General features: G+C 40.3%; 1 protein-coding gene across 1 annotated transcript; it reads left to right on the top strand.

The window, feature by feature from the left end:
- The first annotated feature begins 40,020 nt into the window (after positions 1–40,020).
- Positions 40,021–138,637, top strand: LOC126203377 (CD2 antigen cytoplasmic tail-binding protein 2 homolog). The gene is made up of 7 exons (XM_049937674.1): positions 40,021–40,235; positions 82,564–82,775; positions 83,259–83,425; positions 104,864–105,011; positions 117,656–117,831; positions 120,547–120,796; positions 136,019–138,637. The coding sequence occupies exons 2-7, from the start codon at positions 82,625–82,627 to the stop codon at positions 136,204–136,206; spliced, it is 1,080 nt and encodes a 359-aa protein (XP_049793631.1). The 5' UTR covers positions 40,021–40,235; positions 82,564–82,624; the 3' UTR covers positions 136,207–138,637.
- The last annotated feature ends 5,542 nt before the right edge of the window (positions 138,638–144,179 follow it).

The raw sequence follows: 144,179 nt of genomic DNA, 5'->3' as shown, positions 1-144,179 counted from the left end.
TCGCTCCCTGTATTTTACCCCTGCCACCTTCAAAATTTGAAAGAGAGTATTCCAGTCAACATTGTCAAAAGCTTTCTCTAAGTCTACAAATGCTAGAAACGTAAGTTTGCCTTTCCGTAATCTAGCTTCTAAGATAAGTCGTAGGGTCAGTATTGCCTCACATGTTCCAATATTTCTATGGAATCCAAACTGATCTTCCCCGTGGTCAGCATCTACCAGTTTTTCCATTCGTCTGTAAAGAATTCGCGTTAGTATTTTGCATCCGTGACTTATTAAACTGATAGTTCGGTAATTTTCACATCTGTCAGCACCTGCTTTCTTTGGGATTGGAATTATTATATTCTTCTTGAAGTCTGAGGGTATTTCGCCTGTCTCATACATCTTACTGACCAGATGGCAGATTTTTGTCAGTACTAGCTCTCCCAAGGACGTCGGTAGTTCTCATGGAATGTTGTCTACTCCCGGAACCTTGTTTCGACTCAGGTCTTTCAGTGCTCTGTCAAGCTCTTCACACAGTATCGTATCTCCCATTTCATTTTCATCTACATCCTCTTTCATTTACATAATATTGTCATCAAGTACATCGCCCTTGTATAGACCCCCTATATACTCCTTCCACCTTTCTGCTTTCCCTTCTTTGCTTAGAACTGGGTTTCCATCTGAGCTCTTTATATTCATACAAGTGTTTCTCTTTTCTCGAAAGGTCTCTTTAATTTTCCTGTAGGCAGTATCTATCTTACCCCCTAGTGAGATAAGCCTCTACATCCTTACATTTACAATTTCAGTTCTGATTTGATAAACATATAGTTCATCATTAATTAGCTTCATGACATGCAAGGGTAAGCCAATTCTGCCTTGCATTGTCTCCATCTTCCCATCTTGAATGTTATTACATCTTGTTGATTACTTTTATACACATCACCCATGAAAGTGCCTCTATTGTAAAAGGTCCGCAGCTCGTGGTCTCGCAGTCGCATTCTCGCTTCCCGAGCAAGGGGTCCTGGTTTTGATTCCCGGTGGGGTCAGGGCTTTTCACCTGTCTTGAGATGATTGGGTGTTTGTGTTGTCCTCATCATTTCATCATCATTCATGAAAGTGGTGAGATTGGACTGAGCAAAGGTTGGGAATTTGTATGGGTGCTGATAACCGTGAGCACCCCAAAATCCAATCCATCATCATCATCATCATCATCTATTGTAAAAGACACTTATAATATTGTGGGATCAGTTTCTGTATGCTCTTATATTTACAAAAAAATCCATCTCCTTCCTCACTTCCACTTCCACTTTCTGTATGTTACACAAGTGTAACCACCTCAGATGTCACATTATGGCTTATCTCTGCATTTCCAATGAAAGAATTTCTGTGCTAGTTATTCAGCACCTCTAACACATCGCCCAGAGCCTTACTTCCTTTATCAAATACACCAACCACTTGTTCTATTCCCCCCGTCAACAGTTCCTAATTGATTGCCATCAGCTCCCTGCATGTGATGATGATTCCACCTCCATATACACCAACGTTACTCCAGCCTATGACCCTGCCACCACAAAACACTGTGTTTTCCTAGATACCAAAACAAACCTACATCACCAGGCTTCCTTTTTTATGCACTGGACTTGTGTGTCTATGTCTAATGGTCATTGAATATATCACACTGTAAGTGAATTGTCAAAATGAAAACAACAAAAGTGTTTAAAACAGTAACAATAATAATTATAATAATAAAATTCATCATAAAAATTTACTTCACTTTACAAAGCTTAATAATGGGTAAGCATTGGCGATCTGTCACCTTTGGCCTACTACTACAAGTGACAATCACCCTGACAATTGCCTGGAATTATTTGGAAAACCCATGTTAGGACAGAAGAAATAAACAAGGTTCTGTACAGTTTACATTGACAATCTCATAACGAAGTAGATGTTTTGTAACTAATTATTAGCTTGTGAAATGGAGAGCTACATGTAGTTCTTGATGTAATACTACATAGTGCTTTGATGTTCATTTTTGGGCTAAAAATATTTTTTTGCCTTCCATAGTTTCTTCAGCATATTGCCCTCAATGTCAAGAAATGACCTGTAGATAATATTCCAACTGGAAGGTTAGTGACATTCAGTAGCCATTAAAATGTGCCTCTCATGAGATCTTCCTCCATTTACCACTTTCATTACTAGAAACCTGAGGCTTCTGCTTCACTAACTGCACAACTGTTGTAGGGGAGCTTCATGCCAGCATGGAGAAACTGGATGTACAGTGTTTTACGGCAATCAGAAATTGTCCTATTAATTGTGAAACAAGCTGCTTCACTCCAGAAAATGATTTGATGTATCATTCAGTTCGTGGCTTGAATCTATAATACACATGAAAAGCTGTATCCTCATCCACAACTATTTCTTCCTTGAGGGTATGATAAATAAATATACTGAACTGTACTAAAGTGGTATCAATCCTAGAGTAAATAAATCCTTTTTGCAGTTTTGCAATTTACTTTAGGGCAACAGTTACCTAGCAAATACCAAAATTACTTAACATACTGTGTTTTTCAAATTCTTATTATTCAGGCAGTAATGTACATTTTGCTGAGAACTTTTACTGTTACACGAGAATGTGATACTTAGTTTTTTAGTGCCACTTATTTTAAAAAAGTCAACACTGTCGATAATTTTTTGCTCGAGTATTAACCCATACTGATAAAGTACCAAGGCTCCTGGTTGTAAAAATGTGTTTGGTTTTATTTAATAAGGAACGATTATGAAATTATATTAATGTCAGCATACCATTGTTCTTATAAAAACATAACAATGAGTACTCCCTGATTCCATTCCAGAAAAGTAGGGCATGGTTGATTCTTATGTAAAAAGACATATGAGTTCTTGATAAATACAAGAAAATCAATATTAATCATGTTATATTATTGACTATAATTACATGACTGCAAACTGTAGGAAATAAGTGTGTGGGTTGCAGACACACTTAGATGACATATTATAGCACACAGGTTGTTTTGCACAATTATATACAGAGAAATGATAAAAACTCCCATCCAGCTAGGCATAGAGTGGTGTTCCTGCCACAAGTAACCTTCTGTACCACCTGAAACATCCTGGTGTGTCACTCACTATTTTGGTCATTTGGAGAAAATAACTGTTTACACACCACAATTGGACCAAAACTATTTATTCTGTAGAAAGTTGTTCACCCAAATGAATACGAGCACCACTTTGCTTAGCTCAGGGATTTCCGTCTCATCTTCTAACGATATCATTTTTGAGTTCAACTGCTACTCTCAACAACTACTCTCCAACTGCTGAACATAAAATTATTTATACACACTTATGCCTTCTCCTCATCTGGTGATATTCTTATCTACTCGGCACACAGCCTGTTTTTATGCTTTCTATAAATATGTCATTTCCTTTGGCATGCCGGATTAACAACCTCTCACCATGCTGATCTCCACTCAACTACTACACAACTGAATGACCACTGTAAAGCAAAGATACTGTACATCCCCCTTCCACTAAATCTTCTTTCAACATTAGCAAGATAATTTGGAAATCAGCAGGGGAAAAAAAGAATTACAGATACAGGGTGTTCGAGGAATAATTGTGAGTATTCAGGGATGTAACAGAAACAGTAATTCAAAGCAAAATAGTCTAGTAAACATGGACTGTAAAATGGCTATCTTATTTTGCAAAGAGCTTGCAGTAAAAGAGATTCGTTTCACAGTATCGGAGATGGGTGCTCATAGCTCTTACGCATCTTAGAGCCTGTGTGTACAAAACTTTTTTGGCTTGAATAATCATTCTTGTCATATCCCTGAATATTAACCATACGCCACTATCGGAACTTCATGAAACTATGGGAGCTGAAGCAGAAATATTCCACGATGCCCCAGGAGCAAATTCTGCATTTTGCTAACTGAAACTGACCAAGGAAAAAATGTATTACATTGCTCATTGAATGCCCCTCATAGTTTGCTTAAGTTTTACAGGAATAGTGGCAGATTATATTGTCTTGACAAAAACAGAAAGCAGTGATTTCTCGCCGACTCAAACTCTGGAGTAAGCACCATCCCAAAGACAGCAGCTCAGTTCATATCTTGAATTCTCTCCTACAGCTCCAGACAGCAAGTGATACCCACTGTATGGTACTACCAATTGCAACAGTCAACTTGGGTCCACACATCCCGTTTACTGGGATATTCACTGTGGCTGACATCCATAAGGCACTGTTGGGCACAGACTTTTTACGGCACTTACACATGTGCCCAGATTAGACAAACAGCAAACTTCACCAGAGCAATAATGGAGATGCAGTGCTTGGCATTGTCGGCAGCCCACTTTTTCCTGCATCTTCCAACTAGAGAGATTCCTGCAGCTCATCAACCAAAGAGTTGTGGGATGCTTACCATTCTGTAAATACACAACTGATCACTAAGCAACAGACATATGCAAGAATGAAGGTGGAACCTTCAAATTTAGTGGACGAAAACCTGGTTCCGCACAAAACTTCATTGGACAAGAGCAGTAGAAATTTAGAAAAGGTTAGGCATAAGTTGTTATGGCTGTAGATTAGCATGACATCTAGCACCGAATTACCTTTGTTTTCAAACTCCCAACTTGAAACACTTTTGCAATATATGGACAAACTACAGAGTATGACAAGCAATTTTAATAGCTTTTCCAGGAAGATAAGAGGTTTATTTATGTGGAAGAGTGACTAAGATCTTGTTTACGTTGGATGGTGTGGACACAGTGGGCAGAGAGGATGTAAAACAGATACACAGGGATGCAGTTCGAAACATTCACAAATGGAAGACAGTGTTACATGCCTAGACTGGCATATGAGGATTACATTCCTTGTAGACCCATTCTTCCTGGCATAGGAAACCAATTAATAATTGGCGAGCATTAGGCGATGAATGTAGTGGACTATGGCAATAGGACATAGACAGTGTGGAATATGGAGGTTCCAGTTGGTCCAGCGAGTGCGCACAGACATCCAGAGTAGTTCAGCTGACTGCTTGCGATAAGCGGGAAATCTGGATTCAAGTCATGGTCTATGGTCTGGCACAAATTTTCACATGTCACTAATAGGTAGTAAACCCATAACTATTACAGCTAATGTCAAAGAATTCACAGCCAGTGAATAAATTTCAAATTATTTTGTACCACTGTAGATTGTCAACATTGTCTGCTCTTTAAAATCTGCAAGTCAATTCACATATGTGCTGATCGGTTGGGATCATCAATGACCATCACGAAGGAAAGGGGTCTTGCAGTCTCCCTTCTGCTCGCAACCACGGATTCCGAGAGGTAACTTTAGAGCAAATACAGGTCAGCGATTGAGATGATATTGAATTACCACCTCCTCTCCCCCAGAGATACTAGTGCTCTGTCATGTGCTTCCAATCTTCCTACAACACAAGGCTTTAGGGACAACACAGTCCACAGAATCAATACCCAGCAAGGACAACATCTTTCATAAAGCTCAACATCTAGTGCCAGCCAAGTTACACATACCTAAAGCAGGTATCAAAGATTTGTTTAATTCTGGTATTGTGTGACCATTGGTGGACTTCTCACATCCTCCTGGTACCTGAACAGCATGGCACATACAAAACGTATGGGTATTACAGTTCAATGAACCCTCAAATGGTACCTGGCATGACCAATTCCCAATATTCAAGATTTCACTCACTCATTACCTAGCACGTCAATATTCAGTGTTAATAGATTCCAATGGTCCCAGACAGCATTTCCAAAACTGCCATTATCACTTCTTTCAAACTATATGAATTCCTGTACATGCCATTTGTGTTAAAACATTGCCACCCAAACTTGACAGTGCTTCACTGATAGAGCCCTCAGTAAACTCCATTTCTGCTCTCCTGATTGTCTCACCTTTGCTTGAACAGCACAAAGAGCACCTGTGCCTGTTCTTCAATGGGCTTGAATCAGCTGGAATACCTGTAAACAATGACAAATGTCAGCTACATAGACAGGAGGTTACTATTTTAGCCTACTTGGTGATGCCGAATTTGCCTCATCGAGGAACATAAAGACTTTGGCAAACAGATACCACGACCGACAACGTTTCATGAACTGTGGAGATGGATAGGAATGATAAACTTTTATCGGTGTCATATTCTATAGGCAGTGAAGATCTCAGCACCACTGATTAGTTCATTAGATAGTAAGAGGGTCACGATAAACAATCCCTGCAGTGGACCTTGGAGGTGCATTTGGTGCAATCAAAGATTGTCTCCACAGCGCTGTTACCTTCGTCACTCATTACATTCAGTGCATTAGTCCATAATAGTGGATGTCCGTGAAATTGCAATTGGTGCAATCATACAACAGGGGATGGAAAGCCAACAACAATCAGTTTGATTCTTTTCTCAGAAACTCAGAGTCACAACAGAAGCAGTCAGTCTACAATAAAGAGTTGCTGGCTCTATGTGAAGCCAGGAAACATTTCTGTGAGGACACTGACAGACACAATCTAACAAAGTTTACTGAACAATGGCCACTGGTGCGCGCAATAAGCAACCCCTGTAATAGCTGCACTCCTTGCCTTTTCTGACACCTAGACTACATTGGGCAGTTCACAACAGACATTTGCCGTGTTAATGATGCCAACAATGTAGTTGCTGATTTTGTTTCTTGCATTCACACGTTGAGTGTCACGATAGATCTTTAGCAGAATGGTGGAGCCACAGATGACAACACTCTTAAAGGACAGTTACACTAGGTTGACTAAGGAGCAAGTACCCATTCCTGGCATGGACATGCTTGTATGTTGTCATACTTTTTAACACAGGGTACCATCCTCTGTCCCTCAAAATGTGCACAGAAATTTTTTTGCTGACTTACATTACTTGTCGCACCCTGCCATCAGACTGACCACAAAGGTAGTCACAGATGGGTTTGTGTGGCCCATACGTGAAATCCAATTGCAAGAATTGGATATATATGTGCATCAGCTGCCACGGGAGTAAGGTCAGCCATCACACATTCTGCAGCATGGCAAAAATGCAATATCTAAAGGAAGATCACAGCATGTACACCTAAATCTAGTAGGACCACTGACTGAATCAATTAATTTTTGTTACATATTATAGGTACATGGTATCAGCCACAGATAGTGGCTTCTGCTGGGCAGAAGCATTGATTTATCAGTACACACATAACAAACAATGGAGCACCACTGCCAAACAAACGATCATCCAGTAAGACAAAAGTTATTAGAACATTTAGCTGGACAACATGATGTTTTCAGTAGATTGCTATGTGTGATGGACAGTAAGAAGCACACAATTTGTGACGTGAAAAATGGGAGATTATGTTCCCCCTCCCACACGGTGGGCAACCACATGGAACATCTGCACCAATTTAGTGTGGCGTAAATCTTTGATCATACTGAGTTCAGTTACGAAACCAATTAAGCTACCTGAATGCAAAACTGTATTTATGTTCCTGGTAAGGATTTTTGTGCAAAATTTGACCACCAAGACAACGTGCCATATCCATTTCATTGTACTTCCGTGCCAGAACCTATACAGATGAATCTGTTTCTTCCACCAAATGAAGCCCACAAACTGGTTTACACAAGAAGACTCCATGTTTTTTTCCTGCACCATACACAACCAACAGGGTCTCAATTGGTAACACCCTAAAATCTCTCAACACAATTTTCGTGATGTTTCTGCAACACAGCCTTTATTTCAGACTGATTATCCACAGACTTGGTTTGCTATCACATAGACTATTCTGACTACTTGTGACATCGTCGATTGGGTGTAAAAGGTTTCTGCCTTGCTATGCAATACTAGTGACCATACGTCTCTTATCAGTGGTGTGATCCATACTTCTCTAATCACACTCAAATCTGAAACAGCAAAGGTGAACCTACTGCACTGGTTGTCCAAATTGCTGTATCAACAAGTACAGCAGGTGATTTATTTTGAGAAAATAGACAGCAGAGCACCTCTCCAGTTCTGGAGGCACATGCAAGAAATGTGGGCACGTTCTTATGCCCGACAATGCATTGTGGGCTACATCGTCACTTAAATTGCCTTCCCAAACACAAGATTCCTTGATGTCAAGTGAGAGCGAAATGCAAGAGACCAAACTGTGAATTGCTGACCAAAATTTTGCACTCCTGCATCAACATCATTACTACAAAGGGACCAACAGCAATTTACAATGATAGTAGCCATTACGCACCCCATTACAAGGAGTGGCAACCAAAGTGAGATGAATATGTCCAGAGGGACAAGGTGTTGCTGCTGAATGTCTACAACAGCAGTCTCATAGGAATCCAAGTGATCAGCTGTGCACGGCATACTGGCCCCCTGCCAACGTGACTGACGGTTACAATTAAAACTGACAGAAGACATACTGGTTGTGGTTCCATTCACATTTCAGAGCAAACACTCACTAATGTTTTACACTTTGCATGTACCCAAACACTAGTCACGACCACCAGTAGGCGTCTCAGATCATGGCAGGATTCAAGAATAACAACATTTTAAGCATGTGAGCCAAACCAGTTTGCCCCAATTTCACAAGGGCTATGGCAGATTATGTGTTTCTTGACAAAAATACAAATCAGTAATTTCTCGTTGACTGGGACTCTGAAGTGAGCATCATCCCAAGGGCAGCAGCTCAGTCACATATTTCAGTTTCCCTTCTACAGCTCCAGGCATCAAATGAGAACTGAATTAGAATGTATGACACCATAAACTGCACAGTCAATTTGGGTCTGCTCACTCCATTTACTTTAACGTTCACCTTGGCCAACATCAATGAGCCGCTGTTCGGTGCAGACTTATTATGACACATCCATCTGTGCCTGGATTAGATAAACAGCAAACTTCACCAAAGCAATAGTGGAGATGCAGTGCTTGGCACTGTTGGCAAATTACCTTTGCCTGTCTCTCCCAACAAGGGAGATTCCCACACCTCATCATCCAAAGAGCTGTGGGACATTTACAATTCCTAAGGACACAGCTGGTCGCAACAGAACAGGTGTGTGCAAGAAAGAATGTGGAACGTTCAGTTTTAGTTTTACACAAGACTTCATTGGACAAGAGCGTCAAGTTAGAAAAGGTCAGCACTGGCTGTCATGGCTGAAGATTAGCATGACATTCAGCACCAAATTAGCTTTGCTTTCAGACCTCCCAACTTGAAGCACTTGTGCAATATGTGAATAAACTACAGAGTAAGATGCACAATTTTAGTGGCTCTTCCAGGGAGGATAAAGAATTTATTTACCTGGACAAAATGTTACAATCTTGTTGTGGCTGGATGGTGTGGACATGGGGCAGAGAGTACATAAAACAGATATCAGGGACGTGGCTAAAAACACATAGTCAGTGACCATGAGGGAGAAAAGGGATCCTCGACACCTTCCTTCTCATTCCAACCGGGGACTTCGAGAGGTAACATCAGAGCAAATACAGGTCAATGAGAGTAATGTTATTGAATCACCACTTTCCCCCAGAGTTACCAGTTGCTCTGTCCTGTGCTTACAACATGTGACTTTAGGTACAACACTCTCCGCAGAATCAGTACCTACCCAGGACCCCACCTTTCATAAAGCTCAACATTTAGTGTCAGCCAAGTTACACATTCATAAACAACTATCGAAGATTTGTTAAATTCCTGTATTGTGTGACAATTGGTGGGCTTCCCCCATCCTCCTGGTATCTAAAAAAGCATGGCACATACAGAATGTGTGGGTATTATTGTGCAATGAGCTCTCGAACAGTACCTGACCTATCCAGGTCCCAATATTCAAGACTTCACCCATTCATTACCTGGCACATAAATATTCAGTGTTACTGCTGTAAAGATCCCATTGGTCCTGGATGATATTTCCAAACCTGCCATTATCAATCCTTTCAAACTTTACAAATTCCTGCACATGCCATTTGTGTCCAAAAACGCCACCCACTCTTGGCAGTGCTTCACTGATAGGGCCCTCAGTAAACTCCGTTTCTGCTTTCCTGGTTTTCTTTTCTTTGCTTGAACAGCATGTCAAGGCAAGATGGCGTCGAGTGAACGTTTTTCGTGTAGTCATGTCTCAGTTTCTTTAAAAAATGATAGTGAGGGGTCAAAAGAAGTATCCTGTGCGTCGACTGCAAGTACTGGAACCACGATAAATGTGTAAAAGTCAATTTGAAATATATAAAAGACGAACATGCCGACAATGCTTCGTAAGTGCCGCGGAAAACGAAATAATGAACACGCTAAAGCCAAAAGAAAAAATAATAAGCGTTTTAACAGATGATTTAGAGTCAATCAATACAAAATATCAAGAACTTATGGGGAAATATGAAGAGCTGGAGACGAAATATAAAGCAGTGGATCGGAATTATCGCCTAACTCAAGACAACGCCGTTGTTAATGGTCATTCCGCGCTAAAAATGCGGCGTGTGCCATTAAAACAAACAAGCAAGAGCTACATGTAAGTACAGCCCCAGTGACTGATATCATCATCAAACAAATTCTCAGCACTAGTAGCGGATTGTGGTAACATAACAGACATAAACGAACCAGAAAGTAGTCACAAAACTCCCGCTTAAGAACCAAAAAAGAACTTGCCAACCTTAAGATGCGCCAGAGGGCTCCTTCTGTATGCCAACAATAGTGGAAAAGATCTTTCCAAACGTTTTCGCGAATGTATGCGCTCGCGAAAATCAAGCCTGGTGCAATGTTAAATGCAGTGGTGGAGAATATTACAACAGAAACAAGTCAATTAAACAAAGACGCTCACGTTGTGATTATTGGCGGCGGCAACGGCGTATACAAAAACGAAAGCAAGACAGCCCTGCGATGTTTCCGTAACACATTACCAAAACTATTTCAAACGAACATTGTCATAACAATCGTGCCAGTGCGACATGATTTACCACTGTGGTCGTGTGCAAACAAAGAGATTTGACACTACAGATCCGACCTAAAGAAACACTGTGATAAATTTAGCCATGTACATTGATAGACTTAAGTAAGATAAGTCATGATGAACACACAAAACACGGATTCCACTTAAACAGGAAAGGAAAGGCCAAGCTAGTTTCCCACATAAGCAAACCGTTCGAGAAAGACAGTGTTGAGAAAGCTCCAATTGCTCTGGGCTACAACCACGAAACTTTTTTAGAATGAAGAACCATAATAACAGTTTTCAGGGATGTATTTCGGATATGACTGAGTCCCGTTCAAGCAAAGAAAAGCCAGGCTGTGAAATAAGTAGTCAGTCATTGCAGGACAGTTCTAAAAAACCAGCGTATGCAAAATGTGGTAAAAAGTGTAACTCAAACAATTTTGATTCGTGCAAGATGGTAAATAAACAAGAAGGGATAACACCCTTAAAGTTAATGCACTTAGATGTGCAATATATCAGAAACAAACTAGACATAGTACAAATATTCATAGAGGAACACTTGCCAAATCCACTAGTAATAACGGAACATGGGCTAAAATGCAGTGAAATAATATAGATTAGAAGGTTACAAACCGGTACTAGCAAATAGTTATTGTAGGCGAAACTGTAAAGGTGGTGGTGTGGCAGTTTATGTTAATAAGGATATAGAAGCTAAAAAAATTTCCTTTCTTGAGCACCACACTGAAGAAGGATCAATTGACCACAGTAATGATCTTAAGTTACCAAAGCATAAAGTGATTGGAGTATATAGGCCACCAAATGCTGATGTAATGCTGTTTATGGATAAACTTAGTAGTGTTGTTGGTCAGGCCGGTTCTAATGACCTTACTATATTATGGGTCTTAAATATAGATGCAAACTCAAATAGTATAGTAAACTTGAAACTCAGTGATGTACTGACCTCATATAATCTTGTAAATATAGTGAATTCTGACACCAGAAAAAAATGGTTGGTTCAAATGGCTCTGAGCACTATGGAACTTAACATCTATGGTCATCAGTCCCCTAGAACTTAGAACTACTTAAACCTAACTAACCTAAGGACATCACACAACACCCAGTCATCACGAGGCAGAGAATCTGTGACATCAGAGTAACGGACACATGTTCCATTAGAATAGATAAGGTAAATTACAGTAACTTAGATTTTCTTTATTCTGACCACTTCTGTCAGGTGATGGAATACATAAATTCAGTTGTGTCCAAAATAACAAAAATTGTACTACAGAAACGAATGCAGAATATCTCAAATATTAATGCTCTTAAAGACAAACTAGTGAATGAGAAATGGGATTCTGTGTACCAGATAAAAGGGTCCCATGAGAAATGGAATGAATTCTACTCACCCCTACTGCATCATTATGAATATAGTTGTCCAGTGTGAGAAATCGAAATCCAGTAGGTAGTTAAACACTGTCAAATTGGAGGTAACGCTAGACTAAATCTCCCACCAAATCTGATTAGGCTCAGGCAGCAAGTACATGATCTAAACCAGCTTTATAAAGCTACTGCTATGCAGGTTTTCAAGGAAAAATACAATAGGGCCAAGCAAACTTTTAAAACTGAAATGGTTAACCTAAGAAAGCAGATTAACAGCAAAACAATAGAACAGTCTGACAAGATAAGCAAAGCATCTTGGAAGCTGATTGACAAATACCGAAAAGGTCCCAACAAGATGAACATGGAACCACTCAGCATACGACATGATGGTGACATTATAAAAAACCCAGATACTATATGTAATATTTTTAATAACTACTACATTTCTGGGGAACAATCAACCCATATTATAGATTACACACATAGAGACCCGATGCCATCTCACCCAGTGTACCGAATTTGAATTTGTGGAAATGAATGAGCAGGAGGTTCGCAAAGCAGTATACATGCTAAAGAAAAAAATTTCATCTGGATGGGATGGCGTATCCAGTGCTATTACTAAAGTGTGCTTAAAACCTCTTACTCACCTTATTAATTGCAGCATTAGAGAAAACATGTATCCAATGGTTCTAAAAATGAGGGTAGTGAAACCATTGTATAAAAAGGGAAGTAAGGAAGATGTCTCCAACTATAGACCAATATCATTAATTCCCAATTTTAGTAAGATATTCGAAAGCATTATCCTTTCTGAGCTAAGTGCCATTTCACAAAACATAAACTGCTTGTAGATTCGCAGCATGGCTTCAGAAAAGAGCTAAGTACAGCCACAGCAGTTACACAGTTCATCCATGAAGTTTACTGTCTGTTGGACTGGAAGTTGCAGACTGCAGGTATATTTTTGAACCTGACAAGAGCATTTGATACAGTAAACCATAGGGTACTTCTTAATCCTAGGATGCATATACAGGGCCTCCGAGGCCCTTATATGTCTTCATTTTTTAAAAAATTGTGTAATATTTTGTTTGATTTCAAAATGCTTTCCAGTACTCTTTCACTAACACTGTGACATTCTGCCTATCAAGTCTGAACGAGATACCTTTTTAAGTTTTTTGTATAATTCAATACATGTACACATACACCGTGAATGCATAAGCAGGGCTTCAGAAGCCCTCACACATTTATAAATGTTCTTTAGCCTATATTGTCTTCAACATTTGTTTGGGAGCAGTTATTAATTCAACTATAACTGTAGTGGTATTTCCAGCAACAGGAGTGCCAACAGCAGCTGTAGCTATAGTAGTAATAGTATAACTAAAAAGTAATACACACTATTTTCACGTATTGGCGATGTCGGTGTATTATTGATCTTTTTGCTATCAAATGTTTATTATTGCATAGTATTGTTATCCTGTGCTGCTCTTGTCAGCCTCATTGTTACTGTAGTTTGTTTGTTGCTGAAAGGCCCACATTGTTACGAGTATGACTCGTTTAGTGCTGCACAAGCTGCTGTTCGAGAGACACGCCTTTTGCTATGGCTTCGACACACAAAGCAAGAGAGTCAGTATGTGCAAATGCAGCTAATTTTGAAAGTATTGTGGCTCAGTGGTTTGAAGAAGATGATTCTTGCGAGGAAGGAAATATTTTTGAAGATGCAAGTAGTGAAGAATTAGCCAATGAACTTGCAGATGTGAATATTGAGGCAGATGACAGTCCTTCCAATAATATTTCTTCATAAGAGTCTGAAAATGAAGAACCACCACAAAAAGGTATAGAAGACCACACATACATTAGTCTGAATGGAACGATTCGGAAATTAGATCCTCCTGCAACTTTTCGTGCGCCTGTGCATAAAATCGTAAAGAAGGCACCTGGTCCAGCCTGTGGTTTGAAAACCTGTAAACCTAAGGATCCCTGGGACTATTTCATCTCCATGGAAATACTAGAGGAAATCATAAACTGCACAAATATTGAAGGCAAAAGAGTAGCTGCTTTACGTGGTAAAACGTGGAAAAACGTTTTGCTTGCTGAAATGGAAGGTTTTCTTGGTCTTTTACTGCTTTCTGGTGTTGAGAAGAGTTGGGATGTCCCTATTAGAGAATTATTCTTGGATGAAAAGGCAAATCCTACATATAAGGCCACCATGTCAGTAAACGGATTCGAGGATAGAAGGAGAACGATTAGATGTGATGACAGGCATACCCGTGAAGCTCAATCTGCAGGTGACAAACTTGCAGCTGTTCGCTATGTATGGGAACTATTTCTTGACAAGTGTAGAAATAGAATGATTCCCAATTATTTGCTCACAGTTGACGAACAGTTAGTCCCATTCTGTGGAAGATGCAGCTCCACCCAGTACAAGCCCTCTAAACCAGCCAAGTATGGCATAAAAATATTTTGGTTATGTGATGCTACATCTTGAATATGCTTTAGACGGAATTGTTTATATGGGAAGGAAGCCCCATGAACCTATTCAGATAAATCTTGGACTGAATGTGGTGAAAGATCTTGCTAAAAGCATTGAAGGATCATCAAAAAATATTACTGTTGACACCTTCTTTACTAGTGTGCCGCTGGCAGAAGAGATGCTTCAGAAGCAAATTACAATGGTGGGAACAATCAAACAAAATAAACCAGAAATTCCTAATGAGATGAAACCATCTGCCTCAAGAGCGATTCATTTCTCTTTGTTTGCATTTAGAGGTGACATTACAATGGTGAGTTATATTCCCAAAAAGAAAAAGTCTGTAGTTCTCATTAGTACAATGCATCACGACATAAAACATTGATGAAACTCGTGCAAAAAAGAAACCAGGTATAATAAAGATCTCTAACTCTACGAATGGTGGAGTAGATCAAATGGACCATCAAATTCGTTATTACACTTGCAAGAGACAAACAAGAAGGTGGTCATTTGTATTATGGATGAATATGATGGACGTCACAGCAATGAACAGTGAAATTTTATTTTCCGCCCAACATCTGACATACCATAGTGGAAGAAGTGTTAAAAGGCGTTTGTTTCTACGAGATTTAGCAGTGGAAATGGTAAGACCACTAATGGAACTTCGTATTCAGATCCCTAATCTTCCAAAGAAAATCGTTGATGCCATACAAAGATGTGGTGCTCAAATATGTCATATTGCCGAACAAACTACCTGTTTCAGGAAAAAGAAGAAGATGCAATTATTGTCCATATAATAATCACAGGAAAAGTGCTATGACATGCATTAAGTGTGAAACCAACATTTGTAAGGAACATAGTGGCGTTCTTTGTGCTTCTTGTTTGTCACATGTTGAAAACTAAGAAAAATGCAATTTTATGAGCACAGTGAATAATACCTTTTTGTCAAAATATTGCCTATATACATAATATTGTGAATAATGACTATGTTTTAACTGAAGAAATTGGTTGTAATAAATGTTATAAAATGTAAACTGCAACTTATAAGTGAATTAATAAAATTATTTGTATGTGTTGTATGTAAATGGATGTAACTAATAAAAATTCACTCTTAGAGTTATTTTTAAAAAAAATAATAAAATGTTAATCAGACCCAACAGATCCTGTTACTGTATCTTAGGAATCTTTCAATATGACAATAAATTTGACAGAAATAAATTTAACTCCAAAGAATGATTATGAGAAAATAGGAAAATTTTAAATTAGGGCAGGGCCTAGGAGGCCCTGCATATGCATTCATGTGTGTTTTCGGCACCATGCATCCTAGGGTTAAAAAGCTAAATCTTATACTATTGGGGATCAAGCCATGAATCTTCTAACCACATACCTGGTGAATCGTAAGCAAAAACAAAGATGATGTGACTTACCAAACGAAAGCGCTGGCACGTCGATAGACACACACACAAACACAAACATACACACAAAATTCTAGCTTTCGCAACCAACGGTTGCTTCGTCAGGAAAGAGGGAAGGAGAGGGAACAAAATTCAAGCTTTCGCAACAAATGATTGCTTCATCAGGAAAGAGGGAAGGGGAGGGAAAGATGAAATGATGTGGGTTTTAAGGGAGAGGGTAAGGAGTCATTCCAATCCCGGGAGTGGAAAGACTTACCTTAGGGGGAAAAAAGGACAGGTATACACTCGCACACACACACACACACATATCCATCCGCACATACACAGACACAAGCAGACATTTGTAAAGCTTTACAAATGTCTGCTTGTGTCTGTGATTGCATAGCAATGTCAGCCACCACGCTTCCCCACAGTTTGGCAAATATGCAATACCTATAGAAAGATTGCAGCACTTACACCTAGATGTAGTAGGACTACTGCCTGTATGAAACCGTTTCTGTTCATACTATACATATGATCAGCCATAAATAGAATTATCTGCTGGGTATAAACGTACAACCCTCCTCAGACTCACAGTGTGCATCGTGTGTTTGTGCCCTAGGAGTCACAGAATTGTGGGCATATCATGCTTCATGACAACAGTATCCATGCAGCCCCAACAACTGCCTTACTCTGTACCTTATAGAAGTCTGCAGCAAAATATTGCTGTAGCTACAGCAAAATATTGCTGAATGCCAAGCCCTCCACAATTTCCATTCACTGGTTGAAACCGGCATGGGTGCTTCAAGACTGAGAGACAGTTGAAGGACTCGCCATTTCACCAGAGGATTCTCAACACAAAAGGTGATCAAGGAATAAACTTCAAGGAAGAACGAAGAATTACAAATAAAATTCTTGACCATTAAGGTCAGAAATCATACCCACACCCACATATACTTCGAGACATTTATTTAGTATGGTTACAATCAGAGATAACAGCTCTTTAAAATATAAAATAAACATCTAACTCTCAAAATCAGTCACTCTTCCAAGGAATAAACAATGCACTTCACTGGCTGGTTTCTTGTTCCCACAGTGTACACAAAATGGACAACCGATAGGGACTGAAATCCTGTAAATCAATGGAGATATTATAAAACCTGGCAGCAGACATTATAAAAACCAGGATTTAAATTTTGAAGACATATTCAGACTCCCAATGATAAGGCTTACACACCAGATTATGGCACACATTGGAAAAGTAAAGAATATACCTTGGATCAAACAAAGGAACTTGAGAAAGCCCAGACAGTAATCTTTTCAGTCAAAAGATAAACCTTTGGTTAGAATGAGGTTCCAAAAAAATTGGGAACTAAGGTAGCTGAAAAAAAGAAAAATAGGCTACGTAGAGAAAATGAGAGACATATAGAAGAGTCGGAAAATGAATCTACATGCACAATGTGGTCCACATGCAAGTAATAATAAAATAGACTTCTTAAATAACAGAACCCAATATGTTGTCCTCGATGGCATGTGTTCATGAGAGAGAAGGCTATTATTGTCAGGAGTATCCAAGAGAAGTGTGACACGACCACTGTCATTTTCTATATACATAAATATTATCTGGCTGACAGAATGAGCAGCAATCTGCAGATGTTTGCTGATGATGCTGTGGTGTATGGGAAAGTGTCAGCACTGAGTAACTGTAGGAACATGCAATGACGTAAACAAAATTTATAGTTGGTGTTATGAATGGCAACTAACTGTGAATCTAGAAAAATGTAAGTTAATGCAGATAAGTAGGGAAAACAAACCTATAATGTTTGAATACAGCAGTAGTAGTGTGTTGCTTGACACAAAATTCAAATGGCTCTGAGCACTATGGGACTTAACATCTATGGTCATCAGTCCTCTAGAACTTAGAACTACTTAAACCCAACTAACATAAGGACATCACACAACACCCAGTCATCACGAGGCAGAGAAAATCCTTGATCCCGCCGGGAATCGAACCCGGGAACACAGGCGCGGATAGCGAGAACGCTACCGCACGACCACGAGCTGTGGACCACTTGACACAGTCTTGATGACTAAATACCTAGGCGTTACATTGCAAAGCTATGTGAAATGGAATGAGCACATAAGGATTGTAGTAGGGAAGGCAAAAAGTTGACTTTGATTTATTGGGAGGATTTTAAGAAAGTGTGGTTCATCTGTAAAGGAGACCACATATGGGACACTAGTTCGACTCATTGCTGAGTACTGTATGAGTGTATGGGATCTGCACCACATCCTACTAAAGGAAGACACTGAAGCAGTTCAGAGGTAAGTTGCTAGATTTGATACTAGTAGGTTCGAACAAAATGCAGATATTATGGAGATGTTTTGGGAACTAAAACAGTGGTTGAGGGTCCAGCATAGCCAGCAGTTGCGGGCTCCCAACAGCACATTAACTGGAGGTGCTCCCATGGTGCCTTGCCCATGGAGTGGAGCAGTGGGGCCGGATTGAGTGGCCGAGCGGTTCTAGGCGCTACATTCTGGAACCGCGCGACCGCTACGGTCGCAGGTTCGAATCCAGCCTCGGGCATGGATGTGTGTGGTTCCTTAGGTTAGTTAGGTTTAAGTAGTTCTAAGTTCTAGGGGACTGATGACCTCAGCAGTTATGTCCCATAGTGCTCAGAGCCATTTGAACCATTTTTTTGGAGCAGTGGTTGCAGGTGAGCTCTCTAGCAGTGTCTGCTATGGTTGCAACCACAGCTGTTCAGCGCCATACTAACTGCACAGTTGGTTCTGATGGCAAGAGGTGACGCACCCCTGAGCATTCGTGGTGAATGTTCACCAACTATGTATCTCTCACAGTGTCACTAGTGCCTATCTAGTTCACCAGCCAATTAAAAAGATCATCTGTGAGTACAAACAGTGCACTGAGCAGCAGGCGGTACACGAACTTTCGCTCCACGGCCCACACTAAGTCAGCAGTGGGACTGCATCCACGTTGACTTTGCAGGCTCCTTCCATAATTCCATGTGCTTGATGTTGGTCAACACACTGTCAAATTAACCTTGTACCATGTGCACATGTGTCACCATGATAGAAGCTACTGTGTGAGCTCTCACCCAGGTCTTCGTGACGATTGTCTCCAATAAAGGTCAACAGTTCACTTCAGCCTTGTTTCATAAATTTTGCACCCCCAATGATATTACCCACCTCACATCCTCACCATTTCACCCACAGTCAAAGGTGGGGCAGAGCCGTTGTGTACACCTTTGAATGCAATTTAAAAAATGCTTGGCAATGTACACAGACTCGGCATTACCTTTGTTTCTCAGCACCTGCAGGTCCACCCCACTGAATGGCAGAATCCTAGGGGAGATCCTCCATCGTCAACAGCCCTGGATACTGCTGCACCTTCTCTGCCCTGTGCTGCACCCCAAGATACATTCGCATTCTTCATGTTTCATCTCCGGTAGCTGCATTGCCAAATCAGTACCAGGTCATGTTGTAGGAAAGCAAGGATGCAAGACCACAGGACCAGAGAGATGACAATGTGGGGGGTCATTCAAATCAATGCTAAGGAGGAGAGTGCCGTCAGCTACTGCCAACCAGTGACAGGGGACAGAACAGCTATGGGGCAGACCAGACTCCTTGGTGTGGAGTCACTCAGGCCAAGCTCTGCATACAGACAGAACCACCTGTTGGAGCATGGGATCTTGCAGGATGGCCTGCGCTATGAAATGGGCCATAACCTGAAGTCTATCCATGGAACTTCTGAACTGCATACATGATGGCTAAAGTTCCCTTTTGTATCTAAGAACAGTTGCATCGAGTGGTTGCCAACATCTTGGATCCATACACGATACACTGCTCAGAGATATCAGCATTTCTGTGAGCCAGAACATCCAAAATCCTGTCTTGGGAAGCATCCTGGTCCAAAGGTACTAAGCAAATGTTCTGTCACAGTCTGTAGACAAAAGGAAATGAAAATTTTTTTATGTAATTTGTTCAACAGACGAATGATACCCGCAGCGCTAGGGAAAAATTTCGAATAATAACTGACATCGTCCGAAAACAGTTGATATTCCTCCAAGTTTTGCAGTTTACGTAGGTTGTCAATAGCTGCTACGTGGTGCACCATATGTCTGACCCCATCTTCCAAAAGAAATTTGCACACATATTTGATTTCTGTCTGAAAATATTTTGATTTCTGCAGAATGAACTTAAGGCCAATCTCATACAGTTTGGTGAACTGAACCCAAAGGTTTGTGGGATATTCCTATGAGCAGAAACATGTGACAGTAATCTCATCAAGGTAATTTGCACATCATGGAATATCTTGCAATAACGGCCCTAAAAGTTTCTTGAAAATGGTGGGAGTGCTCGCAATGCCGAATGGCAGGCATGCATAATGGTGCAACCCAAGGTGTTGATAACCATAATCTGTTGAGAAGCAGAGTCCAGCCGAATCTTCAGATATGCCTCCGCCAAATCCGTTTTCAAAGAACATTCACTGCCTGCCAGCTTCATAAGTACTTCTACAAGGCAGGCAGTAGTGTAGAAATCGGCTATCAATTGGATATTAATGGTGGACTTAAAATCTTCACACAAATGAAGTGCACCCAAAGGCTTTCAGATAACAATTAGAGGCATAGCCCACTTGCTGGAGGGAACAGTTCAATGATAATCAGGCTGTGCAACTTGCAAGTTCCTGTTTGACAGACAATCGTAGAGCAAAGGGAATAGACCGAGCATGACAGACTTTAGTAACAGCCATTGGTTTAAGTGTGTCACAATCCTCGTAATATTTTGCCGCACTCAATCCGGGTGAAAACAGAGACCTGAACTTGTAGCAGAGGTCATCAGATGCCTGGAAGGAGACTGAATCGGATACTATATAGACAACAACCTGAGTTTGAAACCTAAAAACTGCAAATGCATCAAGACCAAATATGGTTTCAGACATTACACTGAAACTACCACAACAAAGCTGCCGTAACGACATGCTGATACTCAACGTCGATTATGAGCTGCCCCCATCAGGAATCAACTGATTGCCATGACCAAACAATGGTTAGTGGGGGAAAGGAAAGGGCGAATCAAGCGATGAAGCATTCAAGATTCAAAAGTGACACAGAGGCTCCAGTATCAACCAGGAAATGGAATAGCTGTTGTCAAATTTGCAGCATAATATATATTGTGCTGGGAATGCTGAGGTCCTGGTTGTGCACTGGTGTAACCATATGAACCTCCATAAAATCTAAGTCCACACCTATGAACTGGCTACATGGGCAGCTATGACAGAAATATGCCACATGGCTGTGTTTAAGTCCACCAGCGTGGGAAGCGACTGTGGGTGTGCACATGGAAGCAATCAGGACACAAGGGAAAACTGCATCAGGAAGGGCCATGGTCTGACAGCGAACAGTGTGAATAAAATTATCGTGAAGAATATGTCACTGAATGATGCCATTGCTGTGGAATCAAACGCACTACCAGTATGCCCATTAAGTCCTCCAAGTATTCAGTCCAAACCTGTGAGACTTTGAATGCCTGAGTGATCGATCACCAGGACATCCTCGACTGTGGCATCTTCTCAGTGGTGGCGTGTCCAGTTAGGGCCATGTAGAGGCACAGCGTGTGTGTTTGTGTTTGTTTGTTTGTGTGTGTGTGTGTGTGTGTGTGTGTGTGTGTGTGTGTGTGTGTGTATGTGTGTGGGTATGTGTTTTCTGTGTGTATTTGTAATCTAGCTCGAAAAAGGATTACTCTGAAATCTAGCAAGCTCTTTTCTTTTCTTTGTGTGTCTGTCGATGACTCAGCACTTCTGCTTTTTAGTGAGTCGGCTCCTTTAATCCAAAAATATTTACATTCTATCAGAACTGCCCTGCCAAATTTGTGGCAAGAATCTTATTCTAGCCTTCAGAAGTTCCTTATAATTACTTCTTTGTATTAAAGTAAGAAAGTGACATTGTAGTAACACAACATACTCCAAAAGTATTGTAACTGTTAGTATGGACTTGCTGTGATCTGCATAACTGAACAGTCAATATTGTAAAGGTACTGTGATTTCAATATAATAAGTATTTGCATTAATCACTGAGTGTAAGTATTACAATGAAGTGGAACAGAAAATTTATTTGTGCTTTCAGAGATTTAAAGCTACTGTTGAACTAACTGAAATCCCTTGAAAATACGATAATGGTCTTAATGCCAGTTCACTCTAGATGTTAATGAAATCAATGGAATGGTGGGCTACATCACCGCGAAATAGTGTAGCTAAAAATGATTTTTTTGTCTGGCACAATCACACTTATTTCATATGTAATGACCTATTTGCCGTAATCAGACATCCTCAGATCATAAAACATCCTCAGTTCATTCATTCCTACCACAATGGAAACCACACTGTCAGTCGTAATGGTGGGATTGAACATGGTATGTATTTTATAATCTGAAGATGACTGATGATGGCCAAAATTGGTCGTATCGTCGAAAACGTAGAAAAGAATGAATCTTTATGTATTCATTGCAAAAAAAAGTATCGTGACTCCACTTGGACAATGTTACTGCTGCGAAAATAAACAAAAAACACCCAAACGAAATCATTACAGGATCAAAATCGATTGTAAAAACTGAAGCAAACGTAAGTTCAGTGACATCCATATTTATACACTGCGACGACTTTCGTCTAGTTTTTATAACAAAAAAAGTGAAATCGATGAACTGTAGCCTTATTGGGGAAACAGCTGCAAAATCTTGGTTGTAAATAAAACTTAACAAACAGAGCATTGACTCCAACTCAAAGAAACATCGGCTGCCGGTGAATCACTGTGGATACCAACACAAAACTTGGAAATATAAAAGTAAATGCATCAAATAGCTATAATGAAAAAAGTGATTCTACAAACAATGTCACTCAGAACATTTGAGTCCATAAAATAGTTGCAACAGCAGCCGTGCACTGTAAATTTTTCGCGCGTGTTGCCCAAATAAGCAACGAAATGTGATTAAAAAATCAGTCGACTGGCCTCAAGTGTGCAAATAAGAATGAAAAGTCTTAATTTTTGTCGATAATCATAGACGTCAGACAGCATAAAAGGTGGCAGAGACACAAAATAGTGTAAGTGTAAAGGCCTTTGTCAAGCTAGGAGAAGGCGTTGAAAAAAGTGACGAAAACAGTGGTGGAATCGTGTGGAAACCTTGGCCCAAAAGACTTTGCCTTGTGGTGAAAGAAATTGATTGATAAACTCATCTCACCGCTCCTTGACTGATGGTACCAATTATGTACGTTTATAGGATCTAACAGTACCTTTGTTTCGGCCTGTCTATCCTTAGGTCAGTCTCCTTTTCGACGATGATAGTTTCGCAACAGTACCGAACATACATAACTTCTGTACGTTTGAGAAGAACTTCCACGAGAAGACAAATTCGGCAAGCACTTGCAGCAAGCTGTAAGGAACGAATTTTCACCCAAGGGAGCCTGTGTTGCTTTCAAACTTTCTTACAAATTAAAACTGTGTGCCAGGCCGAGATTCGAACCTGCGAACCCTATCCGGCACACAGTTTTAATTTCTCAGAAAGTTTCATGCCAGAACCTGTTTCCGCTAACTTGCACACTAATTCCCTAAAAATGTCTTTCGATTTTTTTTTTATAAGACATTGCATTTTTTTCATGACCCATTTGCCAGTGTACTTTGAACTGCTTCTATACTATGCCTCATGTAACTCAAGTTTACTAAAGGACAGATTTCTTCAACCAAAAATTGTTGCCAACTGTGATTTCAATGAAGGCCATGGCTGGTATCCATACCTCTGTCTAATGTGCTTACATTTATTAAGTTCACATACAGAAATGTTTTGTGTACTTCATGTGTCTCTTTGTTTGCTCTTTCTATTAATTTATTTACACATGACCAAGAAGGTTGGTCGTAATTTGTTCAGGTGCAAATGATGTTTTACAAAAATAAGGGTAGCGAACTCATCACAGTTCTCGAAAGTGTGCTACTGTTTGCCTGCGATAAGTTGACGAGTGGCGCTGTGGCTGTCGGGAACGGCCGTGCCCCGCATTAAGGATGCCTACGGCAGAGGGACGGTGAAGAGAGAAGGCAGCGTCGGTTGCTTGCAACAGTACCACAACCCGTGTTTTGCGCGTAACAGGAAATCACAGGCGGTACTCGTGGAGGTATTGCCGTTCAAGTGGCGCTTATGTCGGATCGGAAATCACCTAATTTGTTGACATATTCATGCTCGAGAGTTTAACTTATTAGTTATGTATTATTTAGCTGTCGAAAACAATGAAAAATGTATGTACAACTTAGACACTATGAATCGAAAGTAAAAAACTGATTTTTGTAATGTGCTTGAACATTGCGTTTACTAAACGCAGACAGCGGCAATGTTTACAAAGTGTTATTAACTACGCCTAGAAGAACTGTCAAAATGATGTTCACTAGAGATCATTGTCATTCGTCTTTGTTTCATGATCATCACCACCATTATTGCTTGAGGGAATTGTACTGATGATCACTTAATCGATGGCCATTTCCATTACTGCATCTATGTCCAGTACTTTTGCTCCAGCAGATGTACATTCCTGCATTAAACTTGCCAGTTCTCTGCAGTAACTGAAAGAAACGCACCATTGTGAAGATTCCGCAGTGTTTCGTTTGACATGTCACCAGCGATATTGCTCTCTGAAATTGTGTTTTAGTTTGCTCTAAGCCAGTTCTGTCGGATTTAGATCGCAGTTGTAAGGTGGTAAACGCTCTACTTTGTGCCCTTTGCTCTCAGCAATTTTATCCATGATGTACACTTTCACGAGTGGTTTATTTTCCTTCATTTTAGATAACAGTTCAACCTTTCTCACTGGATCCAGTTTATTCGCCTGACTCGCAATCACCCTAAAATCGTAATCCTGAAATCATATTTATTAGGTATTATGTCGAACTTTCTGCTGTGGTATGGCACATTATCTGTGCCATCACAAAACTGGGTGGAATATTACGAACGACCATATCTGCAGTCCCCCCAGCCCCCCATCTATGCCCACTAGTTTCTTCAAATTCAAGTAGTGTGCAAGTTAGCGGAAACAGCTTCTGGCATGAAACTTTCTGAGAAATTAAACTGTGTGCCGGATCAGGTTCGCAGGTTCGAATCTCGGCCTGGCACACAGTTTTAATTTGTAAGAAAGTTTGAAAGCAACACAAGCTCCGTTGTGGGGTGAAAATTCGTTCTAGTTTCTTACGGCTTGCTGCAAGTGCTTGCCGAATTTGTCTTCTCGTGCAAGTTCTCCTCAAACATACAGAAGTTATATAGAAGTTATGTATGTTCATATGATTGATTGATTTTGATTGATTTATTGATCCATCTTTAAGCATTTTTCATGCAATTGATGTTGTCATTTTACATACATTATATAATTACAAAATAAGTCATACATTTTTAACATTCTGAATGAGTAAATATGTTTTATACTGCACATGTTTAGTAGTCATTAAACATAAATGTGTCATGCAGAATGAGAAAAGGAGATACTGTATGTGTAACACAATACACATGCCAAGAAAAAAACATATTAACAAGTATAAATGAGACAAGCTTAATACATGTTAACCATTGGGGAAAATGCATTGTGTAAATAAAGCACAACAGCATGGTACAATAACATTTTCAGAAGAGCTCATGTAATATGGTGGGCATGTCATACAGCAGTTTTAATAGATTAGATCATTTTTATTACATACTTTAAATTCTTCTGTTGTATAGAATGCTTTTTGTCCAAGCCACCTATTTTTGTAACATTTTTGAAGACATTCAGTGATACACTGTGTGCTGTAGGTGGTAGCATGTTAAATAATTGTATCCCTGTGTATGTGTAACTGTTTTGGGTTTTTTAAGCCTAGTAACTGGGATGTCCATCATCTCCTTTGGCGTGTGTGATGACTATGTCACCATTAAGCTATTCATTTAATTTTTATTTTATATTTCTGCATATTTTATAATTTCGCAATTATAGCCAATGCATAGACTATTTGACTGCTGCATCACAGCTACAAGTTATTATTTGCAGTGACTTAGCTGCAGAGTATGAAAGCAGACTTGTGTGGTTCAATCCTATGACTACATTGAGCTATTCTTTTAAACAGCGCTGTGCATAGCCCAGTATTTAAAGAATGAGTACCCATTGACGAGTTTTTAGATTTTCTTGAGAATATAGAACAGGCTTTGAAATTCAAGTCTTATAGTGGGAATAATAGACAGGGAAACGGGTAGCAGAATGGAGAAAATAGCAATATCCATAATAATTCTAATGATCATAATAGAAATAATTATCACCATAATAATAATTTTCAAAGGCAAAATGAAAACAGTAGCTTTCATAATGGAACTTAAAACTGGGAAGTAAGATTTTAGGGGCAGGAGCCACATGAAATACAACACCGCGGTATAAAATCTGGAAACTAGAGATCGCCGCACCCCAGGTCCTGAGGTGCCGAAATAAACTGGCGTTGAGAAGGACACATTATTTTAAAAATTCAGTGGGTGTCGAAAATTCGGCAAATAAGCCACAAATATTGGAGATGGAGGTTTCGAGAAATAAAAATAGAATGGGGAATAATTTTAAACAGCGCAGTCATAAAGAGGGCCCAAGATATACTGTAAAATGTGTTGAGAGATATGGTAATGATGAAATGGGATTGGAGAATTTATTTGGTGAAAGGGAAGTGAATGATTGAATGATTGTTTGTTGAAAGGTTCTGTGATCAAAAGAGAGGCAGAAGTGGATCTGAATTTGGTGGAGGTGTAGTGTATGACGAATTTAAAGGTGAAAGTAATGAAGGCAACTTTATGTAAAAGGAAATAGGAGAAGGTATATGTGAAGGTAGCGAAGCAGTATTCTCGTCAGCTGGTGATGAATTTTGTTATGTATCTGCGGAAGTGCGTGATTTATTATTACAGGGGAGCAAAGGTGATGTTTTAGAGACTGAAGTTCCTAAAGTTGAGGCTACTAATTTAGATATCTCGGAGGAAGGAGTTTGTGCATTTATTTCTGTTGATGGAAGTGAATCAATGGCTCTTGATGAAACTATGAATTATGATTAGATGTGGAAGGAAGAATGTGAAAGTAATGTTTTAGGTAGTGGATCAGAGTGCAAAGTGTTGGAAAAATCTGAGATGGGAGTAAATGTGGAGGCAGTTCCGAATTTGAATGAATTCGGGTGTACTGTGAAATCTGATATAGTGTGATGCAGTAACGGCAATTTGAATGGTGTATCGTAGGAGGTTGACGAAGTTATTGGTGGTGATTACTACAATGCATTGATGGATGTAATGGATGTTTTATGTACTGAATCTTATGAGTTATCAGCGTTAGTGGATTTAATTATGATAAAGTTTGTAGTGATTTGGTGGAATTAAATGGGGATTTGTGTAAGGGAGATGAAGTTTTTTGTTGTGTGGCTAATTGAAAGAATGTAGCAGCTACTGATACTGTTAGTTCAGAGAAAGAAGACTGTATATTTGATGCTTATGAAGATTATGAAACAATGGATTTTGAGGATGATTAAAATCCTACAGATGAGCTGACGGTAGATCAGGAGACTCTAGGAATGGGTAACGAGACTGAGGGTTGTTCTGAAATTATAATCTGTACCATAAATATGGAGGAAAAAAGCAGGGATGCTGTAAATGATATTTTGAGGGAACATTGTTTAGATAGGGATGAAATTAAAAATGTGCAGTCTGTAAGTGAAATAAACGATGTTAATGAATAAAAGAAATGTGCGTTTCTCGAGTATAGAAATGGTGTGCTAGCAGCAGTCACAAATTATATCAGTAAAAGTAGGAGTCTGTTGGTGCACAAAGAAAAGGCCTCAAATTTGAAAAATTCAAAAAATGTAGAAAAGTGAAATTCGAAGGATACAGTAGCGAGAAGTGTGGGATAAGAGGCAATCGTGGCAAAGTTATGCCTTGTGGATGACGAGTTGGGTGTGTATAAATATATGTGTATAAGTATAATTTCAAGTGTAATATGTAAGAATTTTGGGAGGTTATCTCTAGTCTGTGTAAGGGGTAATTTGGTATATTTCACATGTAAATAATAAAGTACGGAGGCTCAACATAGTGAAAGGAGAGTGTCGACATTGGCCGCATGACTCTTGGCACGCGGACGTCAACAGAATGTAATTATTTCATTATTTGTGAAAGAGAGGAATGAACTGTACCATACACAATAGTTGCAGTGAAATTTCAAGTAGTTAATTAAATATGGTATTTCAAATGTTTTGGGTAACTTTACCGCATCTAATAAGGATATTTTCTATCTGTATTTTATCTGAATATTGTAGAACCGTTTCCCATTTATTTGAGATGCTCTTTCTTGAATAAACATTATTCAGTATAAATCTCCTTTGTCTACATCAACTGCAGATGTTAGAAAAGAGCACTTGCTGTTAAATTATTCATTTGTCATTTATTTTATATTTCTGTGTATTTTTATTAATTCGCAATTCTAGCCAATGCATAGACTATTTGACTGCAGGATCACGGCTACAGGTTATTATTTGCAGCGAATTAGCTGTGGGACATGAAAGCAAACTTGTGCGACTCGACCCTATGACTACATAGAGCTGTTCTTTACAGAGCCGTGTATAGCCCCAGTACCTAAAGTATGAGTAACCTGAAGTAAAGAGACAACTAGTTTGCTCATATGGACTGCTGTTTAGAAGAGCAACCACTCAACAGTAACCGCTAGGCGCCATTGCATTCTGCAGTTAGGTTGTAGGCTTTGAATGGATAAAAGAAACAGGACTAATTCATGGAAGCAAAGATTGTTAAATCCAGTAAAATTAATTACAAGAGCTTGATCATATTGACATGTGTATTCATTATGCTCTTAGAATCGAGTTCTCTCTGGTAAAAGGGATTATTGACCATAGACAAGAGGATGTCACCACATGGTGTCCAGTACCACACAAGGGATGGACATGATGCTACAAAAGAGTGTGCTCTGAGAAATAAAACTGACAGCCTGTGTTTGAATAGTAATAGTAAAGGCAGTGGGAAGAAGAAATAATAAACAGAACTCGAGATTACAAAGAAACATATGTGGGGCCATCATTCACGAAAGACACCAAGTCCGCTCCATTACCAGAACTGGGCTATTCTTAAGAATTTCGCCCAATCAATATCCTGCTAAGCTAACAGCATTAGCTATTTAAGGCAATATGGAGAATGTGAAACTTATCAGCTGATAGCACATATGATGACATGGATAGATACTATGGAAAAAAAATTATGAGGACAAGATCTTAAGTTGCACATGAATCTTTTGATATCCACATGCTGATATTATTGAAAAAGCGTAAGTGAACAGTAATTGAACATGAAAGTACTGATACTTTCAAATTCATCAATACCGTCACACACAATGCTACCCGACTTATAGTAGCAGTGGAGCGTCACCAACTTGGCCTCATATTTTCAGAAGAAAACAGTTCACTTGCAAGTTATCAGCCCCAGCAATTGTAATGTGCAAAAATTTGGGCTGTAATTCTGATAGGATGCAGTTATGACTTTCTGAATGTGCAGCTTTTAAACTTTTGTGTGTAACGATTTTTTGTCACTTTATTTGCCCCACTGCAGCTGGCCATTGCCCAAGTGCCAAATTCTGCACAGCAGAGTGAGTAAGAGGCTTGTGAAATATTATTTTGACATTGTGTCAAAGTGCACAGTTCCTAATCAGTAGGTGGTGTCCGTGAACGTTTTTGTGTTGCGATTCACAAACACAGTGTAAATAAATGAAATGAATTAGTGTGTCTTTATTAATGTCGCTATTGTATGATATTTTCTTTGGATTAGAAGACTGGCACTGTTAAAGTGAATTACACTTGTAGGAGATGCATTATTTTTCAATGTAACTGTCATGAGTAAATTACTGTAAATCGAAGATCATAAACTCCATTTCATAATAATAATTATTTATTTACTGATGTTAATTAATTTTTATTTTGAAAGGTATATGTATAGCTGCAGAATATCGATATGAGGATATTGTTAAAATTAGTGCTTCATATGTGATGGTACACACTGGTACACTGTACCAGTACCTCTGACAAAAAAATATTAGAACATTCGATCTTGAGATGTGGTAGAGTAGAATGTTTGCCTGTAGTTGAAGCAATGTAAAACAAATGTTGTATCCACACTTTAAAAATACTCTGAAAAGTGTTAAAATAACGTTTTAAGAAATTTAAGAAAATTTCACAATCACCTTGTGGAAAGTCAAAGTACCAAAACCACTTCTTTTTACAAAACAATTGCTGGTTAAAATATTATTGAATGTATGTGTACGTGAGGTTGACATATTATGTATCCATATTACCTACTATTTTTCGTGTAGAATAACATGACTGTTCTCAAATGAGATTTCATAAGACACTGAGGAGAAGTGTCCAGCCAACCCTCTTCTTTTCTCGCCTTCAATACCCCATGAATAGAAGACCTTCACTATACAGTACTTTATTCTTGGGGATTAGGCAGCTGCTGTGGGGCAGAGTGAGTGAAAGCAATCAGTGTGCACAAAGTTTGAAAGCTGTACGTTAAGGAGCTCATAACTGCTTCCTATCACAATTGCGGTCCAAATTTCCACATGGAATCGATTTCTGAGGCTGATATCTTCTAAGTGTGCTTTTTATCTCCTTAAAATATGAGGCCGATTTTGGAATGATTCCTTGTAAGACCATGTTCCATGGGAACAACCCAGATGTCAGATTCTGCAGGAAGGATGTCCCTGGAAACCACCTTACACTCGTCGTTGATGGTGGCACCTCGCTATTTTTACAGTGGGTGGAGACGGAATTGTTCAACTAGCCAGTCAAATGACATAGGAAAACTGGGAAGCTCACAATTTGTGGCACAGTGTTTTAATGGACAAACAGAAACACTGGGAATACTCAGGAATCACTACATATTATTTTAATGGACATCTCCGGAACTCAAACTGAGAGGAAAAGTGCGTAAATTGGAAGTTGGGTAAGATTACGCAATTGAAGTTTAATTAGCGATATACTAAAGGATACTTCGCAAAATACAATTATATTTTAACTGACATTTCATATGACTTTTGCCTTTTACGAGGGGCGTGTAATAAGTAAGATAATGTCGGTTGAAAAATGCGGAATTTTACTGTGGGACTTATAGTAAAATTGTCACTTCAGTTCCTATAGTTTCATGAAATTCCGTTTGGTGGCGGCGCCATACATAGCCATCAAAATAACGTCTGTAACAGAGGTGCATTTCAATTGGAGAGTTGCCATTGAGTTTCTTTTGCAGGTTAAACTCCTGTCCGACATTGCTTTCATAATTTCGTAAAATTTTGACATACCTCCTGGCACTTCCATGTTGTAAATTACAGTAATTAACTTATTCTCAAAATATAGTTAATATTTCTCTATTTCCCAATACTTTGGACAATAACTTTCTGTTGCCACTTCTGTTCCTGTATTACAAATATATATGGGGTGGTCAGAAACATTCTGAAAAGATTGTAAGGGTGTTGCAGAGGAGGTTTTACTGAGAAATAATTGTTAAGGAAAAAAAGATACATTGCGCCGTTTCCGAGTTGTTTGGCATTAAAGTTAGCCAATCAGGTCACTGCATTTGCAAATTCAAACACTTGAACATTAAAAAATGTGATAATGCACAGAGGTCTCTTGATCCATGAGTTATCACCTGTTGAAATTATCGTTACCAGTTAAAATATGCCTTTTTTGGAAATGTAAATTAAGCTAGATGAGGAAAAGCTACATTTGTTCGGCTTGAAGAAACCAAATGAAGTACAAGTTTAGTGACGCTGCCTCTGGCAGGCTCTTTGAATTTGCACACATGACAAACTGATTGGCTAATGTCAATGATTAATATCTCGGAAATAGCACAACTTATCTAATTTTTTAACAATTTTTCGAAGTACAATGTTCCCTGCAACACCCTTAGAAGTTGTGCAGACTCTTTCTGACCTCCTCATCTGTATAGGGTGATACTTATTAACGTTTAACGCCCCTCCCTCCAAAGCAACGTAGATGATGCTGAGACAAATAATTTAATATAAGGCACATGGGGCCACAAATGTCTGGAAATATCCCAAGACTGGACGAGAAATGTCGAACATGTGACGTCATTAGATGACGTACCTTCCCACAAGTGCAGTGGTTGGGCTTGAGTGGAAACTGATGACTGAGCGATAATATACAAATGTAATGTTTTGTAAATGTAGAAGTTACAAAATAATTGTCTTCTATGTAACCAAGTGAAAACTATTCTTATTTTGTGTTTATTTCCTTTTGTCCGCTCATTTGTTTGTCTGCAGAGGTTATTTAGTAAAGAAAACGTAGGTCATTTAGTGGTAACGATGTAATTCCTTGTGACACAATATGGTAGGTTTTTGGTGTACTAGACTTTGCAATAAACTAGCGGAAACAGCAGTGGTAAATAATAAATCTTGAATGAGATTTTCACTCTTCAGCGGAGTGTGCTCGGATATGAAACTTCTTGGCAGATTAAAACAGTGCGTCGGACCGAGACTCGAACACGAGACCTCTGCCTTTCGTGGGCAAGTGCTCTACTGACTGAGCTACCCAAGCAGGACACATGGCCTGTGTTAGTTCTGCAACGTTTGCAGAAGAGCTTCTTTGAAGTTTGGGAGATAGGAGACAAGGTACTGGCGGAATAAAAGCTGTGAGTAGGTGTTGCGAGTCGTGCTTGGGTAGCTCAGTCGGTAGAGCCATTGCCTGCGAAAGGCAAACGTCCCGAGTTCGAGTCTCTGTCCGACACATAGTTTTAATCTTCCAGGAAGATTTTAATAACAAATCTTACTCATTGAAGACACAAAATCATTCAATGCAATAAAACAAATATTGCCTGTGAGATGCAAAAAGATCCTCACGCTACAGCCATGGATATGGACCCAGAGCCACAACAATGTGAATACTTGACTTGAGTTGGAATGATCAGGTTTGACAGACCAGTGGGCTCAACCGCTGCACGTGCAGCAAGGTACCACATTTGATGGCGTCACACGTTCAACATTTGTCATCCACTCTGGCGGTATTTCCTGACATTTGTCTCAGCAGTATCTATCTCGTTCCAGAGGTTTTTAAAAATTAGTAAGAATTCTCTGTATATGTTACAATAGGTACATCACTTTTACTGAAATTAAACAAATGGTTCACCTATCAGTCTGACTCACCATGCTCATTAACATCAATTGAGTTCATGGTAACACCTAGTGAGTTGATTTACTAGAGACCTCCTGTCACAGCAGCCAGCCTCATCGACCAGTCGCACTCCAAGAAAGCGGCGTGTTGACGATTGATCATCTTGTGTAATCATTTTCTCTGGCCAATTATTGTAAGACCTGAATCATTCTTCGCCTTCAGATATCTGGTCTCTATTGTGGAAGATTTTTGAACCGCAAAAATACCAAATTTGTTGTGGAACCTTTGCAGTGTGTCACAAAAAAGCAAAATAATGAAATAAAAAGTGAAAGTACAGACAATTATGGAATCAGCTAATATAAAAAGAGCGAGTGTGGCGAAAATATATTAAATAATAATAATATTAGTGATAATAATAATAATAGTAATTTCATTGTCATTCGGCCATTACAGCAATAGACAATGTCAGTCATATAATACAATATAACTGTTAATTCAAAGAAAACAAGAGGCATGTCATTAATACTACGAAATTATATTACATTTGAAATAATCATTTATGTCATAGAATGGGTGAGCAACTAGCCACTTGTATAGTTTTTGTTTGAATGCTTGTTCAGTTAGTTCTTGTACATATTGTGGAAGCTTACTAAATAATTTGTGCCCTATCAGTTCATAGCTGTTAACTGACTTTGACAGTCTGTGGTAAGGAGTATAAATGCATCTGCTTCTCCTCGTGTTGTAGAAATGTATATTTTCTCTATATTTTGCTTCTGGTAACTTCTTTTTTGTATGGAGTAAAACATAGTAAATATATAGGTTTATTACACTCATGATTTTTTGTTCACAGAACAATGGTTTGCAGTGTGCTTTATATGAGAACCAGTAATTATCGTAATGGTTTTCTTTTGTAGTATTGGATGTCACACACTGAACTCGAGTTCCCCCGTAAAATAATATCATATGTTAGGATGCTTTGGAAAAATAGAAAATACGATGTCTAACAAAATTTTGAGGTACACAGTCCATAAGTCGCCATAGTAAATACATCGGTCTAAACAATTTACAACTAATATATTGTACATGCTGACCCCAGGATAATTTTTCATCACTCCTAAAAACTTAACACAAGTAAGATCATTTGATGGAGGCTTGTCTTTTAGACTAAAAACCATCTGCTGCATTTTGTTATCATTCAGCAGAAAGCCAGCTGCTTTAAGCCAATAGGATTTTTGAGCCATTGTCTCTGCAACACAACCTTTGAGGCTACTGAAATCATTACTACAATGAAGGAAAGTTGTATCATCTGCATATAGTACTGTCATGGACTCGATGAATGATGGCAGATCATTAATCATTATTAGTAACATAAAAGGCCCCATTTCAGATCCCTGTGGTACACATATTTTAACCAATTCAGTACTGGACTTTTCTTTACCTACACAAACAACTCACTTGCGATCCTGTAGGAAAAATTTTAACAGTTTAAGGCTATTACCTCGAATGCTGTAGTACTCCATTTTTTCTAGGAGTATATATGCTCTACACAGTCAAAAGCCTTACTTAGATCACAAAAGGTGACTTGAGCAATTCCTTTATCTTCAAACACTTGATGTATGTGTTCGACTATTGAGTCTAAATCATACTGTGATTGACAAACTGCCTATTGGCTTCTGTCTCGGGTTCTTCGGCCGACGTTTATCTAATGATTTTTCTGACGTTTCGCCAGCACGAGTGGCTGGCATTGTCAAAGCTTCACCCTCCATTGCCGGTGGTGAACTGGAGCCGAGCTCGCGGGCGCAGGCTATATGTACTAGAGGTGGCAAAAAATAACGTAACTGATAGAAATAACCGGTTACTGAGAAGTAACGGTTACTGCGATAACCGTTCCTCTGATTCTGGCAGTTATTTCAATAACTGTTTAGTGTCAACAGTGCCTCGCGCCATCTGTTGACCGAAGATCGTACTGCGCATTTGGAAGGCGTTCTATAGACTATGGGAATAACTGTGAGACTGCGCGCCATCTGTTGATAAGAACTGTGTACTATTTCGTGGGCCTTCGTTACTTTTAGCATAAACAATTAAATAAAGTTAATGTCCGAGCCGTGGCTGATAGGAGCTGCAGTACAGGCATTAACAAGTACGGTCGTTCCCTTAAGCCACCGCCTTACGTGTTAATTTAGCTTGGACGGGTAGTACAAGGAAAGTTACTAAGGAATTCGAGCGACTATGGAAATAACTGTCAGAGACCGGTATTCTCCTCTGGCAGTTATCGTTATTGGCTCGTAGTTCTAGTTCTCTGGTAGTTATCGGGCTACCACCACAGATAACCTGGAAGCTGGTAACAGTATAACTGTGTGTCTAGACGTTCCTGACTCGGTGACTCCAGTTAAAGGTCGTAGTTCCAGGTGATATTTCCAGAGAGGATAGTAACTGGAGCGAACAAATATTTTCGTACTGCTACGGAAATAGCCGCTGGCCATCGCGAATGACAAATAACATGTCAGAAAGTATAACATAATACAGTGGAATATAATAATTATTATCCTCATCATTTGTCAGGAGATTGTCAAAATATGTGAATGTATCACAGTAACTGCTAATATTTACAGAATTGGTACACTGACAGAATAAAATACAGTTACGTACTTTTAATAAATTTATCGTACACAGAATACCCGATCTTGACTGTTGCAACCAAGTGCTGTCAAAACTGAAATATAGCAGAATTTTTACCTAAGCTGGTCTATCAGTCTCTGTTACGATATTCATCTACAGAGTAGAAGGAGGGGTCAATGGAAGCGTCTGATTCCACCCGTCTGCTTCGACGTAAAGGTGTTGTGGTGTGTGAATGTCATTACGGCATGGTGTTTATGAGTTGGTTTTTGTGTGTGTGTGTGGGGGGGGGGGGCTGTCGATCTAGGTTGCAGTGCCGGAATTTGCTGGTGGTAATTAATTTTTTTTCTAGCTGTGATGTTTTGTGTATTTATGAAGTATTGAATGTGATTTAATTTATGTAGGGATGATTGATTTGTGGACTTTTGGGATTGTGGTTTTATTTTTTCGCAGTTGTAGGTGTTGGTTTTTTGGCATCAGTAGCTGTGGTGGACCTATATAGGTCACCGGAAATGACCGATTCCCATTTTCATAGTTGTGTGTGTTGATGTTTTAGTATCGTCATCTGAGGTTGACCTATGTAGGTCAAGGGAAATGTCTGATTCCAATTTTCGTACTTTTAGTTGTGGGTATTGGCGTTTTGGTATGGTCACCTATAGTTGACCTATATTGTTCAAGTGAAGTGTCCGATTCCTGCATATTTTTGTTGGTGTAGCAGAGTGCTGTATTTTTTTTCTTTTTGTTCTTCATTTTGTGTTTTGGGATCATGGTGTGTTTTTTTTACTAGCTTGTCCTCACCCTAAAACCCCCAACTTCCCGCAGTTGTCCCATTGGTTTGATTGTATTTTTGGTGGGAAATGTTATTGTTTTATTTATATGTATCTTCGTGTTTGTTGCCATGTGTATGTAGTGACGTCATAGACACACTTAAATTAGCCATTTCCGGCATATTGATGACGGGTGGAATCAGACACTTCTGTATCAAATAGTCTTTCAAACACACTGTAAACCGTGCCTTATCTGAAACCAAGTTTTTAATGGTTGCTGACTTGCTGGCAGTTTATTGAAAATGCATGTTCCTGAATATTGGACCCCTTTTGGACCAAGGTAAGCAATTTTAGGTCTTTATGTAGATTGCTGTTCCCATTTCTAGTACTGATATTATGTATTAAGCTATTGGATGGAAATACTTGTAACAAATTTCATTAAGGAATAAATATACTAGGAAGCAGTGGTTAGTATACAAAGTTCCTTGAACAGGCTCCTACATGATGTTCTTGAATTGATACCACAAACGATTTTTATTACACACTTTTACATGCGAAAAACTTTTGCTACGTTTGATAAGTTACCACAGAATATGCTCCCTTATAAAATAATAGAATGAAAAAATGTGGTATGCCCTTCCCAACTGAATTTATTATCGAGTTGTAGTCCCAGAAATGAAACACTGTCAACCTTTTCGATCTGCCTGTCTTCATATGTTATAAACATGCTGTCGCTGGAGAAATCGTGCAGTTTGCAAATCTGACATAAAACTTGGATTGGCGTACTCACACTTTCCCCAATAGGACTAGCTTTTACAGCACAGGAGTAAACGAATCTGTCACATTACGTATATTTTTTGTTGTATTACAAGGCTGTACACTTTATTCTATTAGGTGAGCAGCACAAGAAATTAAGCTTCGAATTTAACCTACAGTACTCAGTTTACATATTACTTCATACTTAAAAACGCACGTTGTTAACATTTTACTTAAACAGTGCTTTGGCGAAGTTCCGCGTACTTTCTGTCGCAGCTGCGAAGATAATATTTCTAATAGCGACCGATAACCTACAAACATATAATATGAAACACTAATAATCGTTCTAACATCAACTAAAATGTACCCGGAGTTAATAAGCTAAGGTTATGACACGATTCATACGACATTCCTGCTATTTCACAATACTCGCAGTTATACTGATAACTAAACTGATGGATTCCAACTATGTCGTTATTTAACTGTCGGAGTATTCGGTATTCGCTAGTGAAAAATAACTTGGCAGTTATTAATAACGGTTAACGATAACGGTTATCAAAGAATAACTGGAACTGTGATAACGGTTACTCCAGAATAACCGTTTGGCCCACCTCTAATATGTACCTGGCGCGCCAACGTCCGAGGGCTTCTCCGCGGTCATTTCCGGTGCGGTTCTCCTCTTGCTACCTGCGACGGTCGTTCGCTGCAGTACGGGAAGCCAGGATCCGTTTACCTTAAGGCCTTTCTCTTTCTTGTTCAAACTGTTCGCGTGTTTTTGTATTTCAGAGAAGCTGTAGAAATACAAAAACACGCGAACAGTTTGAACAAGAAAGAGGAAAGCCTTAAGGTAAACGGATCCTGGCTTCCCATACTGCAGCGAACGACCGTCGCAGGTAGCAAGAGGAGAACCGCACCGGAAATGACCACGGAGAAGCCCTCGGACGTTGGCGCGCCAGGTACATATAGTCTGCGCCCGCGAGCTCGGCTCCAGTTCACCACCGGCAATGGAGGGTGAAGCTTTGACAATGCCAGCCACTCGTGCTGGCGAAACGTCAGAAAAATCATTAGATGAACGTCGGCCGAAGAACCCGAGACAGAAGCCAGTAGGCAGTTTGTCAACAAGTGGCCGCGAAAGCCTTAACAATTTCATACTGTGATTCTCTAATTGTTCCTGCATTTTCAAAGTACGCAGATAACTGTTGGTATATTGCACATTAAAACACTTTAGATGTTAGCAGACGACGACACCGTCTGCTCCGCCAACGTCAAAACTTTCTTCCTAAGAAATTTTGATGGTGATGCCCTGTATGATTCGGTAACATTGACGGCCTGTGTGAATGCCATTGTTTGAAATTCATTGTGAAATGTTTTAATATTCCATTCTGTCAAGTATTAATTGACCATAACTCTTGTTGTAAATTTATAATACGGGTTTCACACAAGCAACTAAGGTGGCGTCACAGCTTGTGCCATCGTGAGCTGCCGTTTAAACAGGACACAACAAATCCTATGTAGTTACACGGCTTTCAGTATGGCGTCAGTGGAAATCATATGGGTGTTATGAATGTTATAGCACAAGTTATGGCATTAAAACTTTGACAAGAGTTAAACGCAAGGAAGATGATGCCCAAATGTTGGATCCGAAAAAGGATTTCGCGCAGGAATAAATCAGGGCCCACAAACACATTTATAAAAGAAATAACACTCGAGACGCAAATGCTGTCAGCTACGCCAAAGTAACCAACAGCTGTCAGGTGTATCTGCAGACACGCCACTCTTCCAAGATTTTGGAATTCGTTGGTATGAGCATTTCGAACAACTAATTTTTAGTTTAACAGCTGCCACATCACTCTCAGGAGCTATTTCCTATTTGTAATCCACAATTTATATAGGTCTTGGTCTCACTGATCACGAAGCGTATGCGATTCGCTTTTTAGGTTGCACATATAAAGTTTATTTATTTATTCATAAAAAATTTAGGATACGTCATTGGTTTGCAAATATCGTGCACACACACAAACACTGATGCAGACACTCATAGTTTTTTTTATAGTTCTACAAATTTCGAAAGTGTACCTGCCGACTATCGATTTCAGTTCTTTTACTAATAAAAAGAAAACACAGTAAAATCGAATAAAGTACAGCAACAATTACTCCACGTTATCTGGGAGAGAATGCTCGTGCTTCGAAATACTGCCACAGTGGGGAAATCAATGGTGGAAGGAAAGTGGCGTAACAAAGTACAACCAAGCTGAACTTTTTGTGACATGACGAAAGTTGCGTCTCTAAACTTGCGCAGTAGATACTGGGAGTTCACACATGCAAATACGTTACAACTGCAGTATGCCACTAGCTGTGCCAACACTTTGGTTGCGTGTGTGAACCCGGCTTTACACGATATGACTGTACTTGTGCTAGGTCATAAGTAAATGAGAAAAATAAAATAGAAGTATGCACAAGAAATACAATGCACGAATCACTAGAATTCGGTATTGCTTTCCTTAGCGGGTGGAAGGTTCTCGAAACGTCAATGTTGGTTGCACTGTAAAACATAACACAACACAGTCACTGTTTCAAATGTAAAGATTTATCTGGAGGTGTTGATAATTTAGTGAAGTGTTCTGTATGTGTAGTGGTTGGATGTGGAATAAATGTTTACTTATTGGTATTGTTAAAACATTGTGATTACTCTTAGATAAAGGCAGCAGAAATCACGGGAACTATGAAAAATGCAATGCTTCACATGTAATCAGCTAGGTGGGTTCGAAATTTGCCATCAAAGGAAAAATGGCACATCAGTGATTATGAGTTGTAATTATGTCGTGTGTTGCATGCTTTTAAATGTTTTCCAGACGCAACTGTTTTTCAAAGGGACATGTTGGAATGATTCTTTTCATGTCAGTGTCGGCGACCTCTATTTGCCTGAAACGTACCAACTAGGTCTAATTTTTCAGTCAGCAAATGTAATGATTGTGATAATAGGAGCATGTAGGTTAACTGTAATTCAATATATTTAGTATTACACACAGTTCAATATTTTTAAGGGTACAGTTTTTTCTTACCTGCGCAATATACGTTGTAAAAATTAACACCTCACACCCATTGTCATTCATATCGTGTTAAAGAACATAGCCCACACATCCTCAGAGAAAAAAACCACTGTAACGATCGCCGCAGAGACATTCGTTATTTATTACTTGATACTGCCCTTGTGTTTACACAGGATAGAGTACCATGAAGAGCTGCATCAAACCACTCTCTTCACTGAAAAAAAAAAACAACAACAGCAACCATCCTCGTAAATTGATTACATACAAAATTAGTGTTGTCAGTGTTAGTGGGATGTTGGGCTCAGGAAAGCGAAAGCAGTTGGTTCTGGATGTCACAAAAATCTGGGTCTGTGATATTGTGACATAATGGTCACAGAGTTTTTAAATCCTTTTTAAAAACTCGTATTTAGTGGCGTGTGTGTAATGTATGATAACTTTTTCTCTCGTATTGGCTGATGGACAGGAAAGGAAATATGACAGGTGGTTTTGATTACACTGTGAGATGCTAACTCACTTTAAGAGAGGTGCTGATGCCTCTCATTTGGCTCTTTCAAAGTAATTTTTTTTTTACATTTTAGGGCTACATAATCTTGCTACGTTTGAAATACTCTCTGTGCACTGTGATCCTATTCTCTTTATAGAACATAGCTAGTGAGTGCAATACTTTAAATTGCGCTGGCTGACTTTCATGTGAGGTGAGCCCCTTGAGAACAGTGTTCGACTCTTCCATGTTGAGGGCTCGCTTTATTTCACTCCCTGCTGCCATATACTCTTTGTCAGATTTATCTTGTTTCGTCTGTGTTTTTCCTTCTAAATAATACCTAATTGTGATGTAATCACCGAGTATGTAACAGTTTGGAGCATAGCAGTCTGTATCTTTCTTGGTGAACAGTGAGCCAACTATACTGCCATTTAATAGTAGGCCGTAGAATTATATGAAGTTAATTTACATATCCCATGGATCATAATTGGAATCGCTCACTTTGATGTGGAACAAGCCAGTTTTACAATTATAATTTATAGTGATAATCTCAGTGGGAAATACAGCAAAATACTGAAAAAATGTGGGATGAAGTTGTTTATACTTGATTTACTTTGTTTAAGTCACATCATATTCTTATCATCATCTGGTCTCTAGTACATTAGCAGGTCCTTTGCATATCTACCGGGTGATAAAAAAATCAGTATAAATTTGAAAACTTAATAAACCATGGAATAATGTAGATAGAGAGGTAAAAATTAACACACATGCTTGGAATGACATGGGGTTTTATTAAAACCACCCCATATTGCTATACACGTGAAAGATCTCTTGCCCGTATTGTTTGGTGATGATCGTGTGCTCAGCCGCCACTTTCGTCATGCTTGGCCTCCCAGGTCCCGAGACCTCAGTCCGTGCGATTATTGGCTTTGGGGATTACCTGAAGTCGCAAGTGTATCATGATGACCGACATCTCTAGGGATGCTGAAATACAATATCTGATGCCAGTGCCTCACCATAACTCCGGACATGCTTTACAGTGCTGTTCACATCATCATTCCTCGACTACAGCTATTATTAAGGAATTATGGTGGACGTATTGAGCATTTCCATTAAAGAACATCATATTCGCTTTGTCCTACTTTGTTATGCTAATTATTGCTATTCTGATCAGATGAAGCATCATCTGTCGGACATTTTTTGAATGTTTGTATTTTTTTGGTTTTAATAAAACCCCATGTCATCCCAAGCATGTGTGTCAATTTGTACCTCTCTATCTACATTATTCCGTGATTTATTCAGTTTTCAAATTTATACTTACTTTTTGATCACCCGGTATTTCATGTGATCTATTGCTTCCTTCTGAATGCCGTTAGGTGTGCTGCCATCTACCACATCATCCAGGACCTGAATTTTCTCTCTCCCTCACCTCCTCTGCCCTTCCACATACCCTTCTAAGACTGTTTTTATAAGACCCTCCTCCTTTTGTAATATAAGTCCAATCCAGTTTTGTTGCCTTCTTTTTTTACATTCAGTACATGTCTTTGATCTCCAACTCTTCTCAGTACCTCTTCATTTTTCTATCTGTCCATCCAGCTTACGCTTTCCACCTACTGCCATGCCCACATTCCAGAAGTCTCCAGCCTTGCTGTATCTTCTTTTCACATTTCAGCACCATATAGGAGGACACTCCATGCCAAATATTTAATTAGTGGATACCACTGAAGCTAAAGGAAAGATTCATTGAGTGAAAATAAATACAAAGGAAACAACAACAACGGCACTGGGAGGAAATAAAATGGTAAAGATAATTTTGAATGTAGAAGTATTAGAACACGGAGAGGCTTTAAATACTTTGGAAGCAATATAGAAACAGACTGGAAGAGCAGCACAGAAATAAAAGCCAGAATAACAATGGCAAAATAGGAATTTTATAAGGAAAGAAGAATATTTGGCAGTAAAGATTATACCTTTTTTCATCTGGAAAATTGTTTATGGATCATCATCATCATCAGGATTTCCTTCCAACGAGCCCGGTAGGAACTTTGTTAACTAAATGCCTCCATTGGTTTCTGTCCTGATATAGCTTTTCCCTCTCCACTGCATCCCATGTGACTCCTCTTGAGATCTTCATTAACCTGGTCTGTCCATATCTTTCTAGGCCACCCAATTGGCCTTCTTCCTGGTACCTCCATCTCCAAATACTGGCATGGAGTTCGGGTCAGGTGCATTCACTTCACATGACCAAACCACTTCAATCAGAAAGCACTCATCCTCTCCTCTGTAGTCAATGTCACCTGCAAGTATCTCCTTACATAATCATTCTTGACTCTTGTTTCCCCTAGTTTTTTGTAGAGATGACCTAAGGAACTTCATTTCACATGCTTGTATTTGACACTCTTCTTTCTTATTTGTGACACAGGCCTGTAGACTATACATCATGATTGGCAGGAGGTAAGTTTTATACATGGTCTGTTCGGCTCCTTGAGGGACTTCCTTGTCCCAGGTTAGAGTTCGTACTTGGTGGAAGAAGCTAGATCATTTTTTTATTCTGTTTTAAGAATTCTAGTTTGGAAATTCAATGCGTGATATGATGATACCCAGATAATTGAAGCTTTTCACAAATTCAACCTTTTCCCCCTCCAGTATGGTGTGACAAGGTGTGGGTGTCCTGCTCATCTTTATTGCCACTGTCTTGTTCCTACTTTATGGATCCGTCCATGTAAAATCAGTCAGTGATCCCAGATTTTGATCATTTGTGCACACTTATAGTAACAGTTGTTTGCATGAAAAATCCCAGTTTAAATTTTTTTGGTCCTTTCACTATTGAGCTAATAATTTTTAAAACTTCCAAAATTATGCATTTTTTGTTACAATTCAAAAACTTAAAATTACCATATCTCAAAAACTGTGTGAGTTAAAGACATAAATGTTGTACCATTTTATTTAGTTTCTTATAAGCTTTAAAATTTTGTGCTAATTCACGATATTCATAACAATGCTGAATTTTCCCTATTCGTATATTTTTTGTTAGTGTGTGTGTGTGTGTGTGTGTGTGTGTGTGTGTGTGTGTGTGTGTGTGTGTGTGTGTGTGCGCCAAATTTCATGATGGTGTTCCAGTGAAAGCATATTAAAATAAATTTTATTTTCCTAGTAAGTGCAACACCTTGTGCAGAAGCTGTAGCACTTTGGGCTTGTTACTAAGATAAAATATATCTCTAAAACCAAATAATGCTGTCAAGTCATTATCTTTTATTTAGTACCAATCAGTTTATTACATTATTAGAATCATAGACTTAAACTTAAATTCACATGTGGCTTTGCCATGTTAACTGTGAAGATAACATACACAATAGCAGCTCATGCTTGAAACAGACTATGAATAATTTATGTAATTATACCTTCATTTTACAAATACATTAATATTAATCAATATCATTAGTTATACAAAGGTATATCTGTTATTGTTTAACAATGTGTTATCATAGCACCGTGCAAAGAGAAATTTTTTACTCCTTTTCCAGTATAAAGAAAGAAAAAGCTGGCCGACGATGGTGTGTAAATAAAGATTTACTTACCCTTTTTCTTGAAATGAATGGACAGTGTCTTGAAAGGAGAATATAAGATAAACATCAACAAAAGCAAAATGAGGATAATGGAATGTAGTGGAATGAAGTCGGGTGATGCTGAGGGAATTAGATTAGGAAATGATACACTTAAAGTAGTAAAGGAGTTTTGCTATTTGGGGAGCAAAATAACTGATGATGGTCGAAATAGAGAGGCTATAAAATGTAGACTGGCAATGGCAAGGAAAGCGTTTCTGAAGAAGAGAAATTTGTTAACATCGAGTATAGATTTAAGTGTCAGGAAGTCGTTTCGTAAAGTATTTGTATGGAGTGTAGCCATGTATGGAAGTGAAACATGGACGATAAATAGTTTGGACAAGAAGAGAATAGAAGCTTTCGAAATGTGGTGCTACAGAAGAATGCTGAAGATTAGATGGGTAGACCACATAACTAATGAGGAGGTATTGAACAGAATTGGGGAGAAGAGGAGCTTGTAGCACAGCTTGACTAGAAGAAGGGACCAGTTGGTAGGACATGTTCTGAGGCATCAAGGGATCACAAATTTAGCATTGTAGGGCAGCGTGGAGGGTAAAAATCGTAGAGGGAGACCAAGAGATGAATACTCTTAAGCAGATTCAGAAGGATGTAGGTTGCAGTAAGTACTGGGAGATGAAGCAGCTTGCACAGGATAGAGTAGCATGGAGAGCTGCATCAAACCAGTCTCAGGACTGAAGACCACAACAACAACAACAACATATCCTTTTTCATCTTTAGATAGCACACAAGCCAGCCACCATTTGTTGTCATAGGTGCAAGCAACAAGTCCTGTAATCTGTTCAAAGCATGCAGCATCTGGATGTACTTGCATTTTATGAACATCAGAATCCTTACAATCAGAAACAATTTGTGATTTGCCTTTGACTTTACTCATTAGAATAAATACAGGATACTTATGTGTCCCTGTGACTGTTGTTGCTTTATGAAAATATTTTGCCAATCTCCTTTTTTTATGCTGCATGCTCGTCGTTTGTCACACAAAATGACCGATGGCATATATGCTTGATCGCACTCAAACAACTGGAATGAAGTATCCATGTTGTGCCTCAATAACTGACTAACATGAGTGTTAAGAAAACCACTTTGACTATTATTTTACTTGCATGTATTAGGCCACTGGCTTCATTCTATATGAATATCCTCAGGTGACAGAGTGGCACAAATGTGCCAGTGTCATGATTTAAAATTCTTGATTTCCCAGTAAAACATTGAACCACTCATGTCAGAATATGACAGGTACAATATTCCATTTCATTGGCTACGCTTAGTACTAACATCGTATTCCAGCACGTGCCTTTCCAGATTTTATTGGGTGATTAAGCATTTTAAGTCATGACACCAGCATTTTTCTGTTGCTTTGTCCCCTGAGTGCATATGCTTGATGGGTAATACATGCACAGAGGTGACTAATTCACACCAGTACTTTGCTAATTTTATCACCTCATTTCTGCTGAACACACACACACATAGTTCTATAAATAAGAGCTACCACAATTGTAAATTAAAAGTTATATTAAATGGAAAATGTGCACTATCCCTTACATTATTTATGTTAATTGTTATATGGCATAGTTTAGTACAATTTTTAAATGATAAATGATACAGAAAAGTGTGTTAATTAGTGCTCAATAATTTCATTTTAACAATAGTTCAATGGAGCCAGATTACAAAACAAGTGCAGTTGAGATGCAGTTGACAATACAAATAGCAGTAAAATAAAATTGTTTTCTGTATGTTCCCACTGGAATAATATCATGAAATTCGGCATACACATTAACAGATTGTGGATGACTAACACAAATCTTTTTCAAAAGAAGACAACTCTTATTTTGAATTTTTCAAAATTTAAAAATGTTTTGGTTTGATAAAATTTAGCATTTCAGTAAATTTGGTCAAGCAGCGCATATCTTTAAAACATTTGATAAACTGAATAAAATTGTATAAATTTCAGGACTGTATATCAAATACTTTTTGAGGTTTCAGACCTTGGTAAAAATCCCACTATTTCAGGAACTTGTTGTTGTTGTTGTGGTCTTCAGTCCTGAGACTAGTTTGATGCAGCTCTCCATGCTACCCTATCCTGTGCAAGCTTCTTCATCTCCCAGTACTTACTGCAACCCACATCCTTCTGAATCTGCTTAGTGTATTCATCTCTTGGTCTCCCTCTACGATTTTTACCCTCCACGCAGCCCTCCAATGCCAAATTTGTGATCCCTTGATGCCTCAGAACATGTCCTACTAACCGGTCCCTTCTTTTTGTCGAGTTGTGCCACATTCTCCTCTTCTCCCCAATTCTATTCAATACTTCATCATTGGTTATGTGGTCTACCCATCTAATCTTCAGCATTCTTTTGTAGCATCACATTTCGAAAGCTTCTATTCTCTTTGTGTCCAAACTATTTATCGTCCACGTTTCACTTCCATACATGGCTACACTCCATACAAGTACTTTCAGAAACGACTTCCTGACACTTAAATCTATACTCGATGTTAACAAATTTCTCTTCTTCAGAAATGCTTTCCTTGCCATTGCCAGTCTACATTTTATATCCTCTCTACTTTGACCATAATTAGTTATTTTGCTCCCCAAATAGCAAAACTCCTTTACTATTTTAAGTGTATCATTTCCTAATCTAATTTCCTCAGCATCACCCGACTTAATTCCACTACATTCCATTATCCTCGTTTTGCTTTAGTTGATGTTCATCTTATATCCTCCTTTCAAGACACTGTCCGTTCCGTTCAACTGCTCTTCCAAATCCTTTGTTGTCTGTGATAGAATTACAATGTCATCGGCGAACCTCAAAGTTTTTATTTCTTCTCCATGGATTTTAATACCTACTCTGAAATTTTCTTTTGTTTCCTTTACTGCTCGCTCAATATACAGATTGAATAACATCGGGGAGAGGCTACAACCCTGTCTCACTCCCTTCCCAACCACTGCTTCCCTTTCATGCCCCTCGACTCTTATAATTGCCATCTGGTTCCTGTACAAATTGTAAATAGCCTTTCGCTTCCTGTATTTTACCCCTGCCACCTTCAGAATTTGAAACAGAGTATTCCAGTCAACATTGCTAAAAGCTTTCTGTAAGTCTACAAATGCTAGAAACGTAGGTTTGCCTTTCCTTAATCTTTCTTCTAAGATAAGTCGTAAGGTCAGTATTGCCTCACGTGTTCAAATATTTCTACGGAATCCAAACTGATCTTCCCCGAGGTCGGCTTCTTCTAGTTTTTCCATTCGTCTGTAAAGAATTCGCATTAGTATTTTGCAGCTGTGACTTATTAAACTGATCTACATCTACATCTATACTCCGCGAGCCACCTTACGGTGTGTGTGCGGAGGGTACTTATTGTACCACTATCTGATCCCCCCTTCCCTGTTCCATTCACGAATTGTGCGTGGGAAGAACGACTGCTTGTAAGTCTCCGTATTTGCTGTAATTTCTCGGATCTTTTCGTTGTGATCATTACGCGAGATATATGTGGGCGGTAGTAATATGTTGCCCATCTCTTCCCGGAATGTGCTCGCCCGTAATTTCGATAATAAGTAATTTTCACATCTGTCAACACCTGCTTTCTTTGGGATTTGAATTATTATATTCTTCTGATACATCTTGCTCACCAGATGGTAGAGTTTTGTCATGACTGGCTCTCCCAAGGCCATCAGTAGTTCTAATGGAATCTTGTCTACTCCCGGGGCCTTGTTTCGACTCAGGTCTTTCAGTGCTCTGTCAAACTCTTCACGCAGTATCGTATCTCCCATTTCATCTTCATCTACATCCTCTTCCATTTCCATAATATTGTCCTCAAGTACATCGCCCTTGTATAGACCCTCCATATACTCCTTCCACCTTTCTGCTTTCCCTTCTTTGCTTAGAACTGGGTTTCCATTTGAGCTCTTGATATTCATACAAGTGATTCTCTTTTCTCCAAAGGTCTCTTTAATTTTCCTGTAGCCAGTATCTATCTTACTCCTAGTGAGATAAGCCTCTACCTCCTTACATTTGTCCTCTAGCCATCCCTGCTTAGCCATTTTGCACTTCCTGTCGATCTCATTTTTGAGACGTTTTTGCCTGCTTCATTTGCTGCATTTTTATATTTTCTCCTTTTGTCAATTAAGTTCAATATTTCTTCTGTTACCCAAGGAGTTCTACTAGCCCTCGTCTTTTTACCTACTTGATCCTCTACTGCCTTCACTACTTCATCCCTCAGTGCTACCCATTCTTCTTTTACTGTACTACTTTCCCCCATTCCTGTCAATTTTTCCCTTATGCTGTCCCTGAAACTCTGTACAACCTCTGGTTCTTTCAGTTTGTCCAGGTCACATCTCCTTAAATTCCCACCTTTTTGCAGTCTCTTCAATTTTAATCTACAGTACTTAACCAATAAATTGTGGCCAGAGTCCACATCTGCCCCTGGAAATGTCTTACAATTTAAAACCTGTTTCCTAAATCTCTGTCTTACCATTATATAATATATCTTATACCTTCTAGTATTTCCAGGATTCTTCCATGTAAAAATTAGTAGCACAGAAATGAAGTGCCCAAAATGTTTTTAATTTTGCTTTTTATGTTAGTTTGATAGTTAGAATAAAATGACAAAAAAATTGGAAAGTTCTAAACCATCAAGGCTCAAATTTATTTTTTATTGGTGAATTTCACATGGAATGACCTTTATTCTTTGTGTGTTACCTACTGGTACATATCGAAAGAATGGAATATATAAAACTGAAGCCATAGTTTACATTTTATGCAATAGTACAAAGACAAAGCTCTTATAAATTGTGCCCCTTGTGACGTGGATATCAACTGACACTTAAACTTGTACTCAAAGCAGCTGTGAGGTGGGTATGCTGGCTAAAGATGATAGTTTCCCTTCTTCCCCTGAAATATTGATTGTGGTAACAGATGATCTTTAGCATACATGGTTAGGGTCGAAGATGGCAATTTGGGTGTGTGTTGGTGAAACCAACAAAGTTTTATGTGAAATGGAAGGTTGTGCTAAGAATTTGGTCAGTAGAATAGTCTGATGTCCACATTTGTGTCTTTTAGCATCTGCTTCATTTCAAAAATGAAAACTGCAAGGTAGGCTCCTAAAGGTTGTATTACTCAATAAAAAAAAGCCATTGAGAATTTTGCTGCACATTATGCATGTGAAATGTATGTATGAAAATGGCAAGGGAGGGGGGGACTGTGTAACTCTTACCAAATATGGGCACAATGTACCCTTATCTTAGCAAGTGTCGACTAAGATTCTGGAATATTTACATCTATACTCTGCATACCACTGTGAAGTAATGGCAGAGGCTCTTTCTCGTTGTACCAGTCTTTTAAGGCTTCTTCCCATTCCGGTCGTGTATGAAGTGCGGGAAGAATGATTGCTTAAACACTTCTGTGCGCACTGTATGTATTCTGATCTTGTCTTTTGCAATCCCTATGGGAATAATATATAGTATGTTGTAGTATATTCCTCGAGTCATAACTTAATACTGGTTCTTAAAGCTTACTAAATAGACTGCTTTCATGGGCTAGCTTACAGCTGTCTTCAAGAATTTGCCAGTTCAGTTCATTCAACATCTCTCTGTCACTCTCTTGTGGGTGAAACAAATGTGTAACCTTTCATGCTGAGATTTGTTTTTCATTCAGTATTTACTGTTAATCTTATTTTTTGCTGGTCTCACATACTTAGACAATGTTGTAGAATGAGTTGCATGAGTGTTTTGTAAGGAATTTTTTTGTAGACTGATTGTATTTCCCTAGTATTCTGCTAATGAACAGAAGTATGTCACCTGCTTTACTTATATTTGAGTCTATATTATCATTCATTTCATATCCCAACAGCTGTTAACCCAGGTATTTGTATGAATGGGTTGATTCCAATTGTGAACTATTGATATTTTAGGCATAGGCTGTTCTGTTTTTGTGTTTAGTGAAATGCATGATTTTACATTCCTTTGCCTGAATGTTTAAAACAATTTCCCGATCTTGGCACAACTTTGAAATCTTATCAAGACTTGGTTTGATATTTGTGTAATTTTTTTTCCAGGCAGCAGTTCATTATAGATCATCAGCAAAAAGTCTGAGACCCCAATACTGATGCTTATAAGATGATTAATATTCAACATGAAGAGCAGTAGTCCTGAACACTCCCCTAGGACACATCTGAAATTAGTTTTTTGTATGCAGACAATTCTCCAGAGTTAAATGTTTAGAGTTCGTTATTCCAATAAAACACAAATGCCACTTTATCTAGTTTACTGACCACTTAAATCTTTCTACTTGTTTAGTTTCCATTTCTACCTTGGTTGTCATTGTTGCTATTACCCCCATTGTCACTGATGTCAGATTAGACATGGATATCTTCAAAGAGGTGAGTTGTATTTGTTGCCATTAGATGGGATTTATTTCCACCAGGAGTGGGCTTCTGGAACCATCTATTGCAAGCAGAAGAGAAGACACTATTCTTTCTCAGGATGTCTTGTCGCTCCCATCATTTACAAAGCTGTAATTATTGCAATTGGTTGTTGGAAGATTAAAGTCTGCTCCATTGATAACAGTGTGATTGGAGAACATTGTATTGATTGATTGATTGATTTCTTTATTAATCCATGTAACAATTTACATTGTGTGGATTTCATCAGCAAAATCATATACAATACAATATACCTACAATTATACACATAAAATTAGTATTTACACACATTTTTGAGGTATCTTAAATTAGTTTTATATCCTTATGTAATTTGTAATTTTCTTATAGTACTGTACAATTTTTGATTTCATATTATAATTATTTCCTCATGTATTACAATGCAGGCTACTTTAATTACACTACATGTTTTAATTCAGATAGTCCGTTACTGCGTAATACCTTTTATTTAATAAAAATTTTTTTAAGTTTTGTTTTGAACTGTCCGATTGTGTCAATATCTTTTATTTTTTGGGGTAATTTATTATATAATTTAACAGCATTGTACAACAAGCTCTGTTGAGTTTTAACTTTATTTTTTCTCTCTAGATGCAGATTGTATTGGTTTCTAGTTTCATAGCTGTGTACTAAAGAATTTTTCATAAAGCAGTCAATATTTTTTTTTTTTTTACATACATAACACTCTGAAAAATGTATTCACAGGGGACAGTTAGGATTTCCAGCTTTTGGAAATGTTCAAGGCAGTGAGCCTTACTGCCACTGTTGGTTATTATACGAATTGCTCTTTTCTGTAATTTGAAAACTATTTGAATATTTTTACTGTTGACTCCCCAAAATATTATTCCATAGGTAATAACAGAGTGGATATAAGAAAAATATACAGATCTGACACATGTAGTATCACACACTGCAGTCAGAATTCTCAGAGCATAGCATGCTGTAACGATTCTGTTACTAAGTATTTTAATATGTTCTTCCCACTTTAACTGACTGTCAACATGCATACCAAGAAATTTTGTGTAGTCTACACATTCTATAGTTTCATTGTTTAACTTAAAGTTGTTATAGTGTGGTTTTTTGCAGACATAGAAGTTAACAGCACTTGTTTTTTTTTTTTAAGATTTAGTGTTAGTTTGTCATTGGATGCCCACTCACGTACACTGTTTAGTGTTTGTTTGGCTTTTTCTTTTAGTGCATCTGGTGATTGTCACTGATTAGAACATTTGAGTCATCTGCAAACAATATTGTTTGCCCATTCTTGATGCTCTGTGGGAAGTCATTTATGTAAATGAGGAATAGTACTGGGCCAAGGACACTACCCTGTGGGACACCTATATTTACATAATTTGGGTCTGAAGTATACTTTACAATATAGTTTGAGCAACTTGAAATATGTGAGATTTCGGTTATCTGTCTTCTATTTTTTAGATATGACTGGAACCACTTTTTCACAAGTCCCCTTATTCCCAGTTCATCTAACTTATTTAACAATATGTTGTGGTCTACTGTATCAAACGCTTTAGTTAGATCAAGAAATATACCTGTTGTGTAGTTCCCTTTATCTAATGCTTCTAGAATGTGTTTTGTGAGGTGTGCTGTTGCTGATTCTGTGCTTTTCCCTGATCGAAATCCAAACTGGTCAACAGACAGTAAGTTGTATTTATTTAAATAATTCATTAGCCTATCTTTCATAATAGTTTCTAATATTTTTGCAAAGCATGATAGTAGAGAAATTGGCCTATAATTTTCAATTTTTCCTGCATCACTTTTTTTGAAGAGAGGTAGTAATTTCGCATATTTTAAATAGTCTGGAAAGTAGCCCTGCTTGAAAGATTGATTTATAATATCAACTAAAGGTGGAAGCAGGCTCTTGATACAGTCCTTAATTATAAAAATGGGGACTTCATCCAGACCAGCTGAGTTTTTGTTTTTCAGTTTGCTGACTGCTTTATAGACTTCTTCCTGTGTTGTAGGGAATAACACCATTGAGTGTGATACACCATTATTTGGCTTTTTGACCTGAGGGGCTGTTAGAAAATTTTCCTGTAATTTTATTCCTATGCTACTAAAATAATCATTTATATAGTTTGCCAAATATATTGGGTCTTTTATTAAAGTCCCTTCCTCTTTGATTTTCAACTTTGACAGATTCATTTTCCTGGTACCAGTTTCCTGCTTCACAATCTTCCATACTGCCTTATTTTTGTTTTCAGCAGAGTTTACCAGTTTGGAGTTACGAGCTCTCTTTGCTGCAAGCAATATTTTCCTATATGTTTTCCTATCTCTTTTATAAAAGAGTGAGAAAGCAGGATTAGTTTGGCTGTGTTTAATGGAGCTCAGGTACTTTAGTGTTTCAGAAGATTTTTTGATTCCTTTTGTGACCCAGTTGCTTTTTCCTGCTGTTGATAATGGACACAATACTTTAGGAAATGTTTCTTCAAAATTTAATTTAAACAATGTCATGAAATTTTTGAATTTTTCATTTTGCATCTACCTCTGAGTATACTGAGTCCCATGTTTGTCCTGCTATCTGTTTGGCAAACTCATGTCTATTTTGTTTAGAAAAAATTCGTCTGCAAATATGCATTTTCTTTGTTTCTGCTGGAGCCACTTTTATATTAATGATTTGACCTGAGTGATCAGATAATCCTAGCTCTGCTACCACCACCTCACAGTTTTCTTTGCCTAAATCTGTTAATACCTGATCAACAGCTGTCTTTGAGTATTTTGTTATTCTGGTTGCACTGTTAACCATTTGAACTAAGTTGAAACTTTGAGCAAGATTTTGTAATGAGTCCCATGTAGAACCAGGATTCAGTTTATCCACATTTAGGTCTCCACATATGAGAATGTGGTTCTTTGGCGTGGATATCTTGCCAAGAACATGATTAAGGTTGGAGAAAAAGTTATTGAAGTCTCCACTAGGAGATCTGTATATGCATAAGATAATCAAATTGCTACACCTGTACTGGTCCCTGATTTCAACTGCTGCCAGTTCAAAATGTTGCTCTTCACTGATTACACATAAATCGCTTCTGGTCTTACACTGATAATTTTGTTTTACATAAATACAACACCCTCGACACTTCATAGAAGTCCTACAGTATGCACACGCTAAATTATAAGACTGCAAGACTAATTGATTAATTTCAGCCTCATTGCACCAATGCTCAGTGAGACAAACAACGGAGCACTCTGTAGACTCCAGCTCCACTTCTAGCTGTTGGGTCTTATTTGCTAGGGAACATATATTTTGGTGAACAACTGTTAAGTAATTTTTTCCAACACTATTTGCATTCCCACTTTTTTTGTTTTACTGTCGTTCTGTTTTGGTTCGACTGCTTCCTTATTACGATTACACTCACGTTTTTTTGTTTGCATATGGTATTCTTGGATAGTCACCCCCTGCAGACCGTATTAGTTTCCCTTATTTTTTATAATGTTACATAAATCCAGGAGCATTTTACTGAAAGTCATTGCACCTAGTCTGTTTAGGTGCAGGCCATCCCTACCCAGACATTTGTCGTCGAGAAATTTATTTGGGTCAACAAATACAACACCAAGTTCGTCGCACTGTTCCCTGATATTCAGTGTGTATTTTGTTTGTATATGCGTTACTCACCGATCTTCTTTGTAGAATTCCGTTGATAACAATTCTGGAGATTGTAAACAAACCTTTGGCTGACCAAATTACATTACAAATATCATTTACGATTTCTTTTTGTCTGCTGCTTCTAATAGAGTTTGTCCGTCCGTGAATTATCATGCCTTTAAAATTTGTGTTGGAATCATTGTTGTTTTGGTTGGATTTTTCCGTGTTCCTTATGTTGTTGAAATGTATAGAGACCTGAGGTTTTTACTGAAGTTTCAAGTTAAAACTAGGTGTGAATCTAGTGGTTAATAGGAAGAGCCATACTAAGTTTGTGTCCACCCTTGATATTGCCCAATTAATTTTGCAACTAGCTTCAGTTTTGACAGCTTCGAGGTTCTTGCCCACTTTGACAAATACAACACCTCAATTTCCCATTGGCCTATTTTTCGACACACAGTTAAATTTGATCCAAAATCGCAGTGCTCTCATCTCCACACTTTAGCCAGCTTTCTGCACCTAGCACCTTGTGAGCTTCATAGCTTTTTAGCAGCATTTCAAACAACGGCATTTGTTGCAAATGCCCTGGAAGTTGATCACTAGATAGTACAGGGAACAAAACTGATAGTTAACAAAATCAGAAACACAGAACTGCTTTTTATTTTAAAATTTTTCTTAACAAATGAAAATCCAGGAGTGAGTGCATTTCTTTGGATCTCACACAAATACTTTAGAGTCTCATACAACTATAATTTTCTGGACTGCATGGAGAACAAGTCTAATAATAATAATAATAAACCCCGTGGAGGCCCGGGAAAAGAATAGGCCGCCGGTATGTTCTGTCAGTCGTAAAAGGCGACGAAAAGAACAAACCACTAATAGGGCTAACCCCCCTTTTAGTGTGATTAGTTGGTTCAGGACAGAACTAAAGAAGCCTCGGACAAGTGCCATCATGGTTGGAGACGACGCTTGAACCCTATGCCCGCCCACAATGGTAACGACACTGCTAGCCAACTGGAAAATGATTTAAATCCAAATAGAGGTGTTTTGCAGGATATTTTTCCTGCAACCACCCTAGAAGGAAAACAAAGACAGAGGATGAGATAGTCAGATGAAGTTAACCGACACCTCATGTTCTGTTATTACCAAGCAACAAACCTAGGAATCAACACAACTGGATACAGACCACAAGTATACACAACATTTATTACCAGATACCCAGAATTAAAATTTTTAACAGAACGACGACTAGCTTATCAGATCCGTGTAATAATCAAAAATAACAGGATACCGCAGTCACAATTAGAACACATCAAACAAGTACAACAAATACTGGAACAAAATAATGTGCAATCAGAAGAAGAAGAAAATACAGTAATGGACTCAAACATCCCAGAGCAAACAAACCAAGAACAACACGCACCAATTAAACAATCAGAGGAAAATGAAATCTTAAGACCGCCACCAGAACAAGCACAAATAGAACACAAAGTGACACACTTGTTAGATATAAAAGAAAAATTTCAGCTGACATATATAGAATACAAAGACACAAATACAGACATTAGACCATTCTTGCACAGACCGCCAAATAACCCACAAGTCGAAACAACAATAACAACTATCAAGACAATCATACACAACAAAATAAATGAAAACACAACTATGGAAGAGTTACAACTCCTGGTTTATATAGGAGCACTCACTACACTAAATATACACACTAGGCAGAGATCAGAACCGACCAACACACAGAAGAAACCCACAAAACCAGCATGGCAACACAGGCTACAGATCAGAATAGAAAAACTGAGAAAAGACATCGGACAGCTAACACAATTTATAAGAAATGAAATATCAGACAAAAAACGAAAAAGGTTAGGTAAAATCTCACAACAAGAAGCAATAGAGCAATTAGATGAAAAGAAGCAGAAATTACAGGCATTGGCCAAACGACTTAGGAGATACAAAAAAAGTGAAAATAGAAGGAAACAAAACCAAACATTCAACACAAACCAAAAGAAATTTTACCAGACAATAGATAACACACACATTAAAATAGACAATCCACCAAACATAACAGAGATGGAACACTTCTGGAGCAACATATGGTCAAACCCAGTACAACATAACAGGCATGCACGGTGGATACAAGCAGAAACAGACACATACAAGATGATACCACAAATGCCTGAAGTGATAATTTTGCAACATGAAGTCACCCAAGCAATTAATTCAACACACAATTGGAAAGCCCCTGGAAAAGATAAAATAGCAAATTTCTGGCTAAAGAAGTTCACCTCAACACATTCACATCTAACTAAATTATTTAACAGTTACATTGCAGACCCATACACATTCCCTGATACGCTTACACATGGAATAACTTATCTGAAACCTAAAAATCAAGCGGACACAGCAAACCCAGCTAAGTATCGCCCCATAACATGCCTACTAACAATATACAAAATATTAACTTCAGTAATTACACAGAAATTAATGACACAACACAGAACAAAATTATAAATGAAGAACAAAAGGGGCTGCTGCATAGGAGCACGAGGATGTAAAGAGCCACTGATAATAGATGCAGAGGTGACATATCAAGCTAAAACTAAACAAAGGTCGCTACACTACGCATACATTGATAACCGAAAAGCTTTTGATAGTGTACCCCACTCATGGTTACTGCAAATATTGGAAATATACAAAGTAGATCCTAAATTGATACAGTTCCTAAACACAGTAATGAAAAACTGGAAAACCACACTTAATATCCAAACAAATTCAAATAATAACACATCACAGCCAATACAGATTAAGCGTGGAATATACCAAGGAGACTCATTAAGTCCTTTCTGGTTCTGCCTTGCTCTGAACCCACTATCCAACATGCTAAACAATACAAATTATGGATACAATATTACTGGAACATACCAACACAAAATCACACATTTGCTATACATGGATGACCTAAAACTACTGGCAGCAACAAATCAACAACTCAACCAATTACTAAAGATAACAGAAGTATTCAGCAGTGATATAAATATGGCTCTTGGAATAGACAAATGTAATAAAAATAGCATAGTCAAGGGAAAACACACTAAACAAGAAGATTACATATTGGATAACCACAGCGACTGCATAGAAGCGATGGAAAAAACAGATGCCTATAAATATCTAGGATACAGACAAAAAATAGGAATAGACAATACAAACATTAAAGAAGAACTAAAACAAAAATAGAGACAAAGACTAACAAAAATACTGAAAACAGAATTGACAGCAAGAAACAAGACAAAAGCTATAAATACCTATGCTATACCAATATTGACCTACTCATTTGGAGTAGTGAAATGGAGTAACACAGACCTAGAAGCACTCAATACACTTACATGATCACAATGCCACAAATACAGAATACATCACATACATTCAGCAACAGAAAGATTCACATTAAGCAGAAAGGAAGGGGATTTATCGACATGAAAAACCTAAATTATGGACAGGTAGACAATTTAAGAAAATTCTTTATAGAACGAGCAGAAACTAGCAAAATACACAAAGCAATCACTCATATAAATACATCGGGTACACCATTGCAATTTCATAACCAATTCTACAACCCTTTAGATCACATAACATCAACAGATACGAAGAAAGTAAATTGGAAAAAGAAAACACTACATGGCAAGCACCCATATCATCTAACACAGCCACACATCGATCAAGACGCATCCAACACATGGCTAAGAAAAGGCAATATATACAGTGAGACAGAAGGATTCATGATTGGATCAAACAATAAACACCAGATATTACAGCAAGCATATTATTAAAGATCCCAATACCACAGCAGATAAATGCAGACTTTGCAAACAACAAATAGAAACAGTAAATCACATCACAAGCGGATGTACAATACTAGCAAATACAGAATACCCCAGAAGACATGACAATGTAGCAAAAATAATACATCAACAACTTGCTATACAACATAAACTAATAAAACAACATGTTCCCACATACAAGTATGCACCACAAAATGTACTGGAGAATGATGAATACAGATTATACTGGAACAGAACCATTATAACAGATAAAACAACACCACATAACAAACCTGACATCATACTCACCAATAAAAAGAAGAAATTAACACAACTAATTGAAATATCCATACCCAATACAACAAATATACAGAAGAAAATAGGAGAAAAAATTGAAAAATACATCCAACTGGCTGAGGAAGTCAAAGACATGTGGCATCAGGATAAAGTTGACATTACACCAATTATACTATCAACTACAGGAGTCATACCACACAATATCCACCAGCATATCAACGCAATACAGCTACATCCAAACGCATATATACAACTACAGAAATCTGTAATTATTGCTACATGTTCAATTACCCGAAAGTTCCTAAATGCAATATAACATATACCGAATAGTTAAAAGGAAGTCACGCTTGATCAAGGTCCGCGTCACTTTCCATTTTTGACCAGACCTAACGCGTGAGAAGAGAAAGAAGTAAGTCCCTGATACATTTACACAAGGAATAACTTATCTGAAACCTAAAGATCAAGCAGACACAGAAAACCCAGCAAAATATCGCCCCATAACATGCCTACCAACAATATGCAAAATATTAACTTCAGTCATTACACAGAAATTAATGACACATACAACACAGAACAAAATTATAAATGAAGAACAAAAGGGGCTGCTGCAAAGGAGCACGAGGATGTAAAGAGCAACTGATAATAGATGTAGAGGTGACATATCAAGCCAAAACTAAACAAAGGTCGCTACACTACGCATACATTGATTACCAAAAAGCTTTTGATAGTGTACCCCACTCATGGTTACTACAAATTGGAAATATACAAAGTAGATCCTAAATTGATACAGTTCCTAAACATAGTAATGAAAAATTGGAAAACCACACTTAATATCCAAACAAATTCAAGTAGTATCACATCACAGCCAATACAGATTAAGCCTGGAATATACCAAGGAGACTCATTAAGTCCTTTCTGGTTCTGCCTTGCTCTGAACCCACTATCCAACATGCTAAATAATACAAATTATGGATGTAATATTACTGGAACATACCAACACAAAATCACACATTTGCTATATATGGATGATCTAAAACTACTGGCAGCAACAAATCAACCAATTACTAAAGATAACAGAAGTATTCAGCAATGATATAAATATGGCTCATTTGGAACAGACAAATGTAAGAAAAATAGCTAACACAGCCACACATCGATCAAGACGCATCCAACACATGGCTAAGAAAAGGCAATGTATACAGTGAGACAGAAGGATTCATGATTGCAATACAGGATCAAACAATAAACACCAGATATTACAGCAAGCATATTATTTAAAATCCCAATACCACAACAGATAAATGCAGACTTTGCAAACATTCGGGAGGACGACGGTTCAATCCCGTCTCCGGCCATCCTGATTTAGGTTTTCCGTGATTTCCCTAAATCGCTTCAGGCAAATGCCGGGATGGTTCCTTTGAAAGGGCACGGCCGATTTCCTTCCCCATCCTTCCCTCACCCGAGCTTGCGCTCCGTCTCTAATGACCTCGTTGTCGACGGGACGTTAAACACTAATCTCCTCCTCCTCCTCCTCCCAGACTTTGCAAACAACAAATAGAAACAGTAGATCACATCACAAGCGGATGTTCAGTACTAGTAAATACAGAATACACCAGAAGACATGACAATATAGCAAAAATAATACATCAACTTGCTATACAACATAAACTAATAAAACAACATGTTCCCACATACAAGTATGCACCACAAAATGTACTGGAGAATGATGAATACAGATTATACTGGAACAGAACCATTATAACAGATAAAACACCACCACATAACAAACCTGACATCATACTCACCAATAAAAAGAAGAAATTAGCACAACTAATCGAAATATCCATACCCAATACAACAAATATACAGAAGAAAACAGGAGAAAAAATTGAAAAATACATCCAACTGGCTGAGGAAGTCAAAGACATGTGGCATCAGGATAAAGTTGACATTACACCAATTATACTATCAACTACAGGAGTCATACCACACAGTATCCACCAGTACATCAACGCAATACAGCTACATCCAAACGTATATATACAACTACAGAAATATGTAATTATTGATACATGTTCAATTACCCAAAAGTTCCTAAATGCAATGTAACATATACTGTACAGTTAAAAGGAAGTCACGCTTGATGCAGGTCCGCGTCACTTTCCATTTTTAACCAGACATAATGTCTGAGAAAGGAAAGGAATAATAATAATAATAATTTGTGTGAACTCCACGCACATAGAAAGTTACCTGAGTAGCAACCTGTGATGTGTAGTGCACACCTGATCCAGTTAGGGAGACCCTAGAGTTCTCAGTCCTTTGGTGGAAGCCTAGACTGTTACAGCTTTGTTTGTCATTGAATCTTTTCTTGTTTGGTCCTTCTATATGGCTCCAAAGCTGGGGTCACAGTTTTGAGGATAATCCTGCAGATTGTGAACTTCATTAAGGTTATGCAGCAAGGCTTGCCAGTCTGACCTCCACTGTCAGATGCTGGAAATATCAAAGTATGACCTCAAAGCCCACATGACAGGCATAATTCTCTCCAACATGTCAGCCCCATCAAGCTTCACAACTCTTTGTATGTGCATGGGCCCGCTGTTCAATGCAGTACTTCTTCCTGCAGGTCCAGGGGTTAGAATAGGCCCGAGGTATTCCTGACTGTCGTAAGAGATGACTAAAAGGAGTCTCGCACATTTCGGCCTTTATGTGATAGTCCCCTGTAGGGTATGCCCTCCATTTTTCAAACTTTTCCTGAGGAACGAACCAGTTTGGGGAGGGGCGCCTTACATGGTGCATAGTCTCCATCATGCGCTGAGACCCCTTGCATCCTTCGTCGACATGGATCTGCACTTCTGCTAGTTCTCCAGCTGTTGAGCGAGGTCACCCTCCTGGGTTCATTTTCCTCCATCCTCTGTGCGGTATCGCATTCTGCGCTGTCAACAATAATGGACATCTTAGCACGTTTGCGCCTGATATCAAGCACGATAGCCAGTTTGTTGTGGTGGGGCCGCCATGTGCCCTGTTGGTTGTAGTCCCTTGACAAACTCCCCACATATGCGAAGGAGTAGATGCCCGTCACCCTGGGGATTGGTACTCCCGGCAATGGCCATCCTGCCAGTGCCAGGTGGCCTTCGCTGTGGCTGGGTGGCACCGTGGGGAGGGCCACTGGTTGGAGTGGGTGGCATCACGGCGGATGACACGGCATGGAGCGTAGTACATCATCTCTTGCTGGTGGTCAAGCACCAGCAGTTTCTAAGCGGTCAAGGTCTAACTTCAGTGCTAAGGAATACGACCCAAAATCGCCCTCCCCCCTCTCCCCCCGCCTGGACATTCCATGGGAGGAACACCAGGCTAAGTATGGCAGCGAAGCTTATTCGCCCTGGTACCTCATATGTACAAGAGTTGATGTGGAATCTTTCTTATCAATGAAACCTTAGTTTTTTGTGAAGCATTTAGAGAACAAGTTTGGGGAGGTAGAGGGCTTGTCCAAAATGCGGTCAGGGCCTGTCTTGATCAAAACAGCATCCTCTGCCCAATCACGGGTACTACTTGCCTGTGGTAAACTGGGGGATGTTTCTGTTTCCATCAGAGCTTAAATATGGTCCAGGGTATCATAATTTCACAAGGACCTTCTTTTGCAGTCTGACGATGAGCTGTGCGCCAATTTAGAGTGGCGAGGTGTCCATTTTGTCCGGCGCGTCCACCGGGGTCCGAGGGATAACCAGGTCGCCACTGGTGCCTTCATCTTGGCCTTCGAGGGTGACATTACCCGAGAAGGTCAAGGTGATGATCTACCGTTGTGACGTAAAGCCATATATCCCTTCCCCGATCCGCTCGTTAAGTGCTGGAAGTTTGGCCATATGTCTTCCTGTTGTACTTCTAGTGTCACCTGTCGGGATTGTGGATGTCCTTCACATCCCGATACTCCCTGTGCCCCACCTCCCATCTGTGTCAACTGCAGAGAGTGCCATTCGCCTTGCTCACCAGACTGCAGGATTTATCAGAAAGAAAAAAAAATTGAATACAAGACCCTGGACCGACTGACCTACACTGAGGCTAAGAGAAAATATGAGAGGCTACATCATGTGGATATGACATGAACCTTCACCGCCGCTATGACAACGGTTCTACCATCTTCCATTCTGCCGCGTACAGTTGGCCCTCAGAGTTGTCAGACTCCACCTGCCACCTTGATGGTGAGGGCCACTTCCCTCCCTGTTGCTTCTGCCCAACTTACTTCAGGAGCAACCCCCCCCCCCCTCCCCCAACCATCGGGGTCGTCGATCCCCACTTCTCAGCCGGAGTAGTATAAATCTTCTTCAGATCCTCTCGCCAGGAAGGGATTCCTTGAGTCACTCCCTTCCCCGGTTCCTACCAGTGGCAGAGCTGACACCCACCAATGGCAGAAGCAACCACAGGTAGCTAGTCGTAGGGCTTCATGCTCCTCAGTCCATGAGACTGACTCAGTGAAGCCCTCCCAGCCGAACAAACCTAAGGAGCAGTGAGAGAAACCTAAAAAGAAAGACCCCAAAAACCAAGGCGCTACAGTGGCACCCACAGCACCACTACCTACAAGCTCTGTGTCTGAGGATGGGGTGGAGATTCTGGTGTCCACTGAGGACCTAGATCTCGCTGGGCCCTCAGGCACAATGGATGTCGATCGCACAGGTACTAATCTGGTGGCAGCAGGTGACCCTGAGGCATAGACTGCCTCATTGAGTGTGTCATATCTTCCCAGTCTCACAATCACATAACCTTCCAGTGGAATTGCAGCAGTTTTTTTCCACCACCTGGCTGAACTACGACAACTGTTAAGATTTTCATCTATTTTCAGCATTGCCCTCCAGGAAACTCGGTTCCCGGCAATGTGGACCCCTGTCCTTCACGGCTATAAAGGGATATTACAGGAACTGTAGCGACTAAAATAATGGCAGTTGCATCTATGTATGTAGTGAATCTATGCCCCTTCAAACCCCTTTTGAATCTGTGGCTGTCAGGATAAGGACAGCGCAGGAAATAACTTTCTGCAATGTATATCTTCCTCCAGATGGTGCAGTATCCCTGAACGTATTGGCTGCACTGATTGATCAACTCCCTAAATCTTTCCTACTTTTGGGAGATTTTAATGCGCATAACCCCTTGTGGGGTGGCACCGTGCTTACTGGCCAAAGTAGGGAGGTCAAAAATTTACTGTCACAACTTGATCTCTGCCTCTGAAATACAGCCCCCCCCCCCCCCCCCCCCACATTTCACTGTGGCACATATTTGGCCATTGATCTCTCGGTTTGCAGCCCTGGCCTTCTCCCATCTATCCACTGGAGAGCACATGACGACCTGTGTGGTAGTGACCACTTCCCAATCTTCCTGTCACTCCCCTGGCATCATGCCCACGGACGACTACCCAGGTGGGCTTTAAAAATACAGACTGGGAAGCCTGATCCTCTGCTGTCACCGCTGAATCTCCCCCACATGGTGCCATCTATGTTGTCGAGCAGATCACTACAATGATCGTTTCTGCGACGGAATTCTTTAGGGTGCCCCGGTGAAAGACAGTTCCTTGTGGTCGCCGGAAGTCGCTGAGGCAATTAAAGAGCGTTGGTGAGCTCTACAATGACAGCCTTCCCTAGAGCACCTAATAGCCTTTAAGCGGCTCTGTGCCCGCGTACACCAGCTTATAAAACGATGGAAACAGGAGTATTGGGAGAGGTATGTGTTGATCATTGCATGCCATATGTCACCTACCCAAGTCTGGACGAAGATCAGACGTCTTTTTGGCTACCACACCCCAACAGGTGTCCCTGGCGTTAACATCAATGGCATGTTATCTACCAATGCAAACGCGCTTGCCGAACTTTTTGCTGAGCACTGTGCTCGAGTCTCTGCATCGGAGGACTACCCCCCAGCCTTTTGCATCCTCAAACGGTGGATGGAAATGAAAGTCCTCTCGTTCACTACATGCTACAGTGAACCCTATAACACCCCATTTACAGAGTGGGAGCTTCTGAGCGCCCTTGCACATTGCCCCAACACAGCTCCTGGGTCAGATCGGATCCACAGTCAGATGATTAAACATCTCTTGTCTGACTACAAGTGACATCTCCTCTTCATCTTCAACCGGAACTGGTCTGCGGTTTCTGGTGCTCAAACCCAGTCAAAACCCACTTGATGTGGATAGCTACCGGCCCATCAACCTCACCAACTTTCTTTGTAAGCAGCTGGAATGTATGATGTGTCGGCGGTCGGGTTGGGTTCTGGAGTCATGTGGCCTACTTGCTCCATGGTCGCTCTACCACTGATAATCTTATGTCCCTAGAGTCTACCATCCAAACAGCCTTTTTCAGACACCAACATTTGGTTGCCATCTTTTTTTACTTGCATAAAGAACACAATACGACCCGTCGACATCGTATACTTGCCATATTGTATGTGTGGGGTCTCCGGGGCCCACTCCCGATTTTTATCAAAAACTTCCTGTCGCTCCGTACTTTCTGTGTCCAAGTTGGTGCCTCTCATAGTTCCCCCCATATTCAGGAGAATGGCATTCCGCAGGGCTCTGTATTGAGTCTCTCTCTATTTTTTGTGACTATTAACAGTCTAGCAGGAGCTGTGGGGCTGTTGGTCTCACCTTCTCTGTATGCTGATGACTTCCGCATTTCGTAATTCTCCTCCAGTACGAGTGTTGCTGAGCGGCGCCTACAGGGAGCGATTCACAAGGTGCAGTCATGGACTCTAGCTCACAGCTTCCAGTTTTCAGCTGTGAAGTTGTGTGTCATGCATTTTTGTCGGTGTCAAACCATTCATCCAGAACCAGAACTTTACCTTAATGACGATCCTCTCACTGTGGTGGAGACATATCAATTCTTAGGACTGGTTTTCGACACTGGATTGACTTGGCTGCCTCACCTTTGTCAGCTTAAGCAGAAGTGCTGGCAGCACCTCAATGGACCTCAGTTGCCTGAGCAACACCAATTGGGGTGCAGACCGCTGAATGCTGCTGCAGCTCTAGAGATGACTATGGGAGTGTAGTTTATGGTTCGGCAGCACCTTCTCATTGCATTTACTTGACCCTGTGCACCACTGTGGGGCTCGATTAGTGACAGGAGCTTTTAGGACGAGTCCGGTGACCAGCGTACTGGTGGAGGCTGTTGTCCCTTCACTGCAGATCAGACGTGCGCAACTGCTCGCCAGTTACGCAGCACACACTCATAGTTACCCTGAGCATCCAAATTACAGTCTCCTTTTCCCGCCTGCAGCAGTCCATCTCCCGCATCGGCAGCCCAGATAGGGGCTAACGATTGCGGTTCGCATGTGGTCCCTTGTCTCCGAACTGGAGTCCTTCCCTTTACCACCTCTACTTGCAGTCTGTTCATGTATGCCTCCATGGTGTATGCCTCGGCCACAGCTTTGTCTGGACCTTTTGCATGGCCCTAAGGACTCTGTCCCCCCATGAACCATGGACCTTGCCGTCGGTGTGGAGGCTTGCGTGCCTCAGCGATACAGATGGCCGTACCATAGGTGCAACCACAACGGAGGGGTATCTGTTGAGAGGCCAGACAAACATGTGGTTCCTGAAGAGGGGCAGCAGCCTTTTCAGTAGTTGCAGGGGCAACAGTCTGGATGATTAACTGATCTGGCCTTGTAACATTAACCAAAACGGCCTTGCTGTGCTGGTACTGCGAACGGCTGAAAGCAAGGGGAAACTACAGCCATAATTTTTCCTGAGGACATGCAGCTTTATTGTATGATTAAATGATGATGGTGTCCTCTTGGGTAAAGTATTCCGGAGGTAAAATAGTCCCCCATTCGGATCTCTGGGTGGGGACTACTCAAGGGGACGTCATTATCAGGAGAAAGAAAACTGGCGTTCTATGGATCAGAGCGTGAAATGTCAGATCCCTTAATCGGGCAGGTAGGTTAGAAAATTTAAAAAGGGAAATGGATAGGTTAAAGTTAGATATAGTGGGAATTAGTGAAGTTCGGTGGTAGGAGGAACAAGACTTTTGGTCAGGTGAATACAGGGTTATAAATACAAAATCAAATAGGGGTAATGCAGGAGTAGGTTTAATAATGAATAAAAAAATAGGAGTACCGGTAAGCTGCAACAAACAGCACAGTGAACGCATTATTGTGGCCAAGATAGACAAGAAGCCCATGCCTACTACAGTAGTACAAGTTTATATGCCAACTAGCTCTGCAGATGATGAAGAAATTGAAGAAATGTATGACGAGATAAAAGAAATTATTCAGGTAGTGAAGGGAGACGAAAATTTAATAGTCATGGGTGACTGGAATTCGTCAGTAGGAAAAGGGAGAGAAGGAAACATAGTAGGTGAATATGGATTGTGGGGAAGAAATGGAAGAGTAAGCCGCCTTGTAGAATTTTGCACAGAGCATAACTTAATCATAGCTAACACTTGGTTCAAGAATCATAAAAGAAGGTTGTATACCTGGAAGAATCCTGGAGATACTAAAAGGTATCAGATAGATTATATAATGGTAAGACAGAGATTTAGGAACCAGGTTTTAAATTGTAAGACATTTCCAGGGGCAGATGTGGATTCTGACCACAATCTATTGCTTATGAACTGCAGATTGAAACTGAAGAAACTGCAAAAAGGTGGGAATTTAAGGATAAACTGAAAGAACCAGGGGTTGTAGAGAGTTTCAGGGAGAGCATAAGGGAACAATTGACAGGAATGGGGGAAAGAAACACAGTAGAAGAAGAATGGGTAGCTCTGAGGGTTGAAGTAGTGAAGGTAGCAGACGATCAAGTAGGTAAAAAGGCGAGGGCTAATAGAAATCCTTGGGTAACAGAAGAAATATTGAATTTAATTGATGAAAGGAGAAAATATAAAAATGCAGTGAATGAAGCAGGCAAAAAGGAATACAAACGTCTCAAAAATGAGATCGACAGGAAGTGCAAAATGGCTAAGCAGGGATGGCTAGAGGACAAATGTAAGGATATAGAGGCTTGTCTCACTAGGGGTAAGATAGATACTGCCTACAGGAAAATTAGAGAGACCTTTGGAGAGAAGAGAACCACTTGTATGAATATCAAGAGCTCAGATGGCAACCCATTTCTAAGCAAAGAAGGGAAGGCAGAAAGGTGGAAGGAGTATATAGAGGGTTTATACAAGGGCGATGTACTTGAGGACAATATTATGGAAATGGAAGAGGATGTAGACGAAGACGAAATGGGAGATAAGATACTGCGTGAAGAGTTTGACAGAGCACTGAAAGACCTGAGTCGAAACAAGGCCCCGGGAGTAGACAACATTCCATTAGAACTACTGATGGCCGTGGGAGAGCCAGTCATGACAAAACTCTACCATCCGGTGAGCAAGATGTATGAGACAGGCGAAATACCCTCGGACTTCAAGAAGAATATAATAATTCCAACCCCAAAGAAAGCAGGTGTTGACAGATGTGAAAATTACCGAACTATCAGTTTAATAAGTCACAGCTGCAAAATACTAACGCGAATTGTTTACAGACGAGTGGAAAAACTGGTAGAAGCGGACCTTGGGGAAGATCAGTTTGGATTCCGCAGAAATGTTGGAACACGTGAGGCAATACTAACCTTACGACTTATCTCAGAAGAAAGGTTAAGGAAAGGCAAACCTACGTTTCTAGCATTTGTAGACTTAGAGAAAGCTTTTGACAATGTTAACTGGAATACTCTCTTTCAAATTCTGAAGGTGGTAGAGGTAAAATACAGGGAGCGAAAGGCTATTTACAATTTGTACAGAAACCAGATGGCAGTTATAAGAGTCGAGGGGCATGAAAGGGAAGCAGTGGTTGGGGAAGGAGTGAGACAGGGTTGTAGCCTCTCCCCGATGTTATTCAATCTGTATATTGAGCAAGCAGTAAAGGAAACAAAAGAAAAATTCGGAGTAGGTATTAAAATTCATGGAGAAGAAGTAAAAACTTTGAGGTTTGCCGATGACATTGTAATTCTCTCAGAGACAGCAAAGGACTTGGAAGAGCAGTTGAACGGAATGGACAGTGTCTTGAAAGGAGGATATAAGATGAACATCAACAAAAGCAAAACGAGGATAATGGAATGTAGTCAAATTAAATCGGGTGATGCTGAGGGAATTAGATTAGGAAATGAGACAGTTAAAGTAGTAAAGGAGTTTTGCTATTTAGGGAGTAAAATAACTGATGATGGTCGAAGTAGAGAGGATATAAAATGTAGACTGGCAATGGCAAGGAAATCGTTTCTGAAGAAGAGAAATTTGTTAACATCGGGTATAGATTTAAGTGTCGGGAAGTCGTTTCTGAAAGTATTTGTATGGAGTGTAGCCATGTATGGAAGTGAAAGATGGACGATAACTAGTTTGGACAAGAAGAGAATAGAAGCTTTCGAAATGTGGTGCCACAGAAGAATGCTGAAGATAAGGTGGGTAGATCACGTAACTAATGAGGAGGTATTGGATAGGATTGGGGAGAAGAGAAGTTTGTGGCACAACTTGGCTAGAAGAAGGGATCGGTTGGTAGGACATGTTTTGAGGCATCAAGGGATCACAAATTTAGCATTGGAGGGCTGTGTGGAGGGTAAAAATCGTAGAGGGAGACCAAGAGATGAATACACTAAGCAGATTCAGAAGGATGTAGGCTGCAGTAGGTACTGGGAGATGAAGAAGATTGCACAGGATAGAGTAGCATGGAGAGCTGCATCAAACCAGTCTCAGGACTGAAGACCACAACAACAACAAGGACTCTGTTAACCCCGCTGCTCTCCGCTGTCACTTTGTCTCGATTCTTGACGTGTTCCGGGGCTCTGTAGTGGTTTACACCAACAGCTCAATGGCTGATGGTCACGTAGGCTTCTCATATGTTCATGGAGGACATATTGAGCAGCACTCCTTGCCAGTTGGCTGCAGTGTTTTCACTGCAGAGATGGCGGCCATATCTTGTGCTCTTGAGTACATCTGTTTATGCCCTGGCGAGTCATTTCCCCTGTGTACTGACTCCTTGTGCAGCCTACAAGCTATCGACCAGTGCTACCCTCGCCACCCTCTGGTAGCGTCCATTCAGGAGTCCATCTATGCCCTGGAACAGTCCCGCCATTCCGTGGTGTTTGTGTGAACCCCAGGACACGTCGGAATCCTCGGCAACAAACTTGCCGACAGGCTGGCCAAACAGGCGACGCGGAAACAGCTTTTGGAGATAGGCATCTCCGAAACTGACCTGCGTTCTGTCTTACACCGCAGGGTTTTCCGGCTTTGGGAGACGGAATGGCATAATAGCACGCACAACAAACTGTGTGTCATTAAGGAGACTATGAATGTGTGGAAGTCTTCCATGCAGTCCTCTCACAGGGAATCAGTTGTCCTCTGCCGGCTCCACATTGGCCATACGTGGCTAACACATTGTGTCCTGCCCCCTAGTGCTTTTAAGGTGGAGGTTTTAGTGTGTTGCAGAGTGGCTGGCTTCTCCTTTTTATTCAGCCAGCCATGGTAATCTGCTCTCTTGTTTTGATCTTTTCTACATGTTTCTTTCTTCCCTCTCTGGTTTTCTTGTCTGATTTTGTCCATTTTAGTGTTTGTTGCCCTTCTGCCATTCTTGTGGTTTTCTCTTTTCTTCCAGCTGTGTTTTGTGTGTCTCGATTATTTTACTACACCCTTGTGGAATTATTTTAATCGGAATGAGGGACCGATGACCTAGCAGTTTGGTCCCTCCCCCCCTCTTTTAAACCAACCAACCTTTCTTACACTTGATCTCTATTGATTTTGTTTGTGTATTTTACACCACTTACTTCAGTTTTAGCTAATGTGTGGGTCCCACACTCAGGTTTGATCTTCTTTTCAATAAATGGGCCATGTGGTGAAGGTCACCCAATAACCACAATGGTAGCCAGCCCATGTGGTGTGTTGTCAGGTACCCATTACAAAAGTAGTAGTCCCGGTAACTATACAGGGAACTCATGATTGATATCTGACTTTTTACTTCCCTGCACATGCTGTCCATTTAGGATCACTCCGGGCAGTAACCATAAAACCAGGTGGCCATGGCTCTGTCTTAGTGACACCCTTAGGGAGAATAATTTTTCTGTATGTGGCATCAGAAATCTACAGACCAGTAACTGTACATCGGCCAGTGGGTGAAGGAGTCATGCACTGCAAGCCGCACCTCTTTAGCTCCTACCCCTGCAGCAGATAAACCCTTGCAAGGTTCCTTACTGTCCAAGTAGTTAAAGAGCTAAAGAGAAAAATCAGAAATATCAGGACATGATAAAATCTCACAAATTTAAAGGCTGTCAATTTGACTAAGTTCCTAGAAAGTACAATTATGACCAACTTAATTTGTAATGGTCACATAGATAATGTTGTGGCGAAGGCAAGCCAAAGATTGTGTTTTATTAGCAGAGCACTTAGAAAACACAATGGGTCTGCTAAAGAGATGTTATACAACACTTGTTCTTCTTCCACAAGAGTATTATTTTGCAGTTTGGGATCTTTACCAGATAGAATTGGCAGAGGACATTTGAAAAGTTCAAAGGAGGACAGCCCATTTTGTATTATTGTGATCTAGGGGGGAGAGTGTCACGGATATGGCAAGCTAGTTGGGATGCCAATCATTAAAACAGTTTTTTTCATTGTGATGAGATCTTTTCACGAAATTTCAGTCACCAGCTTTCTTCTCTGTATTTGTTAATACTTTATTGCCGCCAGTCTACATAGGGATAAACAATCATCATAATAAAAATCGGAGCTTGTACAGGAAGACCTAAATTTTAATTTTAACCATGCGCTGATAGAGATTGGGACAGTAGAGAAATTGTCTGAAGGTGGTACAAAAAATCCTCTGCCAGGCATGTAAGTGTGAACTGGAGAACAGTCATGTAGCTGTGAATGTAGAAGGCTGTTAGATTGACCTCTGAGACACCAAATCCCTCGCACGTTTGGAACCTAAATGTATGTTTGTCAACATTGTTCCATACCTGTAGTGACAGACAGTGATCCTGGAAAGTGACCTGTCCTCTTGGCTGCTTCATACCTAACCAGGACACTTGTAACATACAAGTCAATGGAACTGCAAAAGATATTATTGTCACCTGCCAGAACTGCAACAAATAATCTCCTCGAGTTCTGCGGTCATTGTTGCTCTCCAAGAAATGCATTTTACTGATGATTATCATCCAGTCCTCTGAGGTTACTGTGCATTGTGTCAGAAATGTGGTGGCCCTGAGAGAGCATCTGGAGGGGCACGTGTTGGTTTGCACAGATTTTGTTAGTGAGTGGAATCCCCTCTGTACTACAATGAAAGTAATAGCAGTAAGAGTGTGAACGATCCCAGCAGTCACTGTTTGCAACCTTCATTTACATCCTGGCATGACACTGACATACTTTAGAGATCATCATTTGAATCCAACAACACTCTGCCTCACCTGCCTCCCTCCCTTTCTCCTACTTTGGTACTTCACTGCACCGCCACCCTCCTGTGGGAAAGTACCATTTTGTCTGGTAGGGGCCTTCTTTTTGGCCTGTTTCTTTTTTATCTTGATCTCTGTCGCCTCAGCGATGGTTCCCCTACTCACTTCAGTGCTACACATGACACTATTTCATATATTAACCTTAGGACTCGTGGTCACTATATGTCAGTTTATGTGGTAGTGATCACTTTCTGGTGATCCTGTAATTCCTTGTCACTGTGCGATGGATCGATTGGCATTTTGGGCTCTCCTGAGGACCAGTTGGCAGTTGTGTACCTTTGCCATTGTCTTGGTCCCTCCTCTCTCACATTGCACCAGTGATAAATTTTCATATCACTAATAGGTAGTACTTCTATATCTAATACAGCTGATGTCAAAGAATTCACATTAATTCAATAAATTCCAACCAATGACTTCATGGGAGACTTCTCATTGTGATCCCTTGTGCCACTGAAACTGCTGTCCCTCTCTACGGACTCCCTACATCAACAGTTGGTACCGTGGTGGCCCAAAGATATTGCAACAGCTATTCAGAACCATCAAAGACCCCACGACATCTCAAGTGAAATCCTTCACACACCACCATCATCACTTTTAAGCAGCTCCCTGCAAAGGCTTGCTGCTGTCAGGGGCTCGGCATTCATTTGCCGGGTACGGGCTTGGCGACCCTGCGGTTCCTGAACTGGGGACTGGTAAGCACTGCCAGTTCTGTCATCGTAAGCTCTGGGCATGCTTCAGCTACTGCTGTGCGGCGCTGCAATGGAACATTGTGTTTCTCAGAGAATGGGGATCTAGGCTTGACTGCCCAGACTGCGAGGATGGAATAAACCTCTATAAAAAAAAAATCCTCAACATCAAGGTGTGCTGTACACTGATGGGATGCTTGGCTGTTGAGGTGAAACAGTCATTAATGGGCAACATCTGGGGAACCTGCCACACCTCAGTTGTATAAGGCTTACTCGGGCACATGGGGCTCTGTCTGAGTGGACCCTTATTTCCCTAGCTGCTCATGGGACCAAAATTGATCCTCTGAAATTTTCTTTGCCCCCTCCCAGTGGAAAGGGTGGGCCACTGGAAGGTGCCGACACCCAGTCTAACAAGAGGGCTCATGTAGCCAGTCCTCCTGATTCAGTCACTAGTAACAGAATGCATGCTGTTTTGCAGGATGTGTTTCTTATAGCTAAAAGAAAAGAGGGGAGTTTTGAAAAAGTTTTGCCATTTTACATACAGAAAAGGTTAGAAGGCATTGCTGGCACCTTAAAATCTGTTAAGCACTTGCGCAATGGGACCCTGTTGGTTGAAACATCTATCTCCCAACGAGTCAAGAACCTTCAGAAAGCCCAATGCCTCAGAGAGTATGCGATAAAAACTGAATTGCAAAACACTGTGAACTACAGCAAAGGTGTTATGGCTTGCTGGGATCTAGTTGTCTACTGAAAATAACCGAAAGCCGAATGGCCCAGGAAGCCATTGTCGACATGCAACATGTTATGAAACGGGTAGATGGCGATCTCGTAAAGTCAGCCTCTTTTATCGTGAGGAAAGAGAGTCTGGCTACCAGAGCATGTGAAGACAGGTTTCCTACGTCTCAGTGTACGACCTTATTACCCAAATCCAATGCAGTTTTTTAAATGCCAGCACTTTGGACACACTACTCTGGGCTGTAAAGGAGAAGTCATTTGCGGGAAACGTGGTAAAGCCACCAATGAGGGAGTTGGTTGCTCCTCTGCTCCAAATATTGTCAATTGCTCTGGGGATCACCCTGTGTGGAGCAGGGACTGCAGAGTTTTCCTTGAGGAGCGGAAGATCCAGGAGATCAAAACGACAAAGCACATCCCGTACGGTGAAGCCAAGAAGCTGTACAAATCCATGTAGCCACCCACATTTGCTGCATCCTTTTCTTCCATTCTGAAACAGCCAGTCCTAAAAACGGATGCTGCCACACAAACGGAGGTTGCTACTATCAGCCTTAGCACCTGCGTTTGTCAATGCACAGGTGCTGCTGCAGTTCCTTTGAAGCCTCCCCCCCCCCTCCCCCCCCCCCAAATGTCAGGCAAGGCTGTGGTTGTTGACATCGTGGACCTTCCTGCCCCTCCACTGCCCAGCATGACTACACCCCCTACCACTTCTGAGGTAGTGGCTCCAAAGCTGTCTCAGACCAAAAAATCAAAATTGAAGTCGAAGAATCACCTGCTGAAGGAGACAGGCAGTACACAGTCCGCATGATGTCGATGTCATTCTATCTGATTTCTCTCTCGAATCTTCTTCAGAGGCGATAGAGGTTGATGTCGGACTGGAGCAATCGTCTCACCCCAGAACTGAGGCTCCACCCATTGTGGGCTCCCTCCCTGGCATAAAGTCAGGATGAAAGTACTACCACCCTGATAGATGACTCCCATTATACAGTGGAACATGAATGGATTTAGGACACATATGAAGGAACTGAAACTCCTAACACAGCAGCAGCACCCGTGCTTATGTTTAGAGGAAACACATTTAAAAGTATCTGATGCTTCTGTACTAAGGGGCTGTATACCATATCGCAAGGATGACATGACTGGTGAAAGGGCCAAAGGAGGGGTTGCATGTTCGTCAGTAATAGGCACCACTCCTCTGCTCTCCCCCGGATACTAACCTACACACAGTTGCAGTTGAAATTCATGCACATCAGAGACTTACAGAATGCAGTACACACTGAGGCTCTCGCAGATCTCATGGAACAACTCCTCCGGCCATTTCTTCTCTTGGGAGACTTCAATCTCCATCATGTCCTGTGGGGCTCAACCTCTACTCGCCCTCAGGGTCGAGTCTTGGAGAGCCTCCTTAAATCCCGAGAGCTGTGCATCTACACTAGTACTCAGACTCATTTCTGTGTTGCTACTGGGTCATTTTCAGCCATTGACCTATCCTTTGCTCTCCAGTCGGCACTGCCTCTTTTCACTGCGAGTTCATTGATGACCTCCATTCCAGCGACCACTTCCCCATCTGCATTCACCTACTGGATGGTGTGTTGTTGGAACAGAAGCCACCATCATGGAGCGCCTTAGCCACAGGTCTTGTAGAGCGGACAGGGTGCATCTCCTCCAGTTTTATCTGGTTTTTGTGCGTTTGCTGCTGGACTACAGGTGTATGGTGTATGAGTCAGCGAGGCCCACTTATTTGCGGATGATTGATGCTGTCCAAAATGAGAAGATTTGGCTGGCCACAGGTGCTTATCAGACCAGTTCCATACCCAGTCTCTGTGCTGAGGCAGGGGAACTGCCACTTACCATCCGGCATCAGCTCCTCACAGTGAGACAAGTGTGGAAGTTCCTTGCAGCTCCAACTTCACCCGCACACCATGCTGTTGTTCGTCCACATCTGGAGCGCCTTCCACAAGCCACAATGCCATCGGGGTCCGTGTGCAGTGTTTGCTGGAGTCACTCGGTGTGGTGCCAGTCCGACCTCAGATCCAGGGTTTTGACTGTCTGCAGCCCTGGTTACTGAAAAGGCCCAGAGTGATTTTAGATTTGGTGCAGTACTGGAGAGATAGCACTTCTGCTTTTGTTTTTAATACAGTATTTTCTGCCGTTATATCTGAGCACTGCAACCATGTAGCTGTTTTTACGGATGGGTCTAACCAGGGTGACTCCGTTGGTTGCTCTGTCGTTTTCCCGGATCGTGTCCTCAAGTCAGACTGCCTCCTGAATTTACCGTCTTCAACGCAGAATTATATGCAATCTTGCGGGCACTGGAGCAGATGAGAAATTCTCCCAGTGTTAGATATCTCATCTGTTCAGATTCTTTGTATGCCCTTTACTCTCTTCAACGTTTGTACCCAGCAGAGAAAGTAATCCAGAATATCCAGGACTCCCTCCTCCAACTAAAGAAACTGGGGAAGGAGCTGTCTTTCTGCTGGGTAACAGGGCACGTGGGAATTGCGCGGAATGAAAGGGCAGATCGAGCAGCCAAGGAGGCGTGTCATGATCGCCGGGTCTTTCGGTGTGCTATCCCCCTGCATGCTCTCACCTCGCTGTTGAGGAATAAAGTCCTGTGTCAGTGGGAAGACAAGTGGCCGACAACAAGCATCATGTCGTCAAGCCCACAACTCGGCCATGGAGTACTTCCTTCCAGCCATGTCGATGGGACGAGGTCCTTCTTACTCGTCTTCACATAGGCCACAGCCCTAGGAAACATGGATTTTTACTCCAGCCAGAGGACTTTCCAGTGTGTGATGTTGTGACGTGCAGATACGGTGCGCCCATTTTATTGGACTGCATTTTATTTGCAGGCGGATCTGTAGTTTATTTTATGTAATGTGGTTCGTGTTTTAAAGTTTTGTGAATTGTCCAACATTTCTAACAAGATTTTGGGGAGATGTTTTTAATGTGTCAACAGGCTGGCTGGCTCACCCAAGTTTTTTGTAAGTGGTCAGCCAGTCACATTTCCCTGTGCTTTTCTTTTAGCCCTTCTGTGTTTTATTTTCCCTCTATTTTAATTTCTTGATTAACTATCTTCCCTCATTGGTCTTAGTGCACGTGAGACAGAGTAACTGTGTGGTCATTTCGAGTACATGCGTGTATGACAGTTTTAGTCCTTCTGTACAGTAATTTGTTTTAATAAGTGTCAGGGCACTGATAACCTCACCATTGGGTGCCCATAAGATACCAAAACGCGCGCACCCACCCACCCACCCACCCACCCACCCACCCACCCACCCACCCACCCACCCACCCACCCACCCACACACACACACACACACACACACACACACACACACACATGCATAGGCTTGCTACGTAATTAAAATGCAGTAAAAGGGAATGCTGCGAGGACTAAGTCTTCCCCCTTGAGGATATATGTCACTTCATACCAGGGCCAAGTTACAAAGTCTATGGGGCCACCAAAGATCAACAGCTGTTTTGTCTCTCCTCCTTCTTGATGGTATTTCCAATGATGTGCAACAGACTTTATCTATACCCCTTTTCATTGCAGGTTTAAAAAATACATGTAAGGCATATGACTTGACTCTGTGTCATCATATTTTACTTATTCTCCATGACTAGGGTTTTCAAGGCTCCCATCCTATGTTTAATCATCAGTTTTTATGACACCCACTTTTTTAGGTTAGAGTTGGTACTACTATGTTCAGCTTCAAATGGATCCCGGAGAACAATGTCCCTCCTGGCTCCGTGGGGGTGTGCTGATTATTACACTTCATCATCTCCACCAACGGGCTAGTGCCTCTTTCGGACTAATGCAGGGATGGCCAAGATTTCGGCTTGGGAGCCTTGCCTGGACACGAGTGCCAAATTGCACAACCTTGCTTCACATTTCCCTCACCACCATGCCTTGCTGTCTGAGTGCGAGGAGGGGGAGAGAGGAAAACTGCGAATGTGCCACATCTAAATGGCTGTGCAGTCATACTGCATGCTATTTGCTTTTATATTTCACATTTCCAACAACATTGGTCAAAAATAAAGCGAGTTTTCAGTAGTATTTAATTATTTTTGGTGTGCTGAAGACATAATATAATTTTTCTCAGGTACAAACTGTTGGCATACGGGCAGAGACAGGCAATTTCAGTGTGTTTCACACTCGAGTTACATCGTAATCATGACTTATTTAGTCGCATAATCTGTTAAAGGTCTTTCACAGAAATATGTCAATTGAAATATTGTAGCAATTTTGCAACCTCTTTATGGAGACTTCGAACCTGTACCTGAGGAAAGCGATGTAGATGTCCTGGACAGTTTTAACATAAAGATATTTGTCATTAAAACTGAAATTACCTTGCAGGTCAATCAGTTACATTGGCATATGCACAGGGCCACTTTCAACTGAAATGGCAAACGATCTCAAAACCAGCATGGAAACAGATGTAAGATTGACACTGTCCTCAAAATCATTATGAAACTATCCTTGTGATTCTTTGAAGGCCACTGTGAATTCTTCAGACCTCATGTTTTCTTTTATGGCATTCTTTGTCAGAATGTGCCCCTTCTATTATGTCATTTTCTTTTTAAATACATCCCCATCAAATCAGAAAGAAGTTACCTTGCAGTATGTTACTGTGGGCAATTCACAGTCAAGTCCACTTAAAATGCAAAATGTGAAGTCCATTTCGGATGTCCTAGTTTTCGTTCCTTCACGCCTTTTTCCGTCATAAATTCATAACAGTGAGTTTTAAATTGAAAAATCATTCCAGACATTAAATTTGCAGCAATATATGAAATCTTCATACTCTTCATTCAATTCCACTGAAAGTGACTGCAGCTGACAATGAAATAATGCGTATGAATTCAGAAATTTTACTATTAGTACAACCATTTTCTTCACCTACTCCAAGCCTGCGAATTTGGCACAGAGTACTTCTTGACAAACAGAACAATGAATCCTGTCAGTCAGTCGTCACAATTTTTTGCTCTTCCATTGTCATCTAAAAGTTTACATTCATTCTGCATGGTTCTATAATGTCCTTTCGTAGCAAATAAGCAGTACCCATCACTTAGACGAATTGCTCTCGTACCTCCCTTCTGACACTCCCATTCATTTTGAATGACTGTGACGATCGATTGCTAAGCTGCCTCTTTTTGTGCAAACAGCCATTCGACCTGTGAACACTCTTTGTACCACGAAGAAATAGCAGAGGTTGAATAGTGGTGACAGCACAATTCTGACAAACTTTGAGAGCTGTGCCAACTGAAAAATTTCGCAGTGCAGTGCTACATGATGTAGTGCTGTTTTTGGTACTTCTGAGAAACAGGCAGGGTCTTGGCCCGCCCGCAACCCGCCCTTGCTGCACTTGTGGCCGGCCCTGGACTAATGATTACTATCGAGCTGTATGTTGATAACTTTCACATTTTTTTATAGCTTCCAATCTGTATTTGTTGTGCCGTGGTTCGCATTGACCCAAACCTCCAGGGTACCCAGAGCATAGATGTTTTTGTGCAGTCCCTTCCGCTTTTTGGGGCTCCTTTTTGATAAAATTCTGACATAGCTGTGTACATTTGTCTATGTAAAACTAGCTGCATGTAAAAGCTAAATCTCTCTGCTTCCTTGCACGCACCTCTTGAGATGTGAATTTCACTACTTTATTTAATATTTGCTGGGCCCTCATTTCATCCTGACTGGACCATCATTGCCAGGTTTATTGTTCAATGACACCTTTTTCTTCGAAATTATTATACACGGTACATCAAGGAGTAAACTGGTGACTGGCTCCTTCCAGACAAGTCCTGTAAACAGTCTCCTTACCTCTTCATTCCTGATGATACCAACTCCTTCTCACTTGTGCAGTTGCCACACAACAATTTCTGTATCATATGACTTACTGACAGCTTTTTTCATACAGGGATGTTGACCCTCATGCTTTTTTCATACAGGTGTGTCGACCCTTTGATGCTCCCTCTCAGTACCCCCTTAAAATAAGCTCCCCTAGTATCGTTATACACTTCTCTTTGTTTGGTATGCCATCCATGAATTAGGATTATCTACTCCAAGGATCAAAGGGGGCAGTCACCTGCACGAACTTTTATCCTCTGTTCCTCTCAGTTCTCCAGAAGTATCAGGAAGCTCCTGTCATTTACACTGATGATTCTAAAATTGTGCATAGTATAGGATATTCCCGTACATCACGTGCTGATCAGAAACAATATTTTTTGCTAGGAACATACAGCGTTTTTTCTGCAGAGCTGATAGCCATTGACAGAACCTTACGTTGTATTACACAGACCTCTCTAAACTGTGTTTTAATTTGTAATGACACAGTGAGCAATGTCTATGCTATAGATCAATGTTACTCTTGTCGCCATGTGATATTTGCTACTCGTGATCTTCTTCTGACCTTAGTCGTACTATCTGCTGAGTTGTCTTTCTTTGGGTTCCAAGTTGTGAGTATCCCAGGGAATGTATTGACAAATGACTACAGCAGTGATTAATCACACAGTATTCACTTTAACGATCTCAGGAGCAGGTTAAAGGATGCAAATACGACCTGTTCACTGAAGAAATTAAACAGCACCTGTGGGTTACTGCTGTCTTTAATAAACTCTGCACCATCAAAGAGTCTTAGGGCTGCAATGCACTCCTACCATTCCTCCCAGAAGGTATTCACCATGCTTTGTTACCTCCACATTGGTCATACCTGGTTATCTACAGTTTTATTGTATATAATGAACCACCTTCACATTGTGATTGTGAAGCATTACAGACAGTAACTCAGGTCGTGATGGAATGCCCCTCCTCCTGGCTCTCCACACCAAGCATAGTCTTTTGGATTCTTTGCTTACAGTGTTGGTGGACAAAGAAAGGACAGTTGAGCGGGACCGTGGTTTACTCCAAGAAATTGATTTCTACTCTCAAATCTAGCATTTTAAACAGCTGTTTGAACTTCTGCCAACTGTGCTTTACTCTGTTTTACTTACTTTCGATGCAGTTAACCCCTTTTTCTGGCACCTGGTTTCTATTCCCATGTTTAACACTTTGAATATAATGGATCAGGGGTGAGAAAGTTGTGGAAGGGATGCCCTCCACCACATGCCGAGCCCCAGGGGACACTCTACTGTGCACACTCTCTTATTGACATGGTTATTTGTCTCACCTTTGCTCTCTGACCTTCAAACTGACCTGACTATTGTACTTTCACCTCCCTTTACATTATTCCTCATCTCCAGTGTCAGTATTGCTTTCAGTGCATTGTTTTACCTCTCCTGAATACTACCACAATTCAATAAAATTTCTGGTTCATGTCACTAACTCCAGAAGGACAACACCTTGATAGATGGACTGATGACATTGCTGTTTAGTCCCAACCGACCACCCATCTACCCACTCACCCACCCAGTATGTATCACAATCTGTTGTTAATTGCACGTTGTGCCCTCAGATGCTGCTGGAGCAGCCTCTTCAACATGTTGAATGAGGCCTCTGGCATACAGACAGATTGTACAGCATAATCCTTCCTGACAAACTGCCTATTGGCTTCTGTCTCGGGTTCTTCGGCCGACGTTCATCTAATGATTTTTCTGACGTTTCGCCAGCACGAGTGGCTGGCATTGTCAAAGCTTCACCCTCCATTGCCGGTGGTGAACTGGAGGCGAGCTCGCGGCCGCAGACTATATGTACCTGGCGCGCCAACGTCCGAGGGCTTCTCCGCGGTCATTTCCGGTGCGGTTCTCCTCTTGCTACCTGCGACGGTCGTTCGCTGCAGTACGGGAAGCCAGGATCCGTTTACCTTAAGGCTTTCCTCTTTCTTGTTGAAAGAAAACACGCGAACAGTTTCAACAAGAAAGAGGAAAGCCTTAAGGTAAACGGATCCTGGCTTCCCGTACTGCAGCGAACGACCGTCGCAGGTAGCAAGAGGAGAACCGCACCGGAAATGACCGCGGAGAAGCCCTCGGACGTTGGCGCGCCAGGTACATATAGTCTGCGGCCGCGAGCTCGCCTCCAGTTCACCACCGGCAATGGAGGGTGAAGCTTTGACAATGCCAGCCACTCGTGCTGGCGAAACGTCAGAAAAATCATTAGATGAACGTCGGCCGAAGAACCCGAGACAGAAGCCAATATGCAGTTTGTCAACAAGTGGCCACGAAAGCCTTAACAATTTTGTATAATCCTTCCTATCGCCTGCTGCCATTGCCTTAAGTGGTAGCACCGAGCGAGGTGGCGCAGTGATTCGACACTGGACTCGCATTCGGGAGGACGACGGTTCAATCCCGCGTCCGGCCATCCTGATTTAGGTTTTCCGTGATTTCCCTAAATCACTCCAGGCAAATGCTGGGATGGTTCCTCTGAAAGGGCGCGGCCGACTTCCTTCCCCGTCCTTCCCTAATCCGATGAGACCGATGACCACGCTGTCTGGTCTCCTTCCCCAAACCAACCTACCAACCTTAAGTGGTACCTTTATTCCCCATACATTTGAACAACTCACAATCAACTGACCTTAACCTTTCTGTGCCACAGGACATAGCAGGTGTACCATCAAGTGAAGTGTGTTTCACTGGCTCAGTTTCATTGTAAGACATCTTCTCATACTTGTTAGGTGGTTGGGTGGAATATCATGAGTTCTCCATGAGCCTTGTACAATCGAGACCCATGAAGAACTCATTTTGTCTGCCCTGCCTCCCAGTGACACACCACTCACTGTCAAATGGATGTGTGTTGATAGATCCTGTACTTCTTGCAGAGGAGACAGTATCCATAGCAGAGGGCAGTTCTTGAGGTAACTTTGCTGTGGGACAAAGCAAGTTTACCATCAAATGAAATGTTACGTTGGCTCAGATTCAGTGGAAGACAACTTCTCATACCTGTATTTTTTTAACAAGAAACAAATGAGAGTGATTAAGTAATAATGATGTTTTTTCAGGTTACTGTACTTAACTATAACCTTCATTAGTTTCATACCTGCTTGTGAGACTTTCTGCAAAATGTCAGAGCCGAAATTGGAAGAGGAACTGGAAACTGACTGGAGAGATAAGCCAGACAGTGGAAACAAGAAACATACACTTGATTCTGATGAAGATGATGATGATATTGAAGAAAGTACTTATGATGTCATGGCAGAAGATGATATTGAAGGTTGAGTATACATAGTTTCACATATCTCTATAGCTTGCTTGTTTAGTTGCTTACTTTTAAATGTTGTATGGCATGTAGTTTTTTTGGGTATAAAACTAATTTCAGTAGAAAGGGAAGGGGCACACTGTTGTTTTATTTTTCCGCTTCTTTAAAAAACCTTACATAAAACATTATTTAAATAACACCCTAAGTCAGTATGAAAATTGATACTTAAATGAACTAAACCTTTCTGACTACTATAACTTATTAAATGTTACTTTACTGATGTGTTTAACAGAACAAAATGCTGTGATGATGTCTTAGAAGTATCTTTCAATAAAAGCTAAGTGTTTCATACCCTTAAAGTTTGTAGATGATGTCAAATGTCGGCTCTAAAAGTGCACTTAAAAATGAAATTTTGGTTGCAGCAAAGGTTTATAAATCACTACCTGAGCATAGAATTTCAAATAATACTGTGGTCTGTGAATGTAATACTGTGTGCAGGTCAGGAAGAAGGAACAGCGACATTTGATGGAGATGTACGCATTACACCTTTCAACATGAAAGAAGAGTTAGAAGAGGGACATTTTGATACACAAGGAAATTATCACTGGAAGAAGGAGGGAAAGGTGATTCGTGACAGCTGGTTGGATAATATTGACTGGGTCAAGGTATTGTGATGAAGTTGTTAATAATAACTGAAATCTCTTAAATTTTTCTGCCAAGAATTTTCTCACTGTTTTGTTCTAATCATTTAAATTAGTGTGACGTGTAGTGCAGCTCTTCTTCCACTGCAGTGTTGTTTTGAAAGAGAAAAAGCTGTACCAAACTTACCACGTATTGCTCTTTCTTTTGCAATGTGTATGTCTTTTTATGTTTTTTTATTTATTTATGGCCAGGAAGGGCATTATAAAATTTCTTAATTAGCTTTGTGGTTATAATAATGAAGAGTATGAATGTTGACTGTTATGACCAACTTCAGAAAAACACTTTTTATGCTTTCCAAAACCAGAATACTAGACTTGCATTTGTGAGGATGACAGTTTAAATCTGCATCCAAGCATCCAAATTTACAGTTTCTGCGATTTCCCTAAGTCACTTTGGGCAAGTGCTGGGGATAGTGCATTTGAAAGGGTGCACCTGATTTCCTTCCCCATATTTGAAACAAACCGAACTTGTGCTCCATCTCTAATGACCTCATTGTTGATGGGATGTTGAACCCTGATTTTTCCTTTTTATTTACAAAACATGTTTTAGCACTGGTGTAGCATCACCAGTGGTATTTCTGTTATTAGGTCCGGTAATTCTTGGTAAAACTTTCAGCTTTTGTGAGTTTGCATTTATATGTCATTGGCATGATTCTCTAAACTGTTATGGCATTATTTGGAACATTGAACATTTACTAGGTTATTAATGTACACATAGGTGCAGCAATCACCTGCAGACAAGATTATATTTTTATTGTGGGTTCTGTACAGAAAGTGTTCCTAAAAAAAAGGTTGTTTTTACTTCCATAGCTAAAGATGCATATGCTTTACTATTATCTATGTTGCAACTGTGGTGACATTTGTATTTCGCCGCAAAGCAACAACCAGAGAAGTAAGAGTAGTGTGTTATGGTGTCAAGGAACTTGTACTTTTGGTGAAGAGCTTTTGTTGTTCATTCCTTGGTTGTTTAGTCATTACTATGCGTTAAAGAAAGTACCATACTAGATTATCTCATTCTGGTTATTCTGACTAATTGTGACAACCAAAGTGGTGACCCAGACATGATTTGTCGTAAACGAATATTTTGTTTTTTTGGCCTCTTTTTTTTTCCTTTTCTTTTTTTGACCTTCTGTAGTTGCACACATACAAGTTGAATAGGCAAATTGCCATATTTAGCAACTGTAAAAGACTTTAACAGTTGCTAAAAAACGGCAATTGACCTATTCAACCTATATATTTTTTCTCCAAGAGAATGAATGAATGATGCACTGCACAAACAACTGCAATAGTAGTCAAAGTGGAACTTATTCGTCAAGCTGCAAGTTCGATGAATCATCTGGGGCATGTCAAGCTTCCGCCATTGTGTACCGACTGCCCAACAACTGGGTTTATGCATGTTGAGCATCTCTTCTAACAGCATGGCGTACTTACAAACAAAAATAAGTGCATCATCATGATGAGACATTTAGAAGGCACCGTGATAGAGGAAATATATGATGTCCTATTGCAGCATTGACACATAGCATCAAAGGAGGCACTATGCAATGATATACGTTGTTGCCGGAACTCAGACTACAGGAGCCTTTAACGATGAACCAGTGAGTAACCGATCTCCGTTTCAAGTTATGTGGGCCTTACATGCATTTGCAGGGCCAGATTTGTTACCTGAACAGTCATTGTGCATGCTTCGGCTATGCAAGTTGACTGTGAACATTCACACAACAATAGTCAAATATCAAAGTTTGTTGCTATGAGAGCTAGCGGAGAAGGCAGATGTCATAGTGAATAGCCTGATGGAAGTTTCCCCATCCGCCACTGTCAGAAACAAAAGTAATAATGATCAAGGAAGAGGCACAGAATTGACACAAGCCATCAGCAAGTCATGCGGACAGCATACAGAGGAGCCGATGCAAAAACAAAGAGTAGAACAGTTGGAGGAACAAATAGCACTCATGAATCTAAAATTATTGGAATAGTAGTACAAGGTACAATGCCATTATGAGCACACACTCGAGAAGCGGACCGTGCACAAGAAAGATGAGCGACGCACATCCGAGATGGCTGTGGATCAATATTGTTGGTATCAAAGGCATTTTGGGGAAGTCGCAGATTACTGTACTATAAACTGCAGTTCCCCAAACACCATGGGCGTATGTTAAATGATGCCAATGTCAGACAACAGCAGCTTGGGCGTCCACAGAAGAAGGTGCAAAGACTGTTGACAAATGCAGCATTGACGCAGGGGTAAATCACAGACATTATTTGTAAACGACCACATTTCCAGCAAGAATTTTTTGGTGGTTTCTGGTTCTGATGTGGATGTCTGTCTAAAAGGACTAAATGTCAGGCCTATCATATTGACGCAATATGGACACACAACAGTAAATGAGACGGCCATCAAAACCTGTGGAGAATAGAGATAGACACTGGACTTCAGCTTTTCATTCAAGCCCACGTGGGCATTCTTTGTTGCAAATGTCACTGACCCCATACTTTGTCACATTTTGACCTGTTGCCAGATCTAGTCAACAGGTGGTTAATTATGAGTACATTGAATCGCAGTTCAGATCCAGCAAACATGTTGACACAGTACAATGTCTGACGGATTGAAGGCTTTTTGCATACTGCAGCATATGCGGATGAGCACTTTGATGGGATAATACAAGAGTTCCCATCACTCGCCTGCAAATTCACTACCAAGAGGGGATTCAGACAGTCAGCAAGGCACTACATCCGCATCATGCCAGACCAGCCCATTGCAGCTAGTCCAAGGAGACATCCACCAGACAAATTAACGGTGGCACAGGCCGGGTTTGAAGAGCTCTGAAAGCAGATAGAAAGTAGGTAGATCAGACAGGCCTTGAATATCTCCCTTACACATGACGGGAAAGAAAGATGGAGCATGACGATTATGCAGATACTATAGAGTACTCAGTATGTGGACAATACCTGGCTCTTGCCTGGTGCAAAACATAACAGACTTTAACAGTGCTGTCGCCCAAGATCAGTTGTTTAGCGTAGTTGACTGTGCAAAGGCCTATTTGCAAATTCTGATATCAGCTGGTGATATACCAAAAATCAAAGTAAAAAACATTTCAGGCTTGTTCAGTACAGATTTTTCCCTTTTGGGTTGAGAAATGCTGTTCAAACATGGCAGCATTTCATACACAAAGTATTAAAGGGACTGCCATTTTTCTACTGTTACGTGGATGACATTTTCACGTTTGCGTCAACAGCCAAAGAACATGTGTTCCCTTTGTGGCAGCTTTTTCAGCCTATGCAAGAATTTGGCATAATAGTTAATCCTGATAATTGTGTATTCAGAAATGAGATGTGCACTTCCTAGGGTACGTCATCGCTTCAGCCGGGATGGCACTGCTGCCGGTATGGGTCAAGGCAGTAAAGAATATGCCCCTACCTACAAATTATAAGGAATTACATCGATTTTTAGGGATGGTAAAATTCTATTGATGACACCTTCTGGGGCTGGCAAGATAGCAGAAACTGTTTACCATGTTGCTTGCAGGCAAACATATGGCTGGCATTGGAAAGTATCTTGCTTGCTGGCAAGTGAAGTTGCATTTCTCACAATCAAGCATTGTATGGCGCAAGTGGCACAATTGGCTCATCCACGAATTAACACTCCATTGGCCATCATGGTGGATGCAAGTCAAAGTATCATAGGAGCTGTGTTGCTGCAAAAGATGGAATGCAGGTGGAAAACGCTCGCCTTTTATTCACATAGCCTCACGCTGCAACAAAAAGAATGGATTGCCATTGATCGGAAACTTTCAACCATCAGTAGAAAGCAGACATTTTATGATCTCTGCAGTTTACAAACCATTAATGTCCTTCTTCCAACATGCCACAGATCATGACTCACCACAACAGTTCAGACAAGCAGAGTATATAACACAATATATGAGGGCTGTTTTTTTTTTCAACCTACGATCGTCCATCTAAACAAGTAAGAGGTAGGGAGGGGCCGGACCTGCATGTCATGCGATCTTCACAGTTCCCCCACCACAACCTCTGCCGTTTTCAGCTGCAGTGTATCAGTCGTAGCCGAGCTACGTCCGTGTAAACATGGCCGTTACGCTCGATGCTCCCGCCAAATGTGAGTTATGAAATGTAATCCGTTTTCTGCAAGCAGAAGGATGTAGTGCTGCGGAAATCCATCGCAGAATGAGCAACGTGTATGGTAACAATGTTATGAGTGATGGTAGTGTTCAGGAATGGTATCAAAAATTTAAAGAAGGACGAACAGATGTCCATGATGAAGGTGGACAAGGTCGCAAGTGTCACCACTGTAGGCCTCGTTGAGCCTGTTGATCAGGCGGTGAGATGCAAACGAAGGTTTACAATTAGCGAACTGTCTGATGAATTTCCAGACATTTCAAGGTCTGCTTTGTACACAACTGTGACTCAAGACCTAGGCTATCGGAAATTGTGTGCACGTTGGATCCCAAAAATGCTGAGTACCGACCACAAAACGCAAAGGATGGCGTCAGCATTATTGTTTCTCACACGTTATGCCAATGAGGGAAACATTTTTTTTAAGTCTATTGTTACTGGCGTTGAAACGTCGGTCCTCTATGACAATCCTGAAACAAAGGAACTATCAAAGCAGTGGATGCACACAGCTTCCTCAAGCAAGCCAAAAAAGTTTTAACATTCACTGACGAAAAGAAAAACAATGGCCACTGTGTTTTGGGACCGTAAAGGAGTGCTGCTGGTGGACTTCATGGAGCAAGCTACGACGATAACCAAGGAAGTTTATTGTGAAACTTTACGTCGTCTCCGCAGAGCCATTCAAAACAAACACAGAGGAATGCTTTCATCTGGCGTTGTTTTGATCCATGACAACGCCCGACCACACAGTGCCAACATGACAAAAGACCTCCTCAAAAAGTTTAAATGGGAAGTTTTTGAACATCCACTGTACAGCCCGGACCTAGCACCAAGTGATTATCACCTGTTCCGAGAACTGAAGTCATGGTTAGGTGGGCAGCGCTTCACTACTAACAAATAACTTCAGGACGCTGTCAAGACGTACCTGTCCTCACTGGCGGCAACATTCATCGAAAAGCTTGTGTCACGGTATGACAAATGCCTCAATCGTTTTGGCGATTATGTAGAAAAATAAGTTAAGACTTTACTGTACTTTTGGTAATAAAAATATTATTTTCTGTACATTTTTCTTTTATTTACAGCCAATCGGAGGTAAAAAAACATGGAAGAACCCTGGAGACACTAGAAGATATCAGATAGATTACATAATGATGAGACAGAGATTTAGGAACCAGGTTTTAAATTGTAAGACATTTCCAGGGGCAGATGTGGACTCTGACCACAATCTATTGGTTATTAACTGTAGATTAAAACTGAAGAAACTGCAAAAAGGTGGGAATTTAAGGAGATGTGACCTGGATAAACTGACTAAACCAGGGGTTGTACAGTGTTTCAGGGAGAGCCTAAGGGAACAATTGACATGAATGGGGGAAAGAAATACAGTAGAAGAAGAATGGGTAGCTCTGAGGGGTGAAGTAGTGAAGGCAGCAGAGGATCAAGTAGGTAAAAAGACGAGGGCTAGTAGAACTCATTGGGTAACAGAAGAAATATTGAACTTAATTGACAAAAGGAGAAAATATAAAAATGCAGTAAATGAAGCAGGCAAAAAGGAATACAGACGTCTCAAAAATGAGATCGAGAGGAAGTGCAAAATGGCTAACCAGGGATGGCTAGAGGACAAATGTAAGGAGGTAGAGGCTTATCTCACTAGGAGTAAGATAGATACTGCCTACAGGAAAATTAAAGAGACCTTTGTAGAAAAGAGAACCACTTGTATGAATATCAAGAGCTCAGATGGCAACCCAGTTCTAAGCAAAGAAGGAAAAGCAGAAAGGTGGAAGGAGTATATAGAGGGTCTATACAAGGGCGATGTACTTGAGGTCAATATTATGGAAATGGAAGAGGATGTAGATGAAGATGAAATGGGAGATACTATACTGCGTGAAGAGTTTGACAGAGCACTGAAAGACCTGAGTCGAAACAAGGCCCCGGGAGTAGACAACATTCCATTAGAACTACTGACGGCCTTGGGAGAGCCAGTCCTGACAAAACTCTACCACCTGGTGAGCAAGACGTATGAGACAGGCAAAATACCCTCAGACTTCAAGAAGAATATAATAATTTCAATCCCAAAGAAAGCAGGTATTGACAAATGTGAAAATTACCAATCAGTTTAATAAGCCACGGCTGCAAAATACTAACGCGGATTCTTTACAGACGAATGGAAAAACTAGTAGAAGCCGTGGTTGGGAAGGGAGTGAGACAAGGTTGTAGCCTCTTCCCGATGTTATTCAATCTGTATATTGAGCAAGCAGTAAAGGAAACAAAAGAAAAATTCGGAGTAGGAATTAAAATCCATGGAGAATAAATAAAAACTTTAAGGTTCGCCGATGACATTGTAATTCCGTCAGAGACAGCAAAGGACTTCGAAGAGCATTGAATGGAATGGACAGTGTCGTGAAGGGAGGATATAAGATTAACATCAACAAAAGCAAAATGAGGATAATGAAATGTAGTCAAATTAAGTCAGGCGATGCTGAGGGAATTAGATTAGGAAATGAGACAGTTAAAGTAGTAAATGAGTTTTGCTATTTCGGGAGCAAAGTAACTCATGATGGTCGAAGTAGAGAGGATATAAAATGTAGACTGGCAATGGCAAGGAAAGCGTTTCTGAAGAAGAGAACTTTGTTAACATCGAGTATAGATTTAAATGTCAGGAAGCCGTTTCTGAAAGTATTTGTATGGAGTGTAGCCATGTATGGAAGTGAAACATGGACAATAAATAGTTTGGACAAGAAGAGAATAGAAGCCTTTGAAATGTGGTGCTACAGAAGAATGCTGAAGATTAGATGGGTAGATCACGTAACTAATGAGGAAGTGTTGAATAGGATTGGGGAGAAGAGGAGTTTGTGGCACAACTTGACAAGAAGAAGGGATCGGTTGGTAGGACATGTTCTGAGGCATAAAGGGATCACCAATTTAGTATTGGAGGGTAAAAATCATAGAGGGAGACCAACAGATGAATACACTAAACAGATTCAGAAGGATGTAGGCTGCAGTACATATTGGGAGATGAAGAAGCTTGCACAGGATGGATTAGCATGGAGAGCTGCATCAGACTAGTCTCAAGACTGAAGACCACAACAACAACAACATGGCTATTGTTATCTGATTAGTCATAGATCAGGTCTTGATATGCCAGAGGCTACTTCTGTACCAGACATCTCAGGGGAGACGCTGGGGAAGGCGTTAGTGACTGGACGGTTTTGAGATTTGGTATTTCTCACTCAGTTACAATGGATCATGGACATCAGTTTGAATCACATCTTTTTGCAGAAATGCTACAGCTATGTGATTGCAACCATCTGCGCACTACTAGCTGTCACCCGGAGAGTAATGGGATGGCGGAAAGTCTGCACTGATGTTTTCTTCATCTACATGTTGGAGGCGCTACCGCTGGTATTGCTGGTTGTGCACATACAATCAATGGTTATTTACAGTGCTCGGCAGCTCAAATTGTCCACGGGGAGCAGTTGAGAATGCTGGGGAAGCTCATAAGCCTGCCAGTAGTTCAGATCTCAACACCAGAATTAACAAATGGCAGCTCAGCACATACATGAGATGTTTGCGTGCAAACCCAGCAGTCGGACAAAGATAAAGATGGATTTTCATTCCCAAGGACTTACATACTGCATCACACACCAATCTCAGAGATGATACAGTTCGCCTGCCATTACACCAACCATATACTGGGACTACAAGGTACTTTCGAGGGACACAAACACTTCAAATTGACCAGGACAGTCGACACGACAAGTCTCTGTAGACCAACTGAAGCTGTCGTATCTAGCATGGAGGAACTGCCGCAACACCGATTCAGCAATTCTACACTGACACAAGACAATCCGACAGCACCGAGTGACGCAGAGGGTTTCGCATTGACTCCAGAAGTGTTACCATGCCAGAACCTCTTTGGGCTGTTGTTACGAGGGTTGGACACCAAATCAAGCACCAGTACCCCAACATCATTCCTGGGGCACTGGGCTTTGAAAAACGGAGGGGGGGGGGGGGATCAGCTGGTGTGGCGACATTTGTATTTCACCACAAAGTAGCCATCAAAGAAGTGATAGTAGTACATTACAGTGTCAAAGAACTTGTATATTTGATGAACAGCTTTTGTTGTTTATTCCTTGGTTTTTCAGTTGTTATTGGTTGCGTAAATACAGTAGCATACTAGATTATCTCATTTCTCGTTATTCTGGCTAATTGTAATTGGAAGACAGTAATCGCCAAACTTTTTTAAATTGTTTACTGCTCTTCTTACAGAACTGGCTTTTTATTCCTTTACGCAAACACAAGTATTTTTTGCCATTCTGTTTCATTCTGTTTTCTTAGCGCTGCACGCAGTTTCAAGGTGTTTATGCCGAAGGATAACTGGGAAATCTGGGGAAACCTGGGAATTTTTTAGTATTCTGGGAACTTTTGTATTGTTCTAGTTTTCAGTTAATTTTTTGTAATTTTGACTGGTAAGAACAGACACTCTAACAAAAAATTTTACTTTAGCCCACTACAAATGAGAAAATAACACCAAAATAAAACTTTAGTTGCAAAGAGGATGCACCATTTATAACAACAAAATACAGTGCACAAACAAGTGTCTGCCGACAACAAAATGTGTCAAAGGCATTAGGACGAAGACTATGCAGCCACTTTGAAAAATTTCGGGCCCAGAAGACCAACCATTTATGCCATTATTTAAAATTTTATTGCCACATTTGTGTTTGATAAACTGAGGTGACAAAAGTCATGGGATACCTCCTAATACCGTATTGGATTCCCTTTTGCCTGGCATAGTGCAGCAGCTTGATGTGTCGTGGACTCAACAAGTTGTTGCAAGTGCCATGCAGAAATATTGAGCTATGTTGCCTCTGTAGCCGTCCATAAATGTGAAAGTGTTGCCAGTGCATGATGTTGTGCAGGAACTGACCTCTCGATTATGTCCCATAAATGTTAGATGGGATTCATGTTGGGTCATCTGGGTGGCCACATCATTTGCTCGAACTGTCCAGAATGTTCTTCAAACCATTCACGAACAGTTGTGGCCTGGTGACATGATATCAGGAAATGTAGCTGCACATGGTTCCAAGTAGCCGAACACAACCATTTCCTGTCAATGATTGGTTCACTTGGACCAGTGGCCTCGATCCATACCATGTAAACACAGCCCACACCGTTATGGAACCAGCACCAGCTTGCACATTGCATTGTTGACAAATTGGACCCATGGCTTTGTGGGCATCTGTGCCACACTTGAATCCTGCCATCAGCTCTCACCAATGGAAATCAGGACTCATCTGACCATATCACAGCTTTCCAGTCTTCTAGGGTCCCTACCGACGTGGTCATGAGCCCGGGAGAGGTGCTGCAGACAATGTTGTGCTGATAGCAAAGCCACTTGCATCGGTTGTATGCTGCCATTGCCCATTAGCACTGAATTTCGCCACACTATCCTAACTGATATGTTTGTCATACGTCCCACATTGATTTCTGTAGTTATTTCTTGTAGTGTTACTTGTCTGTTAGCACTGACAATTCTACACAAATGCCACTGCTCTCAGCCGTTAAGTGAAGGCCTTTGGCTACTACATTGTCCATTGTGAGAGGCAATCCCTGAAATTCGGTGTCCTCGGTGCACTCTTGACTCTGTGGATCTCGGAACATTGAGTTCTGTAAAGATTTCCGAAATGGAATGTTCCATGTGTCCAGCTCCAAGTACCATTCTCTGTTCAAAGTCTGTTGGTTCCCATCATGTGGCCTTAATCACTTTGGAAACTTTTTCACATGAATTACCTGAGTAAAAATGACAGCTTGCCGGCATTTTGGTCTGACTGCCAGAGATGGCGGACATGTGTGCATGAGGTGTGCATGCTTGTGTGTGTGTGTGTGTGTGTGTGTGTGTGTGTGTGTTTTCTCTTTTTCTGATCAAGGGTGTGGCCGAAAGCTAATGTGTAAGTGTCTTTTGATCATACCTGTCTGCAGCTTAATATGTCATCTCTACGGTAAGTAGCAGCCTATCTTTTTCCTTCATTGTTACTAAGATTTAAAGTTTTACTAATGAGAATTTATTGGCTTCTGGAAGTATTTAAATGTTATTCTCCATGTACTAAAATAATTTAATGGATTTGGTGAGCAGCAATCTGCGTCTGTTTGCTGACTGTGCTGTAGTGCACAGGAAAGTGTTAGCGTTGAGTTACTGTAGGGAGATTGTTCATGTAATGTTGGAATACAGTATTAGTGACGTGCTGCTTGGTAGTCATTTTTATTAAATATCTAGGTGTAACATTCAAAGCAACATGAAATGGACACAGCTTTTTATATGCCCCATCGATCAACAACACTAGATGAACTAAAAAACGAAGTTACAGTTGTGGTAAACTAGGTGACACAGGACATCTTGCATTTTTGTGGAATGTATTCAGCTATCTTGTGATTATTAACTGTGCAGTTCTTGGAGAATGCATTTAAAATATATAAACTTTCATGTGAATAGTCAAATTTAAGTAATGTCATTCTTATACACTATGTGATCAAAAGTATCCGGACACATGGCTGAAAATGACTTAAAAGTTTGTGGCGCCCTCCACCGGTAATGCTGCTTGAATTCAATATGGTGTTGGTCCAACCTTCACCTTGATGACAGCTTCCACTTTCACAGGCAAACATTCAATCAGTTGCTGGAAGGTTTCTTGGGAAGTGGCAGCCCATTCTTCACGGAGTGCTGCACTGAGGAGTGGTATCGATGTCAGTTGGTGAGGCCTGGCACGAAGTCGGCATTCCAAAACATCCCAAAGGTGTTCCATAGGATTCAGGTCAGGACTCTGTGCAGGCCAGTCCATTACAGGGATGTTGTTGTCATGTAACTACTCTGCCACAGGCCGTGCATTATGATCAGGTGCTCGATTGTGTTGAAAGATGCAGTTGCCATCCCCGAATTGCTCTTCAACAGTGAGAAACAAGAGGGTGCTTAAAACATCAATGTAGGCCTGTGCTGTGATACTGCCACACAAAACAACAAGGGTTGCAAGCCCCCTTCATGAAAAACCCGACCACACCACAACACTACCGCCTCCAAATTTTACTTTTGGCACTACACGCACTGGCAGATGACGTTCACCGGGCACTCGCCATACCCACATGTTGCCATTGGATCGCCACATTGTGCACCGTGATTCGTTACTCCACACAGTGTTTTTGCACTGTTCAATTGTCCAATGTTTATGCTCCTTACACAAAACGAGGCATTGTTTGGCATTTACCGGTCTGATGTGTGGCTTATGAGCAACCGCTCGACCATTAAATTCAAGTTTTCTCACCTCCCGCCTCACTGTCATAGTACTTGAAATGGATCCTGATGCAGTTTGGAATTGCTGTGTGATGGTCTGGATAAATATCTGCCTATTACACATTACGACCCTCTTCAACTGTCAGTGGTCTCTATTAGTCAACAGATGCGGTCGGCCTGTACACTTTCATGCTGTACGTGTTCCTTCACGTCTCCACTTCACTATCACATTGGAAACAGTGGGCCTAGGGATGTTCAGGAGTGTAGAAATCTTGTGTACAGACATATGACACAAGTGACACCCAATCACCTGACCACGTCCGAAGTCCTTGAGTTCTGCGGAGTGCCCCATTCTGCTCTCTCATGATGTATAATGACTACTGAGGTCACTGATATGGAGTACCTGGCAGTAGGTGGCAGCACAATGCAGCTAATATGAAAAACATATGTTTTGGGAGGTGTCCAGATACTTTTGATCACATAGTGTATTAATGTTTGTAAAAAGGTGAAGTATTTTGAATCACCTAGTAGATATTAAGTTTTTATTTTTGTTTCATCATCATTTTCTAATGCAGTTGTAGTGTGGCTAATGAAGTCTGTCATTCCTTAGTTCGACATATCGTTGTATATGCACATAGTGTTAGCCATTCACAATGCTTCTTTAGTCAGTTAACGACATTTTAGCCTAATTTCTCCTTCATTTCCCTTTGTGGGTGCTTCTTACAAGATGCAAAACATGAATTGCATATCTCTTTTGACTGTGTATCCTACTCGATCTGCCTTCTTGCATTGTACTTGACTTTAACATGTTCCTTTCTTTCATATCAAATGAATTAAAACATATTAATATACTATGATCGGAAATAATGATAGTCCAAACCTAACCAGCAATGTATCACATGTAAACTGTCTGTATCAGAAAGCTGTAGTTTTAACTGGGCAGGGGTGTATGGATCTAGTGTGCAGCAGGCCTACCTTCGAACAGCTAACAACACACACACACACCAGCGTAACTTCTGAAAATGAATGTGCTACAAAAATAATTATCTGGGAAAGTTGTTACACCTGTAAATCACAGATAATTCTGGTAAAAGCTTAATATATTTTGGAGGCCCACTGTCCTCCATTTTTTAGATGTACTTTCATTACAGCAATACAGATGCTTCAATCATAATTCACTGTGTTGTTGCGAATGTAACTGTTGACTCTCGACCCAACACTACTGACATTCGAAAGAAAGTTACATGCACGAGAATGCACAGTCAGAGTCTCCCATAGTTCTACTATGCTTTGACTCCTGTGCCTGCCACATGGGTGTTGTACTACACTGCCAGGATAGTTTAGTAGATGCTGCCACTTTCTCAATGTTTAAGTCTGCAACTTTGTCAGTGCCCAGAAATTCTTATCACCATTAGTGGCCTATACTTCCTAACAGAAGATTCAAGTAGCAGCACACAGGCATTTTCTTTGGCGCCTCAGAAGTCAAGTGGGAGAGTCCACATGTCACCAAGATGTGGTGGGGCAAGTGTATACCATGCTAAAAGAGTGGTTCATCAGAGGCACCTGTCTACATGCTCAATTCCCGGCTAATTTATTGAGATGGGCTCTGCTGTGGAACTTGCTGACATCCTTGATGAGTTTCTTCCCTCTGCTGTGTTCTTTGGCAAGCTCCACCCATTTTCACAGCCAATGTTAAATGTGTTCATATTGCACTTGATGCAGTCTTTAGAGTGCAAAGCAGATCATCTCTTGGCATGTGCTATATGACTACATAGTGCGTCGGGGAAGATGGGAGTGGTCCATATGATATAAGTGTCCTAGCCACCAGAGGTGACGTTCCTTGAGTGTGGTGGTGATACACAGTAGATTTGCAGCATGTAGGACAATATCATTTATCACATAGTCCCTCCGTGTTATGCCTAGAATGTTTTGTAAGCACCGTAAATGGAAGGTGTTGAACTTCTGCTCTTGCTTGTCATACAGTGTCCTGGTTTCAGCACGAGACTGCTCAGCACATGCCCTATAGTTGAGCATTTTTTATGGTCACCATAAGGTGTTTGTTGTCCCATACTCTTGTGTGGAACTTTTTGAAAGTTTTCACCGCTTTGCACATGTTTGCATTTATTTCATAGTCTGGAGAAAGATCTTCAGACACCGAGGTAGCAGAATTGGTCAACTTCATTCAACAAGGAGCCTTCTAATCTTATGGCAGGCATATTGTGTATTCTTGCACCATAATCACTGTCTTCTTTATAGTCACAAACATGGGAAAGAGCTTGCATGCAGCAGCAGATTTGTCCCTAAGCCTTTGAAGGTTGTCTTGAATACGCACTATGAATGCTGCATTGTCAGTGGATAAAAGGTTACTTATAAATAAATCCTCATGATTAGTGCTTGGATCTGGGCAACGAGATGCTGTCAAGTTCACCATCAGACCTGGTATGTAGATGGATGCCCAGGTTTGTTTCGCCGAAAGCAACTTAGAGGAGTAATGGGAAGAATGTGCCAAACACGGTAGGGGCGAGTGCACAGCCTTGACGAACCCCTCTTTGCATAAGAAAAGGATTTGAATTGCTACCTCCAATATTACAGCACCCTCCATATTGTTGTGAAAAGCCCTGATTATCTTCAAGAGTTTTGGAGGACACCCTGCCTTCACTAGTAAAGATTCGGTCCCTCCCTACTGACTGTGTCAAATCCCTTATTTAGCTCGATAAAAGCAATGTACAGTGGGACCTTATGTTTGTGGCATTTTTCCTGAATTTGCCAGTGTGTGAAGACCATACCAGTAGTAGATTGGTGTGGCTCAAAACCCACATTGAAAATCTGGGTACACATGCTTGGCAAGCTCCTCCATTCTGCCCAGCATCACATGGACAAATGCTTTTCCAAATGATTTCGAGCAGTGAAATTCCACGGTAGCGATTGCAATCACCATGATTGCCTTTATCTTTGTATAGAGCAGAGTCCTCTTGGATAAAATAGTCCCCCATTCGGATCTCCGGGCGGGGACTACTCAAGAGGATGTAGTTATCAGGAGAAAGAAAACTGGCGTTCTACGGATCGGAGCGTGGAATGTCAGGTCCCTTAATCGGGCAGGTAAATTAGAAAATTTAAAAAGTGAAATGGATAGGTTAAAGTTTGATATAGTGGGAATTAGCGAAGTTCGGTAGCAGGAGGAACAAGACTTTGGGCAGGTGAATACAGGGTTATAAATACAAATTCAAATAGGGGTAATGCAGGAGTAGGTTTAATAATGAATAAAAAAAATAGGAGTACCGGTAAGCTACAACAAACAGCATAGTGAACGCATTATTGTGGCCAAGATAGACACGAAGCCCACGCCTACTACAATAGTACAAGTTTATATGCCAACTAGCTCTGCAGATGATGAAGAAATTGATGAAATGTATGATGAGATAAAAGAAATTATTCAGGTAGTGAAGGGAGACGAAAATTTAATACTCGTGGGTGACTGGAATTCGAGAGTAGGAAAAGGGAGAGAAGGAAACATAGAAGGTGAATATGGATTGGGGGTAAGAAATGAAAGAGGAAGCAGTCTAGTAGATTTTTGCACAGAGCATAATTTAATCATAGTTAACACTTGGTTCAAGAATCATAAAAGAAGGTTGTATACATGAAAGAATCCTGGAGATACTAGAAGGTATTAGATAGATTATATAATGGTAAGACAGAGATTTAGGAAACAGGTTTTAAATTGTAAGACATTTCCAGGGGCAGATGTGGACTCTGACCTCAATCTATTGGTTATGAACTGTAGATTAAAACTGAAGAAACTGCAAAAAGGTGGGAATTTAAGGAGATGTGACCTGGATAAACTGACTAAACCAGGGGTTGTACAGAGTTTCAGGGAGAGCGTAAGGGAACAATTGACAGGAATGGGGGAAAGAAATACAGTAGAAGAAGAATGGGTAGCTCTGATGGATAAAGTAGTGAAGGCAGCAGAGGATCAAGTAGGTAAAAAGACAAGGGCTAGTAGAAATCCTTGGGTAACAGAAGAATATTGAATTTAATTGACAAAAGGAGAAAATATAAAAATGCAGTAAATGAAGCAGGCAAAAAGGAATACAAACGTCTCAAAAATGAGATTGACAGGAAGTGCAAAATGGCTAAGCAGGGATGGCTAGAGGATAAATGTAAGGCTGTAGAGGCTTATCTCACTAGGGGTAAGATAGATACTGCCTACAGGAAAATTAGAGAGACCTTTGTAGAAAAGAGAACCACTTGTATGAATATAAAGAGCTCAGATGCAAACCCAGTTCTAAGCAAAGAAGGGAAAGGAGAAAGGTGAAAGGAGTATATAGAGGGTCTATACAGGGGCGATGTACTTGAGGTCAATATTATGGAAATGGAAGAGGATGTAGATGAAGATGAAATGGGAGATATGATACTGTCTGAAGAGTTTGACAGAGCACTGAAAGACCTGAGTCGAAACAAGGCCCCGGGAGTAGACAACATACCATTAGAACTACTGACGCCCTTGGGAGAGCCAGTCCTGACAAAACTCTACCACCTGGTGAGCAAGATGCATGAGACGGGTGAAATACCCTCAGACTTCAAGAAGAATATAATAATTTCAATGCCAAAGAAAGCAGGTGTTGACAGATGTGAAAATTACCGAACTATCAGTTTAATAAGTCACAGCTGCAAAATACTAACGTGAATTCTTTATAGATGAATGGAAAAACTGGTAGAAGCCGACGTCGGGGGAGATCAGTTTGGATTCCTTAGAAATGTTGGAACATGTGAGGCAATACTGACCCTACGACTTATCTTAGAAGCTAGATTAAGGAAGGGCAAACCTATGTTTCTAGCATTTGTAGACTTAGAGAAAGCTTTTGACAATGTTGACTGGAATACTCTCTTTCAAATTCTAAAGGTGGCAGGGGTAAAATACAGGGAGCGAAAGGCTATTTACAATGTGTACAGAAACCATTTCCTTGGAAAGTTTGGCTGCTTTGTATGTTGTTGTTTTTAACATCAGGCAGGATTCCAGGTTCTTGTCAATAAGGTGGTTTGTCAGTTTACTTTTTATGATGTTCATGATTGAAAATGATTGTTCACATGAGTTTGTGTAGCTGAAAAGTGACAGAACAGCAAATGCTAGTTTTTTTAACGGATGGAATGAGTCTGTAACACTTTTTCAGGTGTTAAAAATTACCATGTCTTCATCCTCTAGGTCTGTCAGAGCAGACCATTTGTACCATGAACTAATATCACATTTTTGTCTCTCTAACTGTGCCAAATCAGCATTAAGACACTCAGATTTGGAGCTCAATTATTCCTTGCTTTTTAGCTCTGGCAGTTGCATTCCGAAAGTGCCAATTTCAGTATCAAAGGGAGCACTGAGTGGATTTTTAACAAAGGCTAATGACCCTTTGTTTTTGCTGAACTCCTGAAACCTCTGCAGGAAAGTCTCTCTCATGTTTAAGTCATTTTCTTGCCGATATTTCAGAATACTTGGGAAATGAATTAACGTTCCTCTCTCCAAATCTTGTGCCAGAGAGACAATTTATTTTCAAATTAAGTTATGTCTTCTAACTCTGAAAAGACTGTTTTTTCATTCCCTTGTAGTTTACGATTCAGCTCATTTAGATGAGCTGTAATGTCTATAATAAAACAGAATTTTTGGATCCAATGTGCTTGTGTTAATACAGGATAGCCAATTCCCTTTTCTGGGAGAATATTTTAAGTTCTGGTAATAGGAAGTGAAACACTAAAATGTATCCTCTTGTAAACCAACATACCTTCCATTATTGTGTTGACCATCTGAATGACTAGGTCCATAACACTGCCAATTTCTTCTGGGAATGTCTGGGCACAAACCACTTATTGACAAATGATGCAATGATAAATTAATATCTCGTGGCTTATTCCTTCCTTGAAAAGAGAAGCAAATCATTTTCTCATTCCCGTATACTTTTTGCCCTGTCTGTTGCAATTGAAACAATTTTATCGAAGTTCAAGCATACAATGACACTATTTGCAGTATCCTCACCACATGTTTGACCTTTGAGTAGCAGCAATCCTAAAAGCTATTAATTAGGATCCACAGGTGAAATAAACCACACATAAAGTGAATTTTTTCCTTGTTCTTACAATTATGGAACAACTCTTTGGATGCACTTAAAAACAACTTGTTATGTATTCACTGCCTGTGTATGGTTTTCCTCTCTTACCAATCTCTTGACTTATAACAAAGTTGCAAGATTAGTATTCTTGCAAGATTGTGCTCAGTTATTAAATATCGAACTTGATTTTTCTTTATTCATCTGAAGTTCCTGAACAGCTCTTTCTTAAGTCACTAGCGGAATATTTACTCCCAAACTACACATGTTTGGTTGTTAAGTGCCTCTCCAAATTTGATTCTTCTTATGTGCCAGTTTTTCTTAACAAATGAGACAGGTTGGAAGACCATTTGAGTTTTGTATGATGATCACCTATCCAACCGCTATCCAAGCCCGACAGCACTTAAGTTTGGTGGTCTGACGGTAACCGGTGCTACCACTGCGGCAAGGCTGGCGGCTCATCTCTGCCTTAATGACTTGTATTATCTCTGCCAATACTGCTCCACTCTGCGACAATGATAGAGACTGTTCACTTTTGTCACACATGAATTGAGATCAATCAGGTGAATTAACACTTCAATATGTCATGATCCACTACTCTGATCACATTGCAGTTTTCACCACAATTATTCTAATTAACTACTCTGTACAGCTAGACATGCTTATACTTGCTCAGTTCTTTCTTTAATTATTTTAATTTCTCCAATTGTGAACAAAGTGTACCATGAGCGTGGCTAGTGGATGGACATACCTCTGCCACACACCAACTGCATTACACAAAGAAGGCAGAATCTATTTGTGCTGTGCCACTTTTCTCCGTAAAGCAATACATTTACATCTACATCCATACTCTGCAAAACCCTGTGAAGTACATGGCAGAGGGTACTTTCAATTGTCCCAGTAATTAGAGCTTTTTCCCCGCTCCATTCATGTGTTTAATGCAGAAAGAATTATTGCTTAAACTCCTCTAGGCATGTTGTAATTAATCTAATCTTATTTTCAGAATCCATATGGGAGTGATACATTGAGGGATATAGTGCATTCTTTGACTCGTCACTTAATACTGGTCCTGACTAGGCTTTCACGGGATAGTTTGTACCTACGTTCAACCATTTCCCAGTTCAGTTATTTGAGTGTCTCCGTGAAGCTCTCCCATTTGTCAAATAAACCTGTGACCATTTATATTGAGAATTCCCCCTCCCACTCCCCCACTATTTTCACTATTTTACGGTGGCTTACATGAGGATTTTGTAAGCAGTCTTCTTTATATACTAACTGCATTTCTATAGTATTCTACCAATGAATTAAAGTCTTCCACATTCTTTACATATGGCAGAGCCTATGTGATCATTCCATTGTAGGCATAGAAAACTATATTTTTTCATTTACTGCTGCTGTTATTGAATAAGCATTCAAATTATTTTCGTTGTTAAGATAATAAGTACAAAACAGTCAGTTTCAAATACCCGAAAATTGGCTTCATTGTTAAATAAACTTACTTTTTGACGTTGGCAAGCAGTATCTGACACATACAACTTGTAATTCTAAAATTAGTTTATTATTATTATTATTATTATTATTATTATTATTCACAAATGGGTGAGGTACAATCAGTCAGTGTCGCTTTTGATGGTTGGCTTTCCTTTGTGTCCAATTTTGTTTCATCCTTTCAGAATGAAGTATCTTTCATCAGACCGAGGTGTTTCAGTCCGTTTTCTAATTTCCCAACTTACCAAGTTTCCGATCACATATCTTTTGTCTGAATGTTTTTCTGTCTCTAACATCTGCCTGAGTTATACTGGCTACTTTACAATCCTCCTTAATTGCAGGAATCCATTTAATTGGCTCAGTTCTGGCCTTTCTTCTGTTTTCATAGAATTCTATTATTTGTTTTGTCAACCTAGTGGGTGCCATTCTTTTAATGTGCCCGTAAAATTTAAGTCTTTGTTGTCTCATGTCACCTTTGTATATCTGTGTATTCTTCTGTTTCCTTATTACTTTTCAGCCTATAAGTTTCTCCACCAGTAATTTTGGGGCCTTATATTTTCCTAATAATCTTTCTTTCTTTTGAATTTCTTCAATATCCCACTTTCTATTTAAAATTAAAGTTTACACTCCATAAAGACTTTCAGGTTTGAATACAGTGCTGCAGTGCCCAAGTTTATTGAATTTAGAAAGTTAATTTTGTGTTATAAATATCTTGTGTTAATCTTAACGCAGTTGCCATTTTTTGACAGTGAACTTTGTTTGCAGTTTTTTCCAGACCGTTTTCTTGTACGATTTCTCCCAAGTATTTAAATTGAGAAACCCTTTTCATTTTTCCATATTACATGTTCAAAAACATTGGTGCTTGTTTGTTTCATGTCATATATTCCTTTTTTTTTAAATGAAATTTGTAGCCCTACTTTTTCTGTAACTTCTTTAAGAATTTCAATTTGATTTTGAGCTGTGGTAATATCACTAGTTAAAATTGCCAGATCATCTGTTAAGGTGAGGCTGTCTACTCTTAATATCACTTCTAACTAACTTGATTGATTGAACTATATTTTGACTCGACATTTGCTCTCACCATTCTGTAATTGCCTTTTCCAAAACAGTTAAACAGTAATGGGGAGTGTCCCTCTCTCTCTGTCTAACACCATTCTTTATATCAAATGGTTCAGAAATTTCCCCCATGAATTTAACTTCAGAGCTAGTTTTGGTTAACATTTCCTTAATCAGTGTTATAGTTTTAATATCTAGTCCTTGTTCCTCTAAAATTTGGAGAAGAGATTAATGATCAACTAAGTCGTAGGCTCTTCTAAAATCCACAAATGTATGTACAATATTGTTACTAGAAGTCCTTTGGCACCTAAGGATTAGTTTTAAATTAAGAATTTGTTCTGAACAGTGTCCGTTTGGTCTAAAGCCTGCTTGGTATTCACCAGTTTTAGGTTCTAAATGTGCTTGGGTTCGATCAAGTAAACATTGTGAGAGAATTTTGTATGTGATCGGGAGAGAGAGATTCCTTGGTAATTATTAACATCGGTTCTATCCCCTTTTCTTATGCAATGGATTAATTAGGCTAGTTTTCCAGTCCTCATGTATTTTCTCAGTTTGCCAGATATGTCCTATTAGTTGAGTGATCTCTATTATAGCGTTAGGACCAGCTGATTTTAGTAGTTCTGCAATTGTGCCATCTTCTCCAGATACTTTATTGTTTTAAGTCTCTTAATGTGTTTAGTCATTTCAATTTCGTCAGGTTCTTTAGAGTTAGGTTTGGTGTTATTAGTTTGCTGTGCTCGGAATTTATTCACTGGTTCTGGACAGTTTAACAGTTTTTCAAAAAATTTAAAACAATTAATTAATTAATACTAAAATCAAATTGGGCATTCCAGCCTGAGCTGCCAAAATTGGCAGTCTTGTTTGCTTGAGATTTGCTTGCTTGTGTGTATGACTGGTGTGTGTTTCTCTTTTGCCGATGAAGGCTGTGGCAAAAAGCGTTATGTAAGTGTCTTTCAATTGTACCTGTCTGCAACTTAATGTGTCTTCTTCACAGTAAGTAGCAGTCTGTCTTTCCCTATGTTGTTGAGATTCCTGTCTGGAGTTTCCATTATTTAAAATCAACATAACTTTTATAAAGTGAATTTTCATTGCCATACAGTGTATAATAAACATCGTTTTACCAACCTTGTGTTTTGTCCCTATAGCCGACATATTCGTCCTGAGAGAATCAGCAGGTGTATTCAGATTTAAAATAATTCTCATTTTTTTCAGGTTCAGTTGCACATTTTAATTACATGTTTACAATTTAATTAAAATGAGCAACTAGACTGAAACATAAATTACATGTTTTCTTTTTTTTCCCATCAGAAAAAATATTCCCCTTTGTCTTAGTTTTGATAATCATCCTACTTGCAGATAAAAGAGGCAGACAAGCCTGCAGAAGCAGAGCCTGAGAGTGACAGTGATGTATCCAGTGTAGCGTTTGATCAGATTCCGGTTTATCGGAAAATGCTAGAGTATATGAAACCTGGAGAGACAGTTGCCAAGTCACTGAGAAGATTGGGTAAGTGAAGCTCCGAAGCATAGGTTTGTAAGAATGAAGACAAGTTTATTTAAATGTAATTTGTATTATTCTGGAGTTTATGTTATGAGGTAGTATAACTTAGCCAATTAACGTGAACTTCAAAGAAGTCTAGATCAAAACCATGAACTGTTTAGTGTGTTGGTATATTTTACTGATTTCTTGTGCACATTAGCAACAGTTAACAATAGCAGTTTGTTTGCTTAATGTAAGAAAGCATTTTTTTAAAGATAATACACAAGAAATATAAGCTTTTTACCATATTTGTGTGTTTGTGCAGTGTTAAGTATTGTGATGACCCATTGAATTTTGAAACAGTTATTTTATGTACAAAATTTTTAAGGTAAGGTCTAATCAAACAATGGAAAATCCAGGATGGAATGTAACAATATTACAAAAAGGATATTTGCTACTCACCACATAGTGGAGGGGCTGAGTCTCAGATAGACACAACAAAGTGTCAGAAAGTGAGCTTTCATCCAACTAGGCCTTTGTCGAAAATAAACAGTGTACACACACACACACACACACACACACACACACACACACACACATGACCACAGTCTCTGGCTGTTGAAGCCAGACTGTGAGCAGCAGTGCATGATAGGAGAGGCAACGGGGTGGTGGAGTAAGGAGGAAGCTGTGGTGGGGGTGGGGAGTAAAGTGCTGTTTGTGGGAGCATACAGGTGGGGAGAGGAAGGGCAGCTAGGTGCCGTTGGGATGGTTGGGAGGTTAGGCAGAGGGCGGGGGGTTAGCAGAAAAGGAGAGAAGTAAAAAGACTGGGGGTGCATTGGGCAACTTTGTAGTGCTGGAAAGGGAACAAGGAAGGGGCTAGACGGGTAAAGACAATGACTAATGAAGGTTGAGGCCAGGAGGGTTACAGGAACATAGGATATATATTGCAGGGAGACTTCCCACCTGCACAATTCAGAAAAGCTGGTGTTGGTTGGAAGGATCAAAATGACATGGAAATGAAGAAAGTTGTGTTGGCCAGCGTGCTCAGCCACATGGTGGTCCAGTTGTTCCTTGGCCACAGTCTGTCAGAGGCCATTCTTGTGGATAGACAGCTTGTTGGTTGTCATGCCCCCATAAAATGCAACACATTGGTTGGAGATTAGGCTATAGATCATATAACTTGTTCCACGGGTGCCTTGCCTTCGATGGGATAGTTGGTTGTGACTGGACTGTTGTAGATGGTGGTGGTGGGAGGTGTATGGGATAGATCTTGCATCCAGGTCTATTACAGGGATATGAGCTCTGCTGCAAGGGGTTGGGACCAGGAGTTGTGTAGAGATGGGCAAGGGTATTGTGTAGGTCTGATGGGCAGCAAATATCACTGTGGGAGGGGTGGGAAAGGTAGTGGTTATGATGCTCTCCATATGAGGCCACAAAGAGAGGGTGTTGCAACCCCAATGGAGAATGTGATTCAGTTGCTCCAGTTGTGGGTGGGAATGAGTCATGAGGGGAATGCTCCTCTATGGCCGGACAGTGGTAATTTGGTAGGTGGTGGGTGGCTGGAGAGATAAGGCATGGGAGATCTGTTTTTGTACAAGGTTGGGAGGGTTATTACAGTCTGTGAAGGCCTCACTGATGCCCTTGGTATGTTTTGAGAGGAACTGCTTGTCACTGCAGATGCGACAGCCACAAGTGGATAGGCTGTACGGAAGAGACTTCTTGGTACGGAATGGGTGGCAGGTGTCAAAGTGGATCCATTGCTGGGGGTTGGTAGGTTTGATATGGACAGAGATACTGATTTGACCATCTTTGAGGTGGAGTTCAATATCGAGGATGGTGGTTCGTTTGGTTGAGTAGGACCAAGTGAATGGGAGAATGTGGATTGGATGTTCTCACCCTCGATCCAGATCATGAAGATGTCATTAATGAATCTGAATCAGGTTACGGGTTTGGAGTTGTGGGTGTTTAGGAAGGATTCCTCCAGATGGCCCAGGAATAAATTGGCATAGGATGGTGCAATAAGAGTGCCTATAGATGTACCCCGGATTTGTTGATAGGTAATGCCTTCAAAGGAGAGGTAATTGTGGGTGAGAATATAGTTGGTAACGGTGATTAGGGAGGAGATTGTTGGTTTGGAATCCACCGGGTGTTTGAAAGGCAGTGTTCAATAGCAGTAAGGTGAAGAGTATTAGGAATGTCCGTGTAAAGAGAGGTGCCATCAATAGTGACAAGCAGAGCATCCTGTGTTAAAGGAACAGGAACTGTGGAGAATCAGTTGAGAAAATGGTTGAAGGTAGATTGCGGCTCATAGGCTGAAGGTGTTGGTCTACAAGAGCAGAGATTCTCTCTGTGGGGGCACAGTAACCAGCCACAAATGGGGTGTCCCGGGTGGTTGGGTTTAAGGACTATAGGAAGCATGTAGAAGGCAGCAGTGCAGGCAGTGGTTGGAGTGAGGAGAGAGATGGTCTCCGGGGAGAGGTTTTGGGATGGGCGTAAGGATTTGAGGAGAGACTGGAGATCCTGCTTGACCTCTGTAATGGGGTCAGTGTGGCAGGGTTTGTAGGTGGATGAATCTGACAGCTGGTGGAGTCCTTCTGCTAGGTAAGCCTTGTGGTTCAAAACAACAGTTGTGGAGTTTTGTCAGAAGATAGCATTAAAAGGTCGGGATCAGTTTAAGTGGTGGATTGCAGTTCTTTCTGCGAATATAAGGCTAGTTTGCATGTAGAGGGATTTGGGGAATGATGCTGAGACTGAGGCTGAGGCAAGGTTCAAGGTTAAGAAATTCTGGAAAGTTAACAGGGGGAGATTTGGGGACAGTGGGAGTGGATCACAGTTGGATGAAGAAGTGAACTGAGTCAGGCATGGGTCAACACTGGTCTTTGGTTGAGCCTGATCGGTAGGGTTGGTGGTGAAAAAGTGTTTCCACTTTTGGGACCGGGAGAAGGAGAGAAGGCCTTTAACAAGTCCTGCGTGATGGAATTTGGAAGTGGGGCAAAAAGAGGACTTTGGAAAGGAGTGACACATCTACTAAGGTCTACATTTTACAGTAGTTTGTATCAAATTGTGTGTTCACCAAACAAGGGAGATATGATGTTCATTTTCTGAAACTGCTGCCTTCAACAGAATGGTCTCCTGTGATTCAGTAGGCTTTCTACATAGTGGATGGAGAAAGAAAAGACTTGTAAAGGGCAAGAGTCAATCTGTACGAACAATGTGATACATATTCAGTGTTATTTTTGGTTAAGTGTTGACAGTAGCATGTGAATTAATGTGGTAAGGCAGTAAAAGCAGCTATGGATCATCCAGTGTGATTTCACTTACTCTGTCCACTCAATATTTTAAAATGTGATTTATAATAGGTTCCTGCAGTAACAGCTGTAGGTAGAGAGTTTGCAATGATTGTCAAGTTGACATCTTGGTTCAGGATATGTATGGTCTCATGTATTTACTTTTGCTACCGTGTCACCTCTTACTGAGGAGAGCAACCAGCTATCTGTTAAGGCTGGATAGGTTAATGTGTGTTCGTGATTTACACTAGCTTATATATTTTGTGTTTGAGGTGGGTCACACACTATTACATATTTGCTCGCAGCTGTCTCTGAAAATGAAACTGATTTCGCAAGTGACCATGTGCGGGAAACAAACTGGAGTCAGACTAGTTTATCAATTTAAATAATGATTTGAATGACTGCAATACATGAAGATCAATGATAATAGAGTCATGCAAAATGATGGCCCCTATCAGTGCAGATGACACTGTATTCTGGTTGTATGTAAAGGCTGTTGGTGGCACCAAAGTTAATATCCAGTCCCAAGCTAATCAGACAGGAACTGCAATTGAGAGTAGGAAAGCAGAAGGTGAAATGTTAATTTTGTTTTCAAATGTTCTTTTACAAAGGAAAACACAGGGGAATTGTCCCAGTTTAATACTCCTGCCACTGCAAAGATGAGTGAAATAACTATTACTGTCAGTGGTGTTGAGAAAAAGCTGAAATCATTAAAATTGAACATAGCTCCAGGGCCCAGTGGAATCCCTGTCAGATTCTTTACTTAATTTGCAGCTGAGTTAGCCCTTCTTCTGACTATAATCTTTCATAGATCCCTCGAACAAAAAATTGTGCCCATTTCTTGGATGAAAGCACAAGTCACACCCATCTACAAGAAGATAGTAGAAGTGATCCATAAACCTGATGTCCAATGTCCTTGACATTGATTTGTTGTAGAATCTTTGAACATATTCTGATCTCAAACATAATGAGGTATCTCGAACAGAATGACCTCCTCCATAACAATCAGCTTGGATTCTGTAAGTATTGATGATGTGGAACCCAACTCTCACTTTTCTCACACACTGAAAGCTTTTGATCAAGGCAGTCAGGTAGATGCAGTATTTCTTCATTTCTGAAAAGTATTTGACTCATTACCACACCTACGCATATTGTCGAAACTACGATCATACGGGATATGAAATGAAATTTGTGTATGGATTGAGAACTTTTTGGTAGGAAGGAGACAGCATGTAATCTGGGACAGAGAGTCATTGTCAGACAGAAGTAACTTTGGGTGTGCCCCTTGGAAGTGCGTTAGGACTCTTGCTGTTCATGTTATTTATTGATGACCTTGCGTACAATATTCGTAATAGCATCAAACGTTTTGCAGATGGTGCAGTTATCGATAATGAACCACTATCTGAAAGAGACTGCATAAATTTTCAGTCACATCTGGATAATATTTCAAATAGGTGCAAAGATTGGCAGTGTGCTGTAAATGTGTAGAAATTGTGCACTTCACAAAACGAAAAAACATAGTATCCTATGACTATAATATCAGTGAGTCACATGAATATTTGGATGTACCACTTTGTAGGGATTTGAAAGGGAATGATCACATAGGCTCAGTTGTGGATGAATCGTGTGGTAGACTTTGGTTTGTTAGTAGAATACGCGGGAAGTGCGATCAGCCTCCAAAGGAGATTGCTTACAAATTGCTCAGGTGACTCATTCTAGATTATAGCTCAACTGTGTGGAACCTCTACCAGATAGGACTAGCAGGAGATATTGAACACATGCAGATAAGGGGAGCATGAATGGTCACAGATTTATTTGACCTGTGAGTGTGTGTCACAGAGATGCTGGAGAAACTGAAGTGGCCGACTCTTGAAGGTAGATGTAAACTATCTTGAGAAGGTCTACTAACAAAGTTTCAAGAACCAGCTTTAAATGATGACTCGAGGAATATACTGCAACTGGGTACAATGGGACATACCCTGTGCCATGCACTTCACGGTGGTTTGCTGAGTTTAGATGTAGATGTAGGAGAGGAGCCAGTGCCAGTGGAGCGGTTTCAGTTGTGAATGGTCTCGTGTGATGGTTCAGATGCAGTTGAGACAGCTGACATGTATCTCACGTACGTTGTAAACTATAGCTAGCCAGTGTGCAAAAGGCTGTATTAAAGATTACATCAGCATGACAAGTAGTTTGAAAACTATAAAATTTCAAAATAGCAATATCAAGCAGAGTAACAGAGCTGCTGTGAAGCCTGGGTATTGATTTCTGTTACAGCCTTGTGACATAAAAAAAGACAATAATTCAGACAAACTGCAGTACTGCATTATGCCTGCATCTGAAGTGAACAGTACTAGCTCAGATAATTACCATGAAAAATTTCCATTAGTCATCTCTTCATGCTTATCTGCCGTTTTACTCCCCGACTTGAACATTAAAAGCACTTTTGGAACAAAATGAGATTTTCCTTTTGTAGAAGAATCATTAACTTATTTTTGAGATACAAATAAATTTATTGTATTCCGCACAACTATACATTTACATGATATTTGATTTTTACCTACAGTGAGTAGCTATCCTTTTGAAAGTGCCGCTTTTTTTCCTTTCTTGATCCATATGACCACTTGTTGTGTGTAATATGTGAATCCTGAATATGTCTTTGCAGGGGTGAATTAATGAAGTTTTGTGGGTGGGGGCAGTTGCTTAGAAGAGAAAGAAGACCCAGGGGTCCTCCCCTTGAATGTCTATTAAAAAAACTACTGTTTTAAGCTGTTTTGATACTTTAAAATATAAAACATTTGCAAAAATGTGTTTTATTGTAGAGAAAAAAAGTTTTAAATTTCCGAAATGTGTAGCATTTACAACCCAATTGAATAACTTCTTTTATATAATTGTTAACACACAGCAAACTCTTTAGATATGCTCCTGAATTCTGGGCAAGCAGTCTAACAATAGTAGCAATGACAACATTGGGGGCAAACCTGATAGTGTCCTTAGAGAAATGTGAAGCATGTGCTGCTGTGGCAGCTCGGGAAGCCTTGCTGGTATTTGGCACTCACAATTCGAACAGGAAGGGGAGCACAAGTCACTGGTACATTCACTCGGGCACACAAAGTAATGCAGCTTGGGGAGTACCGAATTGAATGACTAAATCCACTGACCAAGGCCATTTGATTTTTAATTTAGCTTCAACTCTTGGGTGGGTGGGGAAGGGGGCGATCACCCCGTCCACCACCACTACCCGCCCCTCTTTAATCCGCACTTGTATCTTTCATTGACATATATAATGGACCAGCCCTCATTACAGTAATTTCCACATTATTCAGAAAGTAAATATGTTTATTTCATATATCGAATGAACATTTAAACATAAACATTGCATGAAAGTTCTTGTAGAATGTAAATGCTTTGGGATTAAAGAATGTCACTCACTGAGAAGTAGAAGTGTTGAGTTGTCAATGGGCATGCACAAAAGAAAGGAAACTTGCTTGTTTTTAGAATTATCCTTTAATGAGCTAGAGTAAACCCCCACCCCCTCCCTCCCCCACCACTCCACTCTTGGCTTGATTAAAAGTACCATTGTTATTTTTTGGCACTCTGACTAATTGTGGTGGGGGTAGTGTTGGGTGGGGTAGGGAGAGGGAGACGGAAGAGTAGGCAGGGAGAGGGGCTGGGAGCAAGTGACTAGTGGCTCGGAAGGAGGCAGCAGGTTTGCTAGTGCCACATGTCAGTCAGCTATAGGTAAGTGGTTGCCTTTACTTCATTTTACTTATTATTCCACCCAGAAATTTCCATTGTTGTTACACAATTTTTGATGGGAATTTTACACTCTTGTCTAGCTCTTCCAACATACATTTTTTTGACACTACACACAATCTACCAGGCATGATACATAGCTCTTCCTACACCTATGGTGTGTGGAGACCGCACATCATGCTGTGTAGAACAGAGATAGCAATAAGAATGCTGAAAGTATGTGGACTGACAGCGGCATTGCCAATTGAGGCAATCACAACACAGGCAAGGTGTGCAGCTCGCAGACAACATGCAGCTGAGACAGCCACTGTGTTAGAACACAGGAACTGTCTCTCCCAGTGGCCAGTATAAGAACTTGTTTCTCCCCAGGTTCCATGTTATATTTTGTGGCCTCTCATCAACATAAAAATGTGTGAATATCTATTAATTTTTGAAAATTTAGTATAACTGGATAGATAAAAATATCTTCTCACCAAGCGGTGACACATACAGGTTAAAGAAATGTGCAAGCTTTTGGTACCACTGGCTCCTTTTTCTGAGATGGGGGTTGAAGGGAAGGAAGAGGGATGAATTAAAATGACTGGTGGGGTTTAGGAAATGGGGAGAGTTTGGAAAAGTTACCCAGAACCTTAGGCTAGGGGAAACTTATTGGATGGGATGAGAAGGAAACTGTATTGAATGCCTTCTAGTGTCAACCTGTGTGTCAGTATTTACTGTCTTCTTGGTCTTGTGGACAAGCCGAGCAAGCCGAATTTCACTTGATCCATGTTGTTTCTTACAGAGGATATTTTTGCTCTCTAGAAATATTATAATACATTATCATGAAATGTGCTCAAGAAAATACAGCAGACTGATCAGTGATTTCAGGTTTGTGTGTATGTTCGGTGATGCTCCTTGCAAATGGGAATGACCTATGCATTTTTCCAATCACTGGGAATGATTTGTTCCTCCAGACATAAAGGTACATTGCTGCTGGAAGAGGAGCAAGTTCTTTCACATATTCTTTGTAGGGTCATATAGGTTTCCTGTCGTGCTCTATCACTAGTAATGTTGGGACTGAGATAGGTATCACAAAGGTCCCCCTACTAGCCATTAAAACCAACAGCAAGTTTCTATGTGCATGTGGTTCTGATGAGGCATTGGCAGCATCAGCACTAATTTGTGTACACTTATCATATTTATAAATAAAAAATTATAAACATAATATTATGGGATACATTCAGCATTAGCCAGAGTATACATTGTTTTTGGGAATCTTCTGCTGTATTAGTAGCAGGTGTGGTGATTGTATTGCTCACGGATGTGCTTGAAACTAAATCTACATACATACTGTGCAAACCTCTGTGAAGTTCATGGCAGTGGGTACTTGGCATTATACTACACTTTAGGGTCTTCTGTTCCAGTCAGATATGGGAAGAATGACTGCTAAAATGCCATTCTGATTGCTGTTATTAATCTAATCTTATCTTTATGGTCCCTGCGAGAGTAATGCACAGGGTGATGAAGGATATCGCTAAATTCTTTGTTTCATTTGGGTTCTTATAGCTCTGTAAGTAGGTTTTTATGAGATAATTGATGACTATCTTAGAGTGTATGCCATTTCAGGTTTTTCAGTATTTCTGTACACTCACCTCCGATAAAACAAAACTTGAGACCATTAATGCTGCCCTTCTTTGGGCAGTTGTTTTTCTGTGAAGAGTTATATAAATAGGCATCGTCATTGCAACACATCGATCCTGTAATCCTCTGGGCGTAAATCTAAATCTCCATTAGCCCCATAGCCCCATCTCTGCACCCCTACCTCAAGTCTCTAACTCACCCATCCTGCACCCACACCCTTCTTCAGTTCTGTCTGCCCTTCCAAATCCGCTCCTCTGTGGCACTATGCACTGCACGAGCTCACCTCTGCAGTGCCTGCACAGCAGTCCTGTCCCATGCACCTGCTGCTTCTCCGTCCCACACTCTTGTCCCATTAACTTACTGCCTCTCCCTCTCACCCATCAGCCGCCCTTCACTGACCATCTCTTGTGCTCCCTCTCTCCTTTCTCCCTTTTCCCACCCCACCTTACATGACCTCTCACCATAGTCTAGCTAAGCTGCAGAGTCTAGTTAGACGACTCAGCTCCTCTGTTACTCAGTGAGTTGTTACCTTTATGTCTTTAATTATTTGTTTTGATACTATATCTGAATGAGTTGTTCATCTATCATATATTATTATTGTTACCAGCTGCCATCTGTTTAGATATGATTGAAACCACTGATTGCAGATTTCTCTTATATCATAAGCATCCTGTTTGCACATGAGTGGGATGTGATAAATTAGATCAATTGCCTTTCCAATATCAATAAAAGATCCAGTTGCAACATGTGTTTCATTGAATGCAGTATTATGTGATCAGTAAATGAATTGAGAGCCATGTTGGTGGATTTATTTCTCTAGAAGCCAAACTGTTGTGTTGTAAATAGGGTGTCCCTTCAGGAAAGGACATAAATCAAGTATACATATTATTTTCTATTGGTTTGGATGCAGTTGGATGGAGGAAAATCGGTTGATGGTTATTGACATCATGTTTACCTCCTAGTGTAATGGATCTGTCTTGTAGGTTTTGATTGGCTGAGAGGGACTGTGCCAGGATTGTTAAAGCATCTGGTTATATTACATAGTGGTTTTACTGTTTCATCGTGAAGCTGTTTTATTATGTATCTGGGTAAACCATTAAGGCCACACGTGGAGTAATTTTTTGTGTTCCTAATAATTAGCCATTCCCAAATAATTGGGTAGTAGAAAAAGTAATTTGAAAAATCTTATGCGTGTTGTAGAGAGAGATTTTGTCTGTTGAGAGCAACCAACTGAAAGACTGCTAACTATACTTCAAAAATATTTATTAAATATGACGTGAACAGGTTTGATGTGCATTATTTGTTGACCATTATATTGGAGAGATTCTGGTGTTTTCTGTTTGACATTGGTTTGCGAAGTTTTTGTGGCAGTAACGTACATGCTTCACAATTCTTATTTGAATTATCTATACAGGCTTTATTTGGTAGATGTTTTGCCTTAGATATTAATTTATGGAGGACCTTTTTGTACTGTTTAAAATACATGCAGAAAACAGGACCCTCTGCAGTAACACTTTGTTTAGAATGACCTACTAGTCTTATGTGATATTCTTATACCCTTCCTGATTCAGCCTTAGTCTTAGGTGATATTCGTATACCCTTCCTAATTCAGCCATTACAAGTTATCTTGCCTGAATGTTGTACCTTGACTCATTTTGCAGTGAAGGTAGTATGGAAATGATGTAACTTCATTTCAAGGAATAGTAAAGTTTACTAATCATCATGTTCCTTCATAACAATATCCCAGAACTTAGACTGAAGTACATTTTTAAACCTGTTGCTACTGATAGAGCCTTGGATTTACATTCTTGAGATGGAAGCAGATGGTGACTTGCCATTTGTTGTCCTAAACAAACCCATAAAAGAATACCCTGGTCAGTGTGATAATTGAAACACTTCAGGGCATTTATAAAAGAAAGGCTCTGACTCCAGGTAAACTGCATCTGTACAAGTGCTTGAATTGCATGTTATCCTCACTGAATTCTTCACCACGTTTTCCATAGTGATGGGGAAGAGATTTATGACATTACACATTGTGCATGAAATATTTGCAAAATTTATATTAAAATCACCACACAGTATGATCTCCCTACCTTTGTATTTGTAAAAATCATTACACTCTCTAGCCCATTTGGAAACTGGTATATGTTGACATCAGTCATGCAGTACATACAGACAGTTAGTACATTGGGCTGCTTGATCTCAAAGCACAATATTAAAAGTGTTTATCAATATGTAAGTGGTCAGTTTTGTTGCATGGGCTGAATTCTGTGCACTCCTAGATAACTTTTAGGAAACAACGTCCCTACTCCTCCTATTAGAGCTTTAAAAACTGCCTCCAACTGCATAATTTGAAAAGTTAATGAACTATACATTTTCAGTTGGGAGTCAGTACTGAGAGAAACAAATAACATCAATCTTGAAACTAGTGGCTGACAAGTAGGCTTCAGCTTCCAATTGCTTGTTATGTGTTGACTGTATATTCTGATAACATGTAATGAAAGCTGAGTGAGACATCCGGAAACGTTAGTTTAGGTAATTTAAATTGTAAGTATCTTTTTGTGACAGGTTTGTGCTTTCATTTTGGTTTGATATTCTAAGCACACTAGTACTCACTTCATTTAATGTGAGTTGGTGTTTACTACATTGTTATTTACATTTGTCCTCGTAATATTATCAGCTCTCTCTCTTGTTACAGACAGCAGTTTTTTACCTCATATATAGATTTGTATGTCTGTATTTTGTTCATGAGGCTTCTGTCATTGTTGGGTCTGTTTCTGCAGGAATTCATGTGCTTAGTAGTTTCCCATTGGAGGACCACCTAGCATAAGTACAGACTTACTTTTAGTTTCATTTTCTTGGAATATTTTCTGTAGAACCTGATTTATGTCTGAGGAAAGCCCCCTATTTTGATGCTGATATAGGTGCATGTCATGTTTAGTGAAATGATTTCTTCATGGCATAAATGTGTTTTAGTTGTTTGTTGGTTAATCTAATTTTTTTGTTTGCGCAAGACCAATGTGGTAGGTTGTACCTGAGGAACAAAGTTGGTACAGAAATAAACGTAAATTTTAAAATTTGCACCATTGTGATAAGTTTCATAAGAAAGCTGTTAGTTCATTTTTACAGATGTTTTCACTCCTATCAAAATTATGCTGTCATTTTTTTGAAGGTTGGAGCATTTATACTTAGACCTTTGTCAAATTTAGCTCAGAGTTAAACACGTACATTGGTTCTGGTACAGCTAGTCATCAGATTAGAAATGTTTCATGCGTTATTAAAACCAAACAATTTTACCTTTTTTTGCAGTTGCATTTTAATGTCAGTCTTCTTTGTAAAATACTTTGCACTTGTTACCACTTTTAACTTCAATTTTATCACAACCTTTTTCAGGTACAACATTATCTGGCACCAATTTTGAAATCATTATCTAAACTTGAGTGTTTTATTTTTGCAGACAGTAGCATAATTTTGAAGTTACTCACAGTTTAGTATGCCCATACTTTAGTGTCATAGGGGACAGTGTACCCAAGATCTTTTAATATCAGCTCCCCCTCTCACTTTTCTTTTATTGATTTTTAATTTGTGCATTTAAAGCACACTCCGTCTTCAGGCCACAAGTGGCCCATCGGGACCATCCGACCGCCGTGTCATCCGCAGGTGAGGATGCGGATAGGAGGGGCATGTGGTCAGCACACCGCTCTCCCGGTCGTTATGATGGTTTTCTTTGACCGGAGTCGCTACTGTTCAGTCGAGTAGCTCCTCAATTGGCGTCACAAGGCTGAGTGCACCCCAAAAAATGGCAACAGCGCATGGCGGCTGGATGGGTCACCCATCCAAGTGCCGGCCACGCCCGACAGTGCTTATCTTCGGTGATCTCCCGGGAACCGGTGTATCCACTGTGGCAAGGCCGTTGCCAATTTGTGCATTTAGTTTGAAAGAAATGGTGAATACTAACTTATTTTTGAAATATTTAAGGTTATATAAAATGTGTTGTATTTTGCTTTACAGGAGGCAATAAGACAATGTCGGCATCTGAGCGGTGGCGCCGGAAAAAAGCAGGTCTGCAGGATGATTGTGGCAACAGTCAGCATGTGACAGATCTCACAGCAATGGCAAATCAACTGTTGTCAGAGACAGGCAACATGGATATCTACCAAGAGAGCTATGAGCACATAACCTCCATTGTAAGGATAAATGTTGTCTCCTTTATGTAATAAAATGGCTTTATTTGGCCCTCTCAGTTTACTAAGATGCTTCAATATATCAAATCATATAGCATACTTTTTTAAATATATTGCTGGGGTTTAGTGCGTTAGGAAATACTGAGTCTGTAGAGGGTAATGTATGTAAAATTTGTCTTTGTGCTAAAACCAACATTCATACTGCAATATTTGAGTCACCCCTTTGCTTTAGAAACTGAGATTGCAATACGTGTAATGAAAATGACTGAAGTACTCTTTTTACCAGACACTAGCTTTTCAAACATATTCATGATGGTCACTATCTTAAGTGTTGAAGTGGTTGCCAAGTTGTTGTATCCCACACGTAAACACTTGCATCCACAGATATTTGTGCTCAAAGTCAGTTCTAGTGAGAAACTTGTGCAAGCAGTAATACAGCTTGTACTAAATCAGTGCCCTTATTCTCAGCATACAATGAATGCAGAAAGTGATGATAAACTGATTGAAATCAATGAGGATTATGTGACACTGAAATAAAGGAAATACTGAGACATGTCAGTAAATATCAAACGAAAATCCTGTGGTCTTGACAGAATGAAGCTGAAGAATCACTTCTGAAGTGTTTGGACTTATTAGGGATATCTGTACAGCTGAAAAATAGTTCTCCAATAGCACAGCTTCTGTAATGTTGTTAGCTGCAGTTCCCTGCCAGAGTGATAAGACAGTCAGGCCAAATGCAAATACATGAGAGAACATTGTAGACAGCTTTCAATGATGGGGTGGGACTTAATCTGCTGTTTAACATGTAAGGCTTTACTGATGAAGGGCCACAAAGTATCTGTGTCTATGTTAGATGATTAGGATGAAGCAATTGAAATTACATCAGATTACATCATCCTATACTAAACTTAAATTTGTGAGATAATGGACAGTGGGCAAAGTAGTTTTGTGAGAAAACAGACTGAAACACAAGTGCTATAAACATTATTAACAAGTTCTTAATTGGCTGCTTTCCTATTTAGTGATGTCAGATAGAATATAAAATGGAAATTCATCAACACTTCTTTTCTGGGGAACTTGTAACACTTCGGATCTGTCCATCACATTTTGGCACTACGACCCCAGGATGGCAAGTTAAGTCTACACTGCAATGTATGATTAATATCTGTGTTTGAAGTGTGATGATCCTGTCCTTTGCTGATTCACTATTATTGCCAAGCATATCTTGTGCTAATTGAGTTCAACACTGTTTCTTTTTCTGTTCTAATCTTAGTGTTGCAATATAACATACTAAATTCATGAACTGGTTTAGTTTCTGAATTAAGATCAAAATTTATCTTCAGTCAGTGACATTTATACAGTTGGCCTTTATGCCTCTTTTTCTTCATTTAGGTCACAATTAATTTCCTCCCCATCCTTATCCTTCTCTACTGAGAGTCATGTATTGAACAGATCAGCCACGAAAGCCTGAAGAGTCACTTTCTTTATTGACTCTACATGACAGCTAGAGTCATCAGTACTCCTTTTGTTCCAGCACTTGTAGTGATGAACTCCAGTGTAGTGCATGCATGTTGATGCAATGACATTATCAGTTGCTACAAATTTTGACTGCTCAGCAATACCTGACACTGAAAGGAAGGTGTGGAGACTGAAAGCTGCACAGATTCTGCAGCATACTTCTAATACTGCATGACTAGATGATTCTCAAGCACTTGTTGCCTCGAATCTGGAGGTCTCTTCCACAATTCATAGTTGCTTCTTTTTCTTTCATCTTCTTTCTCTAGACATCCTAGAAAGTGAATGTGTATGGCTGATATGGAGCCCTGTCTGAAAAATTTATTTGAATTTTTTTTTTTGGTTCAGTGGTACAATGGTACAAAATTCTTATGTTGTGGGAGTAGTAAGAGCTTGTGACATGAAATGAGTATTAATAATTTATTGATATTATTATTCGTAGTTTGGGTGTAAATGTTACATCCACAGCAGTTTAATGTATGGCAGTTAAAACAGTATGTTTCAATAATTTATTCATCTTTTTAAATGGTATAGAATCTACCTAATTTTTGGTTTATTTTTACATCTGGAGAATTCTACATTTTATTTCACAGTTCATAATCACTTTAGGATCAGAAAAATGGTGAAATATTACAGAAAAATTAGTGAGAACACTGAATTTGTGTTGTATTGTAAATCTGCTTATACATTTTCTTTGTGCCTTCTCATCCATACAGAAATTTGCATACAGGCAGTAAAACGTTCACAATGTCTTATGACAAACACAATACATAGATATTATGACTGTGTATCTGACCATGGTGTCATTGTGCTTCAGCTTACATTAAGTTTAGTGAATATCACGTTCCTACTAAACCCAATTCTTTCATTATAAATATAGTTATTAAATTTTTTAAAAAAATGAAAAATTGTATCCTCACTATCAGTAGTACTACTATTGTGTTATATAAAATCTTTCTGCTATTAGCTATTAATTAAAAGAAAATTCAATAAAAATGCAGATCTCCACACACAGGCATAATATTCAACATGAGGGAGTTACCTCAATGCTTGAAAATGGATATAAAATTTGAAAAAAAGGTGTAGTAATCTTTTCGTCTTTTGAATCTATATTTACACAGTTGTAGACTTTCATCACTATTTGTTATGAGCTAAATAAAGTGAAATGTATCTACTCAGCTAACATTTTTTACTCTTGGTCAGGTTGAAGCAGCAGATATGAAAGCAAAGGCTGAGGAATCTGCCAAGAAGTCAGCTGCACGGGCATATGATGATGCACTGGACATGTATGCTGATGATTTTGATGAGAAAGAGAAAGCAAGACTTGACGAAAAGAAGCAGAAACATGATGATGGAAGTGAAACTGGAGAACCTGCATCCAAAAGACAAAAGACTCAAGATTCTCAGGAAGGATCAAATGCAAACAGTAGCTCATCTTCTGGTGCTATTTCAGGTAAAACAGTCTAAAAATTGTTAAGGAGGGAATGTTCAAGCTTGATTATAGTTTGACATGAACCAACACTGAGTGAAACAATTTCCCTTCTCTGTTAGTCAGAGGCACCCCATCACCACCCACCCTCCCATCAAAAAATCCTCACAGCTAGAAATATTTTACAAATATTAAACCTGCTCACAAAATCACTGGCAGCCTTTTCACAGTGTTTATAAAGTTTAGTTTGTGTATGCTGTGTGAAGTTTAATTGCTACATTTATTGATTATGAGATAAAACATTGGGAACAGTAGCCTACAGTGAGACTACGACAAATATAAAAGAGAAATACTGTTGATTTGCAGCAGTGATAGAGCACCCAGACTGTACTTGGAAAAGGAGAGAAAGAATTAGAGGAGAAACCCACTTAGGTCACGTGGACGATAGCACGATAGTATGAGAATGTTATAAAACAGGCTGATTTTATGTAAAAGAAAAATTGTATATAAAAAGGAAAAAAATACTTTTGTGAACTGTAAAAGAACAAGACAGCCAGTACTTAGCTTTAGGAGACAAAATTCCAAATACTGCCATTACACACATAAAAGTACAGAAAAATGATATATAGCTTTTGGAACTGATAGTTTCTTCCTCTGATAGGAAAAGGGGATAGGTTTGGAGAAGTTGTATAGTAGCGATAGATCGCTTAGACCTCTGGTTGAGAGGAACTTCCCCTTAGTAATAAAGAGGGAAGCACATATGAAGGGGAAAGCATGAGGGAGAGAGAAGTCCAGAGATGATAGGACAGGGTGAGAAATAAAGAAAAATTAAGAGTGAGATAAAGGATAGCTGGAGTGATTAATGCAATTGAGAATTGTGAGGAGAGCAGAAAAGTGTGTGTATATATATATATATATATATATATATATAGGGAAACATTCCACGTAGGAAAAATATATCTAAAAACAAAGATGATGTGACTTACCAAATGAAAGTGCTGGCAGGTCGACAGACACACAAACGAACACAAACATACACACAAAATTCAAGCTTTCGCAACAAACTGTTGCCTCATCAGGAAAGAGGGAAGGAGAGGGAAAGACGAAAGGATGTGGGTTTTAAGGGAGAAGGTAAGCAGTCATTCCAATCCCGGGAGCGGAAAGACCTACCTTAGGGGGAAAAAAGGACGGGTATACACTCGCACACACACACATATCCATCCACACATATACAGACGCAGACATCTCACAAGCAGACATAAATATGTCACAAGCAGACATAAATATGTCTGCTTGTCAGATGTCTGCTTGTGTCTGTATATGTGTGGATGGATATGTGTGTGTGTGCGAGTGTATACCCGTCCTTTTTTCCCCCTAAGGTAGGTCTTTCCGCTCCTGGGATTGGAATGACTCCTTACCTTCTCCCTTAAAACCCACATCCTTTCGTCTTTCCCTCTCCTTCCCTCTTTCCTGATGAGGCAACAGTTTGTTGCGAAAGCTTGAATTTTGTGTGTATGTTTGTGTTTGTTTGTGTGTCTGTCGACCTGCCAGCACTTTCATTTGGTAAGTCACATCATCTTTGTTTTATATATATATATATATATATATATATATATATATATATATATATATATATATATATATATATATATATATATATAAAAACAAAGATGATGTGACTTACCAAATGAAAGTGCTGGCAGGTCGACAGACACACAAACATACACACAAAATTCAAGCTTTCGCAACAAACTGTTGCCTCATCAGGAAAGAGGGAAGGAGAGGGAAAGACGAAAGGATGTGGGTTTTAAGGGAGAGGGTAAGGAGTCATTCCAATCCCGGGAGCGGAAAGACTTACCTTAGGGAGAAAAAAAAAGGACGGGTATACACTCGCGCGCACACACACACACACACACACACATATACAGACACAAGCAGACATATTTAAAAACAAAGAGTTTGGGCAGAGATGTCAGTCGGGGCAGAAGTGCAGAGGCAAAGGTGTTGTTGAATGACAGGTGAGGTATGAGTGGCGGCAACTTGAAATTAGCGGAGATTGAGGCCTGGTGGATAACGGGAAGAGAGGATATATTGAAGAGCAAGTTCCCATCTCCGGAGTTCGGATAGGTTGGTGTTAGTGGGAAGTATCCAGATAACCCGGACGGTGTAACACTGCGCCAAGATGTGCTGGCCGTGCACCAAGGCATGTTTAGCCACAGGGTGATCCTCATTACCAACAAACACTGTCTGCCTGTGTCCATTCATGCGAATGGACAGTTTGTTGCTGGTCATTCCCACATAGAATGCGTCACAGTGTAGGCAGGTCAGTTGGTAGATCACGTGGGTGCTTTCACACGTGGCTCTGCCTTTGATCGTGTACACCTTCCGGGTTACAGGACTGGAGTAGGTGGTGGTGGGAGGGTGCATGGGACAGGTTTTACACCGGGGGCGGTTACAAGGGTAGGAGCCAGAGGGTAGGGAAGGTGGTTTGGGGATTTCATAGGGATGAACTAAGAGGTTACGAAGGTTAGGTGGACGGCGGAAAGACACTCTTGGTGGAGTGGGGAGGATTTCGTGAAGGATGGATCTCATTTCAGGGCAGGATTTGAGGAAGTCGTATCCCTGCTGGAGAGCCACATTCAGAATCTGATCCAGTCCCGGAAAGTATCCTGTCACAAGTGGGGCACTTTTGTGGTTCTTCTGTGGGAGGTTCTGGGTTTGAGAGGATGAGGAAGTGGCTCTGGTTATTTGCTTCTGTACCGGGTCGGGAGGGTAGTTGCGGGATGCGAAAGCTGTTGTCAAGTTGTTGGTGTAATGCTTCAGGGATTCCGGACTGGAGCAGATTCGTTTGCCACGAAGACCTAGGCTGTAGGGAAGGGACCGTTTGATGTGGAATGGGTGGCAGCTGTCGTAATGGAGGTACTGTTGCTTGTTGGTGGGTTTGATGTGGACGGACGTGTGAAGCTGGCCATTGGACAGGTGGAGGTCAACATCAAGGAAAGTGGCATGGGATTTGGAGTAGGACCAGGTGAATCTGATGGAACCAAAGGAGTTGAGGTTGGAGAGGAAATTCTGGAGTTCTTCTTCACTGTGAGTCCAGATCATGAAGATGTCATCAATAAACCTGTACCAAACTTTGGGTTGGCAGGCCTGGGTAACCAAGAAGGCTTCCTCTAAGCGACCCATGAATAGGTTGGCGTACGAAGGGGCCATCCTGGTACCCATGGCTGTTCCCTTCAATTGTTGGTATGTCTGGTCTTCAAAAGTGAAGAAGTTGTGGGTCAGGATGAAGCTGGCTAAGGTAATGAGGAAAGAGGTTTTAGGTAGGGTGGCAGGTGATCGGCGTGAAAGGAAGTGCTCCATCGCAGCGAGGCCCTGGACGTGCGGGATATTTGTGTATAAGGAAGTGGCATCAATGGTTACAAGGATGGTTTCTGGGGGTAACGGATTGGGTAAGGATTCCAGGCGTTCGAGAAAGTGGTTGGTGTCTTTGATGAAGGATGGGAGACTGCATGTAATGGGTTGAAGGTGTTGATCTACGTAGGCAGAGATACGTTCTGTGGGGGCTTGGTAACCAGCTACAATGGGGCGGCCGGGATGATTGGGTTTGTGAATTTTAGGAAGAAGGTAGAAGGTAGGGGTGCGGGGTGTCGGTGGGGTCAGGAGGTTGATGGAGTCAGGTGAAAGGTTTTGTAGGGGGCCTAAGGTTCTGAGGATTCCTTGAAGCTCCACCTGGACATCAGGAATGGGATTACCTTGGCAAACTTTGTATGTGGTGTTGTCTGAAAGCTGACGCAGTCCCTCAGCCACATACTCCCGACGATCAAGTACCACGGTCGTGGAACCCTTGTCCGCCGGAAGAATGACGATGGACCGGTCAGCCTTCAGATCACGGATAGCCTGGGCTTCAGCAGTGGTGATGTTGGGAGTAGGATTAAGGTTTTTTAAGAAGGATTGAGAGGCAAGGCTGGAAGTCAGAAATTCCTGGAAGGTTTGGAGAGGGTGATTTTGAGGAAGAGGAATGTTTCCCTCTATTATATATATAGGGAAACATTCCACGTAGGAAAAATACGACCTGCCAGCACTTTCATTTGGTAAGTCACATCATCTTATATATATATATATATATATATATATATATATATATATATATATATATATATATATATATATATATATATAAAAGAAAGATGATGAGACTTACCAAACAAAAGCGCTGGCAGGTCGATAGACACACAAACACAAATATACACACAAAATTCAAGCTTTCGCAACAAACTGTTGCCTCATCAGGAAAGAGGGAAGGAGAGGGAAAGACGAAAGGATGTGGGTTTTAAGGGAGAGGGTAAGGAGTCATTCCAATCCCGGGAGCGGAAAGACTTACCTTAGGGGGAAAAAAGGACGGGTATACACTCGCGCGCACACACACACATATCCATCCACACACATACAGACACAAGCTTGTGTCTGTATATGTGTGGATGGATATGTGTGTGTGTGCGAGTGTATACCCGTCCTTTTTTCCCCCTAAGGTAAGTCTTTCCGCTCCCGGGATTGGAATGACTCCTTACCCTCTCCCTTAAAACCCACATCCTTTCGTCTTTCCCTCTGCTTCCCTCTTTCCTGATGAGGCAACAGTTTGTTGCGAAAGCTTGAATTTTGTGTGTATGTTTGTATTTGTTTGTGTGTCTATCGACGTGCCAGCGCTTTCGTTTGGTAAGTCACATCATCATATATGGGGGGGGGGGGGGTGTTTGGAGACAGAGAGGACATAAAGACAAAAAGTTGTAGAATAAACAAAGTTTTTTTTTCCCCCTGTTGGTAGGTCCCATATTAGTCTTGGTGTGTCACAGCTCTGTGGGGAAAGTCTCTCTCTGTACAGTGTACTTTGGATACTGAAGATGAAGTTTTATGGGGAGACAAGATCTTCATAGGCACAGACTTCACTCTTTCATTTTGATATAAATATTACGGGTGGAGATTGTGACCGATTAGATAGTGAATTGTGCTGTTCTTGGGTTTTGTCTGATTACATTTTGACAAGAAGGCAAAAAACACTGCTCTGGCTGGATAAATCTTTTTATTTAAATCAAGACCAGTTTCACACCAGTTTAGGTGTGTCGTCAGGTAATATAAGCAGGGATAAGAAAGGAAGTATTTTACAATCTCTCTTTTTATACCAGCTAAGTAAATATTGTTAAATGGAGTAGCATAGTCCTGTGCAATAGGTACTTACATAAACTGTGTCAACAACATTATTTTACACTGTCCTGAAGCTTCTCCCCAACTCTCTGTGAGGTTAGTGTTGTTTAGTTCTCAGATGCTTTATGATGTAGTGTACTCTGTAATCTTGCTGTTATTCTTCCACCCACCTGACCTCAGTTGTTTATTAATCATTATCAGACTTACGACTTCACATCGGTTGATGTGGCACACTGGGGCCACTATATTGTGTCATGGTATTCTACCAATATGTCTAAAATGTGAATCCCAGGCATTGGCAGTAATGTGAATCCCAGGCATTGGCAGTAGTACTTTTACTGGGGTACTTTCAGAACTTCTGATAAGCCCTGGGAGCATGCCTTTTCACTAACTGTAAGGTAATCTGGTGCTACTTAGTTATGTGCCCAAATACTGACCATGATAACATTCAGGTAAGTCCCAGCTACCTGCAGTAGCCTTGTGCACATTTTTGCTGCTATTCTGTGCTCCAGTCTTTGTTAGTTCTGAAAGGTTAAGTTATTGTATAACAACCTAGTAGGATTGTCAGATTCCTGTTGTGTGGTACTGTCCTCTTAAGCATTAGATGTGTAGTTTTATGAGCAGCAGTTTTTTAGGTTATTACGTATGCACCACTGCTAATTTTGAGCAAGGTATAACAATTGTTAAGATAGTAATGTTATGTTTGTGAGAGAGCAGCTCGAATCCTCATCCAGTGAGAGAGATTTAAGTTTCCTTGGTTTCACTAAATATCTGATTTCAACTCTTCTTCCTGTCCAATTAAGTTATATTCCCTCTCCAGTTGTCTTGTCATTGGTGGGACTTCTACCCCAATATTCCTCCCATTCTTTAACCAAGCCCTGGAGGCTGTATGTTGTCTGCTTGTGGCAGCACCACCTTTCTACATAGGTATTTTACCAATGTGGCAGGGGTTGGGACTGGTCATGGCTTAGGGAAGGACTGGGATTCATGTAGGTTGGGTGGGCAGTGGAATACCACTTTAGGAAGGGCAGGAAGGATTGTGAGTAGACTGTCTCTCATAACTGAGCATGATGGTATTCGAAACGCTGGCAAAGAACATTGTTCATTTTTCCAGTACAGGATGATATTGGGTGATGCGAGATTAGTGGTGTATCAGACTATGGAATGGAAAATCGTTTGCGGACTAGGTTTGGGGGATAGTGCTTTTCTGCAATGCTCCTAGTGAGACTATGACTGTACTGGGCCAGGGAATTCATGAATTCTCATCACTGCAGATGCGTTGTCCGCGGAATGGCAATATTATAAGGGACGATGGCTGCCAAAACGCAGATCTGTTAATGGTTAGTGGGCTTCATATGGAAAGAAATATGGATGGATTACATTGTTGCTCTTTTTGCAAGGTGTATACTTTGAACTTTTAAAATACTTGTTTATGGCAGTTCCTGTGCTTTCAATGTTGCAAGCTTTTTTATTTATTTTCCTCGTATTTTTTATTGACCAATTTGAGGCCAGAAAGGAATAGTGTTGAATCATTCTATTTTAATTACCATGAAGCACTTCAGGCAACGTGGGCAGTGATGGCCCGCATCCCTCTTGTTCAACTGACTCAGTGCTGTGATAGTGTTGACAGTACAAGGATGTGAAAATTGAAAGCTGCTGGAATTTCTTTAATTGTCTTGTGATTGAGTCTTTGTTTTGTGCTTTTTGATCCCCCTGACTTCGCCAACACTTTTGAAATATGCATTTTAATTATTGGTCGATTGAAATCTAGAATACAACAGTGCAGATACCAGTTTCCAACAGCTTCATGTACTCTGTGCAGAAACTTCCTTGATTTCAGAGTATAAAGTGTGTCTTAAGTAGTTCCTCTCTCATAATGAAGGTATAATGCAGCAGAATGGATTGAAATTGATACAAAATTGTTGAGGCTTTCGTGGCCACTTGTTGACAAACTGCCTATTGGCTTCTGTCTTGGGTTCTTCGGCCGACGTTCATCTAATGATTTTCCTGACGTTTCGCCAGCACGAGTGGCTGGCATTGTCAAAGCTTCACCCTCCATTGCCGGTGGTGAACTGGAACCGAGCTCGCGGGCGTAGACTATTATGTACCTGGCGCGCCAATGTCAGAGGGCTTCTCCGCGGTCATTTCCGGTGCGGTTCTCCTCTTGCTACCTGTGACGGTCGTTCGCTGCAGTACGGGAAGCCAGGATCCGTTTACCTTAAGGCTTTCCTCTTTCTTGTTCAAACTGTTCGCGTGTTTTTGTATCTCTACAGCTTCTCTGAACAAGTGCGTGTGATAGTGGTTCTCTACAGCCAGAACTTCCGTGTCGGCGAATTTTATTACGTGGTCGGTCTCATTCAGTGCGTGCTCTGCCACGGCCGATTTCTCCACCTGCCCCAACCTGCCATGTCGCTTATGCTCTTTGATTCTGGTGTTAATGGATCGTCCAGTCATTCCGACATAAACTTTTCCGCATGTGCATGGTATGCGGTATATTCCCGACATTGCAAGTGGGTCTCTTTTCTCCTTCGCCGATCTAAGACACTCTTTGATCTTCCTTGTCGGTTTGAAAATCGTCTTTACGCCATGTTTGCGCAATATACGGCCGATTCTGTCCGTCACTCTGGGAATGTATGGCAGAAAGGCCGTACCCGACATTTCTTTTTCTGGTTCCTTTGGTGCAAGTTTCAGTTTCTGAAACTTGCACCAAACGACATCCTGGTCAGCTTTGATGTTGTTTCGTTATTTACGAAAGTGCCACTCAGTGACGCTCTGGAGCACATCGGTTCCATTTTCCCCCTAGACATAAGAAAGCTCTTCCATGCATGTCTCACCACGAGCTATTTCACGTGGAATGGCGATTTCTACGAACAGCTGGAAGGCGTCGCCATGGGTAGTCCTCTCAGTCCAGTGGTGGCCAACTTCTTCATGGAACAATTCGAAGCACAGGCACTGGACTCGGCGACTTGCAAACCTAAGGTGTGGTACAGGTACGTCGATGATACTTTCGTGGTGTGGAGCCATGGTGAAGAACAGCTCGGTGACTTTCTAAGACACTTGAACAGCCTCCATGCCAACATAACATTTACCATGGAAGTAGAAAAGGACAAGAAACTGCCATTTCTAGATGTGCTGGTCCCAAGGGACGGCGAAAACCTGGGACACAGCGTGTATCGAAAACCGACTCACACGGACCGATACCTGCACAAACTGTCAAACCACTACCCGAGCCAGAAAAGAGGCATGATTAGTACGCTCGTAATGAGAGCAGGACGAATATGTGAGCCGCAACACCTCAAACGAGAAATGCAACACCTGGAAACTGTCCTGAGGAGCAATGGGTACTCCACAAATTATATTAGAAGTGTAACTGAGCCAAACCCTCGGCGAAGTAAGGAACCAGAAAAAGAAATGTCGGGTACGGCCTTTCTGCCATACATTCCCAGAGTGACGGACAGAATCGGCCGTATATTGCGCAAACATGGCGTAAAGACGATTTTCAAACCGACAAGGAAGATCAAAGAGTGTCTTAGATCGGCGAAGGAGAAAAGAGACCCACTTGCAATGTCGGGAATATACCACATACCATGCACATGCGGAAAAGTTTATGTCGGAATGACTGGACGATCCATTAACACCAGGATCAAAGAGCATAAGCGACATTGCAGGTTGGGGCAGGTGGAGAAATCGGCCGTGGCAGAGCACGCACTGAATGAGACCGACCACGTAATAAAATTCACCGACACGGAAGTTCTGGCTGTAGAGAACCACTATCACAAGCGCTTGTTCAGAGAAGCTGTAGAGATACAAAAACACGCGAACAGTTTGAACAAGAAAGAGGAAAGCCTTAAGGTAGACGGATCCTGGCTTCCCGTACTGTAGCGAACGACCATCGCAGGTAGCAAGAGGAGAACCGCACCGGAAATGACCGCGGAGAAGCCCTCGGACGTTGGCGCGCCAGGTACATATAGTCTGCACCCGCGAGCTCGGTTCCAGTTCACCACCAGCAATGGAGGGTGAAGCTTTGACAATGCCAGCCACTCGTGCTGGCGAAACGTCAGATTGAAATTGAGACGTAAAATGCTATGTCAGTTGTCTTTTACATTCTTCGTACTTTGTTTTCTGTATTGTTCTGTATCAGTGTGTTCCGGGTCTCTACTCTCAGGGCTAAAAATGAACAACTTTCCATTACTGCATATGCATTGACAATTAGAAAAAAACAAAAAAACAAAAAAAATTAAGTGGAAGAAGTGCAAAAAATTATAATTCAAGCGAGGACTGATCACAATCGTAACAAGTCACAGTAATGAAGTAATGTGTTGCAAATTTGTCCAAAACTATGCCACTGTTTAAACTTTTTCCCCTTTTTTTATGTAATCAGGTGACAATAGTGGGTTTTATTTTTACAAATGCTGATTTCATCTGTGACCTACAGAAATATTCTATTCATTGTTGCAACATAAGAAGCCCTGTAACACAAAATTTCATGCATTGTCAAGACAGTGAATGCACATCTATGTTACAGGACTTCTTATACTGCAATAATGATCTGAAGATGGCGTTAGATCCTTGACGTCAGTTTGTTGTACAATAGTAGAACATACTCTGAGCTCAAACATAGTGAGGTATCTTGCGACTTCTCTCCGCCGACAAGCTTAGCCCGTGAAAACATCGATCATTCAAAACTCAACTTGCACTTCTGTCACGACAAACTGAGAGCTTTGGATAAGTCAGGTAGCTACAGTATTTCTTGATTTCCAAAAAGAATTTGACTCAGTACATCTAAACTTATTGTCAGAAATATGATCATATGGTGTATCAAATTAAATTTATGACTGTATATCTAAAAACAAAGATGATGTGACTTACCAAACGAAAGCGCTGGTATGTCGATAGACACATAAACAAACACAAAAATACACACAAAATTCAAGCTTTCGCAACCAACGGTTGCTTCATCAGGAAAGAGGGAAGGAGAGGGAAAGACGAAAGGATGTGGGTTTTAAGGGAGACTGGATTGAAGATTTTTTAATGGGGAGGGTGCAGCATGTTACATTGGGTGGGGAGTCATCATCAGTTGTAAAAGTAACTTTGAGTGTGCTCCAGGGAAGAGTTAGGTCCCTTGCTGTTCATGTTGTATATTAATGATGTTGTGGACTATATTACTAGTAACTTCAGACTTTTTGCAGATGATGACAGTTATCTGTAATGAAGTACTGTCTGAAAGAAGCTGCATAAATGTTCAGTCAGATCTTGATAACATTTCAGAGGGGTGCAAAGATTGGCAGCTTGCTTTAAACATTCATAAAAGTAAAATTGTGCATTTAACAAAACAAAAATATCCTATTCCTTTAATATCAATAGACACAGTTGGAATCAGCCAACTCGTACGAATACCTGGGTGTAGCACTTTGTAGCAAAATAAAATAGAATGATCACATAGACTCAGTCGTGGATAAAACAGGTGGTAGACTTTCAGTTTATTGGTAGAATACTGCAAGGAAGGAATGAACATTGAGTTTAATGTCCCGTCAACATAGAGGTCATTAGAAATGAAGCACATGCTCAGATTGTGTCAAGAATGGGGAAGGAAATCGGCCGTGCCCTTTGAAAGGAACCATCCCAAAATTTGCCTGGAGGGATTTAGGGAAATCACAGGAAACCTAAATCTGGAAGGCCAGGCAAGGGTTTGAACCATAGTCCTCCCAAATCCGAGTCCCATATGCTAACCACTGTGCCACCTCACTCTGTACAGTACTGGTACAATACTGGAGAAGTGCAATCAACCTACAAAGGAAATTGCTTACAATCACTTGTGCAACCCATTCTAGAATATTGCTTAAGTGTGTGGAACCTGTACCAAATAGGACTAACAGGGGATATTGAACATATACAGATAATGGCAGCACAAATGGTCACTGGTTTGTTTGGCCTGTGGGAGAGTGTCACAGAGATGCTGAAGAAACTGAAATGGCAAACTGCTGAAGGTAGATGTAAACTATCCCAAGAAAGCCTGCTAAAAGAGTTTCAAGAACCAGCTTTAAATGGTGACTCTAGGAATGTACTACAACCATCTACGTATCACTCACCTACAGATTGTGAGGACAAAATTAGATTAATTACAAAACACACAGGCATTTAAACAATTATTCTTCCCACACTCCATATGTGAATGAAATGGGAAGAAACCCTAATAACTGGTACAGTGGACTGTACCGCTGTACATTGGACTGTACCACTGCCATGTGTTCAGTGGTAGATCACATTTAAAACTAGCTATTGTAAGACTAAAACTAGAGATTTTCATGGCTAAGTAAAATCCAATAAAGCCTCTCTACAGGTTTAATAAATGACCTAATATGCAGAATACAAAATGTGAATCAGTTCTGTAAGTAACATTGTGCTTTCATATTTACATGAGAATAACTAAAATGTAAGTGGTGATAATTTTTATTTGTTTATTTACTAATCATTGTCACAATTGATAAGTTCGGTTTTTCTCTAAATACTTCGGCATGCTCTACACACTTTTACCAGGAAGTCAGAAGCTTGAACATTCCTTGTTCACAAAAAGTGTGGGATACGTCCTCAACCAGTTGTGCACACACTCCTTGATGTCTTCATTGTTTACAAATCGTTTCCCTCCAAGTGTTTCTTTAATGGATGCAAACAGAAAATAGTCAGGGGGGACTGTAGGGAGGGTGTTAAGGGTTTCTTAGTGGATGCCCTCCACATTCCCCTTGTCAAATTTGTGGTGTGGGGTTTACTATTGTCATGGAGAAGGGTGACATCTGCACGTACCTCATCTTTTGTTTCTGTCAGTGGCATTTTCTGACATAAACAACTGGTGGTAGTAAGCTGCATTCACCAGTGTCATTCATGAAGAGAATAAATGAGTTACACAGTAGTAAAAGAAATGCAGCCATAAGAACTTTTCCAGATGATCTTTATTGGGTACCACTCTTTACTTGTCATTTTGGGTTCTGGTGCATAATGATGGTCCCGTGTGTCATCATGTGACAGTACACTTCAAAACATCCTCCCCTTCTTGCCCTAACCAATTCAGAAGTCTCACAGATCTCCAACTTGACCTGATTTCCTGTTCTGTTAACAAATTTGGAACTCATTGAGCTCTGATTTTTCTAAAGCCAAGCTGTTCGCTGTTAATGATCTGAGCACTCCCATTGCTGATACCCACTTTTGCTGTGATTTATTCAACAGTGTACCAGCGATCAGCTTCAGTAAGCTGTCAAACAGCACAGATGTTGTCATTTGTGATACTTGATCCTAGATGGTGAGTCTGACTTCATTTTCTATAATTGCCCTTAAATTGTCTGGCTTAAATAAACACAAAGTTGGGGGACAGTGTGCAGCACCCTCAAACTATGCCTTCAAAAGAGTGAATATCTCTGATGGTTTAACCCGTCATAGGTTTAAAATTTTGTGGTAATACATTGCGAAACGTGTGTTGGTTCACCTTCTTTATTTCTTCGTTGAAATAGAATTTGAGTTACGAAACAGTTACCAATTTCACCCTATAACAAAAGATACTAACTAGGAATAGTCAAAATAAATTAGAAAATCAATTACGTACATAAAACTAAGCACAAAATTAGATCTTGTGTTATATTCTTTTAAACTGAGGGCCGACCTTTCTCTTTTTAAAAAAATGCAGATTATACTCACATATGTTAATGGTAATTAATTAAAAAATGAATTTTAAGGAGGCAGATGGCATAACAAGAGGAGAAGTAAAAATATCCCAGCTTGCTTTGTCACAGACAGAGGTATCTCTTGTTCACTCATGGCTGTACTGAGGCCAGAATAGAGTGCAGCAGCAAACCGAGCCTGTTTCCCCTTTCTGACCTCCAGCCCTCCACTCCGCCATCCTTCTCGGAACTGCTTGTACAATACATTGGAGCAATTGCTGTTTATATTTGAGTCATCTTCATATATCGTTTCTCAAGAAGACTCTGTGACCTAGAATTATGAATTCTATATAGGCCCTTTAGTGCTTCAACTATGTATTGTTGTATTGTTGACTGTCATTACAAAGGGAGAGGTAAGTCAAGTGCCTAAATTTTTTTTAGTAATTGTAGGAGAGAAATTCAATGCCACGATAACATCCAGCTAGCAATGTGCTGTAAGATTAGGAGACAATATTTGTTACAAAGTAGGATGGAAGTAAGGGGGTTGGACAAAAATATGGCAACACCAAAAACATGACAAACTGCAATGCCTAATATGGTTTAGGAAAAGCACCCATCTCAGAATGGATAAATACTGGTCTTGTTTGGTTTTCAAGGGCATCTTGTACCAATCTTCCTGCAAAATAGTGGCAAGTTCAGGTAATGACAATAGAGGCAGATAGCGATCACGCACCCTCTCTGCAAAGTAGACCACAAAGATTCGAAGATATTGAGATCTGGTGACTGTGGGGTCAGGGGAGATGTGTCAATAATTGATCCTTGTACTCACATGAAAGTCCTGGACAATGTGAGCTGCGTGAACAGGAGCCCTGTCGCCTTGGAACACAGCATCACCCCTGCACAACAAACATTGTATCAAGGAATGGACCTCGACAGCCAAAATAGTCACATAATCCTTGGAAGTAATGTGACCTTGCAGAGCAATTAGGGGGCCCCATAGAAAACCACAATATGGCTGCCTAAATCATCACCGAACCCTGCCATGTTCCACTCTTGGGACAAAAACGCAGCCAGAAGTTTGAATTAGTGTGAAACAAGACCCATTTGCCCACATGAATTTCTTCCGTTGCTCCATAGTCCATGTTTTGTGGCTTCAGCACCACGTTTTCTTGTTACAGGTATTTGTATCTTCATGTGTGGTTTTGGACTTCCAGCTTGCTGTGCATGTGTAGCTTTTTGCTTGTTGTTTTGGTGCTGACAGTGTTCATGAGTGTGACATTCAGTTCTGCAGTGACTGTTGCAGATGTTATCCTCATATTTTTCATCTGAACCCTCTTCAGCGACCGTCCATCACGTTCTCTCATCGCACTTTGGTCTGTGTTGTGACCTTCCCTGTATGCGGTATAAATCTGTGGTACATTGCCTCTCAAAACACCAGATACATTGACTGCCTCGGCCACAGAAGCACCCTCCATACGAGCACCAACAACCTGCTCACATTCATCTTAACTTAGCTCCAACATAATGTACTCAAAATACACAGAACAGTGTTCTGCCCATGACCGACTCTTGCAATGTATTGAGGATATTGCACTCGTGCCATTCATTGTCAAATGCAGCAGCACAACCTGCAGGCTTGGTTAGTATCTGCATCTATGTTCAGGCATGTATTTCTTATGTTTCCATATTTTTGTCTCAATGCTGGCTGTGTGTGTGTGTGTGTTTCCTTTTTCCATAAATTATCTTTTAACTCTGACATTACTGTAAAATAATCTTTTGATGATTTATGTTCCTCCACCATTGTGTATCGCAAGCCAATAACATTTTACTAAGAATACTGGTATCTTCTGAGTACCAATAAGGAAACAGACTGGAGCAGGATTAGGTAAGTGTGATTTTGGATGCTTGGAGAATGTATGAAGAAAAATGCACCAGTTGTGCTAGTAGTTATAGAGTGAGTAGCTGTGGTTCTTGGAATGCCCAGGTGTTTAGGCCGTTTACTACTAAGTACTGTGTAAGATCTGGCTTTGATAGCGATAATGTGGAATCCTTTATTGGAATTACATTTCAGACATAATCCATTGCAGTGGGGAATTTCATTTTGGGGGCATTTCCACCTCAACCACTTTGTAACTACTTTTAATAGTTACTATAGTTCTTCAGTGCATCTCCATTTTCAGAAGAGTTGTCCATGTGGTTGGCACAGCAGATACAGCTGATAACTGATGCTGGAGAGCTACATCCTCTCTTTTGCATTAATTGGATTTAGGCCCTTGGAAAGTGAAGAGAGGACGAGTTAATCTCCAACGTCATTTATATATTTCTTTTACTTTCTGTTCAGTGATGGCGTCACCACTAATGTGAAATACACTCAAGAAATGAAATGATTTTTCAGGTGGTGAACTGATGTGGGAGTACAAATTGGAAGAGAATGCCACAGAGATCAATGGCCCTCACACCACATCTCAGATGCTGCAGTGGATTAAAAGTGGGCATTTTAAAGGTGACGTGTGGGTGCGCAAGTGTGGCCAGGATGGACAATTTTACACTTCGAGGCGGGTGGACTTTGAACTGTATCTATAATAGTTCTTTGTATAACACAGTACAGAATTTTATTAGTTCAAACACTGTTACGTAATCAGTCAAGAAGTTCATCGCATAGGCTTTAATGTATTACTACATTTAGTAAACAGCAGTGGGTTTTTAATTACTGTATACTTATTTTTTCGTTTCTGAAACACTGAGTAAAGTACTGTGAAGACGACGAATTCAGGTTACACTGAATTTTTTGCGATAATGAAACAGATTGATATTGTTTCATAAAATTATATAATATTTTTGGAAAACTTTTGTTTTCTGTTGAGTTAATGTAATTATTGTATATAGGGAGACTATGTATAATTTGATTCTGTAAAGTAAAAATATCCTGTATGCATTTTACTGTGGGACAAGGAAAACCCTTGGTCTCGTGATTGATAATTGTAGGACTGATTCAATTGCATATTTACAAATTGTACAAAATGTACATTAAGCTACATTACAGCTGATTTTTGTCTTCTAAGTATTAGTTTTGCAACAGTCAGAGAAATTAATTAAAATTGTTGTGCTGCTTAATGTAATCTGTAGGGTATGATTTGAAATTCTGAGACACTGAAATGTATGATAGTAACAGAAAATTGAATGATTGCAGTTATTTTACTATAATTAGAAACCATTTAATAGGTAGCTGTACATTGTTACTCAATTACATGTTTTATTGTGCATTGCGCCTGCCTTTCTAATGTCATGTTTCTGATGTGGTAATGTTATTTCCTTTACTGCCATATCCATGCTGTGATGACTGTGATATTATGCACGACACTATGTAGTGTGACACAATTGTTGATGATACAAGCAGATTCTATCATATTTGTATGGGACTTATTCTTCAAAAACTAATTAAATGAATTAAGATCTAGAAATACTCCTGCTTGTGACCTGCCTCTACTCCTTGCTTTTCAGAAAATATTTTAGGCACTTATTGTGTACAATACACTTGATTCACTTATTAAATAAACAGGCGTTTGCTAATGTTGGATGGGAATTATTTCCTTTTGTCAGTAAAAGAGTACCAAGTTGGTGGGTAGATACAACTCAGATTTCTTTGAAACTATGTTAGTTTTTCAGTTTGTTAACTTGATAAAGCAAGAATTGTAAATGTGCACAGCTTTTTTTTAAAACACATCATGTATGCAGAACCACAGAGAAAAAGTAACAAACAGCAAGAAATTTATGCGACATTTGAAGGATTTTATATTTGTACCAATATTAATGCTTCAAACCAGAAAGTGATATTTTGTGAAGAATTTGTGTAGTCCTACCAAGTGACACACTACCCTAACTTTCAGAAATGTTGGTTCCTTCCTTGGCAAGGAGAGAGGGATGTGTTGGGGAATGTTGAAAAGGGAGGGCACATCACCCAAATCGTAGGATGAGAAAGACTCATCTCTACATGGAATGTATGTGCAGTTGCAAATATTGACGAGTCTGTGCTGGACTGAAACTTGAACCTGGGTTTCCCACTTATCGCAAGTGGTCACCTTACCATTGGGCTATCCAAGCACAACTCACAGCCATATCTAAACTTCCATATGCCATCAACCATGTGTCTACGACCTGCACTTGTACATTCATTATGTATATTCCTGTATGGGGGAGACATTTTAATCGAAAGTCAGTTGCCCATTATTGATGAATAAATATGATATTGTAGTGCCCGTGTGGTTCAAGAGTACAATACAAAGTTCCTTCGGATATGCATGCACGTCTGAATGAACTTTGCATTGTACTTCTGAACCACACAGGCACTAAAATTTCGTATTTGTCCATCAATAATGGGCAAGTGACTTTCAATTAAAATGTGTCCCCCATACAGGAATATACATAATGAATGTAAGAGTGCAGGTCGTAGACACATGGGTGACGGCATATGGAAGTTTGGGTCTGACCATGAGTCATGCTCGGATAGCCTAATGGTAAGGTGACTGCTTATGGGTAACTGGAAAATACGGATTCAAGTCCCAGTCCAGCACAAATTTTCATTGTCGTCATTCCATTATACCACTAATGTTTTGTCAATATTTGCAGCTGTGAATACATCTCAAGTGTTTCTTAATGGCTATAGTAACTGCAGTGCCTGTTCCTTCAATCTGAAGGAACTTTGCATCCTACTTCTGAACACAGGCGCTGCAATATTGTAAGACTCGGGGTCCTTTCATCCTGGACACTGGGTGACATGCCTTTCCTTTTCAACTTGTCATTGTTTAACAATGCCAGAATTTGAAATCATCAACATATTTGGTTGATCAAAATTGCTGTGCTGTAGCCATAGTAGGATATAACGTTGGTGCACTTTATAATTTTCGAATAAGTGATTCAGGACCTGAAAATGTAGTATCTGTTTTTGGTGAAATAACGAGGATGGTTTGAAAAGTTTTTGATACAGAATAGAAATAAAGTACTTACATCACTGAAACTTTTTTTTTTATTTTTCAGTGTAGTCTCCTTGTAGATTAATGCACTTGATCCGATGTTCCAGTACCTTGATCCCATCTCGAAAATGAGTTTCCTCCAGGCCTGCAAAATAGTTGTAAACTCTGGCTATCAATTCTTCGTTTGAAGTGAATCTTTGTCCACCAAGAAAAATTTTCAGTCTTGGGAAGAGATGGAAGTCTGATGGAGCCATATCAGGTGAATAAAGCAGGTGTGACAACAATTAATACCTTAGTTAGTGGAATTTTGCCATGGCGATGGCATGTGTGTGCAGGCGCCCATTGTCTTGATGGAAGATGACTTTCTTCCTTGCTAAACCTGGCCTTTTTCGCCTATCTTTTATTGCAATTTGTCCAGGATGTTAGCATAGTATTCTACAGTAATTGTTTACTCAGTGGGGAGATAATGTACAAACAGAATCCCCTTCACATCCCAGAACACTGATGCCAAGACCTTTCCTGCCAAAGGAATTGTCTTTGCTTTCTTTGGTGGCAGAGAATAAGCATGTTTCCACTACTTTGACTGCTGTTTTATCTCTGGGGCAATAGTAGGGCACCCAAGTTTCATCTGTGGTCACAAACCAGTTCAAAAAAGCGGACCAAACATTGTTCTGATATATTCATTCTCATGCATTTTTGATCCAGTATCAAGAGTTGGGGTGCCCATCTTGCAGATAATTTTTTTATTTCATAATGTGATATACCCTTTCAGATGACATCTGGCAAGCATGAGCAATTTCGTGCACTTTTGCAATGATTTCTGGAGTAGTAACACATCTTGGCCGACCACTGTGTGGATCATCATCTAAACTCTCCCAACCAAATTTAAATTCATTTGTCCACTTGGAAACAGTGGAATATAAAGGAGCACAGTCCCCCAGTGTATTCTGGAAATTGGCATGAATGTCCTTTGCTTTCATACTTTTCTTTACGAAGTACTCAATCACTGCTCGAATCTCGATTCCCCCCCCCCCCCCCCCTCCTTCCATCTTTGCAAATCACTATGTGGGAACAACAACAGAGCCACGTCACCGCCACAGCTCTCTTTCAAGAGAACTGACGTGGCACGTGTTTACAGCCAACAGTCCAATGAATATCACATGAACAACTTGTTGCGCTAGCACTGACCTCTCATGGTGACTGCAAGAACTTTTCAAACCATCCTTATTAAATCTAACTTTTTTTGTTTTTCAATGATTAGAAGTACAAATTAAAAAGGTTGTCATGCTATGTGTCTGAAGACAAAGTCTTGGTGCATTGAAATTGACTCTTTATACATCAAAGACAAATGGTGATTGGGAGCTTCTTGACTGTAATGTCTGCTTTTGCAAAACTTTGACAGAATTTTTTTTCCCCCGTGGTTTCTTCTAGCTCTGTTTAAGCTTCCAACAAATGATGGATATGTTGAGAATCAACAGCATTTTCATCCATCTTGGTAGCTGTGGCGTGAGTGTAGCAGATTGCTAACCGAAAGGTCCCTGGTTTGATTCCTATCTGGGTTGGAGATTTTCTCTGCTCAGCAATTGGGTGTTGACCTTATCTTCATACCGCCATAACTGACATGGAAATTGCCTGCACAGTGTCACTGACAAGTCTAAGCCTCTGTAACTTCGTACCAGCATATGACTTGACCCTAATGAATGCTCTGAATTGTCGTAACACGCTGTTGTTTCATCTTTCCACGGTATAGATGGCTGTATGTCCCAAAAGCCAATACTTATAATAATGAAAAAGAAACCTCATTTTCACACTGTTGAAGAAAGTGCTTCTCTGATTTAAGGTGTTTCTCAACATTATTTTTCTTTCCTCACCCAAGTCAGTAATTACAAAATTGGCAGAATATTGATTTCAACCTTTCGTGACCAGACACAGCCACCCCACCTTACTTGACAAGACTACAGTCAGACCTGACAGAGTACTTACCATAGAAGTAGAACCAAAAATAACACTGTTTGCACATTACGGGAAGAATTTTGGTGTTGTCAAAGTAAGTTGACAGGTTTTGTTTTCCAGTTGGTACAGTGCAGTCACTACAAACTGGCAATCAGCTGCAAGTGTAAACTAGAACTACAATTGCCAGAGGGGATGGACATTTGGATTGCCAATCTCTTCTGGTGTTTTGAGGGCCACATTTGAATTCTTTGATGTACCAGGATTAGTCTTTTCATTCATTCCAAAATGAGAAGGGAAAACAATGAGCAACGCACAACACAAAGCATTCGCTAACGGGTGCTATTCAGTTGCTTGCTGAGGTTGGCAGTGTTGTAAATGAGGTACCATGGTTAAAGCCCGAACTCTCTGTGTATCTTGTCTGTGTTCACTATATTTATGCGGAGCTCGCAAAACGGATTTTGTAAACTGATTTCCTAGTTCCTCTTGTGGTTGGTCACACAAACACTCCAATATTGATTCTAGAAATTCGGTTCTAGTTGTTGGATTTAGATTTCCACAGTAAATTTTCGCTCTCGTGTAATTGCACGTAACCATTTTTGAAAAATGTTTGGGTTCTGAGGTTACATCTTGTTGGTAAAAAATTTTTGACTAATGTAGATGGAGTGACACTGTGTACAGTGAAGCAGTAGGTATATTACACTGAGTATGAAATTGTCTACCTCTAATATTTAATTTAAGAGAATCATCCATTATGTTGACTCATTCAGAAAGCAGAACAGATGATTTCCAAACGTAATATTTGACTGATCTAGCCAAACCATTTCAGCCCATAACATTAAACATGACAGCAAGAAACTGTTCCTGAAATTTGGTTTTTGTCTTCCAGAAGTTAAGTCAAATGATATACCAACTTTTGAACTTTAGCCGACAGACAGATGTATGTATTTCTTTGTTCTAGATTCCACAGCTGAGTCCTACGTTGCATTAAGCAGTGTGTAGAGAGACCATTCAACAATCCACAACTGATGTGGTACCAGAGCATTGAGTACACAGATTTGTTATTGCCTTTGCACAGTTTTCGTTTTTCAAACACTTTTTTGTAGTTCAGTAATAATTGTTGCTAAAACTGTGTCATGGTCACTGATATCAGTATTAAAGTGACTGAGTCATTTCAAATATTTACCATGCAAATCTTCAAACTAAGTATACTTAAATTAATAAGTTACACTTATACAGCAAAAGAAACTTCAGGTGTTACCACCAGTCAAACTAGTGTACTTAGCGTACTTGACTTAGTAGATTACAATCTGAATCCATAAAAATGACACATACATCACCTTCAGTATATGTATTAGCTATATACTTATTCAGCATGGCATCTCCATAATTCAACAGCTTATAATGACCCTTAAAACAACAGCCCCAAAACAAACTGAACAGCAATGTAATTCTTTTAGTTTACACCTTGCCACCAACCAGTGTATTCAGATCTGCCTCAACAACTGTAAGTGGAACAAAACTATACAAATAAACTGTAAACAATGTGTACCAATGAAGCTTTAGAAATTTTAACATTACTTGACAGGACTATGAATGAGCAAATGCTGGGTGTAAATAAAGGCCTCCAAAGATGCTGCAGCATACTTGGTTGGAACCTCACAATGCATAGGTATACAGTTTAGGGCCACACGTGCAATATATTGTGTAGGATTTGAGCAGGGAAAAATACAGCAGGAATTTTAGCAAGTGTGGCAACCACACAGAGCAGGGAAAACTGCTAGGTATTGGCAGTCAGCCAAGTATACATGGTGGAGAAGCAACTTTGCGAGAACAGCAATGTTAATTCAGTATTTGTATCATATTTATTATTTATTCATCATTGCCGTTGTCTTCGGCGAAGTGAAAGATAGCAGAGGAAATGGTGGATCTGTCATACACCAAGTGACAAATCAACTAAAGTTTATTCTCCAATTTAAGGAACTAAAGGTATATCCTGTGAAGTGTTGTCAAATGTCCGTCAGTTCATTCAAAAAACTGCTTTCTTTGATGAGAACTGACAGTTCTAAAACAAATACAGGGAATGTGTGTGCAGAAGGGACGCTAGCAATTACTATAAACTGAGTTTTATTGACACTCTAGAAAGAATTTAATCACAATATTTGTTATACTGAGATTTATCATATTACAAAACTGAAAATCCCACATTACTTTCAGCTGTGGACTTTTTTTTCTTTTTTGCTGGAGTTTGACTGAAACATGAAAGAAGGTTAACAAAGGTGACATGAAGTTGTACTGGATTGTGCTGGGGCATTTGAGGATCTTTCTGAATGAGAACCAATTGCACAAATTTCATTTCAAAACTAATTTGTCTGAATTTCTTTGGCACTGGAATGTATGACAGTAGAGATCTGCAATAAAAATGCCTGACTACATTATATATATATATATATATATATATATATATATATATATATATATATATATTCCTTTCCCTAAGAGCTAGGGGAGGGAGGGGCCACAGACACCCCAGCCCCCCTTGGCCCCAGATATGGGCACCCTTGCTTCTCAGTGTCCTGCAAAAATCTTTTTTTGGTGTTGCAGAGATTAAAAGTACTGGAACATTCGAGATACATTTTTAATATGTCTGACATACTCACTCTCTCAATTGAAGACATGTCCCAAGAAAGGGCATTTGCTTGTAATTTGGATAAGGCTTTTTAATTTTTGCGACATCTCCACTTCTACATTTCTGTATTTTTAAGGTTTGCAGATAGCTATCCTTTATGCTTTTCCAACATTTCTGTATCTTCTTATCTAAAATAACATATATATCAATTACAGTACACTTCTTATAATTCCCAATTAATTTTTGGGTATCTAGACTCCTGAAACTCATTCTATGTACTCTATTTCGAGTTTGTCCCTGTCATGGTTCAATGTCTTGACTAAACTGGTGCACAGAGTAAATCATAAATGGTTGTTCTGACTGGTAACTGAAGAAGTTTCCTGTAAATATGTGTGAACTAAAAAATTAAACTTTTTTACATAGTTTTTGTGCTTAACAACTTTTAATTCTTCCATTTTCCCCCAACAAGTGCTATGGCAATTGCTTGCCATGACTTTCTCATCAGACTCCTGTTTTTATAGTCTGAGCATCTTATGCCACACGTACATAATATTTGTGCACATACATAATTTACAGCTCACTGTCCACATAATCTATGTTGGACACCATTACTGAAATGTCCTGATCAGGACTATGTGACAGATTGAGCATTGTGTGAAAAACTGCTCATGTAACCACTCAAGCAGCTGGAATTCCTGCAGAGAAGTAGCCCGATGCATGTTCTGCTAGGGGTAACCTCGAGCGGTGTGCCAGTGCAGCAGTGGCATATATTCCAGAGGTGTGGGGCCAGCCTCACTTAAAAATTGCAGTTCTATTTCTGACAGTTTTTCCAGCTCAAATCCCTCTGGAAAATGGCATTTGTAACTATTAGTTTTAAGAGATCAGAAAATCACACTAGGATTGTAGCTTCCACTCTGTCTTTTGTGTACGTACAAACACACAATCATTCACAAGAGGAGTGAGTGAGTGTGTGTGTGTGTGTGTGTGTGTGTGTGTGTGTGTGTGAA

This window comes from Schistocerca nitens, chromosome 9 (genome assembly GCF_023898315.1).
Source record: "Schistocerca nitens isolate TAMUIC-IGC-003100 chromosome 9, iqSchNite1.1, whole genome shotgun sequence".
NCBI classification, from domain to species: domain Eukaryota; kingdom Metazoa; phylum Arthropoda; class Insecta; order Orthoptera; family Acrididae; genus Schistocerca; species Schistocerca nitens.
Note: the sequence above shows the minus strand (reverse complement) of the source record. Positions and strands in the feature narration are given on the sequence as shown.

Bases quoted from the DNA above. Each gene is read 5' to 3' on its own strand.
- LOC126203377 (XM_049937674.1), top strand. From the start codon at position 82,625: ATGTCAGAGCCGAAATTGGAAGAGGAACTGGAAACTGACTGGAGAGAT. The intron at 117,832-120,546 runs GTAAGGATAAAT...ACTCTTGGTCAG, and splicing joins ATGAGCACATAACCTCCATT to GTTGAAGCAGCAGATATGAA. The intron at 120,797-136,018 runs GTAAAACAGTCT...ATGATTTTTCAG, and splicing joins ATCTTCTGGTGCTATTTCAG to GTGGTGAACTGATGTGGGAG.